We start from the raw sequence: 107487 nt of genomic DNA, 5'->3' as shown, positions 1-107487 counted from the left end.
TGCCTTATTTGGACTTGATCTATTTCTTTTCATCTTTCTTAAATCATGGCTTGAATGAAATCTGTTTAAAATGTATTGTATTCCATTTAATAGAAATTATGTTAAAATGGCACTCTCTGCTGAAGCAGAAACAGGATGTAACACTTATGTTTTATTGGGGTCAGAGGAAGGCCCTCTTGAAACAGGACAATGTCTGATTGGCCAGGACTCCTCAGAGGTGTGACACACAACTAAGTTTAAATGATCATATTGCAAGATAGTGAACGGGGGGAAGAAGTTGGTCAGTAAACGAAAGGAGTTGGTTAGTTCTGGGAAGAGAAGCCAAGACAAGTACCAAGAGCTATGGAGTAACAAGAAGAACAGACAAGCAGCTCGTTCAAGCCATCCAACCTTCACTCACTTTTCTTTTCTTTTACTTAATTCTCCTTTACCGCTGAAAGTCTCGTGTCCTAAGTTTCGCCGCAAAGTTCAACCAACGACTTTGGCCGCTTCAACTCCAGCGACAAAGAGATTTCCTCTCATTGTTCCACACGGACCTGATCTGGACCAATCATCGACTTGGGAAACCCTCCTCTGCACGACGAGGGAGATTCACCTTTAAGTCAACGCAAGCAAGTACCTCCAGATGAAAATTGAACTGGTGCATTTAAATGAATGATTCATGGTTCGTTCGGGTCTTTGAAATGCATTGATAGGAATTCGGTTAATCAGATCACTCTCTCTCTCTCCCTCTCTCTCTCTCTTACAAAACTCTTTCTCTCTCATTTCCTTCTTACTGCAACGCGTATGAATGTATGTGTGTGTGTGTGTGTGTATGTGCGTGCCTTTGTGTTAGATTAGTTTGTGTTAGAATAAATAAAATCTCTTGTAGATTTTAAATAGAAAGTGTCTTGTATTATGTGCTTTATGATTTAATGTCTTAAACTGTCGATTTCAAGTTACCGTGTTCTAATCAGTGTTTTCACGATTGTTGGATATTTATATCCGTTACAAGAGCTTATTACGGCTCGAGCAAATGAACGCTGGACGAATCAGTTGCTCGGTCGTAATCTAAACAACTCTTTATTCATTTGAGCTAATTTTACTTCCTAGGGTGTTTTCCCTACATGTTTGTCACTTTGGGTGGCGCAATTGCATACAGTGCTATAATATATAGTGTTTAACCATTTAAATACACACTGGAGCCCCATTGAATAAATTCATCACTGCATTAACTCATTATTATTTACCTCGTCCTTTCCTGTTCATCAGTGTGTCTGTCTGTTCACACCGCCCTCTAGTGGCACAGTGATGTAGTGCAAGATAACATGAAATTTTATGCTACATTTTTAAAGTTCACAGTATATTCAGAGCCGGCCCGTTATATAGGCAGTATAGGCAAATGCTAAGGGCGCAATCTCGCTAGGGGGCGCCAAAGAGGCCGGATGCGTGGACAGGGGCGGATCTACCGGGGTGGCACGGGGTGGCATCTGCCACCCTAATAAAAAGCTTTGCCACCCCAAAATTATCACAGAATAAAATATGTAAGCAGTGTTTCAAGTACTGCTTTTCAGGAGCGGCGCTTCAATATGATGACTAAAAAAAATTGCGCAATGCAAAGTAATGGCAAGAAAACTTTCAATAAACTGTGCATGATGGTTGCACGCAGCGCGCCCAGTGTGCTTCATTAACAAATGTCTCTTATGAACCGGTTCTTTGAGAGTCAAAAAACACAGCGCAGCCAAGTTCACTTACGATTTTTTCCCATATTTGTACGTGAATCGGAAAATTGCTGCTTCCCGGCTAACTCAGAAGTCCTGTGAGAAATGTCCCATCCGAATATGTCTGAAATTTTAGTAATTTTTTGGCGAGCTGATTCAGCAACCCCCCGCTCCACTTTCATCATGGATTAAGGTATTTTTGCCATCCGACGAACCAATAACATGAAATCAATACGGAGATCCCGATCACAGAAACTAATAGCAGAGTAGGGGTAAGAATCTAAACGTATTTTAGCTTTTCTCGATTGCTAACACATTATACATTTCTTAAAATGTTTAAAATGACAACATTAGGTAGCAAAACTGATGACACACCAGTTAAAATCTGAGAGAGCTGAATTAATAATTTACAGGGTTTTTAAACTTACACAGTACCAGTATGCTACTTTAGATGCGGGAAATTTCACGTTGTACACCCTCAATGTTGTGATTGTCAACTCTCTTTGTAGCCATTTGTTATACGTAGGCTGTAGCTACTGTATTTTTTGCAGCTTTGAGAAATGATTTCCAAGGGATATAGTCTGTGTCAGAAGACCAATACACTGCTATACTGTAATGAAATTTAGCCAAATGTGCAGAGGATGCTGAATTTACTTTTACTGCAATTGATAGTATACTGTGGTGTGGGCGTCATACGGCGCGACCCGGAAGTATAAAGGGAGCGCCTGGAGAGACAGAAGACATCTATCGTCTTGAGGGACTGTTCTGCAGGCAGGCAGCCCGAAGCATGGCTGGAAAGCGCAGAGTCTCGTTTCCTGTTCTCAGGGAACCATGGTTACATACGTAACCTGAGACGTTCCCTTTCGAAAGGGAACTTCAACTCTGCGCTGATTGCGCTTTGGGGAACGATATACCCACGCCGCCATGCTTGAGGAGAGTGCATGCCAAATAATATGGCTGACAAACGTCAAGCAGTTTCGAAGGAAACGCTTAGCAACTCACCCTCGGGTCACACCAGGCTGTCAGTGACAGCATTCCCTATGGCCAACAGCCCAAGCTGAGCCAACAGAGGCCTTCCAGAGATAGAAGGCCTACTAAGGCCGCTAGAGGCATCTGAAATCAACTTTTCCACAGACAAAGTGGTTTCTTTAATTGAATGAGGCCAGGGAACCGAAGGGAACCCCGTCCAGTCACTAGAGGGGAATGAAGTTACCCCTAATGCCACCAGGGAGGCCGACCTGGTCTGTCATAGGACAAACTTAGTCTTGGCCAACCCTGTCTGAGTACAGAATCTCCATAATGCATTCTTCATAGAAGAGAGCAGGTAAGAGTGACTGCAGAACGGCAGAAGCAACTCAGACCCACGCGTAGAGATGGGCATCCTGGAGAGCAGAACTCAGCTGAGTGCTATGAACCCTCCTATTGAGGGGAGATAATCCACTCATCCTAGGATCTACTCAGTGCTTAATTAACGCACTGAGGAGGCTGTGCGCTAGAGAACCCTGATACAGGGGAGCACAAACCAGCCTGGGGCTGAATCTTAGGAGGAGGCCTGATAAGGCCTACCACCATGATCAGCTTAGGGAGCTAAGCACTATTACAACATAACCCCAAAGGGGAAGTGCAAAGCTCACCTAACAGGTAGACCATGCAATGGGCACGTACTCATGGAGGCCAAAGAGGAGCCTACAGCATGATAGTAACTATATGTGAAACAGAAGTATATTCAAAATTGGCCTGAAGGGGCCACCCTGAACACCTGTCTGGCTGCAGCAGACAGGCAACTTCAACGGCAGCATGGGAGACTGCAAAGCGCCCGTATGATAATCTACCCAACACAATCCAATGAGCAGTGTACTCAGTAAAAGCACCTTTTTACTCTTTCAAGCAAGAGGAGTACAACATATGCCGACACATAGTCGAGGAAGGCCCGTGCGGGCCTATCACCTCAACAGACACGTGGGCATCAGCTCGTAGAACGATAAATATCAGCAAGCGACTGCCATAACCAGTCCACCCAAAAGCCATGTATTTAGCATTGAAACTTCCTCAGAAGAAATACATAGAACGCTGCCACCCAACGTGAACAGGCCTGATTAGGGCCTATCCGTCGAGGTGGGGCGTGGCCTTTTAAGGTGGTCAGGTTTTTTCAAAGCATCCTGCCAACAAATCAACTAAAAAGGAGGCCTAATGGGGCCTACAATCTCAGCGACAAGTGGCGTTCAGCAACTGTTGAAATGAAACACAGACTGTGCCAGCATGTGAACTAGAAAAGAGGCCTGTTGGGGCCTACCATTCTAATGACACATGGCTTCAGCCCGTGAAATGCTGTACACTATGTGAGCAAACTATGATCAGCTAACAGCACTTGTTATAAAAACAATTGCTAACTAGAAGGAGGCTAATTAACCATAAGAGCCTACGATCAAAGTTATATGCAATATAGCTGTTAACAAGATCACAAAAAGGGAGCTAATACAAACCAGCTTTTCTCAAAAAGTGGTTTTATACTACCCTGAGTATGCAATCCAACAGGTGATGCACTCACTAACACCAATAAACCTACTAATGGGGAATATAGGTCACCAGTGTCTCCCATAGCGGCTACATAAAAAAGCCTGCTATTATGGGAACAGGTGCTAACCTGTAGCAGCATAAGTAAGCTCACATACGATGTAGGGCAAAAGTCTAGAACTTCAAAGCAAATGCAGCGCTTTGATGTATATGCTGTTTTCAAAGAGGAAAATAATTCTCTCCATACAGATTCTCAAATCTGTACTGAGCCATAGAGGACGAATGCTAAACCCTAGCAACGTCAACTCAAACTTGATTAGAGAAACAAGTGGCTCAGAGGAAAAAAAACATTTTCCCTAGCATAAAAGTTCTAGAAAGTGGGGCCTTGCACACACAGCATGACTTATCTATACAAAGATAAGGCCCTACCACCTGAGATAACAGCATCAGGGAGTCTAAAAAACAGTCTACAACCTAGCTGTTTAAACTCAACAATTGCACCTACATAGTAAGGGGATAATGGGCATACGGCCTGACAACTCCCTCGGGAGGAGACCAGAACTAGGAACTATACAACCTGACAAGGGATAGTATACATAGGGTCATACGCAAATAACACACCTAACCTAGCTCTAGCCTGGCCGCTAAGCTACAGGCCTTCTTACAGGGCCACAAGCCTAGTGAAGCCTGGGCTTCACCTTCAAATCTCATGGAAAGAGAAAGAAAGCGAAACTCACAAGCAAACGATGTCAGGCGACCAATTAAGGCTGACCTAAACATGCATAATAACTGAAGTGACGAGTGCTAACTCAAACTACCCTAGAACACAGCAGATGAGAAGCTACTTCTAAACAACAGGCGGCTAAGAGGCGGCCATTTTGTGGCCTGCACACTAGCCAGCCTATCAACTTCAGATTGCCCAAAAAACCCCTACTTTTTCCTGACTGCATGCCCAGAAAACTATACAGAAAAATAAGGTCTTATTTTAAACACATAAAATATAGACCCCCCCCTGCGGCTCAAAGACCAAAGACTCCTAATGCTCCTTTTTTACATAAAAAGGATGGAATCCAAGGCTCTTTTAAGCCTAAAAGATCCTCTTACTATCAAACAGAAACAGCGGGCTGACATGAATAATCACTATGGGCCCAGCCATCAGTCTGACCATAAGAAGCATCTGAGCATGAATATGTCTATATACATATACGTATGCATATGCAATAAATATACATATATATATACATACACACATATATATACATACAGGAGGCAGAAGAAGAAGAGGAGAGGGTAGATATAAATCGCCCTATGTAGCTAGGGAATCGATACAAACGCAACAGTGTTTACAATTGATCACCCACCTCACTCTTGCTTCTTCCTCCTCCCGTCTGTCTGGGTTCAGATACAAATCTGGATGGCTAGGGGTTTTTCCATGCCCTCCCGATCTCAAACGAGGAGATCAGAAGGGAATGGAAAGTAATGGAAGGAGCGCTCGCGCCGGACACGATGACATCAAACAGAAACGAACTCATCTGCGAGCCCTATGATCGCAGCCACCGTATTGCCTCAGCAAACGGGGCCAGTACCATAAGGCACAGATGCAGACACTTCTTCCCTCGGGAAGAGTGTCAAACGAGAACGGAGCGTCCCGAAAAGGGAGACGCTCACAGTAAACAACAGACAAACACAGACAGCGCCCTCAAGCACTGTGTGCTTGAGGGCGCTGACAGACAGAAAAACGCCCAGAAAATGTGAATATAAGTGTCAAACCCGGGGACACGAATAAACACATCCTCTTGAACGTTAGTAAGGCATATAAAAAAAAACCCTACCAGAGTTGAAATAGTTGTAATCAGACAGAACAGGACCAAAAGACGAAAAGATGACTTCTGTCTCTCCAGGCGCTCCCTTTATACTTCCGGGTCGCGCCGTATGACGTCATAGGCTGTCGCCGGCCAATAGGGATTGGAGTTGTTGGATAGTTGCTTTCAGACACCTGGGTCATATGACGTTCCCCAAAGCGCAATCAGCGCAGAGTTGAAGTTCCCTTTCGAAAGGGAACTGACTTATGACTGAAATCAGCTCTATTAGACTGTGATCTGTACTGTGACAGACGGGTTTGACTCAAATATGCTCAGAAATGTTTGTAAAATCATATGAAAACAAAAAAACAATAATGTCATCATATGTTGTTTTGTTTTTGTACATTTAACTTCACAGTAATTATGTATCACCAGCAACATAAAGATGTTCTTGAGCAGTTTTTCAAGTAGCTGTTTCATCTCAAGCTAATAATGAATTTATTACTTGTGATATATGCACTTCATGTTTCTGTGCAATAGAGGGCACTCTAGTTCACTGCTTTGTTTGTTGTGTTGAAGTAACAAAAGAAGACTGAGTTCCCAGTAAACAAATGTGAATTAAACGGCACTCAACTCAGCGCATCAAATGGACCACTCTGATCGATTCCACGAATAGAGGATTTATTCACATCATTGGCAGGGGGACAATGCTTCACCAAACTGAACCTCTCCAGTGCATACTTACAAGTGCCCTTGGCAGAAAATTCACACAAATGCCTCACTATCACCACGTCAAAGAGGCTCTTCTGTTACAATAGATTACCATTTGGTATTGCTTCAGCTCCTGCAATTTTTAAAAGGGTCATGGATCAGATTTTTTCAAGGCCTTCCCAATGTTCATTGCTATCTAGTGACATCTCAAGAATGTAGACGCAGTCCTCAGTCGTCTGGATGAGTTTGGGCTGTGTGTCCAACATGAGAAATGAATTCTTTAAAGATTTGCTGCAGTATTTGGGGCACATCATTCATGCTCAGGGTCTTCATAAGACACCAGAAAAGGTCAGGACAATCGTGGATGCGTCTGCACCGAATAACGTCAGTCAACTTTGTTCATTTCTGGTATTTGTAAACTATTACAGTCGATTTATCCCTAACCTTGCATCAGTGTTAGCAAGAAATTACAGAAGAAAGTACGGAATTTCTACCAATATCTGTACAGGTGAAAGTTTGCATTGCTTACAGACCACCGTCTGCTGACAACAATCTTCAGTCCAACAAAAGCCGTTCGGATACAGAGAAAGACAAATACATCATTCACCTCTCCATGTTTAAAGTCACCATGAAATCAAAATGGACAATTCTTGTTTTTTTTTTTGTTTTTGTTTTTTATGGAATGTTGCAGTATTTATTATAAATGATTTTTCAATGCACATCATTATTTTTTAATATTCATCTAAGTTTTTAAAGTTCACACTTATATTTGATGTAAACTGACAGGATGAAACGAACGAGCTCCTCCTGAACCTTCATTTAGAGAATGAGTTCATTTGCATATTGATTAGATGCTTCAGTGCTCTGAGAGTGTTTATAGTACTGTGAGTTTAACACTTCATCACTGACACACACAACAATCTTCATCAACATGACCTTCATCATCATCTTCATCTGGACTCTCACAGCGTTTGCTCAAGGTTTGTGGAGCACAAGTTTGATATCAATTCATTTCTTCAAGTATATTGTCAAAGTTTTGAGTTGATTTTCTTCTTGTTGTGTGTTTCAGAGTGTAGAGGACAGATCACCGTCACTCAGAGTCCCTCAGTGACAGCAGCTCAACCAGGACAAACTGTGAACATTAACTGTAAAACCAGCACAGATGTGTACAAGGATAGTAATGGACATTATTTAGCCTGGTACTTACAGAAACCTGGAGAAGCTCCTAAACTCCTGATTTATTTAGCAAGCACCCTCCAGTCAGGAACTCCATCTAGATTCAGTGGCAGTGGATCTAACAGTGATTTCACTCTGACCATCAGTGGAGTCCAGACTGAAGATGCTGGACATTATTACTGTCAGAGTTTATACTGGCCTGAGAGCATTCAGTGGTTCACACAGTGATAAAGAGTCGTACAAAAACCTCCGTCAGTCAGAGTCACAGTGACTGAACTGATACTGCAGCTGCTCAAAGGAGGATCTGAAACAACATCATCACACAAACATCTGAAATAAAATCATCTAAATTAATCTGCCACTCTTAATAATTCTAGAGGTCAGAAAGAGATTTTGTGCTCTTATAGATCAGTCACACGTTTGAGATCTGAATGATTTCAGTTGCCGCCTTTTATTAATAATAGATGTTAATTTTCATAATTCTCCATGGTTATTTGATTTGAGTATCTCATCCTAACATGTCATTTGTTCACTATACACTGTATTCATACTATATACTGCAGACAGTAAGAGTTTTATATCAGCTGCTGTTTTAATTGTAGTCCTGATCAACAGTTCAGTTTAGACACGCCTCTTCCTCTTCTGCACCAATCACAGCTCTGATCAGAAAGAGCAAGATAAGAATATTAATTTGTGCTTTTAACTGAATTTTTATTGAAAACTTGTTTAATAAATCTGATGATTACATGAGCTGATAAACCTCAGTGTAACTGATGAATATGAACAAACCTCTGATCCAATGGAGAGAAACTGGAACAGGAGAAACTTCTTCAGCTGGTACTTACAGAAACCTGGAGAAGCTCCTAAACTCCTGATTTATTCCACAAACTGCCTCAACAGTGTCATTTACTGAAGTCAAACAGTGAATCTGAGTGAGTTAAACTCATATTTCATCATCAGGTGGAGTGATTGTGTTTCTCTCAGAATAGAGCAGATGTTCATCGTCCTCAGAGGAGTTTGATGATCCTGTGACTCCAGAAACACTCAAAATAACTATTGAGCAGAAAAACATGTAGAAAATGTTTTTTTTTGCATTTTGAAATGTAGAAACTATAAAAACTCAATAATAGATTCTTGTTCATTAAACTGTTGTATAAAAGCAATATCACACTTGTAATCGTGATGTTGGTCTGATATTGGGATTAAACAGCGCTCCTGTTCATCTGATGTTGCTTCATCAATAAAGGATTATATTAACATGTGAAATGTTTTGTGAAATCTCAATGAAACCACATTAAACCATCTTTAACCTGTCACTGCTGAAGCGTTTGCATAGAGAGAGTGTTTTACATGAGCGACACACGCTTCAGTGCTCTGCATGTGTTTATAACTCTGTCAAACATCAAACATGATCAACAACTGTTTTTCACTAGAACTGAACCTACAACCAACAAAAATGACTTTCAGCACCATATTGATCTGGACGCTGGCAGTATTATGTCGAGGTTTGTGTCAGTAAAGATTACAGACATTATTTACTTGTTATTTTTATGTGTTGTGAAGATATATGGTTGTAAAAGTGTTTGTGATTTCTAATCTTTCTCTCTTGTCAGAATCTGTTGGTCAGGTGACAGTGACTCAAACTCCCTCAGAGCTGCTCTCTCAAACTGGACAATCAGTCACTGTGACCTGTAAAACTAGCAGTGATCCAGACTGTCGCTGTAATGGCAAAAAGTGTCTTAGCTGGTACTTACAGAAACCTGGAGAAGCTCCTAAACTCCTGATGTATGGAATAAACACCCTCCAGTCAGGAACTCCATCTAGATTCAGTGGCAGTGGATCTAACAGTGATTTCACTCTGACCATCAGTGGAGTCCAGACTGAAGATGCTGGACATTATTACTGTCTGAGTTTACACAGTGGTCCAGTGTTCACACAGTGATAAAGATTCGTACAAAAACCTCCGTCAGTCAGAGTCACAGTGACTGAACTGATACTGCAGCTGCTCAAAGGAGGATCTGAAACAACATCGTCACACAAACATCTGAAATAAAACCATCTAAATTAACCTCCTTTATATATTAAGATCTTTTATATTGAGGTCAGAAATCAATCAAAGCATTAGTTGAGAGAAACAACTAGACAAAATCTGTCAGAGTTGCTTTCCGAGTCTCCCGAACTGGTGTCTCGGGATCTCTGACGGGATCGTGCATCGCCAGGTAGACGGGCCCTCCCGACCAATTGACGGGGAGCACGTGATTTGGAGCGGCCGATCAGGAGGGCTCTGGTTACGTCCGACAGGAGACCAATGCTCAGTGTCAAACGGGTGAGCCCTACCAACCGAAAGACGAGGGGCAACGTGGTTTAAGAATGACCAGCCAAAAGGGGCCCACACTTAGCTTCTGCCGGGAGCGGCCCCCGGCAACAGGTGAGTGGGTTCCATTGGCTGATGGCGGGAAGAAAGAAATAGGAATGGCTGGGCAGGAGAGCTCTCGCAGCATCCGACGGGAGACCAAGGCTCCAGGAGACTAATGCTCAAGGCCTCGGACGGGTAAGCCTCACCGGACAAGGAAAGAAGCACGGACCAGGAGGCTCTCACGGCATCAGATGGGAGACCAAGGCTCATGACATCAGATGGGTAAGCCTCGCTGGTAGACGGCAGAAAGTAAAGCACAGAAGAATGACCGGGAGGGCTCTCGCTGCATCCAATGGGAGATCAATACTCATGGAATAGAACGGGTAAGCCTCGCCGGGCAAAGGAGGAGAAAAGATGGAAACTGACCGGGAGGGCTCTCGCAGCATCAGATGGGTAAGCCTCGTCAGCGGTGGAGAGAAAGGTTTTTTTTCTCCCCCTCTTCTTCTCCTTTCCTTTCCCTCCTCAGAAAACTGAGCTCCAGCAGAAGCAGAGGGGACATTATTGCTGCAGCAGAGGACAAATTTAGCTATAGAACTGGGCTCCTATGGGAGTGGAGGAGACATCGTTGCTGCTGCAGTGGAAGGATCAGCCAGACATACTGAGCTCCTGCGAGAGCATGGAGATAACATTGCTGCACCGTGAAGGCAAGGTTTGCCAGAGAAAGGAGCTCCTGTGGGAGCGGCAGTGTAAGAACAGAGTGGGCTCCTGCGGAATCAGGTGAGAAGATGCTGCTGCAGCGAGACTATTTTAGTGGATTGATGGTGTTAATTGCGGTGGATATGGTGAGCTTGTAGGATTGAGCGAGAGAACAAGCTGAAGCTGAAGAATTTGGCTGGAAAGGGTTTGCTGAGCTTCTTTAACATGGAAGTGATTGGATTAGATAGGATATAGATCTTTAAAGCCTCTGATGGCCAGCGACTAGAGTGTTTGAATCTGATGCTTGGAGAGGCCTTTTGGGGGAGCTGTGGTTCCTTGCCGCTGTTGCTTCTGGCTTGCTTAGATGGGGACACTTGATATTCAACAATGTTTTGATCTGCCTTCATTGTCTTCACTGCACACCACTGTATGCAAACTGAGCAATTTGGAAAAGTGAATAGGTTGGGTCAGGGTCCACCTTTGGAGCCAGCGGCCTGAATTTCAGATCAAATCTGTGCTCTGATCTTGCTGGCGACCTTCATAAAGCAAACAAAACAAGATAATTGTAACAACAATTTAATAAAATAACTAGTGGTGGGCATAGATTAATTTTTTTAATCTAGATTAATCTCACTGTAATCTTGGAATTAATCTAGATTAATCTAGATTAAAATGTCTCATTTGAATTCTGCCGAAAACAAGAGGTGCATCCCAATTCACGTACTTATGCACTATTCTATGACGTTTTTAAGTATAAATAGTGCGAGTAGTGCGTTCACACTGAAAATTCCAAAAAGGAAAAGTACACTTTAAATACCCGGATGATGCACTAAATTAACGGAAAAAACGAAGTGTGGAATGTTGGACACTTCGTGCACTCAACTGTCGCAGCTTTAATTACATAGTGGAGGGGAAGGGAGGATCGGACTCCGTTGTTAAATGACAAAATAACCTTATACAATTCACACACTACATGGATGAGTGCATAGTGCACAAGTACATAGTGTATAAGTGCATAGTGTATAAGTGCAACTTCAGAATATGTGTGCTACCCAAATAATGACTAAAAGTAATCCGCCATTTTGTCCGACAAAGCAGTCAGGAGTTAGAAGATTAACCTTGAAAAATTGTGTATATTGACATCTTTCCGCGTTTAAAACAACATTGATTCTCATGATGCTATAAATGGATAGTAAGAGATGATCGGTTTACGAGCCTCTTGAGCTGAGGCGCTACAGCGATCTGTCACGACACATTAAAGAGCAACAAAACGTTTTTTATTGTTTGAGTTTTTTTTAAAAACTACACAGTTTTAAAGCTGGGACTTTGTTTAATATCATAAGTAACCTGCTCTGTCTTGTCTGTCGACGTGTTGTCAGTGTCCTCTTTGATCCACAATGTATATTTCACTGTGTGATGTGACAGCGCCAGGGCTTGTCAGACAAAGCAACAGTAACTAACCCTCTTTGCGAAGGGTCAATTCGGCTAGGTAAACATCCGCGCTAAAATACCAAGGTGAAAGTCATCATAGCTTGCGTAGTTTAGACCCAGCTCCCAACCCAACTTTGAGAATAGATTAATGGCGATATTTTTTTTATCGCCCAATAAGAGTCTCAAGTTAACGCAACACGTTAATGCCGATAACGGCCCACCACTAAAAATAACACATAATACCAACATTTCATATTCATTATATCTTTATATAAGAATGAATTCTCAGTTTTCCTGCTGCTCATTTGACCACTTCTGGAACAGGTGTAATTGTTTATTTATAAAAACATCTTTGCTAAGACGATTCAGACACATGCAGTTCCATTCATCAATATAGCGGCTGCGCACTCGTTATTTTTATTTATTTATTTATTTTTAATATATATATATATAAACGTATTATGTTTTAGTACTGCTCTCCGGTCAAGGTTGGAAATTTCATGCCATGTTCGGTGCTTTCTTCAGTTACCAGTTTAGTAACCATAGCTTTCTGCCAGCAGCAGATGTCACCAGGTGGTACCCAACCTTCCTTGAGTGTTTCGACCCTTAACCACAACACTCTCCAGTTGGTGGGTCGGCAGTGGTGGCCAAATCACTGCCCATCTACTCCTGGCTTCCAGCTTTCTTCCTCTCTCTTACTCCATATCCAGCATGAAGCTCGTTCAGCCTCCTGTCCCATCCTATGAGTCACATGCTTCTTGCTCCTCTCATCCATGCCTAAAGCTGACAGCAACCGCCATGCTGATTTGGCAGGAAAGCCTCTACAACCTATTTCCACAGGGAACAACCATGCCTGCCACCCTCTTGTTTTTGCAGTCTTGGATTAACGGCTGATATTTCAAGGCTTTTCCCTCATGTGCCTCCTCACAGCCCTCCTCCCATGCCAAGGTCAGCTCAACTAGGATGATTTTACGATCTTTGTCTGACCACAGAGCGATATCTGGGCGAAGAGCTGTGTGGACCACTTCCGGGAACTGCAGCCTCCTTCTGACATCAACTCTCATTTCCCAAGAGTTTGTGGCCTGCAGCAGATTGGGTTTTGCTGACGCATTAGTTGCGAAGGGCCTAGATCCCTCCTTGATGAAGGTGATAATTCTCCCCTCACCTGTGCCACTTGGCCTCTTCTTGCACCTCTCTTGCTCTATTGTGTCAGCGAGGGACAAGAGTACCTTGTTGTGGCGCCACCTATAGCCCCCTTGGGTTAAAGATGTTTTGCACCCTGACAGTATATGTGCCAGTGTCCCCAATTGACCGCAGAGCTTGCAGTAGGGGTCGTCCCTCAGCCCCCATGTGTGCAGATGAGATGGTGAAAAAGTAATAGTTATACTTTACAAAAAGTGTGATGCATATTTTTTACACATTACTGGAGCTCCTCTCTTGCCTGCCAAACTTCCATTGCAAGTTTTCAAAAACTCACAGATTCTGTTGCATTTAGTCACCATGAAATCAAAATGGACAATTTATGTTTTTTTATGGAATACTATGATATTGTTATAAAAGATTTATGAATGCAAATCATTATTTTTTAACTTCATGTGCCTTGTAATCTACATGCAGCGACATCTGTTCTCTGAAAGGAGAATCGGGCAACCTGTCACTCACATGAGATCCACCAATAGCAAACCACAACCATCCAATCAATTCCCCACAGACAAAATCAAGCCCCGCCCTACATTTATTAACTTCATTAGGATATATATCACAACAATAGGGAAGAAAATATGAGAGCAACGTTTTAATGTTGCAAGGTTCATCATTTATGAAGCAAACTCAATTCAAATAATAATAAAATGGTACAGTAATGAAATGAGAATAGCACATAAATATTAATAAAAACATTATCTATGAACTTATTTCAGAATCTTGATGATTTGATATATTTGATTGTGTGATTGACAGGATGAGATGAACGAGCTCCTCCTGAACCTTCATTTAGAGCCTCATTTAAATACAGAATGAGTTCATTTGCATATTGATCAGATGCTTCAGTGCTCTGAGAGTGTTTATAGTGCTGTGAGTTTAACACTTCATCACTGACACACACAACAATCTTCATCAACATGACCTTCATCATCATCTTCATCTGGACTCTCACAGCGTTTGCTCAAGGTTTGTGGAGCACAAGTTTGATATCAATTCATTTCTTCAAGTATATTGTCAAAGTTTTGAGTTGATTTTCTTCTTGTTGTGTGTTTCAGAGTGTAGAGGACAGATCACCGTCACTCAGAGTCCCTCAATGACAGCAGCTCAACCAGGACAAACTGTGAACATCAACTGTAAAACCAGCACAGATGTGTATTATCATAGTTCCTATGGACATTATTTATTCTGGTACTTACAGAAACCTGGAGAAGCTCCTAAACTCCTGATTTATTGGACCAACACCCGTCAGTCAGGAACTCCATCTAGATTCAGTGGCAGTGGATCTAACAGTGATTTCACTCTGACCATCAGTGGAGTCCAGACTGAAGATGCTGGACATTATTACTGTCAGAGTTATCACAGTGGTGTGTTCACACAGTGATAAAGAGTCGTACAAAAACCTCCGTCAGTCAGAGTCACAGTGACTGAACTGATACTGCAGCTGCTCACACACTTTCACACACTTTCACACACTACTGACACACAGAGGACAAACACAGGAACTACACATGTGCTCAAAACTGACTTATGACTGAAATCAGCTCTATTAGACTGTGATCTGTCCTGTGACAGACGGGTTTGACTCAGATATGCTCAGAATCTGTGAAAACAAATGTGTATATTGATATGAAATCAAACTAACAATAATGGTGTCATATGTTGTTTTGTTTTGTACATTAAACTACACTAAAGTCATGGTGTATCAGTAACATGCAGATGTTTTTCAAGCAGCTCCTTCATCTAAAGCTGTTTCTAAATGTATTACTCATAACTCATTTCTCATGAGCAGAAGTGAAAGTGTTCCAGTTGAGAGCGTTGAACCAATCAAAGAGTGAAACTGTGAGTTTGAGGTGAAAATCACATTTGCATTGGCAGGTTTAGTGATTGTGATCCTCTCAGAATAGAGCAGCTCCGTCTCCAGTGACCATGTTCAAACCCCAAGAGCTTCATTTGACATTTCCTGCTAAATGCAGCTGTTCTCAACTATTACAATCAATCAAAAGCAGCTGAAACTTTAGTGCAGGACTTTGAATGAACGACACACTGATCAATGATGCAGTCGGACACAAATGTAACGCGTTCAGAAGCTTTATTGAATGAACAGCAATGGCAGCACATTGAAAGACTGCTTCAGTATTGAGCTGTAAATCACGTGACAGCTGTGAATCCTGCCGGACGCTCAGATACGGCTCGTCTGGACCGGAGAAACATCAGCACTGGGAGCTCTTGAGGAACGAGGCCTCGTGATCAGCTCCTTCATGTCTTACTCTGCAGACGAAGCGATCCGCGCCTTCCCAGCGTGCTTTGCTGAGGCTCAGGACGCTGCTGCGGCTGTAGCGTCCGTCCCGCTCGCTCTCTGCGCTGGTCTGAACCCCCTCGCTGACCTCTGACCCGTCCAGCGTCCAGCTCACCGTCGCCCCCTGTGGAGAGTAAGAGCTGAGCAGGCAGAGCAGTGCGGCTGAGTCTCCAGAGATCTGCAGAGAAGAGGGCGGCAGCAGAGACACGGAGGGCTTCACTGCGGGACCAGCTGCACAAACACACACAAACAACACCAACGTCTTTAGATCATCAATTAGTCAGATGTCACACACAGTAATGGAGGAAAAATCACAATCATTTCATCTTTACAGAAATTCACTGCTTTCTTTCATAAACCACATAGTAATGATCCTGCATTTAAATTTCAATATTCTCAGTTCAAATAAAATATTCACTGATACTAAATATATGAAGTATAAGATATATGAATAAATATAAATCAGTTCTCTGAAGCAGACATGATATACAGCAAATATTAGTCATTTCATCTTTTCTGAATAAGGTTCAGTTTAATCTCAAACTGATTTTAAAAACATTGTCCACAAACTGATGATTTATATGTAGAAAACAAATTTACATGATCATTTCATTTTTAATGTTAATCATAATCATAATTATCAGCAAATGTAAGCTCAAATTATGATTTTTTCAGATCTTTTTCATTATCTGATGATGACGTATACAAAATTAGAATTATTTTGTCCGTATCATCAAACTTTATTATTACATTTACCAATAATTATGGACACAATTATGTATTTTGAGAAATAATTGAAAATATCAGAAAACATTGCAATCAATATATTAAAAAATAAAGAATGTTAGTTATTATAATATCTGAAATTACTCATGTAAAAAGAAATAAATATTTAAAAGCAACATAAAATATGCCTTGCAATGAAAAAAAGATAAATATCATGAAATATCACTGAATATAAACATGTAATTGTGAAACAGCAGACAAATTTAAAGAAACTATGAAACAATTAAATTCACCATGAAATTTTGCAGTTAATTTTTTTCAAACTATTTTATCATTTTTAAAACCTTGTTGCAAAATGCTTGTTTGAATAATCTAAAAACAAAACAATTATATATAAACATTTTTAGAGAATTTTAGAGACTTACTGATGGTCAGTTTAGTTCCTCCACCGAAAGTCCACCACAGTGCTTCATTCTAGTGAAAGCGTCGTACAAAAACCTCCGTCACACTCAAATGAACACAAACTCCAGCAGAGAAAGAGACGAACGACACTCACACACACTGATATGAGACTCAACAGCAGCTCTTCTCAACATCAACATGATTGAGCTGAAAACACACACTAAATATTCATCTTTAAAAGAAATACTTGTTATTGCATGAAGGATGAAATTTTATAATCAGTCAAAAACTACATTCATCACATTTACAAAACATGTGTGAGTAAAACTGTGCTAATTCTAATGACCTGCTTTATAATGAAATCTTTTGCCAGATTGAGATGGTCATTCTCTATTGGATGACCTTTGACCTGTTCTACAGTATCATGATGATATCAAATCTGCAGCACAGGTATTAAATGCTCTCAGCATCAAAGTCTGAATGAAACTGATCATTAAAACAGTATTTAGAGGGAGAAGATCCACCCAAAATAACATGAAGTAAATCAGGAGTGTCTGTTTCTGAAAATGATCAATAGAAATTTATTAGCAAAGATACTAAATGACAAAACAGTGTTTCTGCTGTCTTCAGGTAAATGATCTGGAGTGTGTTTGCATATTGATCAGATGCTTCAGTGCTCTGAGAGTGTTTATAGTGCTGTGAGTTTAACACTTCATCACTGACACACACAACAATCTTCATCAACATGACCTTCATCATCATCTTCATCTGGACTCTCACAGCGTTTGCTCAAGGTTTGTGGAGCACAAGTTTGATATCAATTCATTTCTTCAAGTATATTGTCAAAGTTTTGAGTTGATTTTCTTCTTGTTGTGTGTTTCAGAGTGTAGAGGACAGATCACCGTCACTCAGAGTCCCTCAATGACAGCAGCTCAACCAGGACAAACTGTGAACATCAACTGTAAAACCAGCAGTAATGTGTACAAGAATAGTAATGGGGATTATTTAGCCTGGTACTTACAGAAACCTGGAGAAGCTCCTAAACTCCTGATTTATTTTACAAACACCCTCCAGTCAGGAACTCCATCTAGATTCAGTGGCAGTGGATCTAACAGTGATTTCACTCTGACCATCAGTGGAGTCCAGACTGAAGATGCTGGACATTATTACTGTCAGAGTTACCACTACATCAACAGTCAACATGTGTTCACACAGTGATAAAGAGTCGTACAAAAACCTCCGTCAGTCAGAGTCACAGTGACTGAACTGATACTGCAGCTGCTCACACACTTTCACACACTTTCACACACACTCAACAACAGACACTCTAAATCATAAAGAGATTCTCTCAGAAAGGTTTCTTTAGATCACTGTAAACTGAACACAATCACAAACTTCAGCAAATGTAGTTGTAAACAGAAGCATGTATGTTCATTCATCTTCAGCTGTCAATCATAACACAAGAGCAGCATATATAAACAGCAGCTTACGTCACTCCAGTGAGAATATTCTTCCTGCGTCCCTCCATCACTCCATCTCCACCTTTATGTCCATTTTAATTCATTTCAGAAGTCCTGATGTTCATAGTGGAGTCTTGTGACAGAAACAGATCCTCCATCATGGACACGACAGATGTGTTTACCTGCAGCATTAGTGCTGGTGATTTACAGACTCTTTCTGCAAGTTACATCGTTACGCCAGTAGATGGAGACAAGAGACTGACTTTATGAATGAATCAATGAATTATTAATCAACTGATTTGTTCAAAACACTGAATCATTCAGGAAAGAAACAAGCATATTTGATGGCTCTGTCCCAATGAAGAGGCTGCATGTTCGTTCTGAAGATCAACCAATGAAATGATCCTTCACAGCCGCACTGAAATGTTATTGGTTCACGCTATAGTCAGTCTCTGAAGGTGGGAAATCAACTCCTTTATTTCCCTTATTAATTTAATTATTGCCTCCAATCCTCTTGACATCATATAATTGTATTTTATTTCATATATATATGGCTCAGAATATCAAGTCAAACAGTGAAACTGAGTGGAGTTAAACTCATTTGCATCACATTTGTGATTGTGTTCCTCTGAGAATTGAGCAGATCTCGTTTCATCATGTATCTGCAGGTGTTTTCATGCTCCACTGAGTGAAGTTTATTTATAAAATATGAGCTAAAGCCCTGATCCAATGAAAGAGCCGAAACAAAAATGACACAAAAAAGGACATAATGTTACAATTATGTTTTATTGACTGAACTGTAATGAAATAAAGACTGAAAAAGCACACATATAGTCAGCAGATCTACTCTGAACACTGCTGTCTCCTCACAGTGTCTCCAGTGGACGCAGACTGGCCGCTCCGTGTGGCCTCACAGCTCACCGAGACGCTCTTCATCCACTCCTCCTCAGAGAGAGTCAGGCTGCTGCTCCAGCTGTACAGACCGTCCTTCTCCAGGAGCCCAGCGCTGCTCTCCTGAGACCTGCTGCTCCCGTCCACCTTCAGCTCAGGCTCCAGTCTGACGGGAAGCCCTTGTTGGCCACACACACCAGTGTCGCTGTGTTCAGAGAGGAGATCTCTGCGCTGGAGGGCGGCAGGACGCTCACTTTAGGAGGAGTGACGCCTGAGAGAAGCACAGAGAAATCAGTTACCAGTGGCTTTCCATTAGGATTCAAGAGAAAACTAGGAGAAATTCTCCAACAGCGAGAGAAACAACATGAAGAAAACAGTCAAAGAAAATCCATCATTATTCCTTCAACACATTAATGCTCACAAACTCCTACACATGAAAAGAGAAAATGTTGAGAATTCATTTCACATTCTGGTAAATATGCTGATTCATTATTAAAGCTGCAGTCTGTAAGTTTGCCTCTTTGTCTCCATCTCTGTTTGAAACCTGCAATTGCAGTTATTTGTGGAATGATCTTCCTCACATGGGTTGTGCGTCGGCACGGCTCCTCAGCGCGGACGAATCTAATGTTTTGAGGTGTTTGTGTGGCTGTCAGTCACCGCACCAGTGTGAATCTTCACTTACTTCACAATTACTGATTCCACGTCTTGGAAGTTTGAAACAAATTTACAATTATATTTAAAATGTTAATTGAAATTTAATAAAATCATGACTGAATAATGAAGCATAGTCTTGTATTAAATGCAGAAAGCAGAGCAGATCACAGGTGACTGAAGACTGGAGAAAAATATGAGTCCAATAGAAACATTTAAGTCTGTTTCCACCTAAAAAACATTAAATGTAATTGTGAGAAAGTCATAATAATGGGAAATATAGTTATTTCTAAATTGATTATTTGATCATTTATTTACTGCCGACATCCAGTTTGTGCTGCTGTTGAAAGTGAATCACATACAAACTAATATAATATCAGTGTTTGAGGAGTAAAAAATAATTTTTAACATTGTCATATGTCTCATTTCTGCTCTGCTGTCAGTGTCTGAGACACATTTGAGAGGAAACGCTTTGAATTTGTGTCCCACCCCTGTGATTGGAGCTCAATATCAGAGCGTCTGTCAGTCCGACTGTAAATCCAACATCACTGTCCTTCAGTTTCACTCATTCCCAGTAAAGATGAGGACACACACTCTGATCATCTGCTCTCTGCTGCTGCTGCTCAACGGTGACACTCACTTTACTGCATTTACTACATTTACTACAGTACATGAACTTGTTCTGGTAAAGATCATTAATGTCTTCTGCTGATTTTCTTCTTGTTGTGTGTTTCAGAGTGTAGAGGACAGATCACCGTCACTCAGAGTCCCTCAATGACAGCAGCTCAACCAGGACAAACTGTGAACATCAACTGTAAAACCAGCAGAGATGTGTTCAATGATGGAGATGAAGCTTTAGCCTGGTACTTACAGAAACCTGGAGAAGCTCCTAAACTCCTGATTTATTGGGCCAACCGCCTCCAGTCAGGAACTCCATCTAGATTCAGTGGCAGTGGATCTAACAGTGATTTCACTCTGACCATCAGTGGAGTCCAGACTGAAGATGCTGGACATTATTACTGTCAGAGTTATCACAGTGGTGGTGTGTTCACACAGTGATAAAGAGTCGTACAAAAACCTCCGTCAGTCAGAGTCACAGTGACTGAACTGATACTGCAGCTGCTCAAAGGAGGATCTGAAACAACATCGTCACACAAACATCTGAAATAAAATCATCTAAATTAATCTGCCACTCTTAATAATTATAGAGGTCAGAAAGAGATTTTGTGCTCTTATAGATCAGTCACACATTTGAGATCTGACTGATTTCAGTTGCTGCCATTTATTAATAATAGATATTAATTTTCATAATTCTCCATGGTTATTTGATTTGAGTATCTCATCCTAACATGTCATTTGTTCACTATACACTGTATTCATACTATATACTGCAGACAGTAAGAGTTTTATATTAGCTGCTGTTTTAAAGGGATAGTTCACCCAAAAATGAAAATTACCCCATGATTTACTCATATGAATACAATCGGAGTTATATGAAATAATGTCCAGGCTAATCCATGTGTAACGGAGATATTTTTCACTGAGGGACTTTTATTTTGATGGGTTGCTCTGTCTCCGGTATGTCCGCGGGAGATGCAAAGACGTCTGGGAAGGAGAAGAAGAAAAAAGTACGTAATGATCAGACACGCCATGTTCGCTGTGTGAGGAGGTGTCGATTTTTCCACCTGTGTTTTAACGTAATACAGTGTTATACATTCAGTTTAAGTTTTGTGCACACTGATATTACCGTGTGAAGCCGGAGACGTCGTTGTAGCAGAAGTTTGGTCGAGTGCGTCATCGGATGGAGAGCGGTGTTACTTCGGTAAAGTTGGTTTTATATTCGCACATTCGGACTTCTGATAAATTCAGACTTTCCAATAAATGTGCAATAAATTAATGTTTGCGAATTTTAAGCAGCGACATGATATTGACAACCAACGATTGTCAACTTACAACATTTTTCACAGTCGATCAAAATAGGCAAGTATTGTTTTAATGGCATATTTACTTGTGAATGTCCACTGAATGTCCAATGTAGTGTGATTAACAAGTCTATTGAATACGGATGCCCGAATGTGCGAATATAAAACCAACTTTACCCAAGTAGCGGTGTTGGAGACTGGCCGAGAGCACGAGAGAGAGCTGCTGGAGCCGTGAGTTTCATCAAGAACACTTGTTTTTTTGCATCGTTCGACTGAACATTTTGAGAGTTCTGCTGTTTTTTCGAGTCATCGTGAACTGTCTTTTGTAACGAGAGACATTGATTTCCTCCTGCGAGTTGTTTGAGTGCACTTGTTAGTGCGCGAGAAGGTGTTTTGAACTGCTCTAATTTTCTATCAAGTGATTTCTTTTCGGAGTATTTTTGCCTTTTTCTAGAGACTGAATTTATAAGTCACCCATGAACTGCCTTACAGAGCGAAAGATATTGATTTCCTCCTGCGAGTTGCTTAAGTGCACTTGTTAGTGCGCGAGTGTTTCTGAGTGTTTCTGAACTACAGTTTTCCTACGGAGTGATTTATTTTTTATTTTTATTTTTTTTGAGTGTTTTTGCACTTTTGGAGAGACTGAGATCGTCACAAACAAGTTTTACTTCTGAAACCCACGAGAAACACTATAAGCCAGACGCTGTTTAGTGAGTCGCGTGCGCCCGTGGTCGAGCGCCATTTTGTTCTAGAGGGTTCGAGTTTTTTTGGGCCGTGCTGAAACTTTTTTTGTTGTTGTTTTTTTATTACCCTGCCATCCTTACGACATCTCCCTGTTCTCATCTCAAGTGGTCTCATCTCAAGTCATCGTCGCTACAGACTGGTACAAGAGTTCGTTACACACACACACACTTTGCTGATACTGATTGAACCGAACTGAGTTATTTGAAATGCACTGAGAGTGTCAATTTGAACCGTGTCCATGCGAACTGAATCAAAAGGAAATTGAATCATTAACTGATTCATAAGAGTCATTGGAGTGAAGTCCATAGTGTTTCACTTAACTCATTTCACATAGAAAACGAGTTATTTGAAAAGAGTTATTAAGTTAAAACTTGAAGAGTCTGTGACCTGTCCAGTGTTCGATAAGCAGTTTGGAAACTGGTGTTGAAAATAATTTTGTGAAATTTATATTTGAAGTATTTTACAGTTTGAGATTGTTTGCCTTTTGCAAGGTGTACCAATATTCAAAAGAAATTCCAAGAAACCTTTTTTTTTATTTTTTATTTTTTATTTTCATTTTATTTCATTCTATTGAGACAAGATACAAAGACAAAAATACAGTTTCCTAAGGAAAGAAGGAATAAATTAATTATTGTTAAAAACAATACATTTGAAGGTTATTTTATTTTTTACTTACCTTGGGGTAGGGGCGTCTCACTTAGACTATTAGGTTTAGGAGGGTGGGAACGTGAATTTGAGTTGTCACTTTATATCACAAATCTATACTTCAGGAAACCACCGCGTTGACATTTACTGACCTGAAGCCACACTACCTATTCCTGTAACATATAATATAATAGTCTAAGGTAAAACATATTCACATATTGTGTATAATTGAGACTCAAAGCACCAGAGTGGGGACCAAGATCCTTCCACTCTCAAGTCACCCAGGGTAGCGTTTTTCATTTCCCCTACGGAGCGAGACTTAGCGTTTCGTTACACATGCTTTATAATGGGAGTAGATGGTGGGTCAAATTCTAAAGACAGAAAAAATGCAGCCATCCATTACAAAAGAAGTCCACACGACTCCGGGGGTTAATAAAGGCCTTCTGAAACAAAGCGATGCATTTGTGTAAGAAAAATATCCATATTTAAAACTTTATAAACTGTAATCTCTAGCTTCCGCTAACTGTCATACGCACATTCATGAGAGAGTGGCGTCCCAGCTTATGATGAAGGACAGAGGGAGTCACTGGACAACAAATCCTTTCAGATCTCTTTATGAAAGTCTGTGTAAATGGTTCAATAGATTGACTTGTAGTATAATTAATGCATATAGGCCTAAATTCACTATAGTTTCATAAAGTTTAATAAAGCCCAATATAATTAGATTGCAAAAAAAAAAAATGTAATCTCCAAAATACTTACAGATCATTCATTTTTATATTAATATTAATTTTATACTATACTATTGAAAACATATTTGTTGTTGTCAGACGTGACTGAATGTATTGCTGTTCAATTGAAGGAAAGAGACAATATTATCTATCTATTTTAATATAGTACATAGAATAATACTTCCATAAAGAGATACTTAAAGACTCATATTGTATTTGAAAAGAGACATGGCCACTGCTGTACCGTCTACTACACGATTCAAAGTGTTTCTGGATTGAAGTTTCTGAGCTGTAAAAGATCCCAATAACAATTCAAGCTACAAGTTAATCCTATTATGCTAGAGGATGTTCATGTGCATTAAAGCTGTCTAAAGACCAAGAGTTTGTCTTACATTGGCCATATAACCTGTTACGGCCAGGACTACAGTACCTGTTTGTCACTTTGGGTGGCGCAATTGCATACAGTGTTATAATATATAAATATATATAAGTCATGGAATAAACTTCCTGTTCATCAGTGTGTGCTGTGGCTATCTAGTGGCACAGTGATGTAGTGCAAGATAACATGAATTTAGAGCCTCATTTAAATACAGAATGAGTTCATTTGCATATTGATCAGATGCTTCAGTGCTCTGAGAGTGTTTATAGTGCTGTGAGTTTAACACTCCATCACTGACACACACAACAATCTTCATCAACATGACCTTCATCATCATCTTCATCTGGACTCTCACAGCGTTTGCTCAAGGTTTGTGGAGCACAAGTTTGATATCGATTCATTTCTTCAAGTATATTGTCAAAGTGTTGAGTTGATTTTCTTCTTGTTGTGTGTTTCAGAGTGTAGAGGACAGATCACCGTCACTCAGAGTCCCTCAATGACAGCAGCTCAACCAGGACAAACTGTGAACATCAACTGTAAAACCAGCACAGATGTGTATTATCAAAGTTCTTATGGACATTATTTAGCTTGGTACTTACAGAAACCTGGAGAAGCTCCTAAACTCCTGATTTATTTGACCAAAAGCCTCCAGTCAGGAACTCCATCTAGATTCAGTGGCAGTGGATCTAACAGTGATTTCACTCTGACCATCAGTGGAGTCCAGACTGAAGATGCTGGACATTATTACTGTCAGAGTTATCACTGGATCAACAGTAAAGATGTGTTCACACAGTGATAAAGAGTCGTACAAAAACCTCCGTCAGTCAGAGTCACAGTGACTGAACTGATACTGCAGCTGCTCAAAGGAGGATCTGAAACAACATCGTCACACAAACATCTGAAATAAAATCATCAAAATTAATCTTTTTATAAATTATTGAGGTCAGAAATCATAGCATTAGCTGAGAGAAACAACTAGACAAAGTCCATCAGTGTCACTGTCAATGTTAAATTTCCTCATATTCATACCCTCTTTAGACTAAAAATGTTGTGGAAAATGTATATCTGCCTTGAGATTTTGTGCTCTTATAGATCAGTGACATGATTGAGATCTACATGTGAGTCGTCCACCATATTGGATCAGTCAGATCTGGTCCGTGAACACTGGAGAGCAAGTGAACTCCTGACTGCATCTGCAACCTCTGTAATAAAGTTTCATGAGAACTAGTTAAATAGTAAAATCACTGTGGGGCATCGATTATAAAACACAAAGTTCCATTAGTTGCTTTTATTTGAGATATGGATCAACATGTGGATCAAGGTGTGGTTATTATACAAAAGAACAACAATACTGACATAAATCACAAGTATAAAAACATCAAACACTCATAAATAGTTGCAGAAACCTCAAGCAGCATATCTATATATGCAATAGACATTAGCTGCTATTTTCACAGCATTTAGTTGATCATTAATGTTAATGTTATTAAAAACGAAAGAAAACTTCATTACCGAGTTCTCTGAATTTTTAGGGGGAATCACTCCTAAATTTGACAGAATTTTAATTGTTGGTGATTTTAACATTCATGTCTGTTGTGACACAGCATTAGTGAAAGAGTTTCTTAGTCTCATTGATGCTTGTGATTTCTGTCAGTGGGTGAAAGAACCTACACATGCACATGGTCATATTTTAGACTTGGTGCTAACACATGGCCTTTCTATTTCGGATGTTAATATTGGTGGCTTAAGTTTTTCAGATCATAAGCCTATTATGTTTACCATTGATATCTCTTGTCATACTACTGAAATTATTAGACCTGCAAAATGGTCACGTGTTGGCCTGTTTGGTCCAACATCTGTGGACAATTTTTCAGTAGCATTCAATGAGGCTTGTCATTTGCTGTCTGTGGATTTCCTTGCTAATGTGTTAAATGTGGATGAGCTTCTTAACATGTTTAATTCTGTATGCACCAGTGTTTTAGATATTGTTGCCCCTATGAAATTAAAAAAACATAAAAGCAAAGTTGAACCATGGCTAAACAGCAATACTCGTAGTTTAAGACAAGCCTGCAGAAGAGCAGAACGCAGGTGGAAAAAGGATAAACTACAAATATCTTATGAAATCCTACGGGAGTCTTTAATTTCATATCAAAAAGCTGTGAAAGTTGCCAAATCTGACTACTTCTCCGAGTTAATTTCTAAAAGCACTAACAGCCCCAGGACTCTATTTAATATATTGAATTCTGTTTTTAATCCAACAAGCAATATCTATTTAGTTGAATCCTCAACTTTATGTGAAGACTTTCTAAGATTTTTTGTGGATAAAATAGATGTAATTAGACAGTCCATTATTCCGTCTACTGATGACCCTGTAGATTTTTTGAGTCCCACTAGTTTTTTAAATTCATTTGAGCCTATTACTATGTTGGGTTTAATGGACTCAGTTGTTAAGCTGAAGCCTACTACTTCTGCCCCTTGATATTGTTCCTACCCAATTCTTAAAATTGGTATTTGATAGTGTTGGGGACTGGATTTTAGCAATTATAAATAAGAGCCTTCTTTCTGGATCTGTTCCAGCTCTGTGTAAACATGCTATGGTAAAACCTCTGTTGAAAAAGCCAAATCTGGATACAACTGTTTTATCGCACTTTAGGCCAATTTCAAATTTACCTTTTCTTGCAAAGGTCTTAGAGAGAGCTGTATTTATGCAGCTACAGAGTTTTCTGGCAAAAAATAGTATGTTTGAAAAATTCCAGTCTGGATTTATGAAAAAACATAGTACTGAGTCTGCACTTCTTAGAGTATTAAATGATATTTTATTATTTGTTGACTCTGGGAACTCAGTAATTTTGGTACTCTTAGATTTGAGTGCAGCTTTTGATACAGTTGATCATGATATTCTTTTATCACGTCTTGAAAAGTGTGTGGGCATCCAGGGAACTGCCTTAGCTGGTTCAGATCTTATCTTAGTAATAGAACCTTCTCAGTAGGTATTGGTCGTGCTGTTTCATCTGTAGCACCTCTAACTTGTGGTGTTCCCCAAGGATCTATCCTGACTCCTATTTTGTTTTCACTCTACATGCTTCCATTAGGTTCAATTTTTAGGAAGCATGGAGTGTCTTTTCATTTTTATGCAGATGACACCCAAATTTATTTACCTTTGAAACGTAATGACAAGCAAGGCCTAGAAACCTTGCTTGCATGCTTAGCCGATGTGCGATCTTGGATGTCTCTGAATTTTTTGCATTTAAATGAGGGTAAGACTGAAGTGATTGTCTTTGGGCCCTCAGTGGGAAAAGGAAAACCAAATTTTAATTGTGGTCTTTTAAATTCCTGTATCAAACCAACCGTGAAAAATTTGGGAGTTCTTTTTGATTCTTCCCTTAAGTTTGACCAACATATAAATTCAGTAGTTAAGTCATGTTTTTTTCATCTTAAACTTCTGTCTAAAGTTAAATCTTTTCTGTCTTATAAGGATCTTGAAAGAACCACACATGCATTTGTTTTATCTCGATTGGACTATTGTAATTCGTTGTATGTTGGATTACCCCAATCCTCCATCTCACGACTTCAGATGGTCCAAAATGCCACAGCCAGGTTTTTAACTGGGGTTCGTAAACGAGAACACATTTCTCCAATTTTAATGTCTCTTAATTGGTTGCCAGTGCGTTATAGAGCTGAATTTAAGATTTTGCTGTTTGTTTTTGAGTCTTTAAAAGGTCTGGCACCTTCTTATTTGTCAGACCTCTTAAACGTGAATTCATCAGTTAGATGCTTGCGATCCTCAGACAGTATTACTCTGTCGTATCCAAGATCAAGATTGAAGATGAGAGGTGACCGTGCATTTGCAGTGGCTGGCCCGAAGTTATGGAACAGTCTTCCCTTATCTGTAAGATCTGCTTCGTCTTTATATGATTTTAAATCAAAGTTACAGTCTCATCTTCTTAGTCTTGCATTTCATTCATTCTAACTCTTGTTTTATTTTTAAAATTTTAGCGATGTCTTTTACTACTCCTGTCTTTTATTTCTTTTTTTCTCTGTACAGCACAGTGGTCAACTTTTGTTGTGTTTATTTGTGCTTTATAAATAAATAAATGAAATGAAATTAATGTGATTTTACATATTGAGTTATACAAAAACACAAACCAGCACATCCTCACCTCTGAAAGGTTTTCCTCTGTCCGTCTGGAGTTTAAAGCTCAGTAGTTTATATGCTGCACAATGCTGTGATATTTTTGATGAAAGTCATTGATTTGTAAGTGTGAGTGATGAACAGCGTCATGTTGACCGTTGTGTCGATGTGTCCGGAGCGGTCGAATGGGCCTCTATGACACCACCTTATGTTTAACATCATTTTTAAATTCAGTGTGTGTCTTCCGGTATGATCCGCTTACACTTATTTTCAGATGTATAAAACAGCTCATTGTGCTGCTTGATATTGCAAACTGCTGTATTATTTTAATGTATTGTCTTCATTATAAACACACTGGTCTGTAGTGTTTAATAGTTTCACTGTTTACTGCACTTTATTATTCTTCTCGTTATTTCACTAATGAATCTGAAATCTTGTTCATTCACAGAAAACAGTCTATATCTGCACTGAAAAATAAGAAGGATACATATCTAAGCCTCTGGAACAATTACTTTATTTGTTTATGTATGCAAGCATTCATATTTATGCAATTATTTATGCATAACTCTATAAATTAAAAATATAAATGCATTATTTATGGACTAAACTATTTATTTAAGCATGTATTTTGTGTTTTATTTAACTTACTGACACCAGGTTTTAACTGATAATCAAGATAAGAATTTATTTTACACTTTTAACTGAATTTATGTTTCAGATGTAAACTAATGAATATGAACAAACCTCATCTCTCTGTTAGTCAAACTCAACTGTCTCAAAGTTTGATGATCCTGTGACACCAGCCCAGCCAACACAGCATGGTGGGGCCCAGATGGGTGTCACCTGGGCTGCCTAACTGGGGCCCAGCCGATTTTGTCTGGGCCTCTGGAAACCTCAATAACAACTTTTGTAGATGTATGTCAGAAATAAAGTCAGTCTGGTTAGTAATAAGTGAAGCTGGTAATGCTGTTTGTGGAGATGTTTAATCAGATCTTCAGTGATTTAATGTCTTTTATCTTCAGTTGATTTCATCGAAGGCTGTGGCTGAAGTCGTAGTTCTTGTTGTTTCTCTGTCCTTCAGTGATTATGCTCGTTATCACCTAATTATCTCATTAACTCCAGCATGTTTCTGTGTTACATTTAACAGCCTGTAGTGTGCACACTGAGCAGTGTTCAGTTCATCTGGACTAACCCATGTGGGGCCTTGGAAACCGTGGACAAAATCGGCTGGGCCCCAGTTAGGCAGCCCAGGTGACACCCATCTGGGCCCCACATATCTGTACTGGCTGGGAGAAACACTCAAAATAACTATAAATGTGTTTGTCATGCATGTGCACCTCAAAAAAAATACATTTATATATTCTTTTATCTATGAGGTTCATAATTTGGCCACATGTTCTTGTTTTTTCATCATGTATCTGCAGGTGTTTTCCTGCTCCTGTAAGACTGATGCCAGAGTGCCTGGACCAAGAAAGGGCCACTCTTTGAGAAAACAAAGGAAATTAACATTTGAACTCTCTCTTGCAAAATTAGCGTCCCCATTCGAGACGCAATCACACTGAGTCGATCACACCTCAGCAATGCCTTAATCTACATTTCCCTTCCTTCACCCCCTCTTCCCCCATCTCTTCTCTCTACATACGGAGATGACCTGAAATTCACCCAAAATCTATATGGTTCAATGTGAACAGTTATCATACAATACTATACATGTTTGGTATCATTTGAAATGTCTCAGTGCGACTGGTACAAGGGTCTCATTCCCATAGAAGTAAACCAGAAAGTAATAAAGGTTTAAAGACTTTAGAGATATTTTGCTCTCTGTAATGGGTGTGTCCCTAAAAGGTGTAAACTACTCAGTCTGGGACCCTGATTAATGCAAATTACCATTGTGAAGTCATGTTTCCATTTGAAAGAAGTTTCTGTCTTGGTCTGGGTATTTAAAGAGATGTTGCAGGAGGCTCAGGGCTCGATCCTGTGCAGATGAACCCACATTGCAATGTGCATTTTTCTAATGTCAGGTATTCATCTTTTACTCTGTTTCTGAGCATTTGATGTTTGTATTGATCATCTTTGAGATGATTATGTAATTGGCATGATACATTTACCTGACTAATAAATTGTCACATTTGACTTTATTCTGACTTACTCTGAAATTATTGACTCCAGTAGATTACGTTAAGTCCATAACCCCACAAATCTACGCTCAGGTTAGTAACGGACTAAAGTACAGTTTAGGTGGAGCAGTGGGGCACACCAGCTGATATTTTAGAGCTCCGACTAGCACATTGGCATTAGTTAAGTATACTTAGACTGTGTAGGCTAATAATGGGTTTTTTCCTTTTAGAGCAACAGAGTGTTGCTAGATCAATCTAAACAGGATGGGCCTCAACCTCTGGTTATGGTGAGATTATTCTAAGTGTCTGTGGGTAAACCACTGCGTGATTATGTAAAGTTACCACTAGAGGAAGCTAAATTGGTCAGCCTGATTTTATGGTAATGGTCATAGCCCCTAGTTAAAAGTAATCTTACCTTAATTCGGTGTGTTCAGATCTATGGGGACTAAATAAACGTATTCTAGAATGAGCAAAGTGGGTACGGCCTCTAGAATATTAGTCATCGCCTCTGTCTAATGACCAAGACTGACGAGATTGTGCGTATGAGATCATTTGCCCGGCCGGTGCGAGACTCAAAGCGTTATAGGAATCTGAGTACAAAAAAGAGTAAAGAGTTAAATAGAGTAATCAAATGTATAGCTAAATTGTTATACAAATGACCAATAATCAATTGACATTCTAGACTAAATTCAAGGTCATAATAAAATGGAGTCAGATAAAAGTTTACTTGGATTGCCACACTGAAAAGACCGAATGCGCAAGAAACCTTCCCCTCCCGGTGGAAAACCGCCATCGGGCCGATTGGGCGGGCCTTACACTACATTTGAATTTAAACTTATTTTGCGATCATTCAAAAAGTATGTTTTATATGTGTAGTATTAATTTAATCCAGAAGTACTACATTCGCCATGTTGTCATTATCATGTGACCTACCAGCATCAGTTGCGTCACTTCACCTCCATTCATAAATCCTTTCCCGTGGCCTCATGGGATAGTAAAGTGTCCATCGAATGCACACCGCAGAATCTCGCTGGAAGTAGTAGGTCATCCGGAGACTTTTCACCTAGAGTTTTTCAAATACTATGTATTCGGACATAACATGTTGGTGTACTGTTTTTCACCTACTATATAGGGTAGTATTCGATTTCAGACGCAGAGCATCTTTGTATATTTCATTTCACAGGAAATGAAGGACGCATTTGAAGGAGCCTTCGTCGCACAGTCGCACAAGCCACAAGGCCACCTCTGAATGTGGCCTTTGAAGGATGCAGCCTCTGAATTGGGACACAGCCATAGGGTTCTTCTCATTTATTATTTTTGCATCCTCATTTCCTCCTCTCACTTCTTTTCCTCGCATCTTAGCTCCACCCCCTCAGGATGCGAGGGAAGGATACACCTGTGTATCTTCACTCATGACTCCTCAGGAAGGTTCCTCGCTCCTCATTCCTCGCCTCCTTGAGGTGTTCGATCGGTTTCCGGGTCACGGGCTGGAGGATGGAGGAGTGAGGAAATGAGGAAGCATCAATTTTTAGTATTGAGAAGCACCTATTATGTCTTTGGAAACAAGGAACAGTCTTCATGGGTGAATAATTGATTCATTCACTCAAATGATTAATTCAAAACAATATTTCATTCAGGAACTATTGTGAGTCACACTGTGTTTTTTTTGCAAATATTTCAGTTGGCCGTACAAAAACAGACCAAGTAACTGTTAATATTGTGTCTAAATTTTAAGCTTCTTTTTTATTGAACTGTTGTACAGCAGCAAATTCACAATTAAATTTGTGCAGATTTTCTGAAAAAAAAAGGGGCTCTGGATTATTAACATGTTTCTGAAGTCTGAATGAAACAGAATATTAAACCAGCTTAAACTTGCCCACAATCTCCTGAAGCGTTTGCATAGAGAGAGTGTTTTACATGAGCGACACACGCTTCAGTGCTCTGCATGTGTTTATAACTCTGTCAAACATCAAACATGATCAACAACTGTTTTTCACTAGAACTGAACCTACAACCAACAAAAATGACTTTCAGCACCATATTGATCTGGACGCTGGCAGTATTATGTCGAGGTTTGTGTCAGTAAAGATTACAGACATTATTTACTTGTTATTTTTATGTGTTGTGAAGATATATGGTTGTAAAAGTGTTTGTGATTTCTAATCTTTCTCTCTTGTCAGAATCTGTTGGTCAGGTGACAGTGACTCAAACTCCCTCAGAGCTGCTCTCTCAAACTGGACAATCAGTCACTGTGACTTGTAAAACTAGCAGAGATCCAGTCTCCTGGTGTGATGGCAAACATTGTTTTAGCTGGTACTTACAGAAACCTGGAGAAGCTCCTAAACTCCTGATTTATGCAACAAACCTCCTCCAGTCAGGAACTCCATCTAGATTCAGTGGCAGTGGATCTAACAGTGATTTCACTCTGACCATCAGTGGAGTCCAGACTGAAGATGCTGGACATTATTACTGTCAGAGTTATCACTACATCAACAGTCAATATGTGTTCACACAGTGATAAAGAGTCGTACAAAAACCTCCGTCAGTCAGAGTCACAGTGACTGAACTGATACTGCAGCTGCTCAAAGGAGGATCTGAAACAACATCGTCACACAAACATCTGAAATAAAATCATCAAAATTAATCTTTTTATAAATTATTGAGGTCAGAAATCATAGCATTAGCTGAGAGAAACAACTAGACAAAGTCCATCAGTGTCACTGTTAAATTTCCTCATATTCATACCCTCTTTAGACTAAAAATGTTGAGGAAAATGTATATCTGCCTTGAGATTTTGTGCTCTTATAGATCAGTGACATGATTGAGATCTACATGTGAGTCGTCCACCATATTGGATCAGTCAGATCTGGTCCGTGAACACTGGAGAGCAAGTGAACTCCTGACTGCATCTGCAACCTCTGTAATAAAGTTTCATGAGAACTAGTTAAATAGTAAAATCACTGTGGGGCATCGATTATAAAACACAAAGTTCCATTAGTTGCTTTTATTTGAGATATGGATCAACATGTGGATCAAGGTGTGGTTATTGTACAAAAGAACAACAATACTGACATAAATCACAAGTATAAAAACATCAAACACTCATAAATAGTTGCAGAAACCTCAAGCAGCAAAACAATCAAATCAACTTCCACTTGATGAACACACACAGTCCTCTATCAGAACACAGTCCAGACCTCAACTCTCATTCTAGTGATTTCCAGCATGTCCACGAGCTCCAAGAGGAAGATGTGTGGCAGATATTTAAGGAATAATCAGTATCGCCCTCTACTGCCTCATTCCCTTCATAACCTCATTCACATATGAATATCTATATATGCAATAGACATTAGCTGCTATTTTCACAGCATTTAGTTGATCATTAATGTGATTTTACATATTGAGTTATACAAAAACACAAACCAGCACATCCTCACCTCTGAAAGGTTTTCCTCTGTCCGTCTGGAGTTTAAAGCTCAGTAGTTTATATGCTGCACAATGCTGTGACATTTTTGATGAAAGTCATTGATTTGTAAGTGTGAGTGATGAACAGCGTCATGTTGACCGTTGTGTCGATGTGTCCGGAGCGGTCGAATGGGCCTCTATGACACCACCTTATGTTTAACATCATTTTTAAATTCAGTGTGTGTCTTCCGGTTTGATCCGCTTACACTTATTTTCAGATGTATAAAACAGCTCATTGTGCTGCTTGATATTGCAAACTGCTGTATTATTTTAATGTATTGTCTTCATTATAAACACACTGGTCTGTAGTGTGAATAGTTTCACTGTTTACTGCACTTTATTCTTCTTCTCGTTATTTCACTAATGAATCTGAAATCTTGTTCATTCACAGAAAACAGTTTATATCTGCACTGAAAAATAAGAAGGATACATATCTAAGCCTCTGGAATAATTACTTTATTTGTTTATGTATGCATGCATTCATATTTATGCAATTATTTATGCATAACTCTATAAATTAAAAATATAAATGCATTATTTATGGACTTAACTACACATGTATTTATTTAAGCATATATTTTGTGTTTTATTTAACATACTGACACCAAGTTTTAACTGATGAGCAAGATAAGAATTTATTTTAAACTTTTAACTGAATTTATGTTTCAGATGTAAACTAATGAATATGAACAAACCTCGTCTCTCTGTTAGTCAAACTCAACTGTCTCAAAGTTTGATGCTCCTGTGACACCAGAAACACTCAAAATAACTATAAATGTGTTTGTCATGCATGTGCACCTCAAAAAAAAAATACATTTATATATTCTTTTATCTGTGAGGTTCATAATTTATCCGCATGTTCTCGTTTCATCATGTATCTGCAGGTGTTTTCATGCTCCATTGAGTGAAGTTTATTTATGAAATGAAAGTGGCTTTAAAATAAAAAATGTAATTGTGAGAGTCAAAATAAAGACAAAAATGTCACAATTATTTCTAAACATCCAGTTTGCTGCAGCAGTGTTTGATGAGGGAAATTTAATTTCTTAACATTTCTGCTCTGCTGTCAGTGTCTGAGACACATTTGAGAGGAAACGCTTTGAATTTGTGTCCCACCCCTGTGATTGGAGCTCAATATCAGAGCGTCTGTCAGTCCGACTGTAAATCCAACATCACTGTCCTTCAGTTTCACTCATTCCCAGTAAAGATGAGGACACACGCTCTGATCATCTGCTCTCTGCTGCTGCTGCTCAACGGTGACACTCACTTTACTGCATTTACTACATTTACTACAGTACATGAACTTGTTCTGGTAAAGATCATTAATGTCTTCTGCTGATTTTCTTCTTGTTGTGTGTTTCAGAGTGTAGAGGACAGATCACCGTCACTCAGAGTCCCTCAATGACAGCAGCTCAACCAGGACAAACTGTGAACATCAACTGTAAAACCAGCAGTAATGTGTACAGATGGAGTGGTGGGGAGGAAGGTTTAGCCTGGTACTTACAGAAATCTGGAGAAGCTCCTAAACTCCTGATTTATTATGCAAACCGCCGTCAGTCAGGAACTCCAACTAGATTCAGTGGCAGTGGATCTAACAGTGATTTCACTCTGACCATCAGTGGAGTCCAGACTGAAGATGCTGGACATTATTACTGTCAGAGTTACCATGTCATCAGCAGTAAAGATGTGTTCACACAGTGATAAAGAGTCGTACAAAAACCTCCGTCAGTCAGAGTCACAGTGACTGAACTGATACTGCAGCTGCTCAAAGGAGGATCTGAAACAACATCGTCACACAAACATCTGAAATAAAATCATCTAAATTAATCTGCCACTCTTAATAATTATAGAGGTCAGAAAGAGATTTTGTGCTCTTATAGATCAGTCACACATTTGAGATCTGACTGATTTCAGTTGCTGCCATTTATTAATAATAGATATTAATTTTCATAATTCTCCATGGTTATTTGATTTGAGTATCTCATCCTAACATGTCATTTGTTCACTATACACTGTATTCATACTATATACTGCAGACAGTAAGAGTTTTATATTAGCTGCTGTTTTAAAGGGATAGTTCACCCAAAAATGAAAATTACCCCATGATTTACTCATATGAATACAATCGGAGTTATATGAAATAATGTCCAGGCTAATCCATGTGTAACGGAGATATTTTTCACTGAGGGACTTTTATTTTGATGGGTTGCTCTGTCTCCGGTATGTCCGCGGGAGATGCAAAGACGTCTGGGAAGGAGAAGAAGAAAAAAGTACGTAATGATCAGACACGCCATGTTCGCTGTGTGAGGAGGTGTCGATTTTTCCACCTGTGTTTTAACGTAATACAGTGTTATACATTCAGTTTAAGTTTTGTGCACACTGATATTACCGTGTGAAGCCGGAGACGTCGTTGTAGCAGAAGTTTGGTCGAGTGCGTCATCGGATGGAGAGCGGTGTTACTTCGGTAAAGTTGGTTTTATATTCGCACATTCGGACTTCTGATAAATTCAGACTTTCCAATAAATGTGCAATAAATTAATGTTTGCGAATTTTAAGCAGCGACATGATATTGACAACCAACGATTGTCAACTTACAACATTTTTCACAGTCGATCAAAATAGGCAAGTATTGTTTTAATGGCATATTTACTTGTGAATGTCCACTGAATGTCCAATGTAGTGTGATTAACAAGTCTATTGAATACGGATGCCCGAATGTGCGAATATAAAACCAACTTTACCCAAGTAGCGGTGTTGGAGACTGGCCGAGAGCACGAGAGAGAGCTGCTGGAGCCGTGAGTTTCATCAAGAACACTTGTTTTTTTGCATCGTTCGACTGAACATTTTGAGAGTTCTGCTGTTTTTTCGAGTCATCGTGAACTGTCTTTTGTAACGAGAGACATTGATTTCCTCCTGCGAGTTGTTTGAGTGCACTTGTTAGTGCGCGAGAAGGTGTTTTGAACTGCTCTAATTTTCTATCAAGTGATTTCTTTTCGGAGTATTTTTGCCTTTTTCTAGAGACTGAATTTATAAGTCACCCATGAACTGCCTTACAGAGCGAAAGATATTGATTTCCTCCTGCGAGTTGCTTAAGTGCACTTGTTAGTGCGCGAGTGTTTCTGAGTGTTTCTGAACTACAGTTTTCCTACGGAGTGATTTATTTTTTATTTTTATTTTTTTTGAGTGTTTTTGCACTTTTGGAGAGACTGAGATCGTCACAAACAAGTTTTACTTCTGAAACCCACGAGAAACACTATAAGCCAGACGCTGTTTAGTGAGTCGCGTGCGCCCGTGGTCGAGCGCCATTTTGTTCTAGAGGGTTCGAGTTTTTTTGGGCCGTGCTGAAACTTTTTTTGTTGTTGTTTTTTTATTACCCTGCCATCCTTACGACATCTCCCTGTTCTCATCTCAAGTGGTCTCATCTCAAGTCATCGTCGCTACAGACTGGTACAAGAGTTCGTTACACACACACACACTTTGCTGATACTGATTGAACCGAACTGAGTTATTTGAAATGCACTGAGAGTGTCAATTTGAACCGTGTCCATGCGAACTGAATCAAAAGGAAATTGAATCATTAACTGATTCATAAGAGTCATTGGAGTGAAGTCCATAGTGTTTCACTTAACTCATTTCACATAGAAAACGAGTTATTTGAAAAGAGTTATTAAGTTAAAACTTGAAGAGTCTGTGACCTGTCCAGTGTTCGATAAGCAGTTTGGAAACTGGTGTTGAAAATAATTTTGTGAAATTTATATTTGAAGTATTTTACAGTTTGAGATTGTTTGCCTTTTGCAAGGTGTACCAATATTCAAAAGAAATTCCAAGAAACCTTTTTTTTTATTTTTTATTTTTTATTTTCATTTTATTTCATTCTATTGAGACAAGATACAAAGACAAAAATACAGTTTCCTAAGGAAAGAAGGAATAAATTAATTATTGTTAAAAACAATACATTTGAAGGTTATTTTATTTTTTACTTACCTTGGGGTAGGGGCGTCTCACTTAGACTATTAGGTTTAGGAGGGTGGGAACGTGAATTTGAGTTGTCACTTTATATCACAAATCTATACTTCAGGAAACCACCGCGTTGACATTTACTGACCTGAAGCCACACTACCTATTCCTGTAACATATAATATAATAGTCTAAGGTAAAACATATTCACATATTGTGTATAATTGAGACTCAAAGCACCAGAGTGGGGACCAAGATCCTTCCACTCTCAAGTCACCCAGGGTAGCGTTTTTCATTTCCCCTACGGAGCGAGACTTAGCGTTTCGTTACACATGCTTTATAATGGGAGTAGATGGTGGGTCAAATTCTAAAGACAGAAAAAATGCAGCCATCCATTACAAAAGAAGTCCACACGACTCCGGGGGTTAATAAAGGCCTTCTGAAACAAAGCGATGCATTTGTGTAAGAAAAATATCCATATTTAAAACTTTATAAACTGTAATCTCTAGCTTCCGCTAACTGTCATACGCACATTCATGAGAGAGTGGCGTCCCAGCTTATGATGAAGGACAGAGGGAGTCACTGGACAACAAATCCTTTCAGATCTCTTTATGAAAGTCTGTGTAAATGGTTCAATAGATTGACTTGTAGTATAATTAATGCATATAGGCCTAAATTCACTATAGTTTCATAAAGTTTAATAAAGCCCAATATAATTAGATTGCAAAAAAAAAAAATGTAATCTCCAAAATACTTACAGATCATTCATTTTTATATTAATATTAATTTTATACTATACTATTGAAAACATATTTGTTGTTGTCAGACGTGACTGAATGTATTGCTGTTCAATTGAAGGAAAGAGACAATATTATCTATCTATTTTAATATAGTACATAGAATAATACTTCCATAAAGAGATACTTAAAGACTCATATTGTATTTGAAAAGAGACATGGCCACTGCTGTACCGTCTACTACACGATTCAAAGTGTTTCTGGATTGAAGTTTCTGAGCTGTAAAAGATCCCAATAACAATTCAAGCTACAAGTTAATCCTATTATGCTAGAGGATGTTCATGTGCATTAAAGCTGTCTAAAGACCAAGAGTTTGTCTTACATTGGCCATATAACCTGTTACGGCCAGGACTACAGTACCTGTTTGTCACTTTGGGTGGCGCAATTGCATACAGTGTTATAATATATAAATATATATAAGTCATGGAATAAACTTCCTGTTCATCAGTGTGTGCTGTGGCTATCTAGTGGCACAGTGATGTAGTGCAAGATAACATGAATTTAGAGCCTCATTTAAATACAGAATGAGTTCATTTGCATATTGATCAGATGCTTCAGTGCTCTGAGAGTGTTTATAGTGCTGTGAGTTTAACACTCCATCACTGACACACACAACAATCTTCATCAACATGACCTTCATCATCATCTTCATCTGGACTCTCACAGCGTTTGCTCAAGGTTTGTGGAGCACAAGTTTGATATCGATTCATTTCTTCAAGTATATTGTCAAAGTGTTGAGTTGATTTTCTTCTTGTTGTGTGTTTCAGAGTGTAGAGGACAGATCACCGTCACTCAGAGTCCCTCAATGACAGCAGCTCAACCAGGACAAACTGTGAACATCAACTGTAAAACCAGCACAGATGTGTATTATCAAAGTTCTTATGGACATTATTTAGCTTGGTACTTACAGAAACCTGGAGAAGCTCCTAAACTCCTGATTTATTTGACCAAAAGCCTCCAGTCAGGAACTCCATCTAGATTCAGTGGCAGTGGATCTAACAGTGATTTCACTCTGACCATCAGTGGAGTCCAGACTGAAGATGCTGGACATTATTACTGTCAGAGTTATCACTGGATCAACAGTAAAGATGTGTTCACACAGTGATAAAGAGTCGTACAAAAACCTCCGTCAGTCAGAGTCACAGTGACTGAACTGATACTGCAGCTGCTCAAAGGAGGATCTGAAACAACATCGTCACACAAACATCTGAAATAAAATCATCAAAATTAATCTTTTTATAAATTATTGAGGTCAGAAATCATAGCATTAGCTGAGAGAAACAACTAGACAAAGTCCATCAGTGTCACTGTCAATGTTAAATTTCCTCATATTCATACCCTCTTTAGACTAAAAATGTTGTGGAAAATGTATATCTGCCTTGAGATTTTGTGCTCTTATAGATCAGTGACATGATTGAGATCTACATGTGAGTCGTCCACCATATTGGATCAGTCAGATCTGGTCCGTGAACACTGGAGAGCAAGTGAACTCCTGACTGCATCTGCAACCTCTGTAATAAAGTTTCATGAGAACTAGTTAAATAGTAAAATCACTGTGGGGCATCGATTATAAAACACAAAGTTCCATTAGTTGCTTTTATTTGAGATATGGATCAACATGTGGATCAAGGTGTGGTTATTATACAAAAGAACAACAATACTGACATAAATCACAAGTATAAAAACATCAAACACTCATAAATAGTTGCAGAAACCTCAAGCAGCATATCTATATATGCAATAGACATTAGCTGCTATTTTCACAGCATTTAGTTGATCATTAATGTTAATGTTATTAAAAACGAAAGAAAACTTCATTACCGAGTTCTCTGAATTTTTAGGGGGAATCACTCCTAAATTTGACAGAATTTTAATTGTTGGTGATTTTAACATTCATGTCTGTTGTGACACAGCATTAGTGAAAGAGTTTCTTAGTCTCATTGATGCTTGTGATTTCTGTCAGTGGGTGAAAGAACCTACACATGCACATGGTCATATTTTAGACTTGGTGCTAACACATGGCCTTTCTATTTCGGATGTTAATATTGGTGGCTTAAGTTTTTCAGATCATAAGCCTATTATGTTTACCATTGATATCTCTTGTCATACTACTGAAATTATTAGACCTGCAAAATGGTCACGTGTTGGCCTGTTTGGTCCAACATCTGTGGACAATTTTTCAGTAGCATTCAATGAGGCTTGTCATTTGCTGTCTGTGGATTTCCTTGCTAATGTGTTAAATGTGGATGAGCTTCTTAACATGTTTAATTCTGTATGCACCAGTGTTTTAGATATTGTTGCCCCTATGAAATTAAAAAAACATAAAAGCAAAGTTGAACCATGGCTAAACAGCAATACTCGTAGTTTAAGACAAGCCTGCAGAAGAGCAGAACGCAGGTGGAAAAAGGATAAACTACAAATATCTTATGAAATCCTACGGGAGTCTTTAATTTCATATCAAAAAGCTGTGAAAGTTGCCAAATCTGACTACTTCTCCGAGTTAATTTCTAAAAGCACTAACAGCCCCAGGACTCTATTTAATATATTGAATTCTGTTTTTAATCCAACAAGCAATATCTATTTAGTTGAATCCTCAACTTTATGTGAAGACTTTCTAAGATTTTTTGTGGATAAAATAGATGTAATTAGACAGTCCATTATTCCGTCTACTGATGACCCTGTAGATTTTTTGAGTCCCACTAGTTTTTTAAATTCATTTGAGCCTATTACTATGTTGGGTTTAATGGACTCAGTTGTTAAGCTGAAGCCTACTACTTCTGCCCTTGATATTGTTCCTACCCAATTCTTAAAATTGGTATTTGATAGTGTTGGGGACTGGATTTTAGCAATTATAAATAAGAGCCTTCTTTCTGGATCTGTTCCAGCTCTGTGTAAACATGCTATGGTAAAACCTCTGTTGAAAAAGCCAAATCTGGATACAACTGTTTTATCGCACTTTAGGCCAATTTCAAATTTACCTTTTCTTGCAAAGGTCTTAGAGAGAGCTGTATTTATGCAGCTACAGAGTTTTCTGGCAAAAAATAGTATGTTTGAAAAATTCCAGTCTGGATTTATGAAAAAACATAGTACTGAGTCTGCACTTCTTAGAGTATTAAATGATATTTTATTATTTGTTGACTCTGGGAACTCAGTAATTTTGGTACTCTTAGATTTGAGTGCAGCTTTTGATACAGTTGATCATGATATTCTTTTATCACGTCTTGAAAAGTGTGTGGGCATCCAGGGAACTGCCTTAGCTGGTTCAGATCTTATCTTAGTAATAGAACCTTCTCAGTAGGTATTGGTCGTGCTGTTTCATCTGTAGCACCTCTAACTTGTGGTGTTCCCCAAGGATCTATCCTGACTCCTATTTTGTTTTCACTCTACATGCTTCCATTAGGTTCAATTTTTAGGAAGCATGGAGTGTCTTTTCATTTTTATGCAGATGACACCCAAATTTATTTACCTTTGAAACGTAATGACAAGCAAGGCCTAGAAACCTTGCTTGCATGCTTAGCCGATGTGCGATCTTGGATGTCTCTGAATTTTTTGCATTTAAATGAGGGTAAGACTGAAGTGATTGTCTTTGGGCCCTCAGTGGGAAAAGGAAAACCAAATTTTAATTGTGGTCTTTTAAATTCCTGTATCAAACCAACCGTGAAAAATTTGGGAGTTCTTTTTGATTCTTCCCTTAAGTTTGACCAACATATAAATTCAGTAGTTAAGTCATGTTTTTTTCATCTTAAACTTCTGTCTAAAGTTAAATCTTTTCTGTCTTATAAGGATCTTGAAAGAACCACACATGCATTTGTTTTATCTCGATTGGACTATTGTAATTCGTTGTATGTTGGATTACCCCAATCCTCCATCTCACGACTTCAGATGGTCCAAAATGCCACAGCCAGGTTTTTAACTGGGGTTCGTAAACGAGAACACATTTCTCCAATTTTAATGTCTCTTAATTGGTTGCCAGTGCGTTATAGAGCTGAATTTAAGATTTTGCTGTTTGTTTTTGAGTCTTTAAAAGGTCTGGCACCTTCTTATTTGTCAGACCTCTTAAACGTGAATTCATCAGTTAGATGCTTGCGATCCTCAGACAGTATTACTCTGTCGTATCCAAGATCAAGATTGAAGATGAGAGGTGACCGTGCATTTGCAGTGGCTGGCCCGAAGTTATGGAACAGTCTTCCCTTATCTGTAAGATCTGCTTCGTCTTTATATGATTTTAAATCAAAGTTACAGTCTCATCTTCTTAGTCTTGCATTTCATTCATTCTAACTCTTGTTTTATTTTTAAAATTTTAGCGATGTCTTTTACTACTCCTGTCTTTTATTTCTTTTTTTCTCTGTACAGCACAGTGGTCAACTTTTGTTGTGTTTATTTGTGCTTTATAAATAAATAAATGAAATGAAATTAATGTGATTTTACATATTGAGTTATACAAAAACACAAACCAGCACATCCTCACCTCTGAAAGGTTTTCCTCTGTCCGTCTGGAGTTTAAAGCTCAGTAGTTTATATGCTGCACAATGCTGTGATATTTTTGATGAAAGTCATTGATTTGTAAGTGTGAGTGATGAACAGCGTCATGTTGACCGTTGTGTCGATGTGTCCGGAGCGGTCGAATGGGCCTCTATGACACCACCTTATGTTTAACATCATTTTTAAATTCAGTGTGTGTCTTCCGGTATGATCCGCTTACACTTATTTTCAGATGTATAAAACAGCTCATTGTGCTGCTTGATATTGCAAACTGCTGTATTATTTTAATGTATTGTCTTCATTATAAACACACTGGTCTGTAGTGTTTAATAGTTTCACTGTTTACTGCACTTTATTATTCTTCTCGTTATTTCACTAATGAATCTGAAATCTTGTTCATTCACAGAAAACAGTCTATATCTGCACTGAAAAATAAGAAGGATACATATCTAAGCCTCTGGAACAATTACTTTATTTGTTTATGTATGCAAGCATTCATATTTATGCAATTATTTATGCATAACTCTATAAATTAAAAATATAAATGCATTATTTATGGACTAAACTATTTATTTAAGCATGTATTTTGTGTTTTATTTAACTTACTGACACCAGGTTTTAACTGATAATCAAGATAAGAATTTATTTTACACTTTTAACTGAATTTATGTTTCAGATGTAAACTAATGAATATGAACAAACCTCATCTCTCTGTTAGTCAAACTCAACTGTCTCAAAGTTTGATGATCCTGTGACACCAGCCCAGCCAACACAGCATGGTGGGGCCCAGATGGGTGTCACCTGGGCTGCCTAACTGGGGCCCAGCCGATTTTGTCTGGGCCTCTGGAAACCTCAATAACAACTTTTGTAGATGTATGTCAGAAATAAAGTCAGTCTGGTTAGTAATAAGTGAAGCTGGTAATGCTGTTTGTGGAGATGTTTAATCAGATCTTCAGTGATTTAATGTCTTTTATCTTCAGTTGATTTCATCGAAGGCTGTGGCTGAAGTCGTAGTTCTTGTTGTTTCTCTGTCCTTCAGTGATTATGCTCGTTATCACCTAATTATCTCATTAACTCCAGCATGTTTCTGTGTTACATTTAACAGCCTGTAGTGTGCACACTGAGCAGTGTTCAGTTCATCTGGACTAACCCATGTGGGGCCTTGGAAACCGTGGACAAAATCGGCTGGGCCCCAGTTAGGCAGCCCAGGTGACACCCATCTGGGCCCCACATATCTGTACTGGCTGGGAGAAACACTCAAAATAACTATAAATGTGTTTGTCATGCATGTGCACCTCAAAAAAAATACATTTATATATTCTTTTATCTATGAGGTTCATAATTTGGCCACATGTTCTTGTTTTTTCATCATGTATCTGCAGGTGTTTTCCTGCTCCTGTAAGACTGATGCCAGAGTGCCTGGACCAAGAAAGGGCCACTCTTTGAGAAAACAAAGGAAATTAACATTTGAACTCTCTCTTGCAAAATTAGCGTCCCCATTCGAGACGCAATCACACTGAGTCGATCACACCTCAGCAATGCCTTAATCTACATTTCCCTTCCTTCACCCCCTCTTCCCCCATCTCTTCTCTCTACATACGGAGATGACCTGAAATTCACCCAAAATCTATATGGTTCAATGTGAACAGTTATCATACAATACTATACATGTTTGGTATCATTTGAAATGTCTCAGTGCGACTGGTACAAGGGTCTCATTCCCATAGAAGTAAACCAGAAAGTAATAAAGGTTTAAAGACTTTAGAGATATTTTGCTCTCTGTAATGGGTGTGTCCCTAAAAGGTGTAAACTACTCAGTCTGGGACCCTGATTAATGCAAATTACCATTGTGAAGTCATGTTTCCATTTGAAAGAAGTTTCTGTCTTGGTCTGGGTATTTAAAGAGATGTTGCAGGAGGCTCAGGGCTCGATCCTGTGCAGATGAACCCACATTGCAATGTGCATTTTTCTAATGTCAGGTATTCATCTTTTACTCTGTTTCTGAGCATTTGATGTTTGTATTGATCATCTTTGAGATGATTATGTAATTGGCATGATACATTTACCTGACTAATAAATTGTCACATTTGACTTTATTCTGACTTACTCTGAAATTATTGACTCCAGTAGATTACGTTAAGTCCATAACCCCACAAATCTACGCTCAGGTTAGTAACGGACTAAAGTACAGTTTAGGTGGAGCAGTGGGGCACACCAGCTGATATTTTAGAGCTCCGACTAGCACATTGGCATTAGTTAAGTATACTTAGACTGTGTAGGCTAATAATGGGTTTTTTCCTTTTAGAGCAACAGAGTGTTGCTAGATCAATCTAAACAGGATGGGCCTCAACCTCTGGTTATGGTGAGATTATTCTAAGTGTCTGTGGGTAAACCACTGCGTGATTATGTAAAGTTACCACTAGAGGAAGCTAAATTGGTCAGCCTGATTTTATGGTAATGGTCATAGCCCCTAGTTAAAAGTAATCTTACCTTAATTCGGTGTGTTCAGATCTATGGGGACTAAATAAACGTATTCTAGAATGAGCAAAGTGGGTACGGCCTCTAGAATATTAGTCATCGCCTCTGTCTAATGACCAAGACTGACGAGATTGTGCGTATGAGATCATTTGCCCGGCCGGTGCGAGACTCAAAGCGTTATAGGAATCCGAATGAGTACAAAAAAGAGTAAAGAGTTAAATAGAGTAATCAAATGTATAGCTAAATTGTTATACAAATGACCAATAATCAATTGACATTCTAGACTAAATTCAAGGTCATAATAAAATGGAGTCAGATAAAAGTTTACTTGGATTAAACTACTTTGCCACACTGAAAAGACCGAATGCGCAAGAAACCTTCCCCTCCCGGTGGAAAACCGCCATCGGGCCGATTGGGCGGGCCTTACACTACATTTGAATTTAAACTTATTTTGCGATCATTCAAAAAGTATGTTTTATATGTGTAGTATTAATTTAATCCAGAAGTACTACATTCGCCATGTTGTCATTATCATGTGACCTACCAGCATCAGTTGCGTCACTTCACCTCCATTCATAAATCCTTTCCCGTGGCCTCATGGGATAGTAAAGTGTCCATCGAATGCACACCGCAGAATCTCGCTGGAAGTAGTAGGTCATCCGGAGACTTTTCACCTAGAGTTTTTCAAATACTATGTATTCGGACATAACATGTTGGTGTACTGTTTTTCACCTACTATATAGGGTAGTATTCGATTTCAGACGCAGAGCATCTTTGTATATTTCATTTCACAGGAAATGAAGGACGCATTTGAAGGAGCCTTCGTCGCACAGTCGCACAAGCCACAAGGCCACCTCTGAATGTGGCCTTTGAAGGATGCAGCCTCTGAATTGGGACACAGCCATAGGGTTCTTCTCATTTATTATTTTTGCATCCTCATTTCCTCCTCTCACTTCTTTTCCTCGCATCTTAGCTCCACCCCCTCAGGATGCGAGGGAAGGATACACCTGTGTATCTTCACTCATGACTCCTCAGGAAGGTTCCTCGCTCCTCATTCCTCGCCTCCTTGAGGTGTTCGATCGGTTTCCGGGTCACGGGCTGGAGGATGGAGGAGTGAGGAAATGAGGAAGCATCAATTTTTAGTATTGAGAAGCACCTATTATGTCTTTGGAAACAAGGAACAGTCTTCATGGGTGAATAATTGATTCATTCACTCAAATGATTAATTCAAAACAATATTTCATTCAGGAACTATTGTGAGTCACACTGTGTTTTTTTTGCAAATATTTCAGTTGGCCGTACAAAAACAGACCAAGTAACTGTTAATATTGTGTCTAAATTTTAAGCTTCTTTTTTATTGAACTGTTGTACAGCAGCAAATTCACAATTAAATTTGTGCAGATTTTCTGAAAAAAAAAGGGGCTCTGGATTATTAACATGTTTCTGAAGTCTGAATGAAACAGAATATTAAACCAGCTTAAACTTGCCCACAATCTCCTGAAGCGTTTGCATAGAGAGAGTGTTTTACATGAGCGACACACGCTTCAGTGCTCTGCATGTGTTTATAACTCTGTCAAACATCAAACATGATCAACAACTGTTTTTCACTAGAACTGAACCTACAACCAACAAAAATGACTTTCAGCACCATATTGATCTGGACGCTGGCAGTATTATGTCGAGGTTTGTGTCAGTAAAGATTACAGACATTATTTACTTGTTATTTTTATGTGTTGTGAAGATATATGGTTGTAAAAGTGTTTGTGATTTCTAATCTTTCTCTCTTGTCAGAATCTGTTGGTCAGGTGACAGTGACTCAAACTCCCTCAGAGCTGCTCTCTCAAACTGGACAATCAGTCACTGTGACTTGTAAAACTAGCAGAGATCCAGTCTCCTGGTGTGATGGCAAACATTGTTTTAGCTGGTACTTACAGAAACCTGGAGAAGCTCCTAAACTCCTGATTTATGCAACAAACCTCCTCCAGTCAGGAACTCCATCTAGATTCAGTGGCAGTGGATCTAACAGTGATTTCACTCTGACCATCAGTGGAGTCCAGACTGAAGATGCTGGACATTATTACTGTCAGAGTTATCACTACATCAACAGTCAATATGTGTTCACACAGTGATAAAGAGTCGTACAAAAACCTCCGTCAGTCAGAGTCACAGTGACTGAACTGATACTGCAGCTGCTCACACACTTTCACACACTTTCACACACACTCAACAGCAGAAACACAAATATGATCTTAATATCAGCTTTGTTGAGCTTCATCAGTATTGTTTAAGCTAATTAAAAATTCTTTTGATGTTATCATCATTTTTAGATCATTTATGGTTTATTTATCCTCATTTCCACTCACTCAATATTTTAAAGTCATTGATATTTTTGATCATGTACTTTTATTATTTTTTCTTCCTAATCTTAGTTATACAGTAAAGATCTGAGGAACTGAAGCTGTCGATCACACAGCGAGAGTTTATCTGGACACTTCCCAAAACTCCTGTTATAATCAGTGACGCTCTTACACTACACAATCAATCTCTGACTGGATTTACATCGTGTTTGCATTGTTAGTTATGGTGAAAGCATTTCTGGAGTGCAGAAATTTAGTTGTAATGACGAGATCACTGCATTCACACCATCAACAGACTGTCTGTCATCTGCTCAGTTTCTCATCACTGCAACCTTCCCTGTGATGAACAGATCGAAATATAAGGCAATAATCAACACTTTTCACCATTCGTTCATTTAGACAGCTGTAATAGTTAAAATGTAGTGATAGTATTCGAGAAGGTTTCACATGTAAACAATCAGAGCGCTAAAATCAGAGTGGAAATAACCATTTATTTCTAAATTATGACAATTATTTGATGTAAAAATCATATTAACATTATAAGTGCACCTCAGGAAACATTATAAATAATCATAAATCAGTTGGTGAAGCGACTCAGACGCCTGCAGTGAAATCTGTTCATCTAGGAAACACATTCACCATGTCCTGTAAAAGCAGTCCTGACGTCTATCAGAGTTGGGATCATCAACCTCTATCCTGGTTCAGTGATAAAGAGTCAAAAACCTCCGTCAGTCAGAGTCACAGTGATTTGTGCTAGAAACACTGAATAAGTTCATTCACAAATATGAGGGCTGCAGCAGATGAGAAGATTTGAAGTCAATAACATCATTTTAGAGCTTCAGACGACTGAGAATATCGAGCACAGGTGAGATTATCAGAGATCCAAACACTGAAGGGTTCATCCTAGACCATTTGTCTATTTAACCCCAAATTTATGTAACGATTTGTACAGTTATTAATCAATTTATGGGTGGAATATGAATATAATAATTCATAAAGCTTTATGAATTATTATGCACATACCGACCCAAGGGGGAATCAACCATATATGGTGAATTAATTACAACGAATTGTAATCAATTATATATATGATTAGTTCTGGTTTAATAATTATTTAGAGAAACTGTTTGTTTGTCTGGCAAACTATAGCTCCTCAGAATGTTATTAAAAGGAAGGTCTGTTCTCTGGCCATGAGAAAGACTTCCTATTCTAGCATCCAAACGTAAAGCAAGGATATAGGATCGAAACGTTAAAGTGACCTGGTCTTTGTGGAATGAGCAAGAGAACAAAGAGCATGGATATAATGTATTTAATATATGAAAACTACTAATAGGTTATCTAAATACATAATATACAAATATATACAAAAGGGAACGTAGAGACAGGAAAGGAAGAATGATCAAAGAATGATCAAAGAATGGCAACTTACGGCAGTTAACCCTTTTTGAGAGAGCCAGCACAGAAATCAGTTTAAACAAATTTCAGAGAGATACTTGCATATGGTTCAAGTCGGTGTGCAGCAGAGTTTCAATGCGCTTGGCTTGGTTGGTCCTTTCTGAGAGGGTTTCTCCGGCGGGGTTTTCAAACGAGGTTTAACTGACGCATAAGATGACAGAGAAGAAAGAAGAGAGAGAGAGTCCGAGGAGATGGTCGTCCCGGAAGGAGAGCGTGTGATGGCAGCGCTGTCGCCTGAGGCAGTTCAGGGGCAGTCGAGAGACAATCGGGAGACAAAGGAAAAGGTGTGTGTCGTTGTTTTTATGGAAACCCAAGCTAACACACCTCCTGAATTGTAGCGGCCAATAGATGCGCAGCACTATTTGGCGGGCAAAAGTTCCTTTGTTTGGTCTCCTAGCTGAACTTGCATACTTTATGACTATCAGATCGGATTTCGAGATGGAGTACTTTCTTCACAGTATCATTAAAAACATAGAAAAATGCATTTGTCAGCTATGTGACATATCTCAGTGAGTAGCTCGAGTCCGGAGCTTTAAATCGAGATCAAACTCGATAGATCAGACAGGCATATAAAGGAAGTTATGGTTTACAGACAAAATTCCCTTATTACAACTAACACTAGCACCAATACACTCATTTAAACTAAATCTAAACACTAGGAAACATGCATATGCTCGAAATACATGATGGGTATATTGGCTAAATGAACTATCTTCTAAACGCTTTGACTAATTAAAATCCTTTTGATAACTTTTGTCATTAGTGTCTACAGATGACGTGCAAAATTTCGTGTGAATCAGTCGAGTGGTTTTGGAGTTTGAAAAAAGTTTTCGGCAACTCAAAATGGCTGACGGACTACAACATGTTGTACTAATGTTGTCCACTAGAGGGAACCACAGGAGAAAAAATCTATTTTTCTATCAGTTTCCATCAGTTTGAATGTTTGAATCCAAAATTCACAGAACTTCATACACATGGACAACAAGACTTTCTGAGTAAACATGCAGAGATTCAGGAACTTTTTTTAAATCAGTCATTTATATGAATGGGATTCAGAGATGAAGGTCATAATACTAATGCTGTCCACCAGAGGGAGCCACAGGACAACAAATCCTTTCAGATCTCTTTATGAAAGTCTGTGTAAATGGTTCAATAGATTGACTTGTAGTATAAAAAATGCATATAGACCTAAATTCACTATAGTTTCATAAAGTTTAATAAAGCCCAATATAATTAGTTTGCAAAAAAAAAAAAAAAAAAAAATCTCCAAAATACTTACAGATCATTCATTTTTATATTAATATTCATTTTATACTATACTATTGAAAACATATTTGTTGTTGCCAGACGTGACAATATTATCTGTCTATTTTAATATAGTATGTAGAATAATACTTCATAAAGAGATATTAAAGACTCATATTTTATTTGAAAAGACACATGGCCATTGCTGTACCGTCTACTACACGATTCAAAGTGTTTCTGGATTGAAGTTTCTGAGCTGTAAAAGATCCCAATAACAATTCAAGCTACATGTTAATCCTATTATGCTAGAGGATGAACATGTGCATTAAAGCTGTCTAAAGACCAAGAGTTTGTCTAACATTGGCCATATAACCTGTTACGGCCAATTGTAGGTCACTATATTAGGCAGCCTGTATGTATCCTTTGGCTCAACCAATGACTTTAGGCCAGAACTACAGTACCTGTTTATCACTTTGGGTGGTGCAATTACATATAGTGCTATAATATATAGTGTTTAACCATTTAAATACACACTGGAGCCCCATCGAATAAATTTATCACTGCATTAACTCATTATTATTCACCTTTTCCGTTCCTGTTCATCAGTGTGTCTGTCTGTTCACCACCGTCCTCTAGTGGCACAGTGATGTAGTGCAAGATAACATGAAATTTTATGCTACATTTTTAAAGTTCACAGTATATTGATGATTATATGATACATATTTGATGTTGTGATTGACAGGATGAGATGAACGAGCTCCTCCTGAACCTTCATTTAGAGCCTCATTTAAATACAGAATGAGTTCATTTGCATATTGATCAGATGCTTCAGTGCTCTGAGAGTGTTTATAGTGCTGTGAGTTTAACACTTCATCACTGACACACACAACAATCTTCATCAACATGACCTTCATCATCATCTTCATCTGGACTCTCACAGCGTTTGCTCAAGGTTTGTGGAGCACAAGTTTGAGATCAATTCATTTCTTCAAGTATATTGTCAAAGTTTTGAGTTGATTTTCTTCTTGTTGTGTGTTTCAGAGTGTAGAGGACAGATCACCGTCACTCAGAGTCCCTCAATGACAGCAGCTCAACCAGGACAAACTGTGAACATCAACTGTAAAACCAGCAGAGATGTGCATACAAGACTAGTTATTATGGGAGCTATTATGTTTTGCCTGGTACTTACAGAAACCTGGAGAAGCTCCTAAACTCCTAATTTATAAAGCAAACACTCCTCCAGTCAGGAACTCCATCTAGATTCAGTGGCAGTGGATCTAACAGTGATTTCACTCTGACCATCAGTGGAGTCCAGACTGAAGATGCTGGACATTATTACTGTCAGAGTTACCATGTCATCAGCAGTAAAGATGTGTTCACACAGTGATAAAGAGTCGTACAAAAACCTCCGTCAGTCAGAGTCACAGTGACTGAACTGATACTGCAGCTGCTCAAAGGAGGATCTGAAACAACATCGTCACACAAACATCTGAAATGAAAATCATCTAAATTAATCTGCCACTCTTAATAATTATAGAGGTCAGAAAGAGATTTTGTGCTCTTATAGATCAGTCACACGTTTGAGATCTGACTGATTTTAATTGCCGCCTTTTATTAATAATAGATATTAATTTTCATAATTCTCCATGGTTATTTGATTTCAGTATCTCATCCTAACATGTCATTTGTTCACTATACACTGTATTCATACTATATACTGCAGACAGTAAGAGTTTTATATTCAGCTGCTGTTTTAAAGGGTTAGTTCACCCAAAAATGAAAATTACCCCATGATTTACTCACCATCAAGCCAATCCTAGATGTAGGTGACATTCTTCTTTTAGACTAAATACAATCGGAGTTATATGAAATAATGTCAAGGCTAATTCATGCTTTATAATGGGAGTAGATGGTGGGTCAAATTCTAAAGACAGAAAAAATGCAGCCATCCATTATAAAAGAAGTCCACACTTAATATTAATAAAGCCCTTCTGAAGTGAAGCGATGCATTTGTGTAAGAAAAATATCCATATTTAAAAACTTTATAAACTGTAATCTCTAGCTTCCGCTAACTGTCATACACACATTCATGAGAGAGTGGCGTCCCAGCTTATGATGAAGGACAGAGGGAGCCACAGGACAACAAATCCTTTCAGATCTCTTTATGAAAGTCTGTGTAAATGGTTCAATAGATTGACTTGTAGTACAAAAAATGCATATAGGCCTAAATTCATTATAGTTTCATAAAGTTTAATAAAGCCCAATATAATTAGTTTGCAAAAAAAAAAAAAAACTGTAATCTCCAAAATATTTACAGATCATTATTTTTATATTAATATTCATTTTATACTATACTATTGAAAACATATTTGTTGTTGTCAGACGTGACTGAATGTATTGACGTTCAATTGAAGGAAAGAGACAATATTATCTGTCTATTTTAATATAGTACATAGAATAATACTTCCATAAAGAGATATTAAAGACTCATATTTTATTTGGAAAGACACATGGCCATTGCTGTACCGTCTACTACACGATTCAAAGTGTTTCTGGATTGAAGTTTCTGAGCTGTAAAAGATCCCAATAACAATTCAAGCTACAAGTTAATCCTATTATGCTAGAGGATGTTCATGTGCATTAAAGCTGTCTAAAGACCAAGAGTTTGTCTTACATTGGCCATATAACCTGTTACGGCCAGGACTACAGTACCTGTTTGTCACTTTGGGTGGCGCAATTGCATACAGTGCTATAATATATAACAGGGGTCCTCAAATCCAGACCTCGAGATCCACATTCCTGCAGAGTTTAGCTCCAACCCTAACAGTTAATGATACAATTAAAGGATTAATTAAGGGATGATTAAGCTTTAATGATGAACACGTGCTGTTAACAAGCAGAATCACTGAAGAAAAGAGAAACACAAGAACTACGACTGACTTCAGCCACAGCCTTAGATGAAATCAACTGAAGATAAAAGACATTAAATCTCTGAAGATCTGATTAAACATCTCCACAAACACCATTACCAACTTCACTTATTACTAACCAGGGGTGAGTTTCCCGAAAGCATCGTTGGTAAACCATGGTCGTAAGTCCCATTGAACTCTATTGGTAACGACGGAACTTGCGACCATAGTTCGCTTTGGGAAACGCACCCCAGACTGACTTTATCTCTGTCACACGTCTACAGAGGATCTTATTGAGAATTAATTAGAGATGTTGGTGATTTATTGAAAATGTTTAGTCAGTTGTAGTTCTTGTGTTTCTCTTTTCTTCAGTGATTCCGCTTGTTAACAGCAGGTGTTCATCATTAAAGCTTAATCATCCCTTAATTAAGGCCCCGGTATACAAACGAAATTGAAGAACGAACTGATGTGACATCATTTCGAACAAAATCAGGCCAAAACGAAGTTCGTTTAGTGTTCTTTTTGGAAGTTTGAAACGGAAAAGTTCGCTCCAGCTGCAAAACACCTTCGTACTACTATTGGTTGGTGACGATAACATAACAGGAGGTGTGCGCCGAGGCTCCGCCTTCACTCGCGTGGGACGCGTCTTTGACTCATTTTGTGTGTTAGAGTTCGTCGAGGTAAGATCTCTGCGGGTGAAAATATGAACACACTGGCTAGCCGCTTTATAGTTCGAAATGAAGTTGTGCTTGTAAAAAAATGTTAAATAAAGTGCTATATGAAGACGTGACGTGACTGGAGTGCTACTTTGCAGAGTTCGTGCTAACATGCTAATGTTATTATGATCGGACACTTTTCTTATGCTTTCTATAATAAATGCTTGCTGTTTGCTCATTTTTGTTGTGTTTATTTTGTTACTGAGAAGAAAGTGCACGGCACATATTTACATATTCATCTAAACGTCGCTCTCAGCAGTGTGGGCGGCGTCACATGTTCACATATCGCTGGTCACGCATTTCAAACTTCGTTTTACTCCTAAACGAAGAACAAAAACAAACTTCGTTTGAAGTATATCGGGGCCTTTAATCACTTAATTATATCATTAACTGTCAGGGTTGGAGTTAAACACTGCAGGAATGTGGATCTCGAGGTCTGGATTTGAGGGAAGGGGATATATAGTGTTAAACCGTTTAAAGCGGAACTCAGTAAGATTTGCGAAGCTCCCCCTACAGGTTCCTTCAGTGAATCACACTGTCGTAAATACTCCAAGCGCAGCTCTGGACTACAACGACTACAACGCTCACCAACGCAGTAGTTTTGCAAAAACAGTACAAGAAATCTCGATGGAGGTGGGTAATTTTCGAAATTGTCTTATAAAGTGAGGTCGCTATGTGTATATTGAATTACCGTAAAGCATTTTGTCACTCTCGCGTGAACGTGAACATGAGGCGAGATTGTTTTGGGTCGGCGCAGCTCAACTTGCAAGTGCTGTTTTCTGGCGTAGACGTGCCAGAGGGGGTTAGTGCATGCCTCAAACACACAAGTCATTTAACCATCGTAAGGACTTAGAAAACTATTTATGAAGGTAAAAAAGTCAAGGTCTAATTAGGCATACTAGAAACTTCCTGGCAGAAGTGTTGAGGCAAGTTAGAACTAAACTATGCAGGACAGTGGCCCTCCAGGACCAAGTTTGGAGACCACCGCTTTTGCTTAGATGATGATAAGTTTCATCTACATTTCATTTTCACAGTGTTTTTTCACATGTGGTTTGAATTGTTCTAAATTTTATGCTACATTTTTAAAGTTCACACTTATTGGTATATCATGATTACATGATACATATTTGATGTGATTGACAGGATGAGATGAACGAGCTCCTCCTGAACCTTCATTTAGAGCCTCATTTAAATACAGAATGAGTTCATTTGCATATTGATCAGATGCTTCAGTGCTCTGAGAGTGTTTATAGTGCTGTGAGTTTAACACTTCATCACTGACACACACAACAATCTTCATCAACATGACCTTCATCATCATCTGGACGCTCTTATACTGCTTTATACTACAAGGTGAACACTATAAATTTAAAATAAATCATTTAAGCTGTATAGCCTAATTTAATACATCTTAAAAATGTCAAATAATTTATTTTTTGGACTCATAAATTGTTTGTTTTTCAGACTGTAGAGCTCAGATCACAGTGACTCAGACTCCTGCAGTGAAAACTGTCACACCAAGAGAAAATGTTGAGATGAGCTGTAAACTCAGTAGTAGTGCTGATACCTGCAGCTCAGCATACTGTGTGTCCTGGTACTTACAGAAACCTGGAGAAGCTCCTAAACTCCTGGTTTATTATACAAACAGCCTCCAGTCAGGAACTCCATCTAGATTCAGTGGCAGTGGATCTAACAGTGATTTCACTCTGACCATCAGTGGAGTCCAGACTGAAGATGCTGGACATTATTACTGTCTGAGTTATCACTACATCAACAGTAAAGATGTGTTCACACAGTGATAAAGAGTCGTACAAAAACCTCCGTCAGTCAGAGTCACAGTGACTGAACTGATACTGCAGCTGCTCACACACTTTCACACACTTTCACACACTCACACACACTCAACAGCAGAAGGTTTTCAAACACACAGATCTAAAATCTACAAATGTTTCTTTCTCATAAACTTTCATCAAGTCAAGTCAGCAGACCAAACACATCTGAAACCAGACAAAATGGACCTGATGGACTCATAGATTTCTGGTTTATACTTCATAGTATTCAGTAGGTTCTCCTCATATTTTGGTCAATGAATTTCCATGACTTTTCCAGTCATCTGTCATCATAAAAATCATATTTTCACTCATTCATTCACATAAAGCAAATTCTAACCAATAAAATATTTAGAGCTTTGGCTTTGTTTTACATTTTACAAACTTTATCTTCTCTGTTCCTGATGGATAGTTTTTGCTGCCCCCTGTTGGTCATTGGTCTCATGTGCACCACATATTCACAACACATGCTCAAACAAGAATGAAGACATTTTTTCAAAATTATGCAGTAGAAATGAAAATCATACGGTTTTAAACATGCATATGAGGGAGAGTAACATATTTTTAGGTTAAAGCTGCAGTCCGTAACTTTTTGGGTTAAAATGATCCAAAATCAATTTATTAGCAAGTACATAACCAGCCAGTGTTCAAAACTATCTCATTATCTGAGCTTGATTCACAACGGTAAGCTTGTAATAATGTTTTATAATAAGAGTGACCTGGTTGTCAGCAAAGCATTTTTAAAATTGAACATTGGTCTGGGGAGTTTGCTATGTGTTTCCTACTGCACAAGAGGTGTGATCAACGAGCATTAGTCACGCAATTGGATAGTCTTTCAACCAATCAGATCAACGATCCGGGTGACGTACTTTTGCAGAGCGATGCGAAAACTCCAGACAGGTTTAGTTTGTATTGGTTTGTAGCATTGATCAGCGGTTTGCAGAAGCAGCAATGGCATCGAGCGACTTTTGCAGGTTGTGCAAAAAAACATGAAAGTGAGTGGCATTTACACCCAGTCGAGCGATTTGTTTGCTAAACTAAAGAAGTCATTTAGCATCGATGAGAGTTTAAAAGGAATTGGATTGACGGTCGTGCGAGAGACGTCATCGTGTTAAACCCGCCCAGAGCCACAGAAAGAGCTCTGTACCCACCAATAGCGAGCAAGGTGAATAAGCCAGTCTGTGATTGGTTCCCGCAAAAGTGTAACAGATGCAGCAGAAATGAATGTACGGGTTTCCAGACTGAGTTGCCGGGCGAAATCAAATCACTGGCAGATCAGGCTGGGTTTACCCAGTCTAGTGACCTGGTGGATTTCCGTTGGAAATTTGAGCATGCAGCAGTTCGTCTGTGCGTCATTACGTCACGTCCGTAAACAGAAAGGAGGAGTCCAGGCTAGTTGGTTTTATCATGTGAGGATGCTGCTGGTAGCAGATCATTTATAGCCTGTTCTCACAGCAGCTGAAATAATTAAACTTATCATTTTGATGGCGGATTGTAATCCAGAAAGATCCAAATGACAGTCATCAGTGACAACTGGAGATTCACCTGTAGTCAAAAAGCAAAAGACTTTGGACTGTGGAGTGGCTACAGAAATTGAAATCATATTCAGTCAATGCTGATGTTATTAACATTAACAATTTGAGAACAAAGTATAACAGTAATAATAATTTGCACGGTTTGGCGCGATCCGAGCTAAGCGATTGTTAGATTTAATAACCATTGGCAGTGTGATTTATTGTAGGCCTAATGCTTTTTTCCTCAGTTGTTCAGAACAAAAGTGGCAGAAATGTTACTTGTTCAGATGATATTTTCCAGTGAAAATTCTTATATTGGTCATACTTTCAAGACGTAGAATCTGTGATCCTGAAGTACAGTATCCACACCGGTGTAGTGATTGACAGCAAGCATTAGATTCATCCACTGAGGAGCTGTGCCGATGCACATCGCACGTAACAATAACTATTCCACATTTGACTGCAATCGCAGGCTTCAAACAGAAGATGGCGACAGCGAGGAAAAATGGCAGACTGCAGCTTTAAATATTCCCTCAAGACTCTGAGAAGAACCTGTTCTCTGTTTGAAATCGCCCTATATTGCCTACATTACTCCACCCAAATGTGCCACACAAGTCCTGAAAGCGTCTCGATCGCCCCCAGGTGGCTGGATGCAGTATAGATCATAAACCCCGCCCTCTCCATGTAATCAAATGAGATGTGAGACAAACTAAACAATAAAATTACACTTCAAATACATTTTTTCCAAAGATGGTTTCTGTCATTTTATATAGACATAATGGGTTGTTCTGCAGTAAAGGAGGAAAAAACAGGACAAACAAAAACAGTGAAAATACTGCAGAGCTCAAAACAGAAGCAGCCATCTTGATGTACCAACTCTCTGCAGGATCACTTCTGCATTTTGTCTCAGTAACATCTGGCACAGCACTGCAAACCGTTTTCACTAGTGGTTAATTGTGGATACATCACAGAAGAATATGATATTTTACACTTGCTGTTTAAAGGGTTCATGACATGAGAAATTATTCTTGGTCTTTTGGCATATAAGAGGTCTTTGTATCATTATTACATCCTGCAAGTTCCATAATCAAAACGTCCTCGTCGTCAATAAAAAAATCATTTCTATAATCAAGCTGTAAAAAAGCTTTGTTTGTAACAGAGGTGGCGTGTGACGTCACATGGGCACAATCATTTGCATACGACTTTTACATTATCGCAACATTGGCCCCGCCCACTGGTGTTCAGTCGATCAGCAGCGAGTGGATCTAAAGTAGGCCGAGATGTTTATGATAAGATTGTGATAATAACAAGATTGAGATGTCACACAGATGTTGTGCTGTTCCTGTCTGTGGAAAAACATCATCTTTCATCAAGTTTCCAAAGGATCCTGATGTCAGAGAAAAATGAATTCAGTTTATTTTAACGAACGTCCTACAGTCACATTAGCACATTAAATATTTTTATTTAATTATTAGTGATTGATGGTAAAAATCAGCCTAAGAAGGACCAAACCAGTTCCTCAACACCAAAACAAAGAGACTTCCATGTGGGATCAAAGAAATCTCATGGAAAATACTGATAAACTAAGAGGCGTTAAGTGTGTTGACGTCCACACAAGAGAAAATACATCATTCACCTCTCTGTGTTTAAAGTCACTGAGAAATCAAAATGGACAATTATTGTTTTTTATGGAATGTTGCAGTATTTATTATACATGATTTATCAATGCACATCATTAATTTTTAATATTCAGCTAAGTTTTTAAATTTCACACTTATATTTGATGTTGTGATTGACAGGATGAGATGAACGAGCTCCTCCTGAACCTTCATTTAGAGCCTCATTTAAATACAGAATGAGTTCATTTGCATATTGATCAGATGCTTCAGTGCTCTGAGAGTGTTTATAGTGCTGTGAGTTTAACACTTCATCACTGACACACACAACAATCTTCATCAACATGACCTTCATCATCATCTTCATCTGGACTCTCACAGCGTTTGCTCAAGGTTTGTGGAGCACAAGTTTGATATCAATTCATTTCTTCAAGTATATTGTCAAAGTTTTGAGTTGATTTTCTTCTTGTTGTGTGTTTCAGAGTGTAGAGGACAGATCACCGTCACTCAGAGTCCCTCAATGACAGCAGCTCAACCAGGACAAACTGTGAACATCAACTGTAAAACCAGCACAGATGTGTACAGAAGGACTGATGGGAATCAGTGTTTAGCCTGGTACTTACAGAAACCTGGAGAAGCTCCTAAACTCCTGATTTATTATACAAACACCCTCCAGTCAGGAACTCCATCTAGATTCAGTGGCAGTGGATCTAACAGTGATTTCACTCTGACCATCAGTGGAGTCCAGACTGAAGATGCTGGACATTATTACTGTCAGAGTTACCACTGGATCAACAGTAAAGCAGTGTTCACACAGTGATAAAGAGTCGTACAAAAACCTCAGAGTCACAGTGACTGAACTGATACTGCAGCTGCTCACACACTTTCACACACTTTCACACACTTTCACACACACTCAACAGCAGAAACACAAATATGATCTTAATATCAGCTTTGTTGAGCTTCATCAGTATTTCTTCAGATAATTAGAAATTCTTTTGATGTTATCATGATTTTTAGATCATTTATGGTTTATTTATCCTCATTTCCACTCACTCAATATTTTAAAATCATTGATATTTTTGATCATGTACTTTTATTATTTTTTTCTTCCTAATCTTAGTTATACAGTAAAGATCTGAGGAACTGAAGCTGTCGATCACACAGCGAGAGTTTATCTGGACACTTCCCAAAACTCCTGTTATAATCAGTGATGCTCTTACACTACACAATCAATCTCTGACTGGATTTACATCGTGTTTGCATTGTTAGTTATGGTGAAAGCATTTCTGGAGTGCAGAAATTTAGTTGTAATGACGAGATCACTGCATTCACACCATCAACAGACTGTCTGTCATCTGCTCAGTTTCTCATCACTGCAACCTTCCCTGTGATGAACAGATCTAAATATAAGACAATAATCAACACTTTTCACCATTCGTTAATCTAATTAGAGGATGTACATGTGCATTAAAGCTGTCTGAAGACCAAGAGTTTGTCTTACATTGGCCATATAACCAGTTACGTCCAATTTGTCACTATATTAGGCAGCCTGTATGTATCCTTTGGCTCAACCAATGACTTTAGGCCAGAACTACAGTACCTGTTTGTCACTTTGGGCACAATTACACATAGTACTATAAAATAACTATTGTCAATATTGAGTTTAACAAACAAGGGCTCGTACAGCCACGGTTGATTTCATTTGCCGGAGCGGCTGAGAAGAGAGCGCTGTCATTATACAGTACAAGAGCGGCCTCTAGAGGCGAAATAAAAACTATCACTGATACCTCGTAGAGTTTGTTTTGACACGTGACGTGAGGCTTCACGCTGCACAGAGCGGGACACGTCAAAAACGGATTTAAAACATAGACAACAAAACGGTATGTTATACAGTGTACATTACAGTACATGTTTTCATATCATTATATAGTAATTAGTTTGTTGAGTAGATGCTGCATTAGTGGAGAACAGTATGTTTGCCGTCGAGGCTGAGAGGATGCTAACATTAGTAGTACCTCAAGCTGTTAAAACAATGTGACAAAAACAGCAACTGTTCAATGTCACGATAGTTACCATTCATTTGCATTAGTTTATATCCATTTGTTCGCTGTTATGCATTCATTATCCAGTAGTTGCATATTTAAACTGAATCCTCATCATGCAGCAACAGAAATATAAATCAGAAATGTATTCGATTTCAGTTCTTTTTTTATCGGCACTGTAACACATTTTGTGATTAGATAATCATCAAGTTTTCTAAAATAGAGGCAAATAATGTGTGAAAGTATACATATAATAGACCTATGCTATGTCTTTGTGTGTAAAGATGGTAATTTTTAAGCAGGACTGTTTGGATTTATATGAAATAGAAACACTTTACAATAAGAGTCCATTTGTAACATTAAATAAGGCTAATAAAAGTACTGTTCATTTTTAATTTCAACATTTACATTTTAACATTTTAAAGTTGTCTCTTACATTAGTTATAATGCACCATGAATTAACATGAATGATCAATGTATAATTAATATATTAGTATTTTTTATATTTAAAAATTACAATAAACATTAATTCAAAGAAACAAAATGTAAGAAAGAGTTAAAACTGAAGACAATCTTTCTGCTCAAACTGTGTATAGAACAATTTTAAATATTTTTTGCTCATTTTGTATTTTACATTTACTTGTACTTTTACTTTCAATACTTAAGTACGTTTCATATAAAAAAAAAATACTTTTCGTACTTGAGTAGAAAAAATATCACATACTTTAAAACTTTTACTCAAGTAACATTTCTAAACAGTGACTTTAACTTCTACCAAAGTAAGTAAGATATCTATACTTTTACTCAAGTATGGTTTTCGAGTACTTTATACACCACTGATGTTTCTTTATATCAAAGATGGACATGTGAAATGTTTTGTGAAATCTCAATGAAACCACATTAAACCATCTTAAACCTGTCACTGCTGAAGCGTTTGCATAGAGAGAGTGTTTTACATGAGCGACACACGCTTCAGTGCTCTGCATGTGTTTATAACTCTGTCAAACATCAAACATGATCAACAACTGTTTTTCACTAGAACTGAACCTACAACCAACAAAAATGACTTTCAGCACCATATTGATCTGGACGCTGGCAGTATTATGTCGAGGTTTGTGTCAGTAAAGATTACAGACATTATTTACTTGTTATTTTTATGTGTTGTGAAGATATATGGTTGTAAAAGTGTTTGTGATTTCTAATCTTTCTCTCTTGTCAGAATCTGTTGGTCAGGTGACAGTGACTCAAACTCCCTCAGAGCTGCTCTCTCAAACTGGACAATCAGTCACTGTGACCTGTAAAACTAGCAGAGATCCAGTCTCCTGGTGTGATGGCAAACACTGTCTTGCCTGGTACTTACAGAAACCTGGAGAAGCTCCTAAACTCTTGATTTATTATATAAACACCCTCCAGTCAGGAACTCCATCTAGATTCAGTGGCAGTGGATCTAACAGTGATTTCACTCTGACCATCAGTGGAGTCCAGACTGAAGATGCTGGACATTATTACTGTCAGAGTTACCACTACATCAACAGTAAATCTGTGATCACACAGTGATAAAGAGTCGTACAAAAACCTCCGTCAGTCAGAGTCACAGTGACTGAACTGATACTGCAGCTGTTGTGTCGTCAGTGCAGCACAAAAACAACCAAACGTGATAATATTGAGCACAATTATCAGAATCATCAAAAATCAATATATGAAAGTGAAGAGATTGTGATTTTTCATGTTCAGTGACAAGTTGAGAAATTATAATGATTTTAGGAAGAACTGAACAACCTTTCTATGAATGAGATACACCAATCCACCTTAATGTTCAACACAGGAGCTGTTTTCCATTCATGATCCACTATAGGGAAATAACAAGAAGAATATCAAAGTGCAGTAAACTTTAAAACTATTTGTGCTACAAACCAGTGTGTTTATAATGAAGTCAATACATTAAAATAATATGGTAAAAAATACCAGTTTGCCATATCAAGCAGCATAACAAGCTGGGCTGTGTTTCCTAAAACCATCGTAGGCCTAAATAGATCATCGTAGAGCCTTTGCCACCAATGATCTCTACGATCAACTTAATTCTTAGATGCTTTTGGGAAACACAGCCCTGTTTTATACAGCTAATTATAACTGGAAGCGAATGACACTGGAAGCCAGAAATAAAAACATAGAAAAAAATAGAAAATCACTTTCAGTGTCAGTGTCAGCAATATAATGAATCTATATTGCATTAAAATAATTATTTGATCACAACACATCACATAAACATCTTCACACAGAGATTGATGAAGAATAAAATCTAAAGATTTCCAAATATCTAAACAAGTGAGAAACAATTAATGACCACAAATATCAGTTTTCATCTGTACATGGACATTTTCATTTCTGAGTGATAGATTTCAACAAACAGAAACAAACAGATCATGCAGACGACAAGTTCAACATCTAAACTGCTGCACATTTACTGAATGTTCAGACTTGAACTGCTGGTCAACAGTCTGACAGCTTATAAAAGCTCAAAATGACTGTTTAATACTCTCAACATCACAAAACACCTGCAGTCCAGTGATTCTCAGATCGAGTTTTTGTGCGTTTGTGTTTTTCTCAGTATAATGTGTCGATGACGAGAGAAATAAACCGATGGAGGGTTTTTGCTCAGAGAGTCACTTTGCATCGGCTCATGCTTCAGCGCTCCGAGTGTTTATAGCGTTCAGACTCAAACACTTTATAACACACTGCTGTTTACCACGGTACAAACCCAACAAACACCATGAATCTCTTCAGCAGCTTCATCTGGATTCTGGCAGCTTTTATTCCAGGTAACAGATGTGAAAGCTCGTCATTTCTGAGTCTTTAATGTTCATTTCATCTGATTAAACATATTAATGTTGTTGTCGACAGCATCCAGAGGAATCACTGTGACTCAGCCTGAAGCTGTGACTGTTTCTGAAGGACAAAACGCCAAAATAGAGTGTAAAACTGATACTGGGATAACTAACTGGGGTTTAGCTTGGTATCAGCAGAAACATGGAGAAGCTCCTGAATTTTACATTTATGGGCTAAATAACGATGACAGTTTCAGTCAGTTCACAGTGACTGGAAGACCTGGAGGAACTGATTTCACTCTGACCATCAGTGGAGTCCAGACTAAACATGCTGGACATTATTACTGTCAGAGTCGACACTATATCAACAATAACTATGTGTTCACACAGTGATAAAGAGTCGTACAAAAACCTCCGTCAGTCACAGTGAAAATTTTCATTAGTATTAAATTAAATATAAAGTTTTTTCACATGGTAAATACTTAAACTATAACACTCTTTATCTTGTTAAATGAATCTAACACTATATCTGTGAGGTTCATGATCATGTTCTTGTTTCATCATGTATCTGCAGGTGTTTTCATGCTCCATTGAGTGAAGTTTATTTATAAAATATGAGCTAAAGCCCTGATCCAATGAAAGACCCGAAACAGAAAGGACACACTGACATAAAGCTACATTTGTGTTTTATTTATTTAATTTTAATATAACAGTGACTGAATGATAAAGCACTGAAAAATGACATTGCAAATGAGAAACGAGTTGCGGTGTTGATGAGTGTAATGGGTTCATCTACATAAGGACTGCTGTGAAGCTTAATTGCTCCAGATAAGCCCAATGTGAAGTCATATGAAGTCATTGCAACTGTTTTGAAAGAACATTTCTCTCAGAAACCGATCGTGATTGCAGAAAGATTTAGGTCTCATAACCGCAGTCAACAGGTCATCTCCACTGTGACATGCAGCAAATGGATCACGCCGATCGAGCCAGTTGTTAAAGGAATGGAGATGTGAGGATTTGTGGAGATTTGAAGGTAACAGTGAATCCGGGCCTTTGTGTTGAACGTTACCCAATTCCACGAATAGAGGATTTATTCACATCATTGGCAGAGGGACAACGCTTCACCAAACTGAACCTCTCCAGTGCAGACTTACAAGTGCCCTTGACAGAAACATTCACACAAATGCCTCACTATCTCCACGTCAAAGAGGCTCTTCTGTTACAATCGATTACCATTTGGTATTGCTTCAGCTCCTGCAATTTTTCAAAGGGCCATGGATCAGATTTTACAAGGCCTTCCCAATGTTCATTGCTATCTAGTGACATCTCAATGTAGACGCAGTCCTCAGTCGTCTGGATGAGTTTGGGCTGTGTGTCCAACACGAGAAATGTGAATTCTTTAAAGATTTGCTGCAGTATTTGGGCACATCATTCATGATCAGGGTCTTCATAAGACACCAGAAAAGGTCAGGACGATCGTGGATGCGTCTGCACCGAATAACGTCAGTCAACTTCGTTCATTTCTTGGACTATTACAGTCGATTTATCCCTAACCTTGCATCAGTGTTAGCAAGAAATTACACAAGAAAGTACTGAATTTCTACCAATATCTGAACAGGCGAAAGTTTAAAACGCTTACAGACCACCGTCTGCTGACAACAATCTTCAGTCCAACAAAAGCCTTTCCATCCATGGCTGCAGCTCGGACGCAGAGAAAGACAAATACATAATTCACCTGTTAAAGTCACCATGAAATCAAAATTGACAATTCTTGTTTTGTTTTTTTATGGAATGTTGCAGTATTTATTATAAAATGCTTATCAATGCACATCATTATTTTTTAATATTCAGCTAAGTTTTTAAAGTTCACACTTATATTTGATGTTGTGATTGACAGGATGAGATGAACGAGCTCCTCCTGAACCTTCATTTAGAGCCTCATTTAAATACAGAATGAGTTCATTTGCATATTGATCAGATGCTTCAGTGCTCTGAGAGTGTTTATAGTGCTGTGAGTTTAACACTTCATCACTGACACACACAACAATCTTCATCAACATGACCTTCATCATCATCTTCATCTGGACTCTCACAGCGTTTGCTCAAGGTTTGTGGAGCACAAGTTTGATATCAATTCATTTCTTCAAGTATATTGTCAAAGTTTTGAGTTGATTTTCTTCTTGTTGTGTGTTTCAGAGTGTAGAGGACAGATCACCGTCACTCAGAGTCCCTCAATGACAGCAGCTCAACCAGGACAAACACTTATAATACACTGTAAAACTAGCAGTGATGTGTACAAGGATAGTAATGGGGGTCGTTTAGCCTGGTACTTACAGAGACTCGGAGAAACTCCTAAACTCCTGATTTATTATGTAAACCGCCTCCAGTCAGGAACTCCATCTAGATTCAGTGGCAGTGGATCTAACAGTGATTTCACTCTGACCATCAGTGGAGTCCAGACTGAAGATGCAGGACATTATTACTGTCAGAGTTTCCACTATCCAAACAGTCAACGTGTGTTCACACAGTGATAAAGAGTCGCACAAAAACCTCCGTCAGTCAGAGTCACAGTGACTGAACTGATACTGCAGCTGCTCACACACTTTCACACACTTTCACACACTACTGACACACAGAGGACAAACACAGGAACTACACATGTGCTCAAAACTGACTTATGACTGAAATCAGCTCTATTAGACTGTGATCTGTCCTGTGACAGACGGGTTTGACTCAAATATGCTCAGAATCAGAGAAAACAGTGTGTGTAAATTAATATGAAATCAAACTAACAGTAATGGTGTCATATGTTGTTTTGTTTTTGTACATTAAACTACACTAAAGTCATGGTGTATCAGTAACATGCAGATGTTTTCAAGCAGCTCCTTCATCTAAAGCTGTTTCTAAATGTATTACTCATAACTCATTTCTCATGAGCAGAAGTGAAAGTGTTCCAGTTGAGAGCGTTGAACCAATCAAAGAGTGAAACTGTGAGTTTGAGGTGAAAATCACATTTGCATTGGCAGGTTTAGTGATTGTGATCCTCTCAGAATAGAGCAGCTCCGTCTCCAGTGACCATGTTCAAACCCCAAGAGCTTCATTTGACATTTCCTGCTAAATGCAGCTGTTCTCAACTATTACAATCCAATCAAAAGCAGCTGAAACTTTAGTGCAGGACTTTGAATGAACGACACACTGATCAATGATGCAGTCGGACACAAATGTAACGCGTTCAGAAGCTTTATTGAATGAACAGCAATGGCAGCACATTGAAAGACTGCTTCAGTATTGAGCTGTAAATCACGTGACTGCTGCGAATCCTGCCGGACGCTCAGATACGGCTCGTCTGGACCGGAGAAACATCAGCACTGGGAGCTCTTGAGGAACGAGGCCTCGTGATCAGCTCCGTCATGTCTTACTCTGCAGACGAAGCGATCCGCGCCTTCCCAGCGTGCTTTGCTGAGGCTCAGGACGCTGCTGCGGCTGTAGCGTCCGTCCCGCTCGCTCTCTGCGCTGGTCTGAACCCCCTCGGTGACCTCTGACCCGTCCAGCGTCCAGCTCACCGTCGCCCCCTGTGGAGAGTAAGAGCTGAGCAGGCAGAGCAGTGCGGCTGAGTCTCCAGAGATCTGCAGAGAAGAGGGCGGCAGCAGAGACACGGAGGGCTTCACTGCGGGACCAGCTGCACAAACACACACAAACAACACCAACGTCTTTAGATCATCAATTAGTCAGATGTCACACACAGTAATGGAGGAAAAATCACAATCATTTCATCTTTACAGAAATTCACATCACTGCTTTCTTTCATAAACCACATAGTAATGATCCTGCATTTAAATTTCAATATTTGCAGTTCAAATAAAATATTCACTGATACTAAATATATGAAGTATAAGATATATGAATAAATATAAATCAGTTCTCTGAAGCAGACATGATATACAGCAAATATTACAGTCATTTCATCTTTTCTGAATAAGGTTCAGTTTAATCTCAAACTCATTTTAAAAACATTGTCCACAAACTGATGATTTATATGTAGAAAACAAATTTAAATGATCATTTAATTAACTGTAATTTAAAAAAAAAATATTAAGACATTTATATTATAATTATCAGCAAATGTCAGTTAAAATTATATATATATTTTTTCAAATCTTTCTCTTTGTCTGATGATGACGTCTACAAAATTAGAATTATTTTGTTCGTATCATCAAACTTTTGTTTCATGCATTACAAAATTTCTGAATTATTAAATTTACCAAAAATTATGGACACAATTATGTATTTTAAGAAATAATTGAAAATTTCAGAAAATATTGCAATCAATATATTAAAAAACAAACAATGTTAGTTAATATAATATCTGAAATTACTTTTGTAAAAAGAAATAAATATATAAAAGCATCAAAATATACCTTGCAATGAAAAAAGATAAATATCATGAAATATCACTGAATATAAACATGTAATTGTGAAACAGCAGACAAATTTAAAGAAACAATGAAACAATTTACTATGAAATATTGTAGTTAATTTTTTTCAAACAATTTTATAATTTTTAAAAACTTTTTGCAAAATGCTTGTTTGAATAATCTAAAAACAAAACAATTATATATAAACATTTTTAGAGAATTTTAGAGACTTACTGATGGTCAGTTTAGTTCCTCCACCGAAAGTGTACCACAGTGCTTCATTCTAGTGAAAGCGTCGTACAAAAACCTCCGTCACACTCAAATGAACACAAACTCCAGCAGAGAAAGAGACGAACGACACTCACACACACTGATATGAGACTCAACAGCAGCTCTTCTCAACATTAAATAATGATTATTGGACTGAAGTGACTTTCACAGAAACAGCCTCATCATCTCTAAATGTCTCTTGATGCATGAAAACTATTAAATCTGAATAAATAATATAATCAGAAAGACTCTGTACTGATCATCACACATCTGAACTGTGAGTTTCTAAATGATCATGTATTTCTCAAAGCATTTTAATAAATATTTGAATAAAATATAGCTGCAAGCAGCAATTACTGGGCCAAGCACAAAAACGGCACAATAAGCCAGCCAACATGGCTGTGAGCATCAGACTAACTGAAAAAACAGTAGTGAGCAATTAAAGACCTATTAAGATCATTTTAGGCAAAAGAGCTGAAAAATGATAAAAAAAATGGGGATTTACTGGTTCATCACTTTCGACCAATAGGTGGCGTTGTGTACAAATTGTTGTGGTATGGTCAGAGTGAGGTGACAATGACACTTGCAAAGTTTGGTGTCAATATGTCAAAGCACTGAAGAGATACAGCTTCAAGAGTAATTTTTGCATCATGGCTCAAATTCATTGCTCCGTTATACGAAAACGGTTTCACGTATCGACTTGAAATCCATAACTTTTTGTCGGCATGGTCTGAAGATGATACGGTTCAATTTTGGTGAAAATCGAAGCAACGGTCTAGGAGGAGTTCGAAAAAGTAGGTTTTTAAAGAAAAACAATATGGCGGACAGGAAATTCAGTTGACTATGGCAAATTTGATATCTATGTTCTCAGCATGACCCAAGGAATCTACTGAGACCAGTTTCATTATAATCGGTTAAAATAGTCAAAAGTTATTAGCATTTTTGTAAATTTTGTTATAACTTCTGACCACAAGGTAGCGCAGTGCCGAAACTTCTCAGGCTCCTTCAGGGCATTGTCCTGATGACCCATACCGAGTTTCGTAACGATACGCTAATGCGTTCGTAAAATACAGCATTTTAGCACAAAATTCAAAATGGCCGAAGTGGGAAAATTGGATATTATTCGACTCGGCGTGATTCCCTGAATCCAACGAGACCAAATTTATGATTTTTGGACAAACCCATCAGAAGTTATAAGCAAAAATAGCCATTTTTCATATCTCCGCACCAGTAGGTGGCGCTGCGCCGAAACACTGCATGGTGCCTCAGGTCATGCTTGTGATGACATATACCAAGTTTGGTCTGAATATGATAAAGTGTTGCGGAGATACAGCCTTACTTCTATTTTCGGAAGCGCTACGTACAATTCGTTCGCGTGTTTTTCGAAAACGGTTTGAAGAATCGACTTGAATTCCATAACTTTTTTGTTGTCATGGTCTGAAGATGACCTGGTTCAATTTTCGTGAAAATCGGAGTAACGGCCTAGGAGGAGTTCGAAAAAGTAGGTTTTTCAGAAAATTCGAAATGGCGGAAAAATTTTCATGACGGAAAATGACGAATTTTGTTTCTAACCCTTATGGTTCAAAAGTTATTAACATAAACATAAGTGCAACTTTGGACAGGTGGTGGCGCTAGAGGGATTGAGTTAGAGACTCCAAATTTGCTATGGACATAGATCAGACTGTCCTCTAACTGTGTGCCAAATTTCATAACTTTCCCGCAAACGGTTCTATGGGCTGCCATAGACTTCAAGAGCGGAAGAAGAAGAAGAAGAAGAATAAAAAAAAAAAAGAACGCCAACGGATACAATAGGTGCCTACGCACCTTCGGTGCTTGGCCCCTAATAATAAAGTTTTGATGACCTGTGACCTCTGGAATGACCTTTGACCTCTCATGGAGTTCACAGTGAAATACTTGTTTCTTTTAGAGATTCAACTCTGTCATTTGATTCATCAGAAACCTGTAGTCTGAACCAGAGACTGAATGAAAAAGAAATGATTTATAAACGTGTTCAGAAGTGAAAACACTCGTCTGTTGGATCATGAGAATAAAACACATTTAAAGCCTCAAAACTGATCAGTTTCATCTGCATGTGCTCATTTTCACGTGTGTTTTACTCCAGCAGGGTTTTTGCTCAGAGAGTCACTTTGCATCGGCTCATGCTTCAGCGCTCCGAGTGTTTATAGCGTTCAGACTCAAACACTTTATAACACACTGCTGTTTACCACGGTACAAACCCAACAAACACCATGAATCTCTTCAGCAGCTTCATCTGGATTCTGGCAGCTTTTATTCCAGGTAACAGACGTGAAAGCTCGTCATTTCTGAGTCTTTAATGTTCATTTCATCTGATTAAACACATTAATGTTGTTGTCGACAGCATCCAGAGGAATCACTGTGACTCAGCCTGAAGCTGTGACTGTTTCTGAAGGACAAAACGCCAAAATAGAGTGTAAAACTGATCCTGGGATATATAGCTGGGGTTTAGGTTGGTATCAGCAGAAACATGGAGAAGCTCCTAAACTCATTATTTATGGGGTAAATAGTCGTTATGATGAGAGTTTAAGCCGATTCAGTGGGAATGGAGAAGAAGGTGGGACTGATTTCACTCTGACCATCAGTGGAGTCCAGACTGAAGATGCTGGACATTATTACTGTCAGAGTTTCCACTATCCAAACAGTAAATATGTGTTCACACAGTGATAAAGAGTCGTACAAAAACCTCCGTCAGTCAGAGTCACAGTGACTGAACTGATACTGCAGCTGCTCACACACTTTCACACACTTTCACACACTCAACATATTATAATAAATATCAGTTTTGTTGAGCTTCATCAGTATTTGACATTTTTAATCACAATTCATTTTAAGTCATTTTTGTCTCCTTTTATTTTCAGTCCTTCAAATTTAGTCACTTTTGATCTTCACTTCAGTGGACATTTTTCCATCCTTCATATATCTTTTTTTTTTCTTGCATTTATGATTTATCCTCATTCTTCTTTCTAAACTGAATCATCATCAGCATCATAAACATGTTCTGTTTGATCAGTTTAATAAGTCTTTAATTTATTAAGTTCATTCCTCATAGTACAGATATGCAACTTTATACAGCACTTTGGTCAACTAAGGTTGTTTTAATTGTGCTTTATAAATAAATTGAACATTGAACATTCATAATGCAGATATTAACAGCATCATATATATAAACACATTCATCAACTTCAGAGCAGATGATAATGAAAATAATTTATATAAATGTCTATAAATGGATTAACAATGATATAAAAAATAATTTTAAAACTAAAGACCAGATTACCCAACAGCTGTTGTCCACCATCAAAAACATCTGCATGTCACCATATATTTTTACATTTATTTTATAAATATTTATAAAAGTGAAGATGTTTCTATCATGTGATTCACAATCAAACTGATTGATTCAGTGATTGACAGAGACTCGTGTGTGATGATCCTCATGTCTGTTCAGAAACTGCAGGAACACACATGGATTTGGAGTTAATTTGGGGATTAACAGTGACGTTTCAATCCAACTAAAATATTCTCAGAGTCTCACAGCAGATATTCAGATTAATATACTGAAGTTGGTCTTGTAGATTTATTCAGAAGTGAATGGTGCCATTTTTAACAGTTTGTCTATTAGAAGATTGAATGATATGAAAAAGACTGATTTTTACTAGATGTTCACTTCAGTAATGTTATTTTGTGTCTGTTAATGAGTGACTGTCTTCAGGTAAATGATCTGGAGTGTGTTTGCATATTGATCAGATGCTTCAGTGCTCTGAGAGTGTTTATAGTGCTGTGAGTTTAACACTTCATCACTGACACACACAACAATCTTCATCAACATGACCTTCATCATCATCTTCATCTGGACTCTCACAGCGTTTGCTCAAGGTTTGTGGAGCACAAGTTTGATATCAATTCATTTCTTCAAGTATATTGTCAAAGTTTTGAGTTGATTTTCTTCTTGTTGTGTGTTTCAGAGTGTAGAGGACAGATCACCGTCACTCAGAGTCCCTCAATGACAGCAGCTCAACCAGGACAAACTGTGAACATCAACTGTAAAACCAGCAGTAATGTGTATTATCATAGTTCTTTTGGACATTATTTAGCCTGGTACTTACAGAAACCTGGAGAAGCTCCTAAACTCCTGATTTATTTAGCAAGCACCCTCCAGTCAGGAACTCCATCTAGATTCAGTGGCAGTGGATCTAACAGTGATTTCACTCTGACCATCAGTGGAGTCCAGACTGAAGATGCTGGACATTATTACTGTCAGAGTTACCATGAAGTCAACAGTAAAGATGTGTTCACACAGTGATAAAGAGTCGTACAAAAACCTCCGTCAGTCAGAGTCACAGTGACTGAACTGATACTGCAGCTGCTCAAAGGAGGATCTGAAACAACATCGTCACACAAACATCTGAAATAAAATCATCAAAATTAATCTTCCACTCTTAATAATTATAGAGGTCAGAAAGAGATTTTGTGCTCTTATAGATCAGTCACACGTTTGAGATCTGACTGATTTCAGTTGCTGCATTTTATTAATAATAGATGTTAATTTTCATAATTCTCCATGGTTATTTGATTTGAGTATCTCATCCTAACATGTCATTTGTACACTATAAACTGTATTCATACTATATACTGCAGACAGTAAGAGTTTTATATCAGCTGCTGTTTTAATTGTAGTCCTGATCAACAGTTCAGTTCAGACACGCCTCTCCCTCCTCTGCACCAATCACAGCCTCTGATCAGAAAGAGCAAGATAAGAATATTAATTTGTGCTTTTAACTGAATTTTTATTGAAAACTTGTTTACTAAACTATGAGAAGATACAAACTGGTATCTGATGATACATGAGCTGATAAACCTCAGTGTAACTGATGAATATGAACAAACCTCTGATCCAATGGAGAGAAACTGGAACAGGAGAAACTTCTTCAGCTGGTACTTACAGAAACCTGGAGAAGCTCCTGAACTCCTGATTTTTTCCACAAACTGCCTCAACAGTGTCATTCACTGAAGTCAAACAGTGAATCTGAGCGAGTTAAACTCATATTTCATCATCAGGTGGAGTGATTGTGTTTCTCTCAGAATAGAGCAGATGTTCATCGTCCTCAGAGGAGTTTGATGATCCTGTGACTCCAGAAACACTCAAAATAACTATTGAGCAGAAAAACATGTAGAAAAGGGTTTTTCAAACTCAAATCAAAGCAAACTTTATAAATCACCTTAAAACAACCGAAGTTGACCAAAGTGCTGTACAGTAAAATATATAAAACAGAAAATACTCAACTCATACAAGACATAAAAACAAAAACAAATTAAGAAACAAATGTCAAAATCAGTCAAAGGCCAAAGAGAAAAGGTGGGTCTTAAGAAGTGACTTAAAAGAAGACAATGAAGAGGCCCGTCTAACGGGCAGAGGCAGATCATTCCACAGTTTAGGAGCTGCTACAGCAAAGGCACGGTCCCCTCTGAGCATCCGTTTGTTTTGGGCACATTCAGGAGCAGCTGATCAGCTGACCTGAGAGAACGGGTGGGTCTATAAGAGTGTAGCAGCTCAGAAACGTAGGGTGGAGCAAGACCATTTAGAGATTTAAAAACAAATAAGAGAATTTGAAAATGGATCCTAAAATGTATGGGCAGCCAGTGAAGTGAAAAATAGGGGAAATGTGCTCGTATTTGCGCGTTCCCGTTAACAGACGTGCTGCAGCGTTTTGAACCATCTGCAGACGAGCAACAGAAGACCCACTAACCCCCACATACAGTGTGTTACAGTAATCCAGCCGAGTGGTAACAAAGGCGTGGATTACTGTCTCAAAGTGTTGCCTCGAAAGAAATGGCTTTACTTTGGCCAGCTGCCTCAATTGAAAAAAGCTTGATTTAACGACCGCCCTGATCTGACTGTCAAGCTTGAGGTCAGCGTCGATTTTAACCCCTAGGTTAGTGATTGTTTGCTTGTTGTACTGGGCCAAGGCCCCCAAATCAACAGAAAGGTCCCAACAGTGCCACCAAAAACCATCACCTCTGTCTTTTTTACATTAAAACTTAAAAAAGTAAGAGACATCCAGGCCTGTATATCAGCAAGACACTCGAGTAACGGTCCGACAGTGTCGTTCTTTTTAAGAGGCACATAAATCATCTGCGTAAAAGTGGAAAGACATGCCATGCTTCCTGATTACTGAACCTAGTGGGAGCAAATACAAAGAGAAGAGAAGTGGGCCTAAAACTGAGCCCTGTGGGACCCCACAAGAGAGAGGAGCAGAGGAGGACTCAGAGTCACCACAACTGACACAGAAAGCCCAACCATCCAGGTAGGACCTAAACCATTCAAGTGCTAATGCTTGATGCCCACCCACTGCTCCAAACGTGAGATCAGGATTTCATGGTCCAGCAGTTAAATCAAGAAGCACAAGAATAACAGAATCACCAGAGTCAGTAGCTAAAAATATATCATTAAACACTTTTAAAAGAGCAGATTCTGTGCTGTGCAAAGTTTTAAAACCGGACTGGAACATTATTATGGGTTTTCAAAAAGGCCATTAATTGACTGCAGACTATCTTTTCAAGGATTTTTGAAAGAAAAGGTAGTTTGGAGATAGGCCTAAAATTTGCAAGATCTACAGGATCCACACCAGGTTTTTTAATCAGAGGTTGCACTACTGCATGTTTAAAATTTTTAGGAGCCACACCTGAAGACAGACTGCTATTAACAACTGCAAGAACATATGGCCCTACAGTAGGAAAGACCTCTTTAAAAAAGCCGAGGAGGAACAGCATCATGTGGAGAACCTGAGGGCTTCAAATGATCAACAGTCTCCTGTAACACAGACAAGGTCACAGGCTCAAACCTGTCAAAAACAGCAGAACAGAGGACAGGGATTGAGGGGTCATAAGCAGAAGGTGAAATAAGAGCTCTAGTGGTAGTGACCTTATCAATAAAAAGTGCATCAATACAGACAGTTTGTGGAGCATTAAGAACAGAATCAATAGTCTTAAACAAAACACGAGGCTTGTTACAGTTTGACAGAATCATTCCAGATAAATACTGTCTTTTAGCATCTTTCATAATTGTCTGATAATGATGCCAGCAGTCCCTTAGCATTTGAAGTGATACATGCAGTCTGTCCTTTTTCCATTTGCGCTCAGCTCTACGGCACTCGCGTCTGACAGCACGAGCCGTGTCATTCAACCAAGGCTCAGAGTTTTTTGCATTTTGAAATGTAGAATCTATAAATGTTCAATAATATAGAAGCAATATCACACTTGTAATCGTGATGTTGGTCTGATATTGGGATTAAACAGCGCTCCTGTTCATCTGATGTTGCTTCATCAATAAAGGATTATATTAACATGTGAAATGTTTTGTGAAATCTCAATGAAACAGCATAAACCAACTTAAACCTGTCACTGCTGAAGCGTTTGCATAGAGAGAGTGTTTTACATGAGCGACACACGCTTCAGTGCTCTGCATGTGTTTATAACTCTGTCAAACATCAAACATGATCAACAACTGTTTTTCACTAGAACTGAACCTACAACCAACAAAAATGACTTTCAGCACCATATTGATCTGGACGCTGGCAGTATTATGTCGAGGTTTGTGTCAGTAAAGATTACAGACATTATTTACTTGTTATTTTTATGTGTTGTGAAGATATATGGTTGTGAAAGTGTTTGTGATTTCTAATCTTTCTCTCTTGTCAGAATCTGTTGGTCAGGTGACAGTGACTCAAACTCCCTCAGAGCTGCTCTCTCAAACTGGACAATCAGTCACTGTGACCTGTAAAACTAGCAGTGATCCAGACTGTCGCTGTAATGGCAAAAAGTGTCTTAGCTGGTACTTACAGAAACCTGGAGAAGCTCCTAAACTCCTGATTTATTTTACAAACCGCCTCCAGTCAGGAACTCCATCTAGATTCAGTGGCAGTGGATCTAACAGTGATTTCACTCTGACCATCAGTGGAGTCCAGACTGAAGATGCTGGACATTATTACTGTCAGAGTTATCACTACATCAACAGTAAAGATGTGTTCACACAGTGATAAAGAGTCGTACAAAAACCTCCGTCAGTCAGAGTCACAGTGACTGAACTGATACTGCAGCTGCTCACACACTTTCACACACTACTGACACACAGAGGACAAACACAGGAACTACACATGTGCTCAAAACTGACTTATGACTGAAATCAGCTCTATTAGACTGTGATCTGTCCTGTGACAGACGGGTTTGACTCAAATATGCTCAGAATCAGAGAAAACAGAGTGTGTAAATTATATGTAGATTCATATGTTGTTTTGTTTTTGTACATTAAACTACACTAAAGTCATGGTGTATCAGTAACATGCAGATGTTTTTCAAGCAGCTCCTTCATCTAAAGCTGTTTATAAATGTATTACTCATAACTCATTTCTCATGAGCAGAAGTGAAAGTGTTCCAGTTGAGAGCGTTGAACCAATCAAAGAGTGAAACTGTGAGTTTGAGGTGAAAATCACATTTGCATTGGCAGGTTTAGTGATTGTGATCCTCTCAGAATAGAGCAGCTCCGTCTCCAGTGACCATGTTCAAACCCCAAGAGCTTCATTTGACATTTCCTGCTAAATGCAGCTGTTCTCAACTATTACAATCAATCAAAAGCAGCTGAAACTTTAGTGCAGGACTTTGAATGAACGACACACTGATCAATGATGCAGTCGGACACAAATGTAACGCGTTCAGAAGCTTTATTGAATGAACAGCAATGGCAGCACATTGAAAGACTGCTTCAGTATTGAGCTGTAAATCACGTGACTGCTGCGAATCCTGCCGGACGCTCAGATACGGCTCGTCTGGACCGGAGAAACATCAGCACTGGGAGCTCTTGAGGAACGAGGCCTCGTGATCAGCTCCGTCATGTCTTACTCTGCAGACGAAGCGATCCGCGCCTTCCCAGCGTGCTTTGCTGAGGCTCAGGACGCTGCTGCGGCTGTAGCGTCCGTCCCGCTCGCTCTCTGCGCTGGTCTGAACCCCCTCGGTGACCTCTGACCCGTCCAGCGTCCAGCTCACCGTCGCCCCCTGTGGAGAGTAAGAGCTGAGCAGGCAGAGCAGTGCGGCTGAGTCTCCAGAGATCTGCAGAGAAGAGGGCGGCAGCAGAGACACGGAGGGCTTCACTGCGGGACCAGCTGCACAAACACACACAAACAACACCAACGTCTTTAGATCATCAATTAGTCAGATGTCACACACAGTAATGGAGGAAAAATCACAATCATTTCATCTTTACAGAAATCCCACATCACTGCTTTCTTTCATAAACCACATAGTAATGATCCTGCATTTAAATTTCAATATTCTCAGTTCAAATAAAATATTCACTGCTACTAAATATATGAAGTATAAGATATATGAATAAATATAAATCAGTTCTCTGAAGCAGACATGATATACAGCAAATATTACAGTCATTTCATCTTTTCTGAATAAGGTTCAGTTTAATCTCAAACTGATTTTAAAAACATTGTCCACAAACTGATGATTTATATGTAGAAAACAAATTTAAATGATCATTTCATTATTAACTTAAGACACTCACAATCATAATTATCAGCAAATGTAAGATAAAATTATGAATTTTTCAAATCTTTCTCTTTGTCTGATGATGACGTCTACAAAACTGAATTATTTTGTCCGTATCATCAAATTTTTGTTTCATGCATTACAACATTTCTGAATTATTAAATTTACCAAAAATTATGAACACAATTATGTATTTTAAGAAATAATTGAAAATTTCAGAAAATATTGCAATCAATATATTAAAATACAAACAATGTCAGTTAATATAATATCTGAAATTACTCTTGTAAAAAGAAAGAAATATATAAAAGCAACATAAAATATGCCATGCAATGAAAAAAGATAAATATCATGAAATATCACTGAATATAAACATGTAATTGTGAAATAGCAGACAAATTTAAAGAAACTATGAAACAATTAAATTTACTATGAAATATTGCAGTTAATTGTTTTTTTCAAACTATTTTATAATTTTTAAAACATTGTTGCAAAATGCTTGTCTGAATAATCTAAAAACAAAACAATTATATATAAACATTTTTAGAGAATTTTAGAGACTTACTGATGGTCAGTTTAGTTCCTCCACCGAAAGTCCACCACAGTGCTTCATTCTAGTGAAAGCGTCGTACAAAAACCTCCGTCACACTCAAATGAACACAAACTCCAGCAGAGAAAGAGACGAACGACACTCACACACACTGATATGAGACTCAACAGCAGCTCTTCTCAACATCAACATGATTGAGCTGAAAACACACACTAAATATTCATCTTTTAAGGAAAAAACTGCTTTATAATGAAATCTTTAGCCAGATTTAGATGGTCATTCTCTATTGGATGACCTTTGACCTGTTCTACAGTATCATGATGATATCAAATCTGCAGCACAGGTATTAAATGCTCTCAGCATCAAAGTCTGAATGAAACTGATCATTAAAACAGTGTTTAGAGGGAGAAGATCCACCCAAAATAACATGAAGTAAATCAGGAGTGTCTGTTTCTGAAAATGATCAACAGAAATTTATTAGCAAAGATACTAAATGACAAAACAGTGTTTCTGCTGTCTTCAGGTAAATGATCTGGAGTGTGTTTGCATATTGATCAGATGCTTCAGTGCTCTGAGAGTGTTTATAGTGCTGTGAGTTTAACACTTCATCACTGACACACACAACAATCTTCATCAACATGACCTTCATCATCATCTTCATCTGGACTCTCACAGCGTTAGCTCAAGGTTTGTGGAGCACAAGTTTGATATCAATTCATTTCTCAAGTATATTGTCAAAGTTTTGAGTTGATTTTCTTCTTGTTGTGTGTTTCAGAGTGTAGAGGACAGATCACCGTCACTCAGAGTCCCTCAATGACAGCAGCTCAACCAGGACAAACTGTGAACATCAACTGTAAAACCAGCAGAAATGTGTATTATTATAGTTCTAATGGACATTATTTAGCCTGGTACTTACAGAAACCTGGAGAAGCTCCTAAACTCCTGATTTATTTAGCAAACCGCCTCCAGTCAGGAACTCCATCTAGATTCAGTGGCAGTGGATCTAACAGTGATTTCACTCTGACCATCAGTGGAGTCCAGACTGAAGATGCTGGACATTATTACTGTCAGAGTTTCCATTGCAGAACAAGTGGTCTTTCTTGTGCAGGTGACTATGTGTTCACACAGTGATAAAGAGTCGTACAAAAACCTCCGTCAGTCAGAGTCACAGAGACTGAACTGATACTGCAGCTGCTCAAAGGAGGATCTGAAACAACATCGTCACACAAACATCTGAAATAAAATCATCTAAATTAATCTTTTTATAAATTATTGAGGTCAGAAATCTAAGTATTAGCTGAGAGAAACAGACAAAGTCCATCAGTGTCACTGTTAAATTTCCTCATATTCATACCATCTTTAGACTAAAAATGTTGTGGAAAATGTATATCTGCCTTGAGATTTTGTGCTCTTATAGATCAGTGACATGATTGAGATCTACATGTGAGTCGTCCACCATATTGGATCAGTCAGATCTGGTCCGTGAACACTGGAGAGCAAGTGAACTCCTGACTGCATCTGCAACCTCTGTAATAAAGTTTCATGAGAACTAGTTAAATAGTAAAATCACTGTGGGGCATCGATTATAAAACACAAAGTTCATTAGTTGCTTTTATTTGAGATATGGATCAACATGTGGATCAAGGTGTGGTTATTATAAAAAGAACAACAATACTGACATAAATCACAAGTATAAAACCATCAAACACTCATAAATAGTTGCAGAAAACAATCAAATCAACTTCCACTTGATGAACACACACAGTCCTCTATCAGAACACAGTCCAGACCTCAACTCTCATTCTAGTGATTTCCAGCATGTCCACGAGCTCCAAGAGGAAGATGTGTGGCAGATATTTAAGGAATAATCAGTATCGCCCTCTACTGCCTCATTCCCTTCATAACCTCATTCACATATGAATATTTATATATGCAATAGACATTAGCTGCTATTTTCACAGCATTTAGCTGATCATTAATGTGATTTTACATATTGAGTTATACAAAAACACAAACCAGCACATCCTCACCTCTGAAAAGTTTTACTGGTCTGTAGTGTGAATAGTTTTACTTTTTACTGCACTTTATTCTTCTTCTCGTTATTTCACTATATTGGCTAATGAATCTGAAATCTTGTACATTCACAGAAAACAGTCTATATCTGCACTGAAAAATAAGAAGGATACATATCTAAGCCTCTGGAATAATTACTTTGTTTGTTTATGTATGCATGCATTCATATTTATGCAATTATTTATGCATAACTCTATAAATTAAAAATATAAATGCATCATTTATGGACTTAATTACACATGTATTTATTTAAGCATGAATATGTCCGAAAGTCTCCATTTCAAGCACGAGGACTACGAACCAAATATCCTTGCAATAAAGAGAACCATTCTGAAGGACACCGCGATACCATCGATATTCACTTTCCCAGAGGACGAACAGCCTGGGCATCTGGTACTAAGCATATTCGCCTAGAGGTAAGACTTGCTGATACTAGACTGATAACACAGTAGCCTATATGTAGTGTTGTAGGTAGCAGTAAAACTGCAAACTTAGCAAAGTAACGTTAGATAGACAATTACATATAAGTTGCATATAAGTTGACTGTTATCAAAGTAAAGCCACTGTTCTGTAAAACTGAGTTAGTCTATTTATCTATTTATGCTAACGTTACCACAAAAGCCTGTTGCTGTATTGGTTGAGATGACTGCAGAGACCGATAAATTTGCGAGATGAACCACTGATGTAGTGCAGACAAAATAAAGTTAATTACTGTAAGCTTAAAAATATAATTGACACCCACTTTTGATAAAATCTTTGATCTATGTCCGTGAGTAACCTCAAACGCGCATATGTATGGGCGTGGTGAAAAAATGCGGAACTACCTGCTATTACTGGCTGTAGTTTTAAGCCTCTGGCCAAAAAAGCCTCCGATGACGCAAAATGACGATTTTTGCGTCATCGGAGGCTTTTTTAGAGAATAAAAATGCATAAATCTCTCATCTCAGGCTGATATGAAGGGAGAAAGCCCGGTAATTTGAAAATACTAGTGGTATTCTACTAATACAAAGCTTAATGCTAAATCCTGAAGTAACCCTTTAAGTGTTTTTCTGGAAAAACTAAAGACATTAGGTCCGGGTTTCGTGATTTGGGCGGAAAGGTAGCAGAGGACTCTATTAATGTCAATACTTTTGATGAATTTGATCTGATCTGGTTGCATCTACCAATATTAGACATATTATTGCTAAACTAAAACACCCAGGTACCAGTTGGGATGTTTTGACTTCAGGTTTGCTTGGTACAACAGCTGACTTTATTGGACCAAGTATTACATCTATTGTGAACTGTAGTCTTTCTACAGGTATTTTTCCATCATGTCTTAAGCAAGCGGTCATTCAGCCTCTTCTCAAGAAGTCCAATCTGGACCCTTTGGATTATACAAATTACCGGCCAATTTCAAAACTACCTTGTATTTCAAAAATATTGGAGAAAGTGGTTTTATTTCAGTTGAGCTCTTTTATGGCTAATAATGATGTGCTAGATGCTTTTCAGTCTGGTTTTAGGGCAGGACACAGCACTGAATCCGCTTTATTGCGAGTTTCCAATGAATTGTTACTCATTGCAGACTCGGGTAGTCGAGGAGCTTTAATTATGCTCAACCTTAGTGCAGCTTTTGATCTAATAGATCATGACATCCTTATTAAATGTTTAGAGCATGTTGTGGGTCTGAGAGGGACTGTTTTAAAATGGTTTTCTTCTTATTTGAAGGGACGATCCTTTTCAGTGACGGTTGGGGAATTTTCCTCTTCTTCAGTTCCTATTGACTGTGGAGTACCTCAGGGCTCCATTTTGGGCCCTATTCTGTTTTCATTATTTCTGTTGCCTTTAGGCCTTATTTTCAAAAAACACAGAATGTCTTATCATCTTTATGCTGATGATATTCAGATTTATCTACCTGTTAGATCTGGAGGATCAACTTCTCAGTCATCTTTGCTACTGTGTCTTGAGGAGGTGAAGTGCTGGCTAGAGCAAAATTGCCTACAGCTTAATGAGAATAAATCTGAAGTAATCATTTTTGGGTCAAATAAGGTTGACTGTGACATAAATTATGTGTTAGGTTCATGGACAACAAATGTGCAGCCCCAAATAAGAAATTTGGGTGTAGTTTTTGACTCTGCTTTAATGTTTGATCATCAGATTAAAAGTGTGGTGAAAAGTTGCTTCTTTCAGTTGAGGACTATTGCAAAAATGAAATCCTATCTGTGCCTGACCTTGAGATAGTGATACATGCATTTATCTCCTCCCGTTTGGACTACTGTAATGCACTTTATTTGGGAGAAAGTCAAACTCTTATTTCAAAATTCCAATTGGTCCAGAATGCAGCTGCGAGACTCCTTACTAATACAAAGAAAAGGGAGCATATTACTCCAGTTTTGGAAAAGCTGCATTGGCTTCCGGTTAAATATCGGATTCAGTACAAGGTGTTACTGTATGTTTTTAAAGCTGTCCATGAGTTGGCCCCAGAATATATTTCGGGCCTGATTCATATGAACTCTGGTAGATCTCAAAGATCATTTAATTGCTTACTGCTCTCAGTACCGAAAACACGTCTGAAAACAAAAGAGGATCGTGCATTTTCGGTTGCCGGCCCAAGACTCTGGAATACCCTTCCACCTGATATCAGATCTGCACCCTCAGTTGATGTTTTTAAATCTCGCGTGAAAACGTACCTGTTTTCTATGGCTTTTAACTGTTGACTTCTGGATGATGTATATTGTTTTAAATGTTTTTCTGTTATTGTATAGTTTTTGTTTTTGTTTGTTGTGTTGCTGTACAGTCCTTTGGTCTACTTTGTAGTGGAAAGGGCTCTATAAATAAAGTAGACTTGAGACTTTAGACTAGGAACTAAACCTGTAATGAGGTTATTTAAATTGACACACTACCCAGCCAAAATGTATATGTGTGCCCCACATGGTCTAACCTTGGGCTACATGGGTACCAAGTGGGCATGGTCCTAAAATGGGCATCTTATCTGGGGCCCACTTGAGTCAACTAAGCACACCCTATGTGGGTTACTAATTGGAAATGTGTGCATGGGCCTCAAATGGGCAACACAAATGGATTAGACATGGGCAAACACAATCAGTTCCATCCCAGCCAGCATGTCATTGTGGGCCCCATATGGGTTTTTGATGGGCTGTCACTTGGGCCCTACATGGGCAACCCAAATGGGGCCCAGAGAAATTTGTCCATCAGCTACACAAGGGCCCTAATAATGGGACCACACAAAAACCTTATGGGGACCACATGGGTGATCACAAATGGGCCTATATAATGGTTGTAACACAGTTGGTATATACAGGAAGAAGGAGGCGGGAACCGGCGAACATTCAACATAACTTTAATATAAAATAAATAAAGAACAAAACGAAAGTAATGCCGGCAGACCCTCGCGGACGTCTGCCGGCCACACAAACATAATAAAACATAAAATAATATCCAGGCCTGGTCCTCTCTCGTCCTTCACTGTCGTCGCTCCTCCTTTTATGCTCTCGGAGCTCCTCCGTGAGAGACTCAAGGCCGGTACGCCTCGCAGGTGAAGCTCATCATCTCCCGCGTCACCGGCCTCGCGCCGTTCCCTCACGGCTCTCGCCCGCCCTGCTCGCCACAATGGTCTTTTTTTTTTTTTTTTTTTTCTTTAAATTGGGCACCATCTATTAATTTCAAAATTCACTGTCAAACCTCTCAAGCTCTGTTATAATGTTTTTATTTACCTGTACCTGACCAAGAACCATCAAAAAAGTTATTTGCAGGTTCCACTTCTATATATAAAGATTAAAGAATGAAAAAACATAGAAAATGCAACTTATGAAAGAAAGAAAGAAAGAAAGAAAGAAAGAAAGAAAGAAAGAAAGAAAGAAAGAAAGAAAAAGAGCCAAAAGTTGTTTCTAAGTGCAGTTTTCATGTTCTCAGCGTGGGTTTCCTCAAGGTCCTCTGGTTTCTCCCACAGTCCAAAGACATTCAGGTTAGGAGGACTGGATATGAGAGTGAGTGTCAAGAGGAGCTTCCAGTGTGAAACCTGTACAGGCCGAATCAAATGTGAGCGTGCAGAAGTGGACCTTAGATGAGCGTTTTTTGGTCAGTTACAGGTTTATAAAAACATTCTAACAGAGTTTGAGTGGTTTGAAAGTGAATTTTGCATATAATTGCTCATTATTTGACCCATTTGAATCTTTAAAGAAATGAATAAATGGGGCCCAATTTTCACCCAACGTGGACCCATGAAAAACCATCATAGGGCCATTTATTGGTCCAGTGTGATCACCCATGTGTAGCCCAACTTGACCCTGTTATTATCAGAACCCCTTTGGGCCAAATATGGGAACCTAAACCTGTCACTCCTGAAGCGTTTGCATAGAGAGAGTGTTTTACATGAGCGACACACGCTTCAGTGCTCTGCATGTGTTTATAACTCTGTCAAACATCAAACATGATCAACAACTGTTTTTCACTAGAACTGAACCTACAACCAACAAAAATGACTTTCAGCACCATATTGATCTGGACGCTGGCAGTATTATGTCGAGGTTTGTGTCAGTATAGATTACAGACATTATTTACTTGTTATTTTTATGTGTTGTGAAGATATATGGTTGTAAAAGTGTTTGTGATTTCTAATCTTTCTCTCTTGTCAGAATCTGTTGGTCAGGTGACAGTGACTCAAACTCCCTCAGAGCTGCTCTCTCAAACTGGACAATCAGTCACTGTGACCTGTAAAACTAGCAGAGATCCAGGCTGTTGCTGTAATAGCAAACAATGTCTCAGCTGGTACTTACAGAAACCTGGAGAAGCTCCTAAACTCCTGATTTATGGAATAAGCACCCTCCAGTCAGGAACTCCATCTAGATTCAGTGGCAGTGGATCTAACAGTGATTTCACTCTGACCATCAGTGGAGTCCAGACTGAAGATGCTGGACATTATTACTGTCAGAGTTATCACTATATCAACAGTAAAGCAGTGTTCACACAGTGATAAAGAGTCGTACAAAAACCTCCGTCAGTCAGAGTCACAGTGACTGAACTGATACTGCAGCTGCTCACACACTTTCACACACTTTCACACACTACTGACACACAGAGGACAAACACAGGAACTACACATGTGCTCAAAACTGACTTATGACTGAAATCAGCTCTATTAGACTGTGATCTGTCCTGTGACAGACGGGTTTGACTCAAATATGATCAGAATCAGAGGAAACAGAGTGTGTAAATTAATATGAAATCAAACTAACAATAATGGCGCCATATTGTTGTTTTGTTTTTGTACATTAAACTACACTAAAGTCATGGTGTATCAGTAACATGCAGATGTTTTTCAAGCAGCTCCTTCATCTAAAGCTGTTTATAAATGTATTACTCATAACTCATTTCTCATGAGCAGAAGTGAAAGTGTTCCAGTTGAGAGCGTTGAACCAATCAAAGAGTGAAACTGTGAGTTTGAGGTGAAAATCACATTTGCATTGGCAGGTTTAGTGATTGTGATCCTCTCAGAATAGAGCAGCTCCGTCTCCAGTGACCATGTTCAGACCCCAAGAGCTTCATTTGACATTTCCTGCTAAATGCAGCTGTTCTCAACTATTACAATCAATCAAAAGCAGCTGAAACTTTAGTGCAGGACTTTGAATGAACGACACACTGATCAATGATGCAGTCGGACACAAATGTAACGCGTTCAGAAGCTTTATTGAATGAACAGCAATGGCAGCACATTGAAAGACTGCTTCAGTATTGAGCTGTAAATCACGTGACTGCTGCGAATCCTGCCGGACGCTCAGATACGGCTCGTCTGGACCGGAGAAACATCAGCACTGGGAGCTCTTGAGGAACGAGGCCTCGTGATCAGCTCCGTCATGTCTTACTCTGCAGACGAAGCGATCCGTGCCTTCCCAGCGTGCTTTGCTGAGGCTCAGGACGCTGCTGCGGCTGTAGCGTCCGTCCCGCTCGCTCTCTGCGCTGGTCTGAACCCCCTCGGTGACCTCTGACCCGTCCAGCGTCCAGCTCACCGTCGCCCCCTGTGGAGAGTAAGAGCTGAGCAGGCAGAGCAGTGCGGCTGAGTCTCCAGAGATCTGCAGAGAAGAGGGCGGCAGCAGAGACACGGAGGGCTTCACTGCGGGACCAGCTGCACAAACACACACAAACACACACAAACATGAACAACTCTAGAAATTATGATTTGACTTCAATTATAAGTTACATTTTAAAATAATCCCCAGAATGATTTTGAAAAACATAGTCCAAGTAAATTGATGATTATATTGTGATGTCGTTATAAGAAAACTAATTTAAGTGATCATTTCAATATTAATTATTAAAATATTCTGCTATTCAAACATCAGATTCAAATTTGATATTTTAAAGTTTAAAAGACAAATTTTTATAATGCTCTTCAACTGTCTCTTTTTGTCTGATGACCCCAACAAAATTATATTTTGTCCATATTATAAAACTTTTTTTTCTTGCATTTAAAAAACTTTTAATTGTTAAATTTACCAAGAATTACATAAAAAAAGCTATGTATATATCAATAACTGAATAGATTTTAAAGTACTGCAGTGAATACATGAAATTAACGAAATGTTAGCAATAATAAGATTTTAAATTATTCATGTAAAATTAAAAATTATATTTAAAAACTATATGAAATTATAAAATTTAAATAATGAAATGAATGAAAAAATATATTCAAATGATTTTTTTACACAAGTTACAGAATATTTTAATCTCAATCTATTTTTTAAAAACATTGTCCACATGAAAAATGATTAATATATTGTGATTTCTTCATAAGATTTGGAAAACAAATTTACATAATTTCAGTATTATATATATATATATATATATAGATAGATAGATAGATAGATAGATAGATAGATATTCAAATTCTTCATTTTTTTTTGATACAATCAATCATAATTTTCAGTAGTTTCAATAATACATTTTTAAATTCTGTTAAGACACACAACCATAATCATCATTAATCTTAATAGCTTAAACGATTGATTTTTTAAAATGCTCATTAACTAAATTTATCTTTGTCAGATGATGACGCTTATACAATTAGATTTATGTTGTCTGTATTATTAAACTTTGGTGCCATGACTTTAAAAACACTTAACTGTTCATTTTTAACTGTTAACTGTAAATATTTACCATTAATTATAGACATAATTACATGTATCAAGAAATAATTGAATATATCATAAAATAGTGCCATCCACACATTAAAATACAATCAAATGTCACCAATAAGTTAAATTATTCATGTAAAATGAAAAATAACATAAATTAATTATTAAGGAAACTTTAAAAAAAAAAAGCTATTTTTTTTTCTAATAAATGAATCATCTTTTTAACAAATGTTTGCTGAAATAATCAAAAAACAAAATAAAACTAATTTAAACTAAAATATCATAATTTTTTTTAGATAATTTAAGAAAGACTTACTTCTGATCACCAGTTTAGTTCCTCCACCGAAAGTGCACCACAGTGCTTCATTCTAGTGAAAGCGTCGTACAAAAACCTCCGTCACACTCAAATGAACACAAACTCCAGCAGAGAAAGAGACGAACGACACTCACACACACTGATATGAGACTCAACAGCAGCTCTTCTCAACATTAAATAATGATTATTGGACTGAAGTGACTTTCACAGAAACAGCCTCATCATCTCTAAATGTCTCTTGATGCATGAAAACTATTAAATCTGAATTAATAATATAATCAGAAAGACTCTGTACTGATCATCACACATCTGAACTGTGAGTTTCTAAATGATCATGTATTTCTCAAAGCATTTTAATAAGTTTTGTTGACCTGTGACCTCTGGAATGACCTTTGACCTCTCATGGAGTTCACAGTGAAATACTTATTTCTTTTAGAGATTCAACTCTAAACTTGTTCAGAAGTGAAAACACTCGTCTGTTGGATCATGAGAATAAAACACATTTAAAGCCTCAAAACTGATCAGTTTCATCTGCATGTGCTCATTTTCACGTGTGTTTTACTCCAGCAGGGTTTTTGCTCAGAGAGTCACTTTGCATCGGCTCATGCTTCAGCGCTCCGAGTGTTTATAGCGTTCAGACTCAAACACTTTATAACACACTGCTGTTTACCACGGTACAAACCCAACAAACACCATGAATCTCTTCAGCAGCTTCATCTGGATTCTGGCAGCTTTTATTCCAGGTAACAGACGTGAAAGCTCGTCATTTTTGAGTCTTTAATGTTCATTTCATCTGATTAAACACATTAATGTTGTTGTCGACAGCATCCAGAGGAATCACTGTGACTCAGCCTGAAGCTGTGACTGTTTCTGAAGGACAAAACGCCAAAATAGAGTGTAAAACTGATACTGGGATAAGTGGCTGGGGTTTAGCTTGGTATCAGCAGAAACATGGAGAAGCTCCTAAACTCATCATTTATTCTGTAAATGATCGATATGATGAGAGTTTCAGTCGATTCAGTGGGAATGGAAGATCTGGAGGGACTGATTTCACTCTGACCATCAGTGGAGTCCAGACTGAAGATGCTGGACATTATTACTGTCAGAGTTGGCACTACATCAACAGTAAAAATGTGTTCACACAGTGATAAAGAGTCGTACAAAAACCTCCGTCAGTCAGAGTCACAGTGACTGAACTGATACTGCAGCTGCTCACACACTTTCACACACTTTCACACACACTCAACAGTGAATATTTTCATTAGTATTAAATTAAATATGAAGCATTCATTAAGTTTTTTCACATGGAAAATACTTAAACTATAACACTCTTTATTTTATTAAATGAATCCAACACTGTATCTGTGAGGTTCATGATTTGGCCAAATGAAAGACCTGAAACAAAAATGACACAAAAAAGGACACACTGACATAAAGCTACATTTGTTTTTTATTTATTTACTGAATATAACAGTGACTGAATGATAAAGCACTGACAAATGCGAATGGACCACAACTATCAATCAGTTGTTAAAAGAATGGAGATGTGAGGATTTGTGGAGATTTGAAGGTAACAGTGACTCCGGGCCTTTGTGTTGAACGTTACCCGATTCCACGAATAGAGGATTTATTCACATCATTGGCAGAGGGCCAACGCTTCACCAAACTGAACCTCTCCAGTGCATACTTACAAGTGCCCTTGACAGAAGATTCACACAAATGCCTCACTATCACCACCAGTGTTGGGCACATTACTTTAAAAAAGTAATTAGTTATAGTTACTAGTTACTTCTCACAAATAGTAACGGAGTTAGTAACTGAGTCACATCATTATAAAAGTAACTAATTACCAGGGAAAGTAACTATTGCGTTACTTTAAAAAAAAATTAAAAAAAATAAATAAAAATAAAAATATGCCAAATAAATTGAATGCCCCCAATATTACATATAAGTCTAAGAATAAATTATTCTTGATGCGACTCCTGACTCATGATCCGCTCTTGCTCACGACATGAAATTTCTCTGTACTAAAAAAAACGTAGTTTCATATTTATGTTTAAATAGTCCTATGTTATGTTTTAAATCCATTTATTCGATTATGAAAAGTGAACAGCGTGAGTAAGATGCATCATAAGATGCGCAAATATATCGGGAGACATGGAGTGGGCCAGACATGATTTTAAACACTTCATTAAGTTTTGTTTTATAGAAAGCCTCTCTTTAAAGTGAATTTCGTTTTGTAAAAATTGTATCTTAATTTTAATCAATGTTTCATCAACCAATTGCTTGGATTTAATATATAACAAGCAAATATAGCAGACAATAAAATCATGACATGGAGGCGCGGGAGCGATCACTGGCGCGTGAACTGGAGCGCGTTTTATAGGCTAAATGAACCGAAACTCAGAGGCTGCTTGCCTCGCAGACATGAGAAATATATCTATAGAATGCTTGAAATATCTACGAAAATGAAGTAATTAAACACGAAAAGAAAGAGGCTACTCTGATTATATAGCCTAATCCGAATGAAATGTGCGTTATCTCTCTAGGCGCGTCCATATGAGCAGATGATCAGCAATGAGAATCAGCAATGTCAACTTCATCTTTGCAGCCGACACTGATTCAGAAAACATTACTTTATTAATAAACAATTAAAATGTCTCCTTGCTGTTTTTGTCACACTCATAATCATTACTTTTGCCGGTTCTTTATTGTTAAGAAGTATTCAACCAATCAGAGCGCAGTTTACTGAATGACGTCAGTCAGTGCCTCGCAGTCAGTAAGAGATGAGCTGTGAATGCTCTGCTACATCCTTTCCTTGAGCAGTTAACTTATGTGAGCGAGTTAATGACCAGAAAGTAAGTTGTTTGTTTCCTATTATCCTGTACACTTATTGATGTGTATGTAGGCAGATTTGTGTACTTTATTGATTAACGACGGGCTCATTTGTCCGCCATCGCGGCAGTCCGCGTTAGCGCCTAAGCGCCAAAGTTCAATTGTTATGTTATATATAACTAATGTCTGAGTCCCATTATAGTGTGAGTAATATCTCTGGATTGTGATTTATATTGCTATTTGCTCATATTTGTATATATTACGTTATTTTTAGTTTCTTTATCTGCCGTTACTGCCTGTAATGACATGTTAAAATGGCGTCTTTCATATTTCCATGTGTGAGCTCGCTATGCCATCTTGTGGACAGATTAAGTACTGCAACAACTTTAATAATGTAACCTGGATTGCCTATGACATGTGAATGTTATTGATTTAGCTGTATATCTAATACTTATTGTTATTCTTTAATATTTTCAGACCACTCACTGTTACCACTTCCTGTTACTGCTTGAAATGAATCATCAGTAAACCTCAAACTCTGGTTCAACTGTGTCTTATGTGTTCTTGCCGACACACCAGTGCAGATACAAACCCACCTCCTCCAGCACAAATACAGTCCTTACCCAAATCTTCATAATAAATTTTGGTCCTTCGAGCCGGATATTGTGTCTACATTGGACTAATGATGTCAGAGGACCAGAATGCAGAGTATCAAGTTCAAGGAGCACGCCCTAGACGTATAGTTCGTCAACCAGCCTACCTACAAGATTTCGAGTTGCAGTATGCTGGGTTGCCTAGAGCTAATGTCCTACTGCCTCAGTCAACACCACAACCACCTGGGTCAGATGACTTTCAACAGGATGATGAGGACAGAGGTATTCCTATGGCCCATCCACAAGCATCTAGTATTCATTATGATCAAAGAGAAGGGGCTGTTGGATCACCTGATTCTTTAGAATCACCACGCTTGGCTTCAGAGCCCTGGTACCTTACCACGGATCATTGGAGTGAGAGAGATGAACACAGCCCTCAACGGTATGCACGTTCTTTACCTCCTGACATTCAAAGCACAGTGCATGATCTGGAACAAGAGAACAGACGCCTCCGTGCTGCTCAGTTATCCATGAGGGAAGAGATCAGCCAACTTATAGAGATACAGAAAAGCATGCAGGAGATGCTGATTAACCAGTCACAAAGTCAAAGGTCAACTCCTCAGCCTAAGCCACAGTCTCATGTATTAACCCCTCCAGTTCCTTCGCCTAGAGTTGCAAGCAGACAGTCAGACTCTCCAGTGCCTACACCAGCTCCTAGAGCCTTTCCAGTTCCTGCACCGCGCCGCCTTTCTACACCTAAGAATACAGATCCTTCTGCAGCTAAAGTCAGCTATGGACAGTATGCTCCTTCAGTGCGGCCTAACTCAAATGCCTTTGTTCCAGATAATGTGGCTGCTCACATATCCTTAGGCACTGTTGACACTCATAGAGACACAAGGCAGCCAACAGCAGGAAGGAGAGCTTCTATTATCTCCACATCTCCTACCCCTTATTCTAGTCAGCCACATGCAGCACCAGTTAACTTTCCTGGGATCCAGACTAACACTACAAGACAGGAGATAATTTATAGAGGTCCGCAGCCAACCATTCCAGATTTCACCCGTCGAGACCCTGGTGAATTTGCCTGTCTCAAACTTTCCTTGAATAACTTGCTACCTGATGAAGCTACAGAGCTATTCAAGTACCAGGTTTTGGTGGATCACCTAAAGTTAACAGATGCTCGCCTCATCGCTGATTCCTTTTTAAATTCATCCACTCCCTACTCAGATACCATGGCAGCTCTCACTGAACGGTTCGGTCGACCTCATCAGCTTGCCCTGAGCAAAATTGCTGCCATTATGGATGCCTCAGATGTTCAGCCTGGCGACACTGTAGGCTTTGAACGCTTCGCTCTTCAGATACAAGCTCTAGTAGGATTCCTTAAGACATTAGGAACAGAAGGAGACATTGAATTGCATTGTGGATCCCATGTGGCTCGACTTTTATCCAAGCTCCCTCCAGAACAAAGAGCATCCTTCCGCAGACACATGAGTTATGAGCCGGGCTCAGTGTACACGCTTCTTGATCTAGCTAAATGGCTTAATTTTGAATCCTGGTGCCAAGATCCAGAGAGCTTTGGTGGATATAAGCCTCAGAGAGATAGAGCCCGTTCCCGAGTGGATCAACAGAAGGAGACTAAAGCCAAGGTTAGACAGACTACCATATTTCACAGCTCAAATGAACCATCTCCCCAGTGCCACCAGTGTCAACCAAGAGTCAAGGCAAAGGCTACGCTTTCTGTCCATACTGCAACAGTAAAGAGCATTACCTGAGTCAATGTGCCACATTCCAGTGCCTAACCAAAGACCAAGTGATCGACTGGATTAAGACTAACAACAGATGCTGGAAGTGTGGGCGTAACCATAGAGCTGCTCAGTGTACTCTCAAGAAACTCTGCCATTTGTGTAATGGAAAGCACCTCCAGATCCTCCATGAGATCAACATTAAGCCAGTGAATGAAGGGACTTGTTTGGTCAGTTCAACTAGCAAAAAGCTATACCTAGACCGTCCTCAAGGATTCAGTAGTGTCCTTCTTAAAGTGGTCAGAGTCATTCTGAAGCATAAGGGACAGAGCCTAGATACTTACGATGTGCTTGATGATGGTTCTGAACGAACTATGCTGTTGACATCAGCAGCCAGGAGGTTGGGACTTACAGGCCAGGCAGAGGACTTGGCTTTGAGAACTATAAGGCAAGATGTCACTAAGCTTCGTGGTACCTCAGTGTCCTTTCAGATTTCAACCCCATTCCAGCCTGGCAAGAGTTACAATATAACGGAGCCTTCACGGCAGAACTACTGAGCTTAGCCGAACATTCATACCCTGTTGCAGATCTTCAGCGACGTTACCGACATCTGAGAGGCTTACCATTACAGCCTATTCACAAAGCCTGTCCACTGTTATTGATCGGAGCAGATCATCCTCACCTTATCACTCCGATTGAACCAGTCCGCATCGGTCCACCTGGAGGTCCAGCAGCTGTCAAGACAAGACTGGGTTGGTCTTTACAAGGCCCAGCAAGAGTCTTTGGAGACAATGTGAAACCTCAACAGTGTCTGCACATTGCTGTCAGTTATTTTAAATTGGAATAATATTTCACAATATTCCTGTTTTTACTGTATTTTTAATTAAATAAATGTAGCCTTGGTGAGCAGAACGTATTTTAAAAACATTAAAAATCTTAGTGATCCCAAACTTTTGAATGGTAGTGTATGTATATATGTGTCTGTATGGCTTTCTTTCTTATGCGTGCACAATATATTAGCATTAGTGCTTGGTACTGTTAATATATACAATAATAAACATTATATTAGTATTAGTTATTGATGATGCAAATAGTATAGCTCCTTGTGTAATAACCATCTCACTGTTTTTTTTTTCTCCAGCTATAGCCAGTGTTGTGCCAGTTCATACCTAAAGAGAACTAGCTCAAAGTTCAGTTCACACAGATGATAATGAACTAGTTCATGTTCATAGTTCTTTTTTTTTTTAAATGAACTAAGTTCACATATCTAAAAATGAACTAGTTCACGTTCATTTGTTAAATTCTTTTTAAGATAGGCCACTATCTTACTCAATAGAACCTCTTTACCATCCATTACCAGCTGCAAATCACTGCAACTCCAAAACTAATCAAAATTATTGTACCAATAAACAAGAGACAATTATTATAGCCAGGAGAAAAATAATATTTACCCCTTAAATAATGTGTAATCATGATATGTAGAAATTGGAAAAAACAAGGTGCAGTCAAGGTATACTGTATGTTCAGTGAAACTTTTATTTAGCCAGCATGAACCAAATTACAGGACTTAAAAATAAGGTATATTCAGGTTCATGGGGAAAAGATCAGTCTACTGACAAAAATCCAGCATATTCTGAACGGCAGTAACTATGTAAACCAGACCAAAGTAGTCATGTACTGTAATGTAAACTTAGCTTGGGCTTACCCTGCTTAATGTGCAATACTCAACCAACACATTTTCACACCTTCAAAAGGAAGTAAACAGTGAGTAAACAAAGAAAATGCCATTTACATTCATTTATAATAAAACAATCTTCCTGGTTATATTATTCTAAAGAAAATGAACAGCTAGCAGCTGAACAACTTAACTTAAGATGACCTTACCCTGCTCAATGTGAAATACTGGACCAACACATTCTAGCATCCTCAAAAGACAGTAAACAGTGAGTAAACAATGACAATGTCATTTACATTCATTAATATTTTTTTTCTAACTCTTCCTGACTTATATTTGTCCAAATGAATTGAACAGCTCTGAAAACTGAAAATTATACAGCATATAGCTCTAATAAACAAACATAGCATTCAATTTCAGATGCTGGATTTATCTGTACAGAAAGGAGTCATAGGTTTCAAAGTGCAATAGTCAAGCAGCATAACTTACTGAACGTAAACATTTGGAGAAAAAAAAAGAAGGTTGACTCCTGAGTTTTTGTCATGCTGGAACATCTTTACAAGATGTCCCACTCTTATAGCAAGAAGTTAAAGTTCTTTAAGCTTTCTGTTTGCATTCAAGAGCAGTTGCTTCTCAAAGTTTTCATCACCAAGCCTGTTTCTCCTGGGCCTGAATATTTGGCCTCCGATACTGAAAAGTCTCTCCACTGGAGCGCTTGAGGGGAGTGCAGTGTTGTATTTAAGGAAGAGCTTTTTGAGCCTGGGCAGCAGCATGTACTCTGCAAAGCCATCTGTGGTTGGTGCATCCAAGTAAGTGTCTGCTTCATTTTTTTTGAGATTCTGAGGGTTTTGGTTAAACCTGAAGAAGGAAGCTGTTGTGTCTTTGTCAGTATCACGACTAGGCTTAGACTGATCAGAGTTTTGTGTTTCTGAGTCATCTGAGTTGCTAGTTAGAAGTTCTCGTTTCAGCATAACTCGGTAAAGCAGCCGTTTTTCCTCATCCTCCACCCAGTTGAGCTTGAATATTGGCAGCAGCATGGCTGACAATATGTGTTCCTTCTTCTCAAGCATGGCTTCAACCCTTGTTTTCAGTGACTGCATGATGTTTAGTATGAGAGGACGGCATGTAATCAGACCTTGTGCAGCAGTGGGCTTTGTGCTCTCCTCCAGCAGGCCATTCATATCATTTTGTAGTTGTACAATGGTCGGAGCCAAATACCCGAGGAAGACGTTTTTCTCTCCCTGCAGGATGTTCAGTGCAGAAGCTAGGGGCCTCATTACATCCACAAACTTGTGTATGAAGCTGATTTCCTCAGCAGAGAACCGCCTAAAGCCAAACTCATCACAGACAGCATGCAGGATAAGGTTGTCATATGCAAGAGTGACAGTATCAGCAGCTTCATTGGTGTCTGCCTGGGGAATTAATGTTGCTATGTGAGACAGTCGCTTCATAGCAAGATACAAAGAGTTCCACCGTGTATCATTTGGGAACACAAAACCAATCCTGAGCTTTCCCTCAATAAAATCTGAAGCTTTGGGGCTTCTTTTAATCCGGTTCCACAAAGCAGATGCCTTAGCAAAAACAGCCCTCGACAGTGTTTTGTACTGTTTATCAGTTACCTTCTCTGTGTCTTTGGCAACAAGATTTAAGGTGTGAGCCATGCACCTTCTGTGAGGGGGAAGACGGGGGTCTTCCAATGCTGAGAGAGGCTCAGGTTCCATGTCATCCTCTTCATCTACAGCAGGAGGCGAGGTAGATCCTGGTTCGTTTTCATTTTCAGTTGCTGCATTATCACTGTCAACATCTGGATCTGGATCTTTATCAGCAATGGGAAAATCTTCTGTGAAACAGTTGAATGCTTTCACAAAATTAGAAGCATTGTCAGTCACAGTGCACACAATCTTGTTTTGGATTCTGAACTCTTTATGCACCTCTGACAATGCTTTGGCGAGAACATCATGTGTGTGTGCTCCTCGAACACGACGGCATGCAAGCACTGCAGAGCTTCTCTGAGAGATATTATTTTTGTTGAGCCAATGAACAGTAATGCCTAAAAACGCTTTATTCACTGCAGTCCAGCAATCTGCTGTTGTACATACGGCATCAACTTCAGAGAGTTCATTCTTTAAGTCAGAAATATTCTCCTGGAATGCATTGTTCAGTAGTTTCTGTACCTGCTTTCTTGAAGGCACATGCCTGGATGGCTGCAAACCTGTCACTAATTTGATGAACGATGGCTTCTCGACCTTGAATGAATGAATGAATGAATACATTTTATTTTCTTTTTCCTCTTCAGAACATGATCATTAGTAACAAAACATATTTTAACAGAAAATAATAATAAAAGTCTCAGCATGTTCAAAAGAAAAGAAAAAAAAAGAAAAAAAGGAAGAAGCTAACTTATATTTGCCTTCCCCTTTTACACATCTAGTTTTGAGACGGCTACTGTTTACTCTTTACAAAATATCATTATATCAGTACAGTAGTACAAATAAGGAAGAAAACGTATAAAATATACATTTTCCTGGTTCAATATGTGTCTCACTTTACAAAATATACCATTGATCTTTGCCAATTTAGAACTGATACAATTGACTTGTGGTTTCCAGCAGAGCTTATGATCAATTATTACTCCTAAAAAGGAGTTTTCATAAACTATTTTCTAATCTGGTGTTATCACACAGTACTTCAATAGTTAAATCTTCAGGAATTCTACGTTTCCCAAAAATCCTAAATTTTGTTTTCTTTATATTAAGAGATAATTTAAGATATAATTTGTTCAAGTCAAACCACAATTTAAGCTTAGCCAACTCTTCAGAGACAATCTTCAACAAATGTTGGAGATTCTCTCCTTCACAAAATATATTTGTGTCATCTGCAAAGATGACAAATTTCAACAAATCAGAAGTTTTGACAATAACATTTATGTATAATATAAATAATTTTGGTCCTGACCTTACTCAAAGGCTGCAGATCTCCCACAATGTAATCCAACACAAGCTTGTCCACTTGTTGCTGGGAAACGAAGGAAACAGCAGGTCCTTTACTAAATGCAGTGAGCTTAACTTGGGTGGGTGTGCTTGGCGGCGGTCCTCTCTTCGTTAATGATTTCTTGCGTTCATCATTCAGTCGCAGATATTTGCCAAGATAGCTCGGATGGCGTAACTCGATGTGTCGTTTCAAATTTGAACTCGATGTGGCTGACGTACGTAGGGGAGAGTGGGGTAAAGTGAGACACTTTTTACATTTGCTCCCCTCTAAGCGAGCTAAAATGATATATCAGTAAAATTTACACATTTCCCATTAATTCAGGATGTTTCCTAGCCATAGAAATGATCAGAATGTATTCAGGACGAAGGTCAGTGAAAATATGATTGTTTTAAAAAAAGTCGTCTTGTGTCTCACTTTACCCCAGCTTAGGGGTAAACCGAGACAGACCAGAGAAATCAAGGGGGTAAACTGATCCACTTGCTGTAACAGTTCGAATCCTGACAGCTAGCTTGACAACCACACATTCCAGAACTAATGTCGGACTAGTAACAGAATCATGGGGATTGGTCAATTAAGCAATTTTTTTTTCTAAACACTTTTCTAACTCTGAACAAAATCAAATACAACATAATATAATTCAAAATATTTTAATTAACATTCAAATGACAGATAGAACCAGTTAGATCAGAACACAGTCTGGGGGTCAGAACACCTGGTGCGATTGCTCAGTCAGTGCGGTTCATTTGAACATATGTGAACGCTGCCCTAAAAAGGACAGAATCCTCACGCATGTCGGTTTTTCTTGTCATAGTCGCGAGTTTGCCCATCACAGGCATCAGACGCGCGTCTCGTTTGTGTGGGTGGATTCCTGCCGCTGTTTTGACTACTTTACACATTTTATGAGCTCTTCACGAGTTCCCAGCTGGCCAAAGTACCATCACACACAGGCTACGCACTGCTATGCACACACAACGAGCGCATTTACCTCAGCACACAGCATTGTTTGGGATTTTTGTTAAGTTCCGGTTCAAAATAGGCAATACGTCATAAAATCTGACCAATCACATTGTGAATGTATCCCTATGCCTCAAGGTTCGGTATCTTTTGGTTCGGTGATAAAATTGCCAATCTGAACGCTAATTGGACCAGGACTAAATGTTTTTTTTTTTTCTTATTTGGTCCAGACCAAATTAACCAACCAAATCGAACTACAAGTGTGAACGCACCCTTAGAGCCAGCTAGTGTCTGGAGGTCAGAGCAAAGCACAATCAGAACCAGCTAGAACAGCCTGGGACTCAGAACACAGGACTAGACCCACCTGTATTAGAACATCAACCTACTGTCATACTCTACAACTAGGCCTACTCTACAATCCAGCCCTGAAGGTTACAGGGAAAGATGAGGAGTTGCTCTCTCCATCTCTCCAGGCCTTTTAGGTTGAGGCAGCTTCTTTACCACAACATGTGCCACATCATTCTCCTCGAGGGGTGTTTTGCCCCAGAGGTTGTCTTCCTGATGTTTTGCCTTGGCATGATGGCTTTTCTACAATGTTTATGACATTAAAAATAAAACATATGCAATGTAATATTACATTAAAATATTTTTAAGACTAAATTTAACTTGTGCCTCATGTCTCACTTTACCCCAAAGCATTTGTCTCACTTTACCCCACCACTACATTTTAGAAAAAAACTATCTCTCTTAGCAATTCAGGCTAATCTTCAGCTAGCATCATCACATGGTTTTATATGTTGATAGTTCATCAACATGTATGATATAAGTTTTTCTACCTGAATCAGTCTGCTTTGGCACAACAGTTGATTAAGTTGACCGCAAGAAAATTTACTTTTACATGCAAAAACAATATTTTTGTGAAAAAAACATGCTTAGCACAGCACCATGAGGTCCTCTCCTTCATGGCCAAGGGGAAATGTGAGGGGCTTGAAAACATAATTGTCACATAACCACAAATTTGTTCCGTTGCAGAGATACAGGGGGTGTCTCACATTACCCGATGTCTCACATTACCCCACTCTCCCCTACTTGTTTGTTTAGTCCCGGTGGGCACAGTTTGCACAAAAACGTGAGGTTTTTTCCGTCTGAGTCTTCCTTTGTTTGTACATAAAACTCTGCTAAGTGCTCTTCAAAACTGGCTTCAGCTGTAGCTAAGTTTGAATCACGTGAACTAGTACTAGCACTAGTCATGATGCTGCACCATCAAGGTGTTTGCTGTAAACAGTCGTGTCGTAAAACCTGAGTTTTCAAATGAGCGTGAACGTGAACTGCGCATGCTGCTCATTCCTGCCAGAGTGAGCGCCGCTCTCGTTCACGTTCATTGAATGAAAAGTGACTCGTTCAGTTCAGCGTTCGGCGAAAATATGAACGCGTTCAGTGAACGTCGTTCATTGAACGCGTTCATGCACAACACTGGCTATAGCCCTAATGAGAGTGCTCCAAAACCCCTTGCAAAAAAGGCCAAGAAAAACATTCAGACAAGCAACAGGCATTCAGCTCTGTCATGGAAAACAGATAATGACACTGACGTGGTTCCACAGACTCTGAGATTCCTACCTGCACGGGAACCTGGACCACAGCTGCGTCCTGCTGATGAACACACTCCTAAGAGTCTCTTCAAAATGTTCAAAATGCAAGGAATAATGCCACCGCTGGTCGTCGGAACTGCATGCTTTGCAAAGTACAGCTTGGTAAAAGGCAAGACACACCTTGGAAATGCCAGGCATGTGACATTTACTTGTGTCTTCAGTTGAAAAGGAACTGTTTTCAAAAATGGCACACAGATGTGTGACTGTTCAGATTCTCTGTTCACCACCTCTCACTGACCATTGGGCTGCAAAGATTATCTATATGTGATCAAGCAGGTTATGTATAGGGTGTAAAAGTGGGCTTTTTTTATAAACCTTACCTTTATTTGCCTGTATACACAAAATGTGCCTTTGACCCTAGTTTATATGTGGATTATATTGTTAACTTTATTTTAAATAAAAAAGAAAAAAAACAATGATATGTCTTGTCTTTGCATTTTCTTAGTTGACTCAGGCACATTCCTGACTGAATGGCTCATTATGCGGCTCATTAGGGGCAGGGTCTTAATCTCCCCAGGTGTAAATCACTTCATTATTCATGAAGAGTCACACCTCTTCGCATATGCCCTACCTAAACAAAAAGTGTCTTAGAAATTTAAAATCAATACAATGTTTTATGTGTCAGAGTAGGGAGGATCATTTCCACATCATTTTGAAGCAAAAACTCTACACTAAAATATACAATTCTCAAAAGTCTTGTGAAAAAACATTTAGTATGCATTTTGAGGTATTGTTTCAGTTACTTTTTTTTTGTGTTTTTTCAATAACCACGCATAAACATTATTCCTTTAAAAACACAAACATGTACATACATGTTCCTCACATATTATGGTAGCCTAGTTTGTGCTGAATACAGTGTAATGACACTTTTGTCATTAATATGTTTATAATCAACTGATAAAAGCACAAATGTCAGAGCATGTCAAAACTTCTCCAGGGCCCAAAATCAGCCTCAGACTCCAGAGGGTTAATGACCAGAAAGTAAGTTGTTTGTTTCCTATTATCCTGTACACTTATTGATGTGTATGTAGGCAGATTTGTGTACTTTATTGATTAACGACGGGCTCATTTGTCCGCCATCGCGGCAGTCCGCGTTTCTTTATCTGCCGTTACTGCCTGTAATGACACGTTAAAATGGCGTCTTTCATATTTCCATGTGTGAGCTCGCGATGCCATCTTGTGGACAGATTAAGTACTGCAACAACTTTAATAATGTAACCTGGATTGCCTATGACATGTGAATGTTATTGATTTAGCTGTATATCTAATACTTATTGTTATTCTTTAATATTTTCAGACCACTCACTGTTACCACTTCCTGTTACTGCTTGAAATGAATCATCAGTAAACCTCAAACTCTGGTTCAACTGTGTCTTATGTGTTCTTGCCGACACACCAGTGCAGATACAAACCCACCTCCTCCAGCACAAATACAGTCCTTACCCAAATCTTCATAATATTTATGGTAATTATGCGTGCCCTTGAGTGCTATATAGCCTATATTATGTAAACGCTCCTTATTATGGTTTCTCTCCAGTATTTAAGAAATTAAATTAATATAAATGTGATTAGTCAACTAATAGCTTAAACGGACAACTACTAGTCGACTAGAAAAAAACTCATTTCAGATATTTTCGATCAAGCATCAAAAAGGGTATTCTGGTTTGAGCTCGCGCTTCGCGCGCATGCTCTGACAGACACACACACAGCGCATCGTACATTATTATCAGTTTAAAATTATATTTGTGTATGACTAACCGCAGCACACACCAGAGAAAAAAACTTTGCTGGTCCTATGGCTGAGAGAGAGCTTACTCGGATGAAAACCGCTTCAGTGAGCTCAATTATAGTAACGCGGCATTTTTTTTGTCAGTAACGCTAACGGCGTTGTAACGGGAGAAAAAGTAATTCGTTTGATTACTCGTTACTGAAAAAAGTAACGGCGTTAGTAACGCGCGTTATTTATAACGCCGTTATTCCCATCACTGATCACCACGTCAAAGAGGCTCTTCTGTTACAAACAATTACTATTTCACGAGTTCACACTTACAAATAATCAGATAGTAAATAGTATGCGTAGTAGTATGCGTATTTGGCATGCTGTCCGAGGAGAGGGCTCCGAGCTCGGTATTTTGGCCCGAACCCAGAGTACTCCCCCCTATTCTGGTTAGGAAATCAGGCAGATGTGAGGAGACGGGGTGGTGGAGGGATGCTGTCAAACTGTCAAGGGATATGGGTGAGTCGACCGTGTCTTATATATATGCTTTCACTCATGCTGATTGGGTAGATATGTTGATTACTGTTTGCTGACAGCTGGACGAAATGACGTAATGATTAGTCAGATTATTTGAATGTTGCTCCTCCCGAATTTTGTTAACAAAACATCATGTGGTATTGCTTCGGCTCCTGCAATTTTTCCCAATGTTCATTGCTATCTAAACGATATATTAGTGACTGGATCAAATGACGAGCAACATCTCAAGAATGTAGACGCAGTCCTCAGACGTCTGGATGAGTTTGGGCTGTGTGTCCAACACGAGAAATGTGAATTCTTTAAAGATTTGCTGCAGTATTTGGGGCACATCATTCATGATCAGGGTCTTCATAAGACACCAGAAAAGGTCAGGACGATCGTGGATGCGTCTGCACCGAATAACGTCAGTCAACTTTGTTCATTTCTTGGACTATTACAGTCGATTTATCACTAACCTTGCATCAGTGTAAGCAAGAAATAACACCAGAAAGTACTGAATTTCTACCAATATCTGAACAGGTGAAAGTTTACAACGCTTACAGACCACCGTCTGCTGACAACAATCTTCAGTCCAACAAAAGCCGTTCCATCCATGGCTGCGGCTCGGATGCAGAGAAAGACAAATACATAATTCACCTGTTAAAGTCACCATGAAATCAAAATTGACAATTCTTGTTTTGTTTTTTTATGGAATGTTGCAGTATTTATTATAAAAGGCTTATCAATGCACATCATTATTTTTTAATATTCAGCTAAGTTTTTAAAATTCACACTTATATTTGATGTTGTGATTGACAGGATGAGATGAACGAGCTCCTCCTGAACCTTCATTTAGAGCCTCATTTAAATACAGAATGAGTTCATTTGCATATTGATCAGATGCTTCAGTGCTCTGAGAGTGTTTATAGTGCTGTGAGTTTAACACTTCATCACTGACACACACAACAATCTTCATCAACATGACCTTCATCATCATCTTCATCTGGACTCTCACAGCGTTTGCTCAAGGTTTGTGGAGCACAAGTTTGATATCAATTCATTTCTTCAAGTATATTGTCAAAGTTTTGAGTTGATTTTCTTCTTGTTGTGTCTTTCAGAGTGTAGAGGACAGATCACCGTCACTCAGAGTCCCTCAATGACAGCAGCTCAACCAGGACAAACTGTGAACATCAACTGTAAAACCAGCAGTAGAGTGCATGGTGGTGATCATTTATCCTGGTATTTACAGAAACCTGGAGAAGCTCCTAAACTCTTGATTTATTATACAAACACCCTCCAGTCAGGAACTCCATCTAGATTCAGTGGCAGTGGATCTAACAGTGATTTCACTCTGACCATCAGTGGAGTCCAGACTGAAGATGCTGGACATTATTACTGTCAGAGTTTCCACTGGATCAACAGTAAAGATGTGTTCACACAGTGATAAAGAGTCGTACAAAAACCTCCGTCAGTCAGAGTCACAGTGACTGAACTGATACTGCAGCTGCACAGTAAAAAAAAAGTGTCTGCCAAACAAAAACATCCTAATTCATATCCTAATTTTCTTTGAAGGTTTTTCTAGAATTAATTTTGTGAAACATTCTCTGCAAAAAGTACATCTCTTGCAGTTAAACATTAGCTAGCAACAGCACATACACACATGAGCTGATATAACTATCACTGCATCAACAACTATACAGTTATCGCTTTTAAACAAGACAACACACAACACAACATCCCTAACTTTCATTCCATTGCTGGACTGAAGCACAGGCTCTACTCTTCTGCACAATGATGACCTAAAAATCTCAGACATCAGAACATTAAACACTAAGGCTGAAAAGGTAACACTGAATCAGTGTTGAAGTTAATAATTAAGTGATTAATTAAGTAATGATTGAGCATTACGCCTGTTTCACACTGCAAGCGTAAGCATAACTATACCGTCACTGCGGTTGCAGAGACGCGTGAGTATTCACACTGCAAGCGTTTGTACAGCGTCACAGCAGCGGCTCGAAGCTACATAATAAAGTAAGCATTTCTTTACAAAGACAGCTATAAATTTGTTTTTATAAGTTGGTCATTTATAAACTTAATAGTAGGGGTGTGACGAGACCAGTATCTCACGAGACGAGACGAGACTCGAGATTGAGTTCACGAGACGAGACAAGATGGCGAAATACATGACTAGAAAAAATATTCTGCAGGTGTATTTGAAATGTTTTAACTAATCATTTTGTAATGAATGTCATTTGAGTTCTACTTTCTGAGACTGAATTATCATATGCAGTAAAAGACAACAATACTCAAGTAATGTAAAAGGTTTTGCCACTAACTCAACTGACTGACTTCCCTCCTGTATGATTTCAGTCTCTTCAGATCTTACTGTACATGAATTATGAGCTTCTACAGCTTTTGACCTCCTAACTGAACTCCTCTCCACAATCTGATCACAGAAATAAAAACAGTATAAATAAAAATGGTAACACTTTACAATAAGGTCTCATTTATTAACATTAATGTATTAACCAACATCAACTAACAACAAGCAATATATTTGCTACAGTATTTATTAATCTTTGTTAGTTGATAAAAATAGTCATTCATTGTTAGTTCATGATAGTTCACAGTGCATTAACTAATGTTAACAAATGAAACCTTATTGTTTGTACTAGTTAATAATAAGAAGAGAAAACTGTTATTCATTTTTATGGTAACACTTTACAATAAGTGCAACCATAATCGCACTCTCTCAATATTCAAAGATCAAATAAGACCAAATTTTTCTTTGATACAGAGCTCAGAGATGGTTACAACTACATTGCCCAGCCTAAAATAGCTTTCATATTGAGAGATATCTGTATTCATCAGGGAGCCGCTTTCAAAATGCGGGGTATTGAAATCACGTTTGAATGCGCGCGCGCGTTTACTTTCACTTTTAAACGGTCGCGCGTACTCTGTAAATATGGAGCGGCGGCGACCGTTATCCAACTGAATTAAATGGTTTTTTTTTATTTAAATACAAAGCAAAACGACAGTGGAGGCATAATGTAAACGTAGCGGTGGCATATTCTTTCGTAATCATCCTAACACTCTGTCATGGCAACATCACGAGACTACTTTTCGCCTCGACGAGAAATCTCGTCACAGTTTAGTCTCGCGAGATCTCGTGCCACGAGATCTCGTCACACCCCTACTTAATAGTCTTGAAAGTTTGTTAACATAGGGAGGTGTACAACATTCTCATATAAACGTAAATACATAAATAAATAAAAATAAATAAATAAAAGCCTCGTGTAATCCATTACTGCACACGAATGAGGTAAGCTTTGTGTTTGACATCATCTGCCGTGTGCACGTTTACAAGACAGCAAACTCTGCGAAAAAAGCCAGCAAACTCGGGTTTGATTTGGGTATGCTGCAGTCTGTGTAATAACTAAAATAATGTTTATATATATCATATTTTCTGGCTCGTTTACTTTTTATAATATACCATACTTTAACCCAAACTGAATAATTAAAAACAAGTTTAAATGGGTTAATCTTCTATAATTATTTTTGATTCTTAATTTTCTTTTCTGTCGTACTCAAATTCTTGTTAAAATACATTAGACATGCCTATTCTGTGCATTTTGAACACTTTTTGTGTGAAATTATATTTATTTTGTCCATCAAAAGTGTGCTTTCACTTTAATTGAGCGGCAGCAGCACAGCAAAAATAGACTCGGCGCCGAAACGATCGCAGCACTGCTGCTTACGCGACGCCCCTGCTTTACGCTTACGTGCTGCTCCTGCTGGCAGTGTGAATGCATCCGTTGGTTAACATGGGCGCCGAAAAAAATATGCGCTGCTTACGCTTGCAGTGTGAAACAGGCCTTAGTGATGAACACCTGCTGTTAACAAGCATAATCACTGAAGGAAAGAGAAACAAGAACTATAACTGATTTCAGTCAGATGAAATCAACTGAAGTTAAAAGACATTAAATCTCTGAAGATCTGATTAAACATCTCCACAAACAGCATTACCAGCTTCACTTATTACTAACCAGACTGACTTTATTTCTGTCAGATGTCTACAGCAGTTCTTATTGAGAATTAACA

General features: G+C 38.6%; 1 protein-coding gene, 4 long non-coding RNA genes, 2 pseudogenes and 19 gene segments (V, D, J or C); 19 read left to right on the top strand and 7 right to left on the bottom strand.

The window, feature by feature from the left end:
- Window positions 1-7650: 7650 nt before the first annotated feature.
- Window positions 7651-8335, top strand: LOC125277372. The segment is given in 2 exon segments: window positions 7651-7707; window positions 7797-8335. Coding segments are annotated over 2 exon segments (384 nt in total).
- LOC125277403 lies at window positions 8336-8927 on the bottom strand. The gene is made up of 2 exons (XR_007186895.1): window positions 8693-8927; window positions 8336-8562 (listed from the first exon to the last, which is right to left on the bottom strand). It is a non-coding gene; the product is annotated as an uncharacterized LOC125277403 (long non-coding RNA).
- Window positions 8928-9268: 341 nt separating this feature from the next.
- LOC125277363 lies at window positions 9269-9971 on the top strand. The segment is given in 2 exon segments: window positions 9269-9408; window positions 9517-9971. Coding segments are annotated over 2 exon segments (426 nt in total).
- A 127-nt stretch (window positions 9972-10098) lies between these two features.
- Window positions 10099-14970, top strand: LOC125276379. The segment is given in 3 exon segments: window positions 10099-11036; window positions 14346-14555; window positions 14645-14970. Coding segments are annotated over 2 exon segments (375 nt in total).
- A 691-nt stretch (window positions 14971-15661) lies between these two features.
- On the bottom strand, window positions 15662-17787 carry LOC125277396. Its single transcript, XR_007186889.1, has 2 exons — window positions 17037-17787; window positions 15662-16116 (listed from the first exon to the last, which is right to left on the bottom strand). It is a non-coding gene; the product is annotated as an uncharacterized LOC125277396 (long non-coding RNA).
- A 1460-nt stretch (window positions 17788-19247) lies between these two features.
- LOC125276378 lies at window positions 19248-19726 on the bottom strand (annotated as a pseudogene).
- Window positions 19727-20595: 869 nt separating this feature from the next.
- Window positions 20596-21074, top strand: LOC125276377. The segment is given in 2 exon segments: window positions 20596-20700; window positions 20754-21074. Coding segments are annotated over 2 exon segments (426 nt in total).
- A 3682-nt stretch (window positions 21075-24756) lies between these two features.
- On the top strand, window positions 24757-25387 carry LOC125277369. The segment is given in 2 exon segments: window positions 24757-24805; window positions 24895-25387. Coding segments are annotated over 2 exon segments (387 nt in total).
- Window positions 25388-32608: 7221 nt separating this feature from the next.
- Window positions 32609-33222, top strand: LOC125277360. The segment is given in 2 exon segments: window positions 32609-32757; window positions 32866-33222. Coding segments are annotated over 2 exon segments (435 nt in total).
- A 1765-nt stretch (window positions 33223-34987) lies between these two features.
- LOC125277378 lies at window positions 34988-35836 on the top strand (the record flags this gene model as incomplete). The annotated part of the segment is given in 2 exon segments: window positions 34988-35403; window positions 35511-35836. Coding segments are annotated over 2 exon segments (375 nt in total), but the record flags the coding sequence as incomplete, so codon positions are not given.
- Window positions 35837-39530: 3694 nt separating this feature from the next.
- Window positions 39531-40620, top strand: LOC125277368. The segment is given in 2 exon segments: window positions 39531-39579; window positions 39669-40620. Coding segments are annotated over 2 exon segments (387 nt in total).
- A 6775-nt stretch (window positions 40621-47395) lies between these two features.
- LOC125277359 lies at window positions 47396-48059 on the top strand. The segment is given in 2 exon segments: window positions 47396-47544; window positions 47653-48059. Coding segments are annotated over 2 exon segments (435 nt in total).
- Window positions 48060-51821: 3762 nt separating this feature from the next.
- LOC125277382 lies at window positions 51822-52407 on the top strand (annotated as a pseudogene).
- A 7439-nt stretch (window positions 52408-59846) lies between these two features.
- LOC125277371 lies at window positions 59847-60322 on the top strand. The segment is given in 2 exon segments: window positions 59847-59895; window positions 59985-60322. Coding segments are annotated over 2 exon segments (387 nt in total).
- Window positions 60323-62448: 2126 nt separating this feature from the next.
- LOC125276376 lies at window positions 62449-63104 on the top strand. The segment is given in 2 exon segments: window positions 62449-62658; window positions 62767-63104. Coding segments are annotated over 2 exon segments (435 nt in total).
- Window positions 63105-66261: 3157 nt separating this feature from the next.
- Window positions 66262-67239, top strand: LOC125277373. The segment is given in 2 exon segments: window positions 66262-66479; window positions 66569-67239. Coding segments are annotated over 2 exon segments (384 nt in total).
- Window positions 67240-67596: 357 nt separating this feature from the next.
- On the bottom strand, window positions 67597-69453 carry LOC125277393. Its single transcript, XR_007186886.1, has 2 exons — window positions 69022-69453; window positions 67597-68051 (listed from the first exon to the last, which is right to left on the bottom strand). It is a non-coding gene; the product is annotated as an uncharacterized LOC125277393 (long non-coding RNA).
- Window positions 69454-71158: 1705 nt separating this feature from the next.
- On the top strand, window positions 71159-71802 carry LOC125277383. The segment is given in 2 exon segments: window positions 71159-71355; window positions 71438-71802. Coding segments are annotated over 2 exon segments (372 nt in total).
- A 1106-nt stretch (window positions 71803-72908) lies between these two features.
- Window positions 72909-73414, top strand: LOC125277367. The segment is given in 2 exon segments: window positions 72909-72972; window positions 73062-73414. Coding segments are annotated over 2 exon segments (387 nt in total).
- A 3132-nt stretch (window positions 73415-76546) lies between these two features.
- Window positions 76547-77374, top strand: LOC125277355. The segment is given in 2 exon segments: window positions 76547-76686; window positions 76795-77374. Coding segments are annotated over 2 exon segments (435 nt in total).
- Window positions 77375-77796: 422 nt separating this feature from the next.
- Window positions 77797-79725, bottom strand: LOC125277395. Its single transcript, XR_007186888.1, has 2 exons — window positions 79211-79725; window positions 77797-78251 (listed from the first exon to the last, which is right to left on the bottom strand). It is a non-coding gene; the product is annotated as an uncharacterized LOC125277395 (long non-coding RNA).
- A 5929-nt stretch (window positions 79726-85654) lies between these two features.
- LOC125277356 lies at window positions 85655-86480 on the top strand. The segment is given in 2 exon segments: window positions 85655-85794; window positions 85903-86480. Coding segments are annotated over 2 exon segments (435 nt in total).
- Window positions 86481-87072: 592 nt separating this feature from the next.
- LOC125276375 lies at window positions 87073-88436 on the bottom strand. The segment is given in 2 exon segments: window positions 87073-87389; window positions 88421-88436. Coding segments are annotated over 2 exon segments (333 nt in total).
- Window positions 88437-88724: 288 nt separating this feature from the next.
- On the top strand, window positions 88725-89862 carry LOC125276374. The segment is given in 3 exon segments: window positions 88725-89030; window positions 89282-89457; window positions 89540-89862. Coding segments are annotated over 2 exon segments (372 nt in total).
- A 6284-nt stretch (window positions 89863-96146) lies between these two features.
- On the bottom strand, window positions 96147-100755 carry LOC125276373. Its single transcript, XM_048203806.1, has 3 exons — window positions 100743-100755; window positions 98515-98825; window positions 96147-97805 (listed from the first exon to the last, which is right to left on the bottom strand). The coding sequence occupies exons 1-3, from the start codon at window positions 100753-100755 to the stop codon at window positions 96147-96149; spliced, it is 1983 nt and encodes a 660-aa protein (XP_048059763.1).
- Window positions 100756-104366: 3611 nt separating this feature from the next.
- Window positions 104367-104830, top strand: LOC125277381. The segment is given in 2 exon segments: window positions 104367-104415; window positions 104505-104830. Coding segments are annotated over 2 exon segments (375 nt in total).
- Window positions 104831-107487: the final 2657 nt, after the last annotated feature.

This window comes from Megalobrama amblycephala, linkage group LG10 (genome assembly GCF_018812025.1).
Source record: "Megalobrama amblycephala isolate DHTTF-2021 linkage group LG10, ASM1881202v1, whole genome shotgun sequence".
NCBI lineage: Eukaryota > Metazoa > Chordata > Actinopteri > Cypriniformes > Xenocyprididae > Megalobrama > Megalobrama amblycephala.
This window is presented reverse-complemented; position numbering and strand designations above follow the sequence as displayed.

What these genes read in the sequence shown, in the direction of transcription:
- LOC125276373 (XM_048203806.1), bottom strand. An exon ending in ATCTGCAGCCTTTGAGTAAG is followed by an intron (nt 97,806 to 98,514) that starts GTCAGGACCAAA and finishes CATTCATTCAAG; the next exon opens with GTCGAGAAGCCATCGTTCAT.